The 107,846-nt window shown below is 42.0% G+C and overlaps 1 protein-coding gene across 6 annotated transcripts; it reads left to right on the top strand.

Moving 5' to 3' along the window:
• Positions 1-6,819: 6,819 nt before the first annotated feature.
• Positions 6,820-77,095, top strand: LOC139759045 (uncharacterized). 6 transcript variants are annotated; one of them, XM_071680950.1, is made up of 7 exons: positions 6,820-6,959; positions 12,998-13,217; positions 54,349-54,463; positions 58,241-58,300; positions 58,769-58,930; positions 75,567-75,651; positions 75,969-77,095. In XM_071680950.1, exons 2-7 carry the CDS (start codon positions 13,051-13,053, stop codon positions 76,232-76,234), a joined length of 855 nt encoding a protein of 284 aa, XP_071537051.1. In that variant the 5' UTR covers positions 6,820-6,959; positions 12,998-13,050; the 3' UTR covers positions 76,235-77,095. The 6 variants fall into 6 exon arrangements, with proteins under 6 accessions (XP_071537051.1, XP_071537052.1, XP_071537053.1 ...); XM_071680951.1 differs by lacking the exon at positions 6,820-6,959 and adding an exon at positions 7,005-7,102; XM_071680947.1 differs by lacking the exon at positions 6,820-6,959 and adding an exon at positions 7,362-7,603.
• The last annotated feature ends 30,751 nt before the right edge of the window (positions 77,096-107,846 follow it).

Here is a 107,846-nt window from a genome sequence, read left to right as displayed (position 1 = left end):
ACATTGAGATGTTGTTTTTGTTATTTGCGTGTGGGGACGTGTATGAATTTTACATGTGTATGGGGGAGGGTTGGGCCATTTCTTTCGGGCTGTTTCCTTGCGATACCTCGCAAACGCGGGAGACAGCGACAAAGCAAAATAATAATAATGATAATGATATATATTTTATATATATTTTAATATATATATATTATATATATATATATTTTATATATATATATATATATATATATTTATATATATTCCCCTGGGTGCATTTATAAAGTGTCATGTAGAAATTGTGATAATTTTTATGTTGGGCACACTGGTAAGGATCTTTCTGTTAGACTAAGCAACATATATATATTATAAGAACGGGCCATGAATCAAATGTCTTGTTTAATCACGTTAAAAGCTATGATCATTGTATTGACTGAGTAATGCCATCTCAGTTATCAACTCTAATTCCAGTACCACGAGAAATATCATTGAATCTTTTATTATTGAATACACAAAGAATTATAATATTAATATTAGTGATGGTCTGTACAAATTGAGTAACTTAATTGTTGGTAAAATTTGTAAACAATTCACCTTCCTGTCCACATAAGCTTAGATACGCTTGTTGCCTGTCTTGGACAATTGCATGTTTGTCAAATGGTGTTCTAGCTACGTCTCTTCGTTGTATATCAACTGACTGTTATATTTCTCTCTTGTGTCTCTCCTGATGATGTCGGTAACATCAGCTGGGGTCATCAGTGGGTAATATCATCTGGGGGTCATCAGTAGGTAACATCATCTGGGGGTCATCAGTAGGTAACATCATCTGGGGGTCATCAGTGGATAACATCATCTGGGGGTCATCAGTATGTAACATCATCTGGGGGTCATCAGTGGGTAACATCATCTGGGGGTCATCAGTGGGTAACATCAGCTGGGGGTCATCAGTGGGTAACATCATCTGGGGGTCATCAGTAGGTAACATCATCTGGGGTCATCAGTGGGAAACATCATCTGGGAGTCATCAGTAGGTAACATCATCTGGGGATCATCAGTAGGTAACATCATCTGGGGATCATCAGTGGGTAACATCATCTGGGGGTCATCAGTAGGTAACATCATCTGGGGATCATCAGTGGGTAACATCATCTGGGGGTCATCAGTAGGTAACATCATCTGGGGTTATCAGTATGTAACATCATCTGGGGATCATCAGTGGGTAACATCATCTGGGGGTCATCAGTATGTAACATCATCTGGGGGTCATCAGTAGGTAACATCATCTGGGGGTCATCAGTAGGTAACATCATCTGGGGATCATCAGTGGGTAACATCATCTGGGGGTCATCAGTAGGTAACATCATCTGGGGTTATCAGTATGTAACATCATCTGGGGATCATCAGTGGGTAACATCATCTGGGGGTCATCAGTAGGTAACATCATCTGGGGGTCATCAGTAGGTAACATCATCTGGGGGTCATCAGTAGGTAACATCATCTGGGGATCATCAGTGGGTAACATCATCTGGGGGTCATCAGTATGTAACATCATCTGGGGGTCATCAGTAGGTAACATCATCTGGGGGTCATCAGTGGGTAACATCATCTGGGGGTCGTCAGTAGGTAACATCATCTGGGGGTCGTCAGTAGGTAACATCATCTGGGGATCATCAGTGGGTAACATCATTTGGGGGTCATCAGTAGGTAGCATCATCTGGGGGTCATCAGTAGGTAACATCATGTGGGGGTCATCAGTGGATAACATCATCTGGGGGTCATCAGTATGTAACATCATCTGGGGGTCATCAGTGGGTAACATCATCTGGGGGTCATCAGTATGTAACATCATCTGGGGGTCATCAGTGGGTAACATCATCTGGGGGTCATCAGTAGGTAACATCATCTGGGGTCATCAGTGGGAAACATCATCTGGGGGTCATCAGTAGGTAACATCATCTGGGGGTCATCAGTAGGTAACATCATCTGGGGATCATCAGTGGGTAACATCATCTGAGGGTCATCAGTAGGTAACATCATCTGGGGGTCATCAGTATGTAACATCATCTGGGGATCATCAGTGGGTAACATCATCTGGGGGTCATTAGTATGTAACATCATCTGGGGTCATCAGTATGTAATATCATCTGGGGGTCATCAGCAGGTAACATCATCTGGGGATCATCAGTAGGTAACATCATCTGGGGATCATCAGTGGGTAACATCATCTGGGGGTCATCAGTATGTAACATCATCTGGGGGTCATCAGTAAGTAACAACATCTGGGGTCATCAATAGGTAACATCATCTGGGGGTCATCAGTAGGTAACATTATCTGGGGGTCATCAGTGGGTAACATCATTTGGAGGTCATCAGTAGGTAACATCATCTAGGGGTCATCAGTAGGTAACATCATCTGGGGGTCATCAGTGGGTAACATCATCTGGGGGTCATCAGTAGGTAACATCATCTGGGGGTCATCAGTAGGTAACATCATCTGGGGATCATCAGTGGGAAACATCATCTGGGGGTCATCAGTAGGTAACATCATCTGGGGGTCATCAGTAGGTAACATCATCTGGGGATCATCAGTGGGTAACATCATCTGGGGGTCATCAGTATGTAACATCATCTGGGGGTCATCAGTGGGTAACATCATCTGGGGCTCGTCAGTAGGAAACATCATCTGGGGGTCGTCAATAGGTAACATCATCTGGGGATCATCAGTGGGTAACATCATTTGGGGGTCATCAGTAGGTAGCATCATCTGGGGGTCATCAGTAGGTAACATCATGTGGGGGTCATCAGTGGATAACATTATCTGGGGGTCATCAGTATGTAACATCATCTGGGGGTCATCAGTGGGTAACATCATCTGGGGGTCATCAGTAGGTAGCATCATCTGGGGGTCATCAGTAGGTAACATCATGTGGGGGTCATCAGTGGATAACATCATCTGGGGGTCATCAGTATGTAACATCATCTGGGGGTCATCAGTGGGTAACATCATCTGGGGGTCATCAGTATGTAACATCATCTGGGGGTCATCAGTAGGTAACATCATCTGGGGATCATCAGTGGGTAACATCATCTGGGAGTCATCAGTATGTAACATCATCTGGGGGTCATCAGTAGGTAACGTCATCTGGGGGTCATCAGTGGGTAACATCATCTGGGGGTCGTCAGTAGGTAACATCATCTGGGGGTCGTCAGTAGGTAACATCATCTGGGGATCATCAGTGGGTAACATCATTTGGGGGTCATCAGTAGGTAACATCATCTGGGGGTCATCAGTAGGTAACATCATCTGGGGGTCATCAGTGGGTAACATCATCTGGGGGTCATCAGTAGGTAACATCATATGGGGGTCATCAGTAGGTAACATCATCTGGGGATCATCAGTGGGAAACATCATCTGGGGGTCATCAGTAGGTAACATCATCTGGGGGTCATCAGTAGGTAACATCATCTGGGGATCATCAGTGGGTAACATCATCTGGGGGTCATCAGTATGTAACATCATCTGGGGGTCATCAGTGGGTAACAACATCTGGGGGTCGTCAGTAGGTAACATCATCTGGGGGTCGTCAATAGGTAACATCATCTGGGGATCATCAGTGGGTAACATCCTTTGGGGGTCATCAGTAGGTAGCATCATCTGGGGGTCATCAGTAGGTAACATCATTTAGGGGTCATCAGTGGATAACATCATCTGGGGGTCATCAGTATGTAACATCATCTGGGGGTCATCAGTGGGTAACATCATCTGGGGGTCATCAGTATGTAACATCATCTGGGGGTCATCAGTGGGTAACATCATCTGGGGGTCATCAGTAGGTAACATCATCTGGGGTCATCAGTGGGAAACATCATCTGGGGGTCATCAGTAGGTAACATCATCTGGGGGTCATCAGTAGGTAACATCATCTGGGGATCATCAGTGGGTAACATCATCTGAGGGTCATCAGTAGGTAACATCATCTGGGGATCATCAGTATGCAACATCATCTGGGGATCATCAGTGGGTAACATCATCTGGGGGTCATCAGTATGTAACATCATCTGGGGTCATCAGTATGTAACATCATCTGGGGGTCATCAGCAGGTAACATCATCTGGGGATCATCTGTAGGTAACATCATCTGGGGGTCATCAGTAAGTAACATCATCTGGGGTCATCAATAGGTAACATCATCTGGGGGTCATCAGTAGGTAACATCATCTGGGGGTCATCAGTAGGTAACATCTTCTGGGGATCATCAGTGGGTAACATCATCTGGGGGTCATCAGTATGTAACATCATCTGGGGGTCATCAGTAGGTAACGTCATCTGGGGGTCATCAGTGGGTAACATCATCTGGGGGTCGTCAGTAGGTAACATCATCTAGGGGTCGTCAGTAGGTAACATCATCTGGGGATCATCAGTGGGTAACATCATTTGGGGGTCATCAGTAGGTAACATCATCTGGGGGTCATCAGTAGGTAACAGCATCTGGGGGTCATCAGTGGGTAACATCATCTGGGGGTCATCAGTAGGTAACATCATCTGGGGATCATCAGTAGGTAACATCATCTGGGGATCATCAGTGGGAAACATCATCTGGGGGTCATCAGTAGGTAACATCATCTGGGGGTCATCAGTAGGTAACATCATCTGGGGATCATCAGTGGGAAACATCATCTGGGGGTCATCAGTAGGTAACATCATGTGGGGGTCATCAGTAGGTAACATCATCTGGGGGTCGTCAGTAGGTAACATCATGTGGGGATCATCAGTGGGTAACATCATTTGGGGGTCATCAGTAGGTAACAGCATCTGGGGGTCATTAGTAGGTAACATCATCTGGGGGTCATCAGTATGTAACATCATCTGGGGGTCATCAGTAGGTAACATCATCTGGGGGTCATTAGTAGGTAACATCATCTGGGGGTCATCAGTGGGTAACATCATCTGGGGGTCATCAGTAGGTAACATCATCTGGGGGTCATCAGTGGGTAACATCATCTGGGGGTCATCAGTAGGTAACATCATCTGGGGTCATCAGTGGGTAACATCATCTGGGGGTCATCAGTAGGTAACATCAGCTGGGGGTTATCAGTGGGTAACATCAGCTGAGGGTTATCAGTGGGTAACATCAGCTGGGGGTTATCAGTGGGTAACATCATCTAAGCGTTGACAGTGGGTAACATCATGTGGGGGTCATCAGTGGGTAACATCATCTAGGGGTCAGCAGTAGGTATCATCATCTTGGTTGTCATTAGTGGGTAACATCTATAGGCAAGAGTGGTTGCTGCAGCGTGGGCATGGTCTTGGGTTTGTGGCGATTCGGAGTCTATGGTGTTGTAGGGATGGGTGTTGTCCAGAGCGTAGACGGGCAAGTGTGACTCGTGTTTGTCTGATGAGTGTATGTCTGGTAGGTTTAAGACTCAAATTGGGAGGTGTTGTTTAGTGTTTTTTTTTCTTTTTGAGGGGGGGGGGGGTTATTTCAGAGTATATATGTTAAATCAGTCCTATATTTGTTAGAGGTGGGGGATCTATGAGTAAGGTTACAGAAGTGTGAGGTAAAGGTTATGTTTTTAATTCTACTTGAGGGTTGGTGGTTAGTTTTGGAGTGGTTTGTATGTGATGGGTCTTCTGCCGTTACAAATGAATGAGGGCTGTACCGTCGTGCTCTTGGGGTTAGACTGTGCAAGGGCAGCAGGAGAACCCACCATTGAACACTTCTTGCATTATACGGACCACATTAACCTGGGGCTACAAGAGAACCCATCATTGGCCACATCTCGTGGTGATGGAGTCAAGGTAGCCGAGGGCTACAAGAAAACCCACCAACGGCCACTTCTAGTAGTGATGGGGTCATTTTGGTTGAGGCTGCAGGGGAACCCACCAATGGCCATCTCTCGTGGCTCTGGGGTCGTTAGCCTGGGGTTACAGGAAAACCAATTACTGGTCATCACTCGTAGTGTTGGGGTCGCCAGCCTGGAGTCACAGGAGAACCCACCACTAACTATCACTCGTGGTGCTGGGCTCGTCAGCCTAGGGTTACAGGAGAACCCATTGGTGGCCATCTCTTGTGACGATTGGTTTATGTCGGCCTAGGGTTACAGAACCCACCACTGGTCATCTCTCGTGATGCTGGGGTCATGTTTGCCTAGGGATACAAGACCCATCACTTGAGCACCTCTCATGGTGCTGGGGCCATGTTGGCGTGGGTCCGCAGGAGGACCAAGCACGGACCACCTTGCTTGGTACAGGGGTCAAGTTAGCCTGAGACTAAAGGATGACCTACTACTGACAACCTCTCACTGGGCTGGAATAATTTTAGCCTGATATTGCAGAAGCCACCAATGGTTATTTCTCGTGGTGCAGGGGTCGAATTGATCCTGGGCTGCAGAAATACCCACCACTGGACAACTCTTGTGCTGGAGTTAAGTTAAACTGGGGCTGCAGGAGAACCCACCAATGGTTATATATCATGACGCAGGGGGCGAGTTGGTCTAGGGCTGCAGGAGAACCCGTCACTGGCCACCTTTCATAGTGGCGGGGATAAGTGGCCAGAGGCAGCAGGAGCACCTACCACTGAGCACCTCTCGTGATGCTGTGATCATGTTGGCCAGGAACTGCATGAGAACCCACCACTGGCCACCTTTCGTGGTGCTAGAGTCAAGTAGGCAAAAAGGCCTCCAGAATCCACTACCGGCAACTTTTCATGTAGGTGGGATCATGTTGGTTTGGGGCTGCAAGAGAACGGGCTACTGACCATCACTCTGTCTTACGAGTCAAGTTTGCATGGGACTGCACCACTGACTATCTCTGATAGTGCTGGGGTCAAGTTATCATGAGGCTACAAAACTCAACACTGGCTACTTGGTGGGGTTAGCCTGGGGCTGCAGAACCCATCACTGTGCTACTGGGGTCCTGTGCCACTGGGGTCAAGTCAGCCTCGGGGTGCCGGAGAACCCACCAATGGCCACCTCTCCTGGTACTAGTATCAAGTTAGCTTGGGGTTACAGGAGAATCAACCACTGGCCACCTTTCATGGTGTAGGCTGAAGTTGGCCTGGGGTCTGCATAATTTGTGTATAAAATAGATGTGGCAAAGTGATGAGACATGACGAGTGATGTGGTAGGTTGTTATTGAGAGGGCACACATATAGACACAATAACTGACCCGCTGTAATGTTAATTGGATTCTAGAGATACAGATAAGATCTAGATATGCCATCTCATCAATTCAATTTTTTTTTTTCAATTTCGATAGTTTATTCCTTGATAAGGAACGGGATCCTACTGCAGTCACTTGGTATCCCGGTTTTCTCATCTTTCTGTTTACTTCTCGTACCTTCCGGGTCACATACTTGCATCAATGTTTCTTAAATCTGGTTAATGTAAACAATATTTTCAGTGACTTCCTTTCTGTTACAATTACTTTCCCTTTCATTGTTTAGAGCTATAATGACAAAAGTATAAAACTAATGCGACAGACAGTCACTTGTCAGGTTCTACGTTTAGAAAGTAAAAATCGCGCATATAAGCTTACGTAATAAAATTTAAAGCAATTGTAGTACTATGAAGTAGCAAATCTGTTGAGAAAATCTACATTAAGAGAAATAAAAATAAAGAAAAGGTATGATTTGTCAAGTTTGATTTCAGAGGAACTATGATTATAACTTGAGGATTTGGAAAAAATGCTTATCAATGGACTCTTATATTAAGGGAGTTTCATTTGAGGAATCATTTTCACCCAACAAGTGATGTGCAATGACTGGCAACGTCTTTGATGATGAATGAAAATGTGGGATAGAAATAAGTGAAACAACCAGATACCTATGGACCCTTCACTTAAGAGTCCTAGATTACCCGTAATTATAAGTAGTACAGTTGGAATAAACCACTAATACTCATCACCCTTCTAACCATATTTAACTACATGCATGATAAATTATCATTTTAGCTCGGCACAGCTAATGGTTCTAGATATTGAATGACTGTTTTAGATATTGAAATATTTAGAGAATAGGATTACTATTGTGGAGCCTAATTTGGGAATTTATTTTTCAATGAAACGTGCTACATAGGTGATTATAGTGAGGGTTATGTATTTCAAGAGAATGTAGGTTAGACAATATATATCTCTAAAACGTTTACATTTTTGTAGAAACACTAGTAGTAAAACCTTGTTGCCGAGATTCCAGTTGAAATATATCAATATTAAACTTGCTATGTTGTCTGTTTATTTACATATGGCACTATTTTTACGGTGATCAGTCATGGGTGTGACGTAAATTTCATTTATGTTATAGAAATTAAGATAGATTCTGAATACTAGTTGTTAACTGAAGTTTTACAGATCCATTTGATATATTACAAGTTACTACCAACGTTAACTTTGATTAATATCACATTGTCCCCTGATGGTCAGCTGTTATCGATTTAACACTTTTTAACAAAATATGATGTTCAGAATCATGCTTTGTAATTATTATTGTATTCCCTAAACACTACCCTAGTGTTGCAGACAATGTCACTCACTAACCAAAGCTAACAGCAATGCGGAACTAAGCTGATAAATTACAGCATTCAAAAGTAGGGAAATTAACACCCCCGTATAACAAACACAGTCATCTTTCAAGCAACTGAATGCATGTGACCCCATTGTATGCTCATACTTTTCAAACAACACCAGAGGTAAATCAAATTCAGGTTGCTAGGATGTTCAGTAAGGTTTTTGTAGGTTCTATCTACTTATACAAGTGCTTTACTTTTGCCCCACATTTTTCCTGATCATCATAGGCCTCCCCACCATCACATTTGTAATCTGAATCACCTCAAGTAAAGATGATAATTGTATTGATTTTTCTATGTTGCTCCTAAAATTGATCTTTACTCACAATTGATAGATACGGGTAATGAGGGTTGTGAAGAACAACGAATATTTAGGGTTAACTACTGGGAAATTAGATGAAATACCAAACCTGACCGCCGCTGAGATTTGTCTTGATTTCATAGTTTAGTCATATGTGATTGTTAGGGATGACCATTCCACAATCACCATTGTGCACACATCTGCACTAGCAGCTGAGATTTTACATAATATAGATTTAAATGCTTTATTTGACATAAACCAACTGTTGGCGTCAGTTTTTTCCCATCATTTGATTTTATATGATGAAAGCATTTGTTAGTGAAAGGAAAACCTTGTGAATGCTGTTTAGCACAGGAGGGAAGTCAAATGCTGTGAGGTTGGTATATTTTGACTAATATAGTAAAGATTAAGAGGAATCGTGGATACTAGGTGAGGTTAGGTAAGGCTTAGTTGATTTCTACTATACTAGTATTTCACCTAATTATATGTTCAATAGCCTTAAGTTTTTAAAGCTTTATAAACCTTATCACAGTTCAATTTGTATTGTATTTTATTTTTGTAACATTTATTAATATTCACTTACTATACCACTAGCTCAAAACAAAAATGTAGTTTTCAGAATCTAGTTTCATTGCAGTAATATACTGATTAATTAGATGAGCTTCTTTTTTGTGAGTTGTTTGTAAAATGCATATTTGCTAGAGACCAAAGAATGATATTGATAATCAAAAAAGACAAAGTAGTGCACAAAATGATGCAGTTTTTCCTTAATTGGGGAAGTTATGATGTTAAGATGGTTTTTGTATGCTATCCTCCTCGAAGGCTCAGACTGGGGTGTCTAAATGTGTGTGGATGTAACCAAGATGCGAAAAAAGGAGAGATAGGTAGTATGTTTGAGGAAAGGAACCTGAATGTTATGGCTCTGAGTGAAACGAAGCTCAAGGGTAAAGGGGAAGAGTGGTTTGGGAATGTCTTGGGAGTAAAGTCAGGGGTTAGTGAGAGGACAAGAGCAAGGGAAGGAGTAGCAGTACTCCTGAAACAGGAGTTGTGGGAGTATGTGATAGAATGTAAGAAAGTAAACTCTCGATTAATATGGGTAAAACTGAAAGTTGATGGAGAGAGATGGGTGATTATTGGTGCATATGCACCTGGGCATGAGAAGAAAGATCATGAGAGGCAAGTGTTTTGGGAGCAGCTGAATGAGTGTGTTAGTGGTTTTGATGCACGAGACCAGGTTATAGTGATGGGTGATTTGAATGCAAAGGTGAGTAATGTGGCAGTTGAGGGAATAATTGGTATACATGGGGTGTTCAGTGTTGTAAATGGAAATGGTGAACAGCTTGTAGATTTATGTGCTGAAAAAGGACTGGTGATTGGGAATACCTGGTTTAAAAAGCGAGATATACATAAGTATACTTATGTAAGTAGGAGAGATGGCCAGAGAGCGTTATTGAATTACGCGTTAATTGACAGGCGCGCGAAAGGGAGACTTTTGGAAGTTAATGTGCTGAGAGGTGCAACTGGAGGGATGTCTGATCATTACCTTGTGGAGGCTAAGGTGAAGATTTGTATGGGTTTTCAGAAAAGAAGAGAGAATGTTGGGGTGATGAGGGTGGTGAGAGTAAGTGAGCTTGGGAAGGAGACTTGTGTGAGGAAGTACCAGGAGAGACTGAGTACAGAATGGAAAAAGGTGAGAACAATGGAAGTAAGGGTAGTGGGGGAGAAATGGGATGTGGATGTATTTAGGGAATCAGTGATGGATTGCGCAAAAGATGCTTGTGGCATGAGAAGAGTGGGAGGTGGGTTGATTAGAAAGGGTAGTGAGTGGTGGGAAGAAGAAGTAAGATTATTAGTGAAAGAGAAGAGAGAGGCATTTGGACGATTTTTGCAGGGAAAGAATGCAATTGAGTGGGAGATGTATAAAAGAAAGAGACAGGAGGTCAAGAGAAAGGTGCAAGAGGTGAAAAAGAGGGCAAATGAGAGTTGGGGTGAGAGAGTATCATTAAATTTTAGGGAGAATAAAAAGATGTTCTGGAAGGAGGTAAATAAAGTGCGTAAGACAAGGGAGCAAATGGGAACTTCAGTGAAGGGCCCAAATGGGGAGGTGATAACAAGTAGTGGTGATGTGAGAAGGAGATGGAGTGAGTATTTTGAAGGTTTGTTGAATGTGTTTGATGATAGAGTGGCAGATATAGGGTGTTTTGGTCGAGGTGGTGTGCAAAGTGAGAGGGTTAGGGAAAATGATTTGGTAAAGAGAGAAGAGGTAGTAAAAGCTTTGCGGAAGATGAAAGCCAGCAAGGCAGCAGGTTTGGATGGTATTGCAGTGGAATTTATTAAAAAAGGGGGTGACTGTATTATTGACTGGTTGGTAAGGTTATTTAATGTACGTATGACTCATGGTGAGGTGCCTGAGGATTGGCAGAATGCGTGCATAGTGCCACTGTACAAAGGCAAAGGGGATAAGAGTGAGTGCTCAAATTACTGAGGTATAAGTTTGTTGAGTATTCCTGGTAAATTATATGGGAGGGTATTGATTGAGAGGGTGAAGGCATGTACAGAACAATCAGATGGGGAAGAGCAGTGTGGTTTCAGAAGTGGTAGAGGATGTGTGGATCAGGTGTTTGCTTTGAGGAATGTATGTGAGAAATACTTAGAAAAGCAAATGGATTTGTATGTAGCATTTATGGATCTGGAGAAGGCATATGATAGAGTTGATAGAGATGCTCTGTGGAAGGTATTAAGAATATATGGTGTGGGAGGCAAGTTGTTAGAAGCAGTGAAAAGTTTTTATCGAGGATGTAAGGCATGTGTACGTGTAGGAAGAGAGGAAAGTGATTGGTTCTCAGTGAATGTAGGTTTGCGGCAGGGGTGTGTGATGTCTCCATGGTTGTTTAAATTGTTTATGGATGGGGTTGTTAGGGAGGTGAATGCAAGAGTTTCAGAAAGAGGGGCAAGTATGAAGTCTGTTGGGGATGAGAGAGCTTGGGAAGTGAGTCAGTTGTTGTTCGCTGATGATACAGCACTGGTGGCTGATTCATGTGAGAAACTGCAGAAGCTGGTGACTGAGTTTGGTAAAGTGTGTGAAAGAAGGAAGTTAAGAGTAAATGTGAAGAAGAGCAAGGTTATTCGGTGCAGTAGGGTTGAGGGTTAAGTTAATTGGGAGGTAAGTTTGAATGGAGAAAAACTGGAGGAAGTAAAGTGTTTTAGATATCTGGGAGTGGATCTTGCAGCGGATGGAACCATGGAAGCGGAAGTGGATCATAGGGTTGGGGAGGGGGCGAAAATTCTGGGAGCCTTGAAGAATGTGTGGAAGTCGAGAACATTATCTCGGAAAGCAAAAATGGGTATGTTTGAAGGAATAGTGGTTCCAACAATGTTGTATGGTTGCGAGGCGTGGGCTATGGATAGAGTTGTGCGCAGGAGAATGGATGTGCTGGAAATGAGATGTTTGAGGACAATGTGTGGTGTGAGGTGGTTTGATCGAGTAAGTAACATAAGGGTAAGAGAGATGTGTGGAAATAAAAAGAGCGTTGTTGAGAGAGCAGAAGAGGGTGTTTTGAAATGGTTTGGGCACATGGAGAGAATGAGTGAGGAAAGATTGACCAAGAGGATATATGTGTCGGAGGTGGAGGGAATGAGGAGAAGTGGGAGACCAAATTGGAGGTGGAAAGATGGAGTGAAAAAGATTTTGTGTGATCGGGGCCTGAACATGCAGGAGGGTGAAAGGCGGGCAAGGAATAGAGTGCATTGGATGGATGTGGTATACTGGGGTTGACGTGCTGTCAGTGGATTGAATCAGGGCATGTGAAGCGTCTGGGGTAAACCATGGAAAGCTGTGTAGGTATGTATATTTGCGTGTGTGGATGTATGTATATACATGTGTGTGGGGGTGGGTTGGACCATTTCTTTCGTCTTTTTCCTTGCCCTACCTCGCAAACGCGGGAGACAGCGACAAAGCTAAAAAAATAAAGAAAAAAAAAAGAATCCCTGTTGACAATCCAATAATTTTTCATAAATAACAGTCATTTGTCATTGATAACAGGTATTGCATATATTAGGTTTATGAGAATTTACATGATTATTGAGATAGCTGGTCATACTTTCAGCTTTGTAAGCTGGTCATACTTTCAGGTTTGTAATTTTTTTCTCTTTCAGGATTCAAGACACTGTAACATAGACATTTCATTACATCCTTACCTGAGGGTTTAATGTCTGTGCTTGGGACAGTAGACGTTTTGATCAAGCTAGGGGGCAGTGCAATCACTGAGAAATCACAGCTAGAAACATTTAAAGAGTCTGCCATCAGTGAAGCCGTGAAATTGATCAAGCTGTGTTTGAACAAGGGGCTAAAAGTTATAGTTGTACATGGTGCCGGGTAAGTAGCAAGGTAATGATACATATTTGAGGACATTTCCCTCCCTGTAAAACCTCAGGTGCAAATGACCCACAGCTTAGGCCCCTCTATAAATTGGATCTCGAAAGTAATGAAGATGTTTCACGTTTCCATTTATGTATTTAGATTCTTCTACATATGGAACTTTAATTCATGTTTTTTCTTAAGATTGAAATCATGAAACTTTTCAAATATTAAGTTCGTTAAACACAATTTTCATGTGTCTTTCAGATGCTGTAAAGGTAAACCTGAGTCTAGGAATGGTATTCATTTTGAATTTGGAGGATGAAGTGAAAAAGTTTTCGAGCAATTGGGGCTTGAACATACAGGAGGGTGAGGGGTGCAAGGAAAAGAGTGAATCAGAATGATGTGGTATACTGGGGCCGCATGCTGTCACTGGACTGAGCCAGTGCATGTGAAGTGTCTGGAGTAAACCATGGAAAGGTCGGTGGGGCATGGATATGGATGGGGAGCTGTGTTTTTGGTGCATTACACATGAAAGCTAGAGGCTGAGTGTGAACGAATTTGGTCTTTTTTGTCTGTTTTCCTGGCACTACCTGGCCGAAGCGGTGGAGGGGTAGCAGTGCTGTTTTATGTGGGATGGGGTGGCGACAGGAACTGCTGAAGGCAAGTAAGTATGAATATGTACATGTGTATATATTTATATGTCTGTGTATGTGTGTATATGAATGTATTGATATTTATATGGGAAACAGAAGAAGGAGTCACGCGGGGAGTGCTCATACTCCTCGAAGGCTCAGATTGGGGTGCCTAAATGTGTGTGGATGTAACCAAGATGTGAAAAAAGGAGAGATAGGTAGTATGTTTGAGGAAAGGAACCTGGATGTTTTGGCTCTGAGTGAAACGAAGCTCAAGGGTGAAGGGGAAGAGTGGTTTGGGAATGTCTTGGGAGTAAAGTCAGGGGTTAGTGAGAGGACAAGAGCAAGGGAAGGAGTAGCAGTACTCCTGAAACAGGAGTTGTGGGAGTACGTGATAGAATGTAAGAAAGTAAATTCTCGATTAATATGGGTAAAACTGAAAGTTGATGGAGAGAGATGGGTGATTATTGGTGCATATGCACCTGGGCATGAGAAGAAAGATCATGAGAGGCAAGTGTTTTGGGAGCAGCTGAATGAGTGTGTTAGTGGTTTTGATGCATGAGACCGGGTTATAGTGATGGGTGATTTGAATGCAAAGGTAAGTAATGTGGCAGTCGAGGGAATAATTGGTATACATGGGGTGTTCAGTGTTGTAAATGGAAATGGTGAAGAGCTTGTAGATTTATGTGCTGAAAAAGGACTGATGATTGGGAATACCTGGTTTAAAAAGTGAGATATACGTAAGTATACTTATGTAAGTAGGAGAGATGGCCAGAGAGCGTTATTGGATTACGTGTTAATTGACAGGCGCGCGAAAGAGAGACTTTTGGATGTTAATGTGCTGAGAGGTGCAACTGGAGGGATGTCTGATCATTATCTTGTGGAGGCTAAGGTGAAGATTTGTATGGGTTTTCAGAAAAAAAGAGTGAATGTTGGGGTGAAGAGGGTGGTGAGAGTAAGTGAGCTTGGGAAGGAGACGTGTGTGAGGAAGTACCAGGAGAGACTGAGTACAGAATGGAAAAAGGTGAGAACAATGGAAGTAAGGGGAGTGGGGGAGGAATGGGATGTATTTAGGGAATCAGTGATGGATTGCGCAAAAGATGCTTGTGGCATGAGGAGAGTGGGAGGTGGGTTGATTAGAAAGGGTAGTGAGTGGTGGGATGGAGAAGTAAGATTATTAGTGAAAGAGAAGAGAGAGGCATTTGGACGATTTTTGCAGGGAAAAATTGCAATTGAGTGGGAGATGTATAAAAGAAAGAGACAGGAGGTCAAGAGAAAGGTGCAAGAGGGTAAAGAGGGTAAATGAGAGTTGGGGTGAGAGAGTATCATTAAATTTTAGGGAGAATAAAAAGATGTTCTGGAAGGAGGTAAATAAAGTGCGTAAGACAAGGGAGCAAATGGGAACTTCAGTGAAGGGCGCAAATGGGGAGGTGATAACAAGTAGTGGTGATTTGAGAAGGAGATGGAGTGAGTATTTTGAAGGTTTGTTGAATGTGTTTGATGATAGAGTGGCAGATATAGGGAGTTTTGGTCGAGGTGGTGTGCAAAGTGAGAGGGTTAGGGTAAATGATTTGGTAAACAGAGAAGAGGTAGTAAAAGCTTTGCGGAAGATGAAAGCCGGCAAGGCAGCAGGTTTGGATGGTATTGCAGTGGAATTTATTATAAGAGGGGGTGACTGTATTATTGACTGGTTGGTAAGGTTATTTAATGTATGTATGACTCATGGTGAGGTGCCTGAGGATTGGCGGAATGCGTGCATAGTGCCATTGTACAAAGGCACTTATACAGAGGTATAAGTTTGTTGAGTATTCCTGGTAAATTATATGGGAGGGTATTGATTGAGAGGGTGAAGGCATGTACAGAGCATCGGGTTGGGGAAGAGCAGTGTGGTTTCAGAAGTGGTAGAGGATGTGTGGATCAGGTGTTTGCTTTGAAGAATGTATGTGAGAAATACTTAGAAAAGCAAATGGATTTGTATGTAGCATTTATGGATCTGGAGAAGGGATATGATAGAGTTGATAGAGATGCTCTGTGGAAGGTATTAAGAATATATGGTGTGGGAGGCAAGTTGTTAGAAACAGTGAAAAGTTTTTATTGAGGATGTAAGGCATGTGTACGTGTAGGAAGAGAGGAAAGTGATTGGTTCTCAGCGAATGTAGGTTTGCGGCAGGGGTGTGTGATGTCTCCATGGTTGTTTGATTTGTTTATGGATGGGGTTGTTAGGGAGGTGAATGCAAGAGTTTTGGAAAGAGGGGCAAGTATGAAGTCTGTTGTGGATGAGAGAGCTTGGGAAGTGAGTCAGTTGTTGTTCGCTGATGATACAGCGCTGGTGGCTGATTCATGTGAGAAACTGCAGAAGCTGGTGACTGAGTTTGGTAAAGTGTGTGAAAGAAGAAAGTTAAGAGTAAATGTGAATAAGAGCAAGGTTATTAGGTACAGTAGGGTTGACGGTCAAGTCAATTGGGAGGTAAGTTTGAATGGAGAAAAACTAGAGGAAGTAAAGTGTTTTAGATATCTGGGAGTGGATCTGGCAGCAGATGGAACCATGGAAGCGGAAGTGGATCATAGGGTGGGGGAGGGGGCGAAAATCCTGGGAGCCTTGAAGAATGTGTGGAAGTCGAGAACATTACCTCGGAAAGCAAAAATGGGTATGTTTGAAGGAATAGTGGTTCCAACAATTTTGTATGGTTGCGAGGTGTGTCCTATGGATAGAGTTGTGCATAGGAGGGTGGATGTGCTGGAAATGAGATGTTTGAGGACAATGTGTGGTGTGAGGTGGTTTGATCGAGTAAGTAACGTAACGGTAAGAGAGATGTGTGGAAATAAAAAGAGCGTTTTTGAGAGAGCAGAAGAGGGTGTTTTCAAATGGTTTGGGCACCTGGAGAGAATGAGTGAGGAAAGATTGACCTAGAGGATATATGTGTCGGAGGTGGAGGGAACGAGGAGAAGTGGGAGACCAAATTGGAAGTGGAAAGATGGATTGAAAAAGATTTTGTGTGATCGGGGACTGAACATGCAGGAGGGTGAAAGGAGGGCAAGGAATAGAGTGAATTGGATCGATATTGTATACCGGGGTTGACGTGCTGTCAGTGGATTGCATCAGGGGATGTGAAGCGTCTGGGGTAAACCATGAAAAGCTGTGTAGGTATGTATATTTGCTTGTGTGGACGTGTATGTATATACATGTGTGTGGGGGTGGGTTGGGCCATTTCTTTCGTCTGTTTGCCTTGCGCTACCTCGCAAACGCTGGAGACAGCGACAAAGCAAAAAAAAAAAAAGGATATATATATATATATATATATATATATATATATATATATATATATATATATATATATATATATATATGTGTGTGTGTGTGTGGAAGAAGAAAGTTAAGAGTAAATGTGAATAAGAGCAAGGTTATTAGGTACAGTAGGGTTGAGGGTCAAGTCAATTGGGAGGTGAGTTTGAATGGAGAAAAACTGGAGGAAGTGAAGTGTTTTAGATATCTGGGAGTGGATCTGGCAGCGGATGGAACCATGGAAGCGGAAGTGGATCATAGGGGGAGGGGGCGAAAATTCTGGGGGCCTTGAAGAATGTGTGGAAGTCGAGAACATTATCTCGGAAAGCAAAAATGGGTATGTTTGAAGGAATAGTGGTTCCAACAATGTTGTATGGTTGCGAGGCGTGGGCTATGGATAGAGTTGTGCGCAGGAGGATGGATGTGCTGGAAATGAAATGTTTGAGGAGAATGTGTGGTGTGAGGTGGTTTGATCGAGTGAGTAACGTAAGGGTAAGAGTGATATGTGGAAATAAAAAGAGCGTGGTTGAGAGAGCAGAAGAGGGTGTTTTGAAGTGGTTTGGGCACATGGAGAGGATGAGTGAGGAAAGATTGACCAAGAGGATATATGTGTCGGAGTTGGAGGGAGCAAGGAGAAGAGGGAGACCAAATTGGAGGTGGAAAGATGGAGTGAAAAAGATTTTGTGTGATCGGGGCCTGAACATGCAGGAGGGTGAAAGGAGGGCAAGGAATAGAGTGAATTGGAGTGATGTGGTATACCGGGGTTGACGTGCTGTCAGTGGATTGAATCAAGGCATGTGAAGCGTCTGGGGTAAACCATGGAAAGCTGTGTAGGTATGTATATTTGCGTGTGTGGACGTATGTATATACATGTGTATGGGGGGGGGGTTGGGCCATTTCTTTCGTCTGTTTCCTTGCGCTACCTCGCAAACGCGGGAGACAGCGACAAAGTATAAAAAAAAAAAATATATATATATATATATATATATATATATATATATATATATATATATATATATATATATTTTTTTTTGCTTAGTCCCTGTCTCCCGCGTTTGCGAGGTAGCTCAAGGAAACAGACGAAAGAAATGGCCCAATCCACCCCCATACACATGTATATACATACGTCCACACACGCAAATATACATACCTACACAGCTTTCCATGGTTTACCCCAGACGCTTCACATGCCCTGAGTCAATCCACTGACAGCACGTCAACCCTGGTATACCACATCGATCCAATTCACTCTATTCCTTGCCCTCCTTTCACCCTCCTGCATGTTCAGTCCCCGATCACACAAAATCTTTTTCACTCCATCTTTCCACCTCCAATTTGGTCTCCCACTTCTCCTCGTTCCCTCCACCTCCGACACATATATCCTCTTGGTCAATCTTTCCTCACTCATTCTCTCCATGTGCCCAAACCATTTCAAAACACCCTCTTCTGCTCTCTCAACCACGCTCTTTTTATTTCCACACAATTCTCTTACGCTTACATTACTTACTCGATCAAACCACCTCACACCACACATTGTCCTGAAACATCTCATTTCCAGCGCATCCATCCTCCTGCACACAACTCTATCCATAGCCCACGCGTCGCAACCATACAACATTGTTGGAACCACTATTCCTTCAAACATACCCATTTTTGCTTTCCGAGATAATGTTCTCGACTTCCAAACATTCTTCAAGACTCCCAGAATTTTCGCCCCCTCCCCCACCCTATGATCCACATCCGCTTCCATGGTTCCATCCGCTGCCAGATCCACTCCCAGATATCTAAAACACTTTACTTCCTCCAGTTTTTCTCCATTCAAACTTACCTCCCAATTGACTTGACCCTCAACCCTACTGTACCTAATAACCTTGCTCTTATTCACATTTACTCTTAACTTTCTTCTTTCACACACTTTACCAAACTCAGTCACCAGCTTCTGCAGTTTCTCACATGAATCAGCCACCAGCGCTGTATCATCAGCGAACAACAACTGACTCACTTCCCAAGCTCTCTCATCCCCAACAGACTTCATACTTGCCCCTCTTTCCAGAACTCTTGCATTCAGCTCCCTAACAACTCCATCCATAAACAGATTAAACAACCATGGAGACATCACACACCCCTGCCGCAAACCTACATTCACTGAGAACCAATCACTTTCCTCTCTTCCTACACGTACACATGCCTTACATCCTCAATAAAAACTTTTCACTGCTTCTAACAACTTTCCATCCACACCATATATTCTTAATACCTTCCACAGAGCATCTCTATCAACTCTATCATATGCCTTCTCCAGATCCATAAATGCTACATACAAATCCATTTGATTTTTTTTCTAAGTATTTCTCACATACATTCTTCAAAGGAAACACCTGATCCACACATCCTCTACCACTTCTGAAACCACACTGCTCTTCCCCAATCTGATGCTCTGTACATGCCTTCACCCTCTCAATCAATACCCTCCCATATAATTTACCAGGAATACTGAACAAACTTATACCTCTGTAATTTTAGCACTTAGTCTTATCCCCTTGGCCTTTGTACAATGGCACTATGCATGCATTCCGCCAATCCTCAGGCACCTCACCATGAGTCATACATACATTAAATAACCTTACCAACCAGTCAATAATACAGTCACCCCCTTTTTTCATAAATTCCACTGCAATACCATCCAAACCTGCTGCCTTGCCGGCTTTCATCTTCCGCAAAGCTTTTACTACCTCCTCTCTGTTTACCAAATCATTTTCCCTAACCCTCTCACTTTGCACACCATCTCGACCAAAACACCCTATATCTGCCACTCTATCATCAAACACATTCAACAAACCTTCAAAATACTCATGAGTCATACATACATTAAATAACCTTACCAACCAGTCAACAATACAGTCAACCCCTTTTTAAATAAATTCCACTGCAATACCATCCAAAGCTGGTGCCTTGCCGTCTGTCATTTTCCGCAAAGCTTTTAGTACCTCTTTTCTGTTTACCAAATCATTTTCCCTAACCCTCTCACTTTGCACACCACCTCGACCAAAACACCCTATATCTGCCACTCTATCATCAAACACATTCAAAAAACCTTCAAAATACTCACTCGATCTCCTTCCACATCACCACTACTTGTTATCACCTCCCCATTAGCCCCCTTCACTGAAGTTCCCATTTGCTCCCTTGTCTTATGCACTTTATTTACCTTCTTCCAAAACATCTTTTTAGTCTCCTTAAAATTTAATGATACTCTCTCACCTCAACTCTCATTTGCCCTCTTTTTCACCTCTTGCACCTTTCTGTTGACCTCCTGACTCTTTCTTTTATACATCTCCCAGTCATTTGCATTTTTTCCCTGCAAAAATTGTCGAAATGCCTCTCTCTTCTCTTTCACTAATAATCTTCCTTCTTCATCCCACCACTCACTACCCTTTCTAATCAACCCACATCCCACGCTTCTCATGCCACAAGCATCTTTTGCACAATCCATCACTGATTCCCTAAATACATCCCATTCCTCCCCCACTCCCCTTACCTCCTTTGTTCTCACCTTTTTCCATTCTGTACTCAGTCTCTCCTGGTACTTCCTCACACAAGTCTCCTTCCCAAGCTCACTTACTCTCACCACCCTCTTCACCCCAACATTCTCTTTTCTTTTCTGAAAACCCCTACAAATCTTCACCTTCGCCTCCACAAGATAATGATCAGACTTCCCTCCAGTTGCACCTCTCAGCACATTAACATCCAAAAGTCTCTCTTTCGCATGCCTATCAATTAACACGTAATCCAATAACGCTCTCTGGCCATCTCTCCTACTTACATACATATACTTATGTATATCTCTCTTTTAAACCAGGTATTCCCAATCACCAGTCCTTTTTCTGCACGTAAATCTACAAGCTCTTCACCATTTCCATTTACAACACTGAACACCCCATGTATACCAATTATTCCCTCAACTGCCACATTACTCACCTTTGCATTCAAATCACCTATCAATATAACCCGGTTTTGTGCATCAAAACCACTAACACATTCAGCTGCTCCCAAAACACTCGCCTCTCATGATCTTTCTTCTCATGCCTGGGTGCATATGCACCAATAATCAACCATGTCTCTCATCAACTTTCTTTTTTACCCATATCAATCTAGAATTTACTTTCTTACACTCTATCACATACTCCCACAACTCCTGTTTCAGGAGTAGTGCTACTCCTTCCCTTGCTCTTGTCCTCTCACTAACCCCTGACTTTACTCCCATGACATTCCCAAACCACTTTTCTCCTTTACCCTTGAGCTTCGTTTTACTCAGAGCCAAAACATACAGGTTCCTTTCCTTAAACATACTACCTATCTCTCCTTTTTTCTCATCTTGGTTAGATCCACACACATTTAGACACCTCAATCTGAGCGTTCGAGGAGGATGAGCACTCCCTACATGACTCCTTCTTCTGTTTCCCCTTTTAGAAAGTCAAAATACAAGGAGGGGAGGGTTTCTGGCCCCCTGTTCCTGTCCCCTTTAGTCGCCTTCTATAACTCGTGAGGAATGCGTGGGAAGTAGTCTTTCTCTCCTATCCACAGGGATATATATATATATATTTTTTTTTTTTTTGCTTTGTCGCTGTCTCCCGCGTTTGCGAGGTAGCGCAAGGAAACAGATGAAAGAAATGGCCGAACCCACCCCCATACACATGTATATACATACGTCCACACACGCAAATATACATACCTACACAGCTTTCCATGGTTTACCCGACGCTTCACATGCCCTGATTCAATCCACTGACAGCATGTCAACCCTGGTATACCACATCGATCCAATTCACTCTATTCCTTGCCCTCCTTTCACCCTCCTGCATGTTCAGGCCCCGATCACACAAAATCTTTTTCACTCCATCTTTCCACCTCCAATTTGGTCTCCCACTTCTCCTCGTTCCCTCCACCTCCAACACATGTATCCTCTTGGTCAATCTTTCCTCACTCATTCTCTCCATGTGCCCAAACCATTTCAGAACACCCTCTTCTGCTCTCTCAACCACGCTCTTTTTATTTCCACACATCTCTCTTACCCTTACGTTACTTACTCGATCAAACCACCTCACACCACACATTGTCCTCAAACATCTCATTTCCGGCACATCCATCCTCCTGCGCACAACTCTATCCATAGCCCACGCCTCGCAACCATACAACATTGTTGGAACCACTATTCCTTCAAACATACCCATTTTTGCTTTCCGAGATAATGTTCTCGACTTCCACACATTCTTCAAGGCTCCCAGGATTTTCGCCCCCTCCCCCACCCTATGATCCACTTCCGCTTCCATGGTTCCATCTGCTGCCAGATCCACTCCCAGATATCTAAAACACTTTACTTCCTCCAGTTTTTCTCCATTCAAACTTACCTCCCAATTGACTTGACCCTCAACCCTACTGTATGTAATTACCTTGCTCTTATTCACATTTACTCTTAACTTTCTTCTTTCACACACTTTACCAAACTCAGTCACCAGCTTCTGCAGTTTCTCACATGAATCAGCCACCAGCGCTGTAACATCAGCGAAGAACAACTGACTCACTTCCCAAGCTCTCTCATCCCCAACAGACTTCATACTTGCCCCTCTTTCCAAAACTCTTACATTCACCTCCCTAACAACCCCATCCATAAACAAATTAAACAACCATGGAGACATCACACACCCCTGCTGCAAACCTACATTCACTGAGAACCAATCACTTTCCTCTCTTCCTACACATACACATGCCTTACATCCTCGATAAAAACTTTTCACTGCTTCTAACAACTTGCCTCCCACACCTTATATTCTTAATACCTTTCACAGAGCATCTCTATCAACTCTATCATATGCCTTCTCCAGATCCATAAATGCTACATACAAATCCATTTGCTTTTCTAAGTATTTCTCACATACATTCTTCAAAGGAAACACCTGATCCACACATCCTGTACCACTTCTGAAAACACACTGCTCTTCCCCAATCTGATGCTCTGTACATGCCTTCACCCTCTCAATCAATACCCTCCCATATAATTTACCAGGAATACTCAACAAACTTATACCTCTGTAATTTGAGCACTCACTCTTACATATATATATATATATATATATATTTTTTTTTTTTTTTTTTTTTTTATACTTTGTCGCTGTCTCCCGCGTTTGCGAGGTAGCGCAAGGAAACAGACGAAAGAAATGGCCCAACTCCCCCCATACACATGTACATACACACGTCCACACACACAAATATACATACCTACACAGCTTTCCATGGTTTACCCCGGACGCTTCACATGCCTTGATTCAATCCACTGACAGCACGTCAACCCCTGTATACCACATCGCTCCAATTCACTCTATTCCTTGCCCTCCTTTCACCCTCCTGCATGTTCAGGCCCCGATCACACAAAATCTTTTTCACTCCATCTTTCCACCTCCAATTTGGTCTCCCTCTTCTCCTCGTTCCCTCCACCTCCGACACATATATCCTCTTGGTCAATCTTTCCTCACTCATTCTCTCCATGTGCCCAAACCATTTTAAAACACCCTCTTCTGCTCTCTCAACCACGCTCTTTTTATTTCCACACATCTCTCTTACCCTTACGTTACTTACTCGATCAAACCACCTCACACCACACATTGTCCTCAAACATCTCATTTCCAGCACATCCATCCTCCTGCGCACAACTCTATCCATAGCCCACGCCTCGCAACCATACAACATTGTTGGAACTACTATTCCTTCAAACATACCCATTTTTGCTTTCCGGGATAATGTTCTCGACTTCCACACATTTTTCAAGGCTCCCAAAATTTTCGCCCCCTCCCCCACCCTATGATCCACTTCCGCTTCCATGGTTCCATCCGCTGACAGATCCACTCCCAGATATCTAAAACACTTCACTTCCTCCAGTTTTTCACCATTCAAACTCACCTCCCAATTGACTTGACCCTTAACCCTACTGTACCTAATAACCTTGCTCTTATTCACATTTACTCTTAACTTTCTTCTTCCACACACTTTACCAAACTCCGTCACCAGCTTCTGCAGTTTCTCACATGAATCCGCCACCAGCGCTGTATCATCAGCGAACAACAACTGACTCACTTCCCAAGCTCTCTCATCCCCAACAGACTTCATACTTGCCCCTCTTTCCAAGACTCTTGCATTTACCTCCCTAACAACCCCATCCATAAACAAATTAAACAACCATGGAGACATCACACACCCCTGCCGCAAACCTACATTCACTGAGAACCAATCACTTTCCTCTCTTCCTACACGTACACATGCCTTACATCCTCGATAAAAACTTTTCACTGCTTCTAACAACTTGCCTCCCACACCATATATTCTTAATACCTTCCACAGAGCATCTCTATCAACTCTATCATATGCCTTCTCCAGATCCATAAATGCTACATACAAATCCATTTGCTTTTCTAAGTATTTCTCACATACATTCTTCAAAGCAAACACCTGATCCACACATCCTCTACCACTTCTGAAACCACACTGCTCTTCCCCAATCTGATGCTCTGTACATGCCTTCACCCTCTCAATCAATACCCTCCCATATAATTTACCAGGAATACTCAACAAACTTATACCTCTGTAATTTGAGCACTCACTCTTATCCCCTTTGCCTTTGTACAATGGCACTATGCACGCATTCCGCCAATCCTCAGGCACCTCACCATGAGTCATACATACATTAAATAACCTTACCAACCAGTCAACAATACAGTCACCCCCTTTTTTAATAAATTCCACAGCAATACCATCCAAACCTGCTGCCTTGCCGGCTTTCATCTTCCGCAAAGCTTTTACTACCTCTTCTCTGTTTACCAAATCATTTTCCCTAACCCTCTCACTTTGCACACCACCTCGACCCAAACACCCTATATCTGCCACTCTGTCATCAGACACATTCAACAAACCTTCAAAATACTCATTCCATCTCCTTCTCACATCACCACTACTTGTTATCACCTCCCCATTTGCGCCCTTCACTGAAGTTCCCATTTGCTCTCTTGTCATACGCACTTTATTTACCTATTTCCAGAACATCTTTTTATTCTCCCTAAAATTTAATGATACTCTCTCACCCCAACTCTCATTTGCCCTTTTTTTCACCTCTTGCACCTTTCTCTTGACCTCCTGTCTCTTTCTTTTATACATCTTCCACTCAATTGCATTTTTTCCCTGCAAAAATCGTCCAAATTCCTCTCTCTTCTCTTTCACTAATACTCTGACTTCTTCATCCCACCACTCACTACCCTTTCTAATCAACCCACCTCCCACTCTTCTCATGCCACAAGCATCTTTTGCGCAATCCATCACTGATTCCCTAAATACATCCCATTCCTCCCCCACTCCCCTTACTTCCATTGTTCTCACCTTTTTCCATTCTGTACATAGTCTCTCCTGATACTTCTGTATATATATATATATATATATATATATATATATATATATATATATATATATATATATATATATATATATATATTTTTTTTTTTGCTTTTTAATTTTAATATATATATATATATATATATATATATATATATATATATATATATATATATATATATATATATATATATATATATATATATAAATATATATATATATAAATATATATATATATATATATATATATATATATATATATATATATATATATATATATATTTTTTTTTTTTGCTTTGTCGGTGTCTCCTGTGTTTGCGAGGTAGTGCAAGGAAACAGACGAAAGAAATGGCCCAACCCACCCCCATACACATGTATATACATACGTCCACACACGCAAATATACATACCTATACAGCTTTCCATGGTTTACCCCAGACGCTTCACATGCCCTGATTTAATCCTATGACAGCACGTCTACCCCAGTATACCACATCGATTCAATTCGCTCTATTCCTTGCCCTCCTTTTACCCTCCTGCATGTTCAGGCCCCGATCACACAAAATCTTTTTCACTCCATCTTTTCACCTCCAATTTGGTCTCCCACCTCTCCTCGTTCCCTCCACCTCCGACACATATATCCTCTTGGTCAATCTTTCCTCACTCATTCTCTCCATGTGCCCAAACCATTTCAAAACACCCTCTTCTGCTCTCTCAACCACACTCTTTTTATTTCCACACATCTCTCTTACCCTTACGATACTTACTCGATCAAACCACCTCACACCACACATTGTCCTCAAACATCTCATTTCCAGCACATCCATCCTCCTGCGCACAACTCTATCAATAGCCCACGCCTCGCAACCATACAACATTGTTGGAACCACTATTCCTTCAAACATACCCATTTTTGCTTTTCTAGATAATGCTCTCGACTTCCAAAGATTCTTCAAGGCTCCCAGGATTTTCGCCCCCTCCCCCACCGTATGATTCACCTCTGCTTCCATGGTTCCATCTGCTGCCAGATCCACTCCCAGATATCGAAAACACTTTACATCCTCCAGTTTTTCTCCATTCAAACTTACCTCCCAATTGATTTGACCCTCAACCCTACTGTACCGAATAACCTTGCTCTTATTCACATTTACTCTTAACTTTCTTCTTTCACACACTTTACCAAACTCAGTCACCAGCTTCTGCAGTTTCTCACATGAATCAGCCAACAGCGCTGTATCATCAGCAAACAACAACTGACTCACTTCCCAAGCTCTCTCATCCCCAACAGACTGTATACTTGCCTCTATTTCCAAAACTCTTGCATTCACCTCCCTAACAACCCCATCCATAAACAAATTAAACAACCATGGAGACATCACACACCCCTGCTGCAAACCTACATTCACTGAGAACCAATCACTTTCCTCTCTTCCTACATGTACACATGCCTTACATCCTTGATAAAAACTTTTCACTGCTTCTAACAACTTTCCACCCACACCATATATTCTTAATACCTTCCACAGAGCATCTCTATCAACTCTATCATATGCCTTCTCCAGATCCATAAATGCTACATACAAATCCATTTGCTTTTCTAAGTATTTCTCACATACATACTTCAAAGCAAACACCTGATCCACACATCCTCTACCACTTCTGAAACACTGCTCTTCCCCAATCTGATGCTCTGTACATGCCTTCACCATCTCAATCAATACTCTCCCATATAATTTACCAGGAATACTCAACAAACTTATACCTCTGTAATTTGAGCACTCACTCTTATCCCCTTTGCCTTTGTACAATGGCACTATGCAAGCATTCCGCCAATCCTCAGACACCTCACCATGAATCATACATATGTTAAATAACCTTACCAACCAGTCAACAATATAGTCATCCCCTTTTTTAATGAATTCCACTGCATTACCATCCGAACCTACTGCCTTGCCGGCTTTCATCCTCCCCAAAGCTTTTACTACCTCTTCTCTGTTTACCAAATCATTTTCCCTAACCCTCTCACTTTGCACACCACCTTCACCAAAACACCCTATATATGCCACTCTATCATCAAACACATTCAACAACCCTTCAAAATACTCACTCCATCTCCTTCTCACATCACCACTACATGCTATCACCTCCCCATTAGCCCCCTTCACTGAAGTTCCCATTTGCTCCCTTGTCTTATGTACTTTATTTACCTCCTTCCAAAACATCTTTTTTTTTTTTTTTTTTGCTTTGTCGCTGTCTCCTGCGTTTGCGAGGTAGCGCAAGGAAACAGACGAAAGAAATGGCCCAACCCACCCCCATACACATGTATATACATACGTCCACACATATACGTCCACAAATATACATACTTACACAGCTTTCCATGGTTTACCCCAGACGCTTCACATGCCCCGATTCAATCCACTGACAGCACGTCAACCCCGGTATACCACATCGCTCCAATTCACTCTAATCCTTGCCCTCCTTTCACCCTCCTGCATGTTCAGGCCCCGATCACACAAAATCTTTTTCACTCCATCTTTCCACCTCCAATTTGGTCTCCCTCTTCTCCTCGTTCCCTCCACCTCCGACACATATATCCTCTTGGTCAATCTTTCCTCACTCATTCTCTCCATGTGCCCAAACCATTTCAAAACACCCTCTTCTGCTCTCTCAACCACGCTCTTTTTATTTCCACACATCTCTCTTACCCTTACGTTACTTACTTGATCAAACCACCTCACACCACACATTGTCCTCAAACATCTCATTTCCAGCACATCCATCCTCCTGCGCACAACTCGATCCATAGCCCACGCCTCGCAACCATACAACATTGTTGGAACCACTATTCCTTCAAACATGCCCATTTTTGCTTTCCGAGATAATGTTCTCGACTTCCACACATTCTTCAAGGCTCCAAGAATTTTCGCCCCCTCCCCCACCCTATGATCCACTTCCGCTTCCATGGTTCCATCCGCTGCCAGATCCACTCCCAGATATCTAAAACACTTCACTTCCTCCAGTTTTTCTCCATTCAAACTCACCTCCCAATTGACTTGACCCTCAACCCTACTGTACCTAATAACCTTGCTCTTATTCACATTTACTCTTAACTTTCTTCTTTCACACACTTTACCAAACTCAGTCACCAGCTTCTGCAGTTTCTCACATGAATCAGCCACCAGCGCTGTATCATCAGCGAACAACATCTTTTTATTCTCCCTAAAATGTATTTTCCTTTGTCGCTGTCTCCCGCATTAGCGAGGTAGTGCAAGGAAAGAGACGAAAGAATGGCCCATCCCATCCACATACACATGTATGTACATGCACGTCCACACACTCAAATATACATACCTATACATATCAACGTATACATATTTATACACACACAGACATATACATATATACACATGTACATAGTTCATACTGTGTCCCTTTATTCATTCCCATCGCCACCCCACCACACATGAAATAACAACCCCCTCACCCCGCATGTGCATGATGTAGCGCTAGGAAAAGACAACAAAGGCCACACTCGTTCACACCTAGTCTCTTTAGTCTCTACCTGTCATGTATAACGCACTGAAAACACAGCTCCCTTTCCACATCCAGGTCCCACAGAACTTTCCGTGGTTAACACCAGACGCTTCACATGCCCTGGTTCAATCCATTGACAGCACGTCGACCCCTGGTATACCACATGGTTGTATTTCACTCTATTCCTTGCACTCCTTTCACCCTCCTGCATGTTCAGGCCCCGATCACTCAAAATCTTTTTCACTCCATCTTTCCACCTCCAATTTGGTCTCCCACTTCTCCTCATTCCCTCCACCTTTGACACATATATCCTCTTTGTCAATTTTTCCTCACTCATTCTCTCCATGTGACCAAACCATTTCAAAACACCCTCTTCTGCTCTCTCAACCACACTCTTTTTATTACCACACATCTCTCTTACCCTATTATTACTTACTCGATCAAACCATCTCACGCCATGTATTGTCCTCAAACATCTCATTTCCAGCACATCCACCCTCCTCCGCACAACTCTATCTATAGCCCATGCCTCGCAACCATATAACATTGTTGGAACCACTATTCCTTCAGACATAACCAAGTTTACTTTCCGAGATGATGTTCTCGACTTCCACACATTCTACAATGCTCCCAGAACTTTCACCCCCTCCCCCACCCTATTATTCACTTCCACTTCCATGGTTCCATCTGCTGCCAAATTTATTCCCAGATATCTAAAACACTTCACTTCCTCCAGTTTTTCTCCATTCAAACTTACCTCCCAGTTGACTTGACCCTCAACCCTACTGTACCTAATAACCTTGCTCTTATTCACATTTACTCTCATCTTTCTTCTTTCACACACTTTACCAAACTCAGTCACCAACTTCTGCAGTTTCTCACATGAATCAGCCACCAGCGCTGTATCATCAACGAAGAACAACTGACTCACTTCCCAAGCTCTCTCATCCACAACAGACAGCATACTTGCCCCTCTTTCCATAACTCTTGCATTCATCTCCCTAACAACCCCATCCTTAAACAAATTAAACAACCATGGTGACATTACACTTCCCTGCCACAAACCAACATTCACTGAGAACTAATCACTTTCCTCTCTTCCTACACGTACACATGCCTTACATCCTCGATAAAAACTTTTCACTGCTTCTAACAAATGACCTCCCACATCATATATTCTTGATATCTTCCACAGAGCATCTCTATCAACTCTATCCTATGCCTTCTCCAGATCCATAAATGCTACATACAAATCCATTTGCTTTTCTAAGTATTTCTCACATGCATTCTTCAAAGCAAACACCTTATCTGCACATCCTCTACCACTTCTGAAACCACACTGCTCTTCCCCAATCTGATGCTCTGTACATGCCTTCACCCTCTCAATTAATACCCTCCCACTGCAATACCATCCAAACCCACTGCTTTGCCGGTTTTCATCTTCCGTAAAGCTTTTACTACGTTCTCTCTGTTTACCAAATCATTCTCCCTAACACTCTCACTTTGCCCACCACCTCGACCAAAACACTCTATCATCAAACACAGTCAACAGATCTTTAAAATACTCACTCCATCTCCTTCTCACATCACCACTACTTGTTATCACATCCCCATTACCCCCTTGACTGAAGTTCCCATTTGTTCCCTTGTCTTACGCACTTTATTTACCTCCTTCCAAAACATCTTTATATTCTCCCTAAAATTTAATGATACTGTCTCATCCCAACTTTCATTTGCCCTCTTTTTCACCTCTTGTACCTTTCTCTTGACCTCCTGCCTCTTTCTTTTATACATCTCCCAGTCATTTGCATTATTTCCCTGCAAAAATCGTCCAAATGCCTCTCTCTTCTCTTTCACTAATAATCTTACTTCTTCACCCCACCACTCACTACCCTTTCTAATGTGTCCACCTCCCATGCTTCTCATGCCACAAGCATCTTTTGTGCAAGCCATCACTGCTTCCCTAAAAACATCCCATTCCTCCCCCACTCCCCTTACATCATTTGTTCTCACCCCTCCTTGTATTTTAAAGCTTCTAAAAAGGGGAAACAAAGGTAGTCACGCAGGGAGATCTCATCCTCCTTGAAAGCTCAGATTAGGTTGTCTAAATGAGTGTGATGTAACCAAGATGAGAAAAAGGGAGACATAAGTAGTATGTTTGAGGAAAGGAACCTGGATGTTTTGGCTCTGAGTGAAATGAAGCTCATGGGTAAAGGGGAAGAGTGGTTTGGGAATGTTTTGGGAGTAAAGTCAGGGGTTGGTGAGAGGACAAGAGCAAGGGAAGGAGTAGCACTGCTCCTTAAACAGGAGTTGTGGGAGTATGTGATAGAGTATAAGAAAGTGAACTCAAGATTGATATGTATAAAACTTAAAGTGGATGGAGAGAGATGGGTGATTATTGGTGCCTATGCACCTAGGTAAGAGAAGAAAGATTGTGAGAAGCAAGTGTTTTGGGAGCAGCTGAGTGAGTGTGTTAGTAGTTTGGATGCACGAGACCGTGTTATAGTGATGGGTGATTTGAATGCAAAAGTGAGTAATGTGGCAGTTGAGGGAATGATTAGTGTACATGGGGTGTTCAGTGTTGTAAATGGAAATGGTGAAGAGTTTGTAGATTTGTGTGGTGAAAAAGGACTGGTGGTTGGGAATACCTGGTTTAAAAGGAGAGATATACACAAGTATATGTATGTAAGTAGGAAAGATGGCCAGAGAGCATTATTGGAGTATGTGTTAATTGAGAGGCATGTTAAAGAGAGACTTTTGGATGTTAATGTGCTGAGAGGTGCAACTGGAGGGATATCTGATCATTATCTTGTGGAGGCGAAGGTGAAGATTTGTAAAGGTTTTCAGAAAAGGAGAGTGTTGGTGTGAAGAGAGTGGTGAGAGTATGTGAGCTTGGGAAGGAGACTTGTGTGAGGAAGTACCAGGAGTGACTGAGTGCAGAATGGAAAAAGGTGAGAGTAAAGGATGTAAGGGGAGTGGGGAAGGAATGGGATGGATTCTGGGAAGCAGTGATGGCTTGCGCAAAAGATGCTTGTGGCATGTGCTTGTGGCATGAGAAGCGTGGGAAGTGGGCAGATTAGAAAGGGTAGTGAGTGGTGGGATGAAGTAAGATTATTAGTGAAAGCAAAGAGAGAGGCTTTTGAACGATTTTTGCAAGGAAATACTGCAAATGACTGGGAGATGTATAAAAGAAAGAGGCAGGAGGTCAGGAGAAAGGTGCAAGAGGTGAAAAAGAGGGCAGATGAGAGTTGGGGTGAGAGAGTATCATTAAAATTTAGGAAAAAATAAAAAGATGTTTTGGAAGGAGGTAAATAAAGTGCGTAAGACAAGAGAACAAATGGGAACATCGGTGAAGGGGGCTAATGGGGAGGTAATAACAAGTAGTGGTGATGTGAGAAGGAGATGGAGTGAGTACTTTGAAGGTTTGTTGAATGTGTTGGATGATAGAGTGGCATATATAGAGTGTTTTGGTCGAGGTAGTGTGTGTAGTGAGAGGGTTAGGAGAATGATTTGGTAAACAGAGATGAGGTAGTAAAAGCTTTGCGGAAGATGAAAGCCTGCAAGGCAGCAGGTTTGGATGGAATTGCAGAGGAATTTATTAAAAAAAGGGGGTGACTGTGTTGTTGACTGGTTGGTAAGGATATTCAGTGTATGTATGACTTATGGTGAGGGGCCTGAGGATTGGCAGAATACATGCATAGTGTCATTGTACAAAGGCAAAGGAGATAAAGGTGAATGCTCAAATTACAGAGGTATAAGTTTGAGTATTCCTGGGAAATTATATGGGAGGGTATTGATTGAAAGGGTTAAAGCATGTACAGAGCGTCAGATTGGGGAAGAGCAGTGTGGTTTCAGAAGTGGTAGAGGATGTGTGGATCAGGTATTTGCTTTGAAGAATGTATGTGAAATATACCTAGAAAAACAAATAGATTTGTATGCAGCATTTATGGATCTGGAGAAGGCATATGATAGAGTTGATAGAGATGCTTTGTGGAAGGTATTAAGAATATATGGTGTGGGAGGTAAGTTGCTAGAAGCAGTGAAAAGTTTTTATCGAGGATGTAAGGCATGTGTACGTGTAGGAAGAGAGGAAAGTGATTGATTCTCAGTGAATGTCGGTTTGCGGCAGGGGTGCGTGATATCTCCATAGTTGTTTAATTTGTTTATGAATGGGGTTTTTAGGGAGGTGAATGCAAGAGTTTTGGAGAGAGAGACAAGTATGCAGTCTGTTGTGGATGTGTGAGTTAGTTGTTGTTCGCTCATGGTACAGCGCTGGTGGTTGATTCAGGTGAGAAACTGCAGAAGCTGGTGACTGAGTTTGGTAAAGTGTATGAAAGAAGAAAGCTGAGAGTAAATGTGAATTTGAGTAAGTTTATTGGGTGTAGGAGGGTTCAGGGACAAGTCAGTTGGGAGTCAAGTTTGAATGGAGAAAAACAGGAGGAAGTGAGGTGTTTAAGATATCTAGGAGTGGATTTGGAAGCGGATGGAGCCATGGAAGCGGAAGTGATTCACAGGGTAGGGTATTAGGCAAAAGTTCTGGGAGCGTTGAAAAATGTGTGGAAGGCGAGAACATTATCTCGGAAAGCAAAAATGAGTAAGTTTGAAGGAACAGTGGTTCCAACAATGTTATTTGGTTGCGAGGCATGGGCTATAGATAGAGTTGTGCGGAGGAGGGTGGATGTGTTGGAAATGAGATGTTTGAGGACAATATGTGGTGTGAGTTGGTGTGATCGAGTAAGTAATGAAAGGGTAAGAGAGATGTGTGGTAATAAAAAGAGTGTGGTTGAGAGAGCAGAAGAGGGTCTTTTGAAAAGATTTGGCCACATGGAGAGAATGAGTGAGGAAAGATTGACAAAGAGGGTATATGTGTCAGAGGCGGAGGGAACGAGAAGTGGGAGACCAAATTGGAGGATGGAGTGAAAAAGATTTTGAGTGATCAGGGCCTGAACATGCAGGAGGGTGAAAGGCATGCAAGGAATAGTGTGAATTGGAACGATATGGTATACCGGTGTCGACGTGCTGTCAATGGATTGAACCAGGGCATGTGAAGCGTCTGGGGTAAACCATGGAATGTTCTGTGGGGCCTAGATGTGGAAAGGGAGCTGTGGTTTCTGGCATTATTGCATGACAGCTAGAGACTGAGTGTGAACGAATGTGGCCTTTGTTGTCTTTTCCTAGAGCTACCTTGCATACATGCAGGGGTAGGGGGTTGTTATTTCATGTGTGGCGGGGTGGCGATGTGAATGAATAAAGGCAGCAAGTATGAATTATGTACATATATATATTTCTTTCTTTCTTTCATACTATTCGCCATTTCCCGCATTAGCAAGGTAGCGTTAGGAACAGAGGACTGGGCCTTTGAGGGAATATCCTCACCTGGCCCCCTTCTCTGTTCCTTCTTTTGGAAAATTAAAATTATATATAAAAATATATATATATTTTTTTTTTTTTTTTTTTTATACTTTGTCGCTGTCTCCCGCGTTTGCGAGGTAGCGCAAGGAAACAGACGAAAGAAATGGCCCAACCCCCCCCCCATACACATGTATATACATACATCCACACACGCAAATATACATACCTACACAGCTTTCCATGGTTTACCCCAGACGCTTCACATGCCTTGATTCAATCACTGACAGCACGTCAACCCCGGTATACCACATCACTCCAATTCACTCTATTCCTTGCCCTCCTTTCACCCTCCTGCATGTTCAGGCCCCGATCACACAAAATCTTTTTCACTCCATCTTTCCACCTCCAATTTGGTCTCCCTCTTCTCCTCGTTCCCTCCACCTCCGACACATATATCCTCTTGGTCAATCTCTCCTCACTCATTCTCTCCATGTGCCCAAACCATTTCAAAACACCCTCTTCTGCTCTCTCAACCACGCTCTTTTTTTTTTTCCACACATCTCTCTTACCCTTACGTTACTTACTCGATCAAACCACCTCACACCACACATTGTCCTCAAACATCTCATTTCCAGCACATCCATCCTCCTGCGCACAACTCTATCCATAGCCCACGCCTCGCAACCATACAACATTGTTGGAACCACTATTCCTTCAAACATACCCATTTTTGCTTTCCGAGATAATGTTCTCGACTTCCACACATTCTTCAAGGCTCCCAAAATTTTCGCCCCCTCCCCCACCCTATGATCCACTTCCGCTTCCATGGTTCCATCCACTGCCAGATCCACTCCCAGATATCTAAAACACTTCACTTCCTCCAGTTTTTCTCCATTCAAACTCACCTCCCAATTGCCTTGACCCTCAACCCTACTGTACCTAATAACCTTGCTTTTATTCATATTTACTCTTAACTTTCTTCTTCCACACACTTTACCAAACTCAGTCACCAGCTTCTGCAGTTTCTCACATGAATCAGCCACCAACGCTGTATCATCAGCGAACAACAACTGACTCACTTCCCAAGCTCTCTCATCCCCAACAGACTTCATACTTGCCCCTCTTTCCAAAACTCTTGCATTTACCTCCCTAACAACCCCATCCATAAACAAATTAAACAACCATGGAGACATCACACACCCCTGCCGCAAACCTACATTCACTGAGAACCAATCACTTTCCTCTCTTCCTACACGTACACATGCCTTACATCCTCGATAAAAACTTTTCACTGCTTCTAACAACTTGCCTCCCACACCATATATTCTTAATACCTTCCACAGAGCATCTCTATCAACTCTATCATATGCCTTCTCCAGATCCATAAATGCTACATACAAATCCATTTGAAATGTATGGGTATGTATATGCGCATATGTGGATGTGTATTTATGTGCATGTGGATGCGTTGGTCCTTTCTTTCATCTGTTTCCTTGCGCTACAACACTAATGCGGCAGACAGTGACAAAGTATAATAAGAAAGGAGACTTGTGTGAGGAATTACCAGGAGAGACTGAGTACAGAATGGAGAAAGGTGAGAACAAAGGATGTAAGAGGAATGGGGGAGGATTGGGATGTATTTAGGGAAGCAGTGATGGCTTGCGCAAAAAAAATAACGCGGGAAACAGTGACAAAGTATAATAAGGAAGGAGACTTGTGTGAGGAAGTGCCAGGAGAGACTGAGTACAGAATGGAAAAAGGTGAGAACAAAAGACGTAAGGGGAGTGGGGGAGGAATAGGATGTATTTAGGGAAGCAGTGATGGCTTGCGCAAAAGATGCTTGAGGCATGAGAAGCGTGGGAGGTGGCTAGATTAGAAAGGGTAGTGAGTGGTAGGATGAAGAAGTAAGATTATATGTGAAAGAGAAGGGAGAGGCATTTGGATGATTTTTGCAGGGAAATAATGCAAGTGACTGGGAGATGTATAAAAGGAAGAGGCAGGAGGTCAAGAGAAAGGTGCAAGAGTTGAAAAAGAGGGCAAATGAGAGTTGGGTTGAGAGAGTATCATTAAATTTTAGAGAGAATAAAAAGATGTTTTAGAAAGAGGTAAATAAAGTGCGTAAGACAAGGTAACAAATGGGAACATCAGTGAAGGGGATAAATGGGGAGGTAATAATAAGTAGTGGTGATGTGAGAAGATGGAGTGAGTATTTTGAAGGTTTGTTGAATGTGTTTGATGATAGAGTGGCAGATATAGCGTGTTTTGGTTGAGGTGGTGTGCAAAGAGTGAGGGTTAGGGAGAATGATTTGCTGAAGATGAAAACTGGCAAGGTTTGGATGGTATTGCAGTGGAATTTATTAAAAAAACAGGGTGATTGTTTTGTTGACTGGTTGGTAAGGTTATTAAATGTATGTATTACTCATGCTTAGGTGCCTGAGGATTTGCGGAATGCTTGCATAGTGCCATTGTACAAAGGCAAAGGGGATAAAAGTGAGTGCTCAAATTACAGAGGTATAAGTTTGTTGAGTATTCCTGGTAAATTATATGGGAGGGTATTGATGGAGAGGGTGAAAGCATGTACAGAGCATCAGATTGGGGAAGAGCAGTGTGGTTTCAGAAGTGGTAGAGGATGTGTGGATCAGGTGTTTGCTTTGAAGAATGTATGTGAAAAATACTTAGAAAAGCAATTGGATCTGTATGTAGCATTTATGGATCTGGAGAAGGCGTATGATAGATTTGATAGAGATGGTCTGTGGAAGGTATTAAGAATATATGGTGTGGGAGGCAAGTTGTTAGAAGCAGTGAAAAGTTTTTATCGAGGATGTAAGGCATGTGTACGTGTAGGAAGAGAGGAAAGTGATTGGTTCTCATTCATTGTTGGTTTGCGGCAGGGGTGCATGATGTCTCTATGGTTGTTTAAATTATTTATGGATGGGGTAGTTAGGAAGGTGAATGCAAGAGTTTTGGAAAGAGGGGCAAGTATGCAGTCTGTTGTGGATGAGAGAGCATGGGAAGTGAGTCAGTTGTTTTTCGCTGATGATACAGTGCTGGTGGCTGATTTGTGTGAGGAAATGCAGAAGTTGGTGACTGAGTTTGGTAAAGTGTTCGAAAGAAAAAAGCTGAGAGTAAATGTGAATAAGAGCAAGGTTATTAGGTACAGTAGGTTTGAGAGACAAGTCAGTTGGGAGGTAAATTTGAATGGAGAAAAGCTAGAGAAAGTGAATTGTTTTAGATATGTGGGAGTGGATTTGGCAGCGGATGGAACCATGGAAGTGGAAGTGAATCATAGAGTGGGGTAGGGGGCGAAAGTTCTTGGAGCGTTGAAAAATGTGTGGAAGTTGAGAACATTATATCGCAAAGCAAAAATGGGTATGTTTGAAGGAATGGTGGTTCCAACAATGATATATGGTTGTGAGGTGTGGGCTATGGATAGAGCTGTGTGGAGGAGGGTGGATGTGCTGGAAATGAGATGTTTAAGGACAGTATGCTATGTGAGGTGGTTTGATCGAGTAAGTAATGAAAGGGTAAGAGAGATGTGTGGTGATGAAAAGAGTGGTTGAGAGAGCAGAAGAGGGTGTTTTGAAATGGTTTGGTCACATGGAGAGAATAAGTGAGGAAAGATTGGCAGAGAGGATATATGTGTCAGAGGTGGAGGGAACGAGGAGAAGTGGGAGACCAAAGTGGAGGTGGAAATGGAAAGATGGAGTGAAAATGATTTTGAGTGATCGGGGCCTGAACATGCAGGAGGGTGAAATGCGTGCAAGGAATAGAGTGAATTGGAACGATGTAGTATACAGGGGTCGTTGTGCCGTCAATGGATTGAACCAGGGCATGTGACGCATCTGGGGTAAACCATGGAAAGTTGTGTGGGTCCTGGATGTGGAAAGGGAGCTGTGGTTTCGGTGTATTATACATGACAGCTAGAGACTGAACATGAATGAATGTGGCCTTTGTTGTCTTTTCCTAGCGCTACCTCATGCACATGCAGGGGGAGGGTTTGTCATTTCATGTGTGGCGGAGTGGCGATGGGAATGAATAAGGGCAGACAGTATGAATTATGTACTTGTGTATATATGTATGTGACTGTGTGTGTATATATATGTATACCTTGAGATGTATATGTATGTATATGTGCATACATGCTGTTTTCATCCATTTCCTTCGCCACCCCACCACACATGAAATTTCACCCCTTTGCCCTCACGCGTGCATAATGTAGTGCTAGGAAAAGACAACAGCCCACACATTCGTTCACAGTCAGTCTATACCTGTCATGTGTAATGCACCGAAACCAAAGCTCCGTTTCCACATTCAGGCCTCACAAAACTTTCCATGGTTTACCCCAGACACTTAACATGCCATGGTTCAATCTATTGACAGCACATTGACCACGGTATACCACATCGTTCCAACTTACCCTATTCCTTGCATGCCTTTCTCCCTCCTGTATCTTTAGGCTCTGTCTGCTCAAAATCTTTTTCACTCCATCCTTCCTCCTCCAATTTGGTCTCCATCCTCTCGTTCCTTCCACCTCTGACACATATATTGTCTTTGTTAATCTTCCCTCACTCACTTTCTCTTATGTGACCAAACCATTTCAAAACATCTTTTTCTGCTCTTTCAACCACACTCTTTTTATTACTTGCATGCCTTCAACCCTCCTGTGTGTTCAGGCTCTGATCACTCAAAATCTTTTTCACTCCATCCTTCCACCTCCAATTTGGTTTCCCACCTCTCTTTGTTAAGTCCACCTCTGATACATATATCTTCTGTGTCAATCTCTCCTCACTCATTCTGTCCATGTGACCGACCAAACCATTTCAATACTCCCAATTCTGCTCTTTGAACCACTTTTTTTTATTACCACACATCTCTCTTACCCTTTCATTACTTACTTGATTAAACATTTCATTTCCAACACATTTACCCTCCTCCGCACCACCCTATCTATAGCCCATGCCTCGCAACCATACATCTCTGTTGGAACCACTGATCAGGCTCTGATCACTCAAAATCTTTTTCACTCCATCCTTCCACCTCCAATTTGGTTTCCCACCTCTCTTTGTTAAGTCCACCTCTGATACATATATCTTCTGTGTCAATCTCTCCTCACTCATTCTGTCCATGTGACCAAACCATTTCAATACTCCCAATTCTGCTCTTTGACCACTTTTTTTTTATTACCACACATCTCTCTTACCCTTTCATTACTTACTTGATTAAACATTTCATTTCCAACACATTTACCCTCCCCCGCACCACCCTATCTATAGCCCATGCCTCGCAACCATACATCTATGTTGGAACCACTGTTCCTTCAAACATACCCATTTTTGCTTTCCAAGATAACATTCTTGCCTTCCACACATTCTTCAATGCTCCCAGAACCTTTGCCCTCTCCTCCACTCTGTGACTCACTTTTTCTTCCATGGTTCTGTCCGTTGCTAAATCCACTCCCAGATATATAAAACACTTCACTTCCTCTAGTGTTTCTCCATTCTAACTTGTCCCTCAACTCTACTGAACCTAATAACCTTGCTCCTCACTTTTAGTCTCAGCTTTCTTCTTTCACGCACTTTACCAAACTCAGTCACCAACTTCTGCAGTTTCTCACCTGAATCAGCCACCAGCACTGTATCATCAGCGAACAATTGACTCATTTTCCAAGCCCTCTCATCCCTAACACATTGCATACTTGCCTCTTTCTCCAAAACTTGCAATCACCTCCCTAACAACCTCATCCATGAAAAGATATAACAACCATGGAGACCACGCACCCCTGCCGCAAACCGACATTCACTTGGAACCAATTACTTTCCTCTCTTCCTACTTGTACACATGCCTTACATCCTTCATGAAAACCTTTCATTGCTCCTAGTAACTTGTCTTCCACACCATATACTCTTAAAACCTTCCACAGAGCATCTCTGTCAGCTCTATCATTTGCCTTCTCCACATCCATAAATGCTACATATAAATCCATCTGTTTTTCTAAGTATTTCTCACTTACATTTCTTGAAGCAAACTCCTGATCCACACATCCTCTACCACTTCTGAAACCACACTGCTCTTCCTCAATCTAATGCTCTCAATCAATACCCTCCCATATGATTTCCCAGGAATACTCAATAAACTTATACCTCTGCAATTTGAACACTCACCTTTATCCCCTTCGCCTTTGTACAATGGCACTATGCATGCATTCTGCCAATCCACACATACTTCACCTTGAACCATACATACATTGAATATCCTTACCAACCTACCAACAATACAGTCACCCCCTTTTTTAGTAAATTCCACTGCAATACCATCCAAACCCGCTGCCTTGCTGGCTTTCATCTTCTGCAAAGCTTTCACTACCTCTTCTCTGTTACCAAATCATTTTACCTAACCTTCTTACTTCCCATACCACCTCGACCAAAACACCCTATATATGGCACTCCATTATCACACACATTCTACAAACCTTCAAAATCCTCACTCCATCTCCTTCTCACTTCACCACTACTTGTTATTACCTCCCCATTAGCCCCCTTCACCAATGTTCCCATTTGTTCTCTTGTCTTACTCATGTTATTTGCCTCCTTCTAAAACATCTTATTCTCCCTAAAATGTAATGATACTCTCACCCCAACTCTCATTTGCCCTCTTTTTCACCTCTTGCATATTTCTCTTGCCCTCATGCCTCTTTCTTTTACACATCTCCCAATCATTGGCTTTACTTCATTGTAGAAATTGTCCAAATGCCTCTCTGTTCTCTTTCACTAACAAACTTACTTCTTCCCACCACTCACTACCCTTTCTAATCTGTCCACCTCCCACCTTTCTCATGCCACAGGCATCTTTTGCCTGAGCCATCACTGCTTCCCTAAGTACATCACATTCCTCCCCCACTCCCCTTATGTCATTTGCTCTCATCTTTTTCCATTCTGTACTCAATCTCTCTTGTTACTTCCTGATGGAAATCTCCTTTCTAAGCTCACTTACTCTAAGAACTCACTTCACCCTAGCATTCTCTCTTTTCTGGAAACCTCTACAAATCTTTACTTTCGCCTAATGATAATGATCAGACATCCCTCCAGTTGCCCCTTTCAGCACATTAACATCCAAAAGTCTCTCTTTCATGTGCCTATCAATTAACACGTAATCCAATAATGTATTCTGGCCATCTCTCCTACTTATATGCGTATACTTATGTATAGCTCTCTTTTTAAACCAGGTATTCCCAATTACCAGTCCTTTCTCCACACAAATCTACAAGCTCTTCACCATTTCCTTTTACAACACCGAACACCCCATGTACACCAATTATACCTTCAACTGCCACATTAGTCACCTTTGCATTCTTATCACCCATCACTATAACCCGGTCTTTTGCACTAAAGCTGCTAACACACTTACTTAGCTGCTCCCAAAACACATGCCTCTCATCATCTTTTTTCTCATGACTAGGTGCATAGTCACCATTAATCAACCAACTCTCTCCATCCTCTTTCAGTCTTACCCATATCAATCTAGAGTTTACTTTCTTACACTCTATCACATACTCCCACAACTCTTGCTACATAAGTAGTGCTACTCCTTTCTTTGCTCTTTTCCTTTCACCATCCCCTGACTTTACTCCCAAGACACTCTGAAACCACTCTTTCCCTTTACCCTTGAGCTTCGTTTCACTCATATATATATATATTTTTTTTTTTTTGCCGCTGTCTCCCGCGTTTGCAAGGTAGCGCAAGGAAACAGACGAAAGAAATGGCCCAACCCACCCACATACACATGTATATACATGCGTCCACACATGCAAATATACATACCTACACAGCTTTCCATGGTTTACCCCAGACGCTTCACATGCCCTGATTCAATCCACCGACAGCACGTCAACCCCGGTATACCACATCGATCCAATTCACTCTATTCCTTGCCCTCCTTTCACCCTCCTGCATGTTCAGGCCCTGATCAAACAAAATCTTTTTCACTCCATCTTTCCACCTCCAATTTGGTCTCCCACTTCTCCTCGTTCCCTCCACCTCCGACACATGTATCCTCTTGGTCAATCTTTCCTCACTCATTCTCTCCATGTGCCCAAACCATTTCAAAACACCTTCTTCTGCTCTCTCAACCACGTTCTTTTTTTTTCCACACATCTCTCTTACCCTTACGTTACTTACTCAATCAAACCACCTCACACCACACATTGTCCTCAAACATCTCATTTCCAGCACATCCATCCTCCTGCGCACAACTCTATCCATAGCCCACGCCTCGCAACCATACAACATTGTTGGAACCACTATTCCTTCAAACATACCCATTTTTGCTTTCCGAGATAATGTTCTCGACTTCCACACATTCTTCAAGGCTCCAAGGATTTTCGCCCCCTCCCCCACCCTATGATCCACTTCCGCTTCCATGGTTCCATCCGCTGCCAGATCCACTCCCAGATATCTAAAACACTTTACTTCCTCCAGTTTTTCTCCATTCAAACTTACCTCCCAATTGACTTGACCCTCAACCCTACTGTACCTAATAACCTTGCTCTTATTCACATTTACTCTTAACTTTCTTCTTTCACACACTTTACCAAACTCAGTCACCAGCTTCTGCAGTTTCTCACATGAATCAGCCACCAGCGCTGTATCATCAGCGAACAACAACTGACTCACTTCCCAAGCTCTCTCATCCCCAACAGACTTCATACTTGCCCCTCTTTCCAAAACTCTTGCATTTACCTCCCTAACAACCCCATCCATAAACAAATTAAACAACCATGGAGACATCACGTATTCACGTATTCCCTGCGTGTCGTAGAAGAAAGAAAAAGATATATATATATATATATATATATATATATATATATATATATATATATATATATATATATATATATATATATATATATGTATTTTCACTATTATGATACTTTGTATATATATATATATATATATATATATATATATATATATATATTTATATATATATATATATATAATTTGTTTATATTCTTATATATTATAGTTTGTCGTTGTCTCCTGTGTTAGCGAGGTAGCACAAGGAAACAGATGAAAGTATGGCCAAAGCCACCCACATACACATGTATATACATAAACGTCCACACACGCGCATATACATACATATATATTTCAACATATACATACGTATACATACACAAACATATACATATATACACATGTACATATTCATATTTGCGCCTTCGTCCATTCCCATCGCCACCCCGCTACACATGAAATGGCAATCCCTCCCCCTGTGTGCGTGCGAGGTAGCACTAGGAAAAGACAACAAGGCCACATTCATTCACACTTAGTCTCATGTGTAATGCACTGAAACCACAGCTCCCTCTCCACATCCAGGCCCCACAAAACTTTTCCATGGTTTAACCCAGACACTTCACATGCCCTGGTTCAATCCATTGACAGCACATTGGCCCTTGCATACTATATCATTCCAATTCACTCTATTCCTTGCATGCCTTTCACCCTCCTTTATGTACATATTCATACTTGTTGCCTTCATCCATTCCTGGTGCCACCCCGTCACACACATGATATATGTGTTGTTTAATTTGTTTATGGATGGGGTTGTTAGGGAGGTGAATGCAAGAGTTATGGAACGAGGGGCAAGTATGCAGTCTGTTGTGGATGTGAGAGCTTGGGAAGTGAGTCAGTTGATGTTCGTTGATGATATAGCGCTGGTGGCAGATTCGGGTGAGAAACTGCAGAAGCTGGTGACTGAGTTTGGTAAAGTGTGTGAAAGAAGAAAGCTGAGAGTAAATGTGAATAAAAGCAATGTTATTAGGTACAGTATGGTTGAGGGACTAGTCAATTGTGAGGTACGTTTGAATGGAGAAACCTGGAGGAAGTGAAGTGTTCTAGACATCTGGGAGTAGATTTGGCAGCGGATGGAACCATGGAAGCGGAAGTGAATCATAGGGTGGGGGAGGGGGCGAAAGTTTTGGGAGCGTTGAAGAATGTGTGGAAGTCGAGAACGTTATCTTGGAAAGCAAAAATGGGTATGTTTGAAAGAATAGTGGTTCCAACAATGATATATGGTTGCGAGGCGTGGGCTGTAGATAGAGTTGTGCGGAGGAGGGTCGATGTGTCGGAAATGAGATGTTTGAGGACAATATGTGGTGTGAGGTGGTTTGATCAAGTAAGTAATGAAAGGGTTAGAGAGATGTGTGGTAATAAAAAGAGCGTGGTTGAGAGAGCAGAAGAGGGTGTTTTGAAATGGTTTGGGCACATGGAGAGAATGAGTGAGGATCGATTGTCCAAGAGGATATATGTGTCGAAGGTGGAGGGAACGAGGAGAAGCTGGAGACCAAATTGGAGGTGGGAAGATGGAGTGAAAAAGATTTTGAGTGATCGGGGCCTGAACATGCAGGAGGGTGAAAGGCGGGCAAAGAATAGAGTGAATTGGATCGATGTGGTATTCCGGGGTCGACGTGCTGTCAGTGGATTGAATCAGGGCATTTGAAGCATCTGGGGTAAACCATGGAAAGGTGTGTGGGGCCTGGATGTGGAAAGGGAGCTGTGGTTTTGGGCATTATTGCATGACAGCTAGAGACTGAGTGTGAACGAATGTGGCCTTTGTTGTCTTTTCCTAGCGCTACCTCGTACACATGAGGTGGGAGGGGGATGTTATTCCATGTGTGGTGAGGTGGCGATGGGAATGAATAAAGGCAGACAGTGTGAATTGTGTGCATGTGTATATATGTATGTGTCTGTGTGTGTATATATATGTGTACATTGAGATGTTTTTTTTTTTTTTTTTTTTGCTTTGTCGCTGTCTCCCGCGTTTGCGAGGTAGCGCAAGGAAACAGACGAAAGAAATGGCCCAACCCACCCCCATACACATGTATATACATACATCCACACACGCAAAATATACATACCTACACAGCTTTCCATGGTTTACCCCAGACGCTTCACATGCCCCGATTTAATCCACTGACAGCACGTCAACCCCGGTAAACCACACCGCTCCAATTCACTCTATTCCTTGCCCTCCTTTCACCCTCCTGCATGTTCAGGCCCCGATTACACAAAATCTTTTTCACTCCATCTTTCCGCCTCCAATTTGGTCTCCCTCTTCTCCTCGTTCCCTCCAACTCCGACACATATATCCTCTTGGTCAATCTTTCCTCACTCATTCTCTCCATGAGCCCAAACCATTTCAAAACACCCTCTTCTGCTCTCTCAACCACGCTCTTTTTATTTCCACACATCTCTCTTACCCTTACGTTACTTACTCGATCAAACCACCTCACACCACACATTGTCCTCAAACATCTCATTTCCAGCACATCCATCCTCCTGCGCACATCTCTATCCATAGCCCACGCCTCGCAACCATACAACATTGTTGGAACCACTATTCCTTCAAACATACTCATTTTTGCTTTCCGAGATAATGTTCTCGACTTCCACACATTCTTCAAGGCTCCCAGAATTTTCGCCCCCTCCCCCACCCTATGACCCACTTCCGCTTCCATGGTTCCATCCGCTGCCAGATCCACTCCCAGATATCTAAAACACTTCACTTCCTCCAGTTTTTCTCTATTCAAACTCACCTCCCAATTGACTTGATCCTCAACCTTACTGTACCTAATAACCTTGCTCTTATTCACAATTACTCCTAACTTTCTTCTTCCACACACTTTACCAAACTCAGTCACCAGCTTCTGCAGTTTCTCACATGAATCAGCCACCATCGCTGTATCATCAGCGAACAACAACTGACTCACTTCCCAAGCTCTCTCATCCCCAACAGACTTCATACTTGCCCCTCTTTCCAAAACTCTTGCATTCACCTCCCTAACAACCCCATCCATAAACAAATTAGACATCCATGGAGACATCACACACCCCTGCCGCAAACCTACATGGAGATGTATAGTTATGTATATCTGCGTGTGTGGACGTGTATGTATATACATGTGTATGGGGGATTGTTGGGCCATTTCTTTTGTCTGTTTCCTTGCGCTACCTCGCAAAAGTGGGAGACAGCGACAAAGCAAAATAATAATAATAATGATATATATATATGTATATATATATATATACCGGGTTATAGTGATGGGTGATTTGAATGCAAAGGTGAGTAATGTGGCAGTTGAGGGAATAATTGGGATACATGGGGTGTTCAGTGTTGTAAATGGAAATGGTTAAGAGCTTGTAGATTTATGTGCTGAAAAAGGACTGATGATTGGGAATAACTGGTTTAAAAAGCGAGATATACATAAGTATACTTATGTAAGTAGGAGAGATGGCCAGAGAGCGTTATTGGATTATGTGTTAATTGACAGGCGCGCGAAAGAGACACTTTTGGATGTTAATGTGCTGAGAGGTGCAACTGGAGGGATGTCTGATCATTATCTTGTGGAGGCTAAGGTGAAGATTTGTATGGGTTTTCAGAAAAAAAGAGTGAATGTTGGGGTGAAGAGGGTGGTGAGAGTAAGTGAGCTTGGGAAGGAGACTTGTGTGAGGAAGTACCAGGAGAGACTGAGTACAGAATGGAAAAAGGTGAGAACAATGGAAGTAAGGGGAGTGGGGGAGGAATGGGATGTATTTAGGGAATCAGTGATGGATTGCACAAAAGATGCTTGTGGCATGAGAAGAGTGGGAGGTGGGTTGATTAGAAAGGGTAGTGAGTGGTGGGATGAAGAAGTAAGAGTATTAGTGAAAGAGAAGAGAGAGGCATTTGGACGATTTTTGCAGGGAAAAAATGCAGTTGAGTGGGAGACCTATAAAAGAAAGAGACAGGAGGTCAAGAGAAAGGTGCAAGAGGTGAAAAAAAGGACAAATGAGAGTTGGGGTGAGAGAGTATCATTAAATTTTAGGGAGAATAAAAAGATGTTCTGGAAGGAGGTAAATAAAGTGCGTAAGACAAGGGAGCAAATGGGAACTTCAGTGAAGGGCCGAGGTGGTGTGCAAGGTGAGAGGGTTAGGGAAAATGATTTGGTAAACAGAGAAGAGGTAGTAAAAGCTTTGCGGAAGATGAAAGCCGGCAAGGCAGCAGGTTTGGATGGTATTGCAGTGGAATTTATGAAAAATGGGGATGACTGTATTGTTGACTGGTTGGTAAGGTTATTTAATGTATGTATGACTCACGGTGAGGTGCCTGAGGATTGGCGGAATGCGTGCATAGTGCCATTGTACAAAGGCAAAGGGGATAAGAGTGAGTGCTCAAATTACAGAGGTATAAGTTTGTTGAGTATTCCTGGTAAATTATATTGGAGGGTATTGATTGAGAGGGTGAAGGCATGTACAGAGCATCAGATTGGGGAAGAGCAGTGTGGTTTCAGAAGTGGTAGAGGATGTGTGGATCAGGTGTTTGCTTTGAAGAATGTATGTAAGAAATACTTAGAAAAGCAAATGGATTTGTATGTAGCATTTATGGATCTGGAGAAGGCATATGATAGAGTTGATAGAGATGCTCTGTGGAAGGTATTAAGAATATATGGTGTGGGAGGCAAGTTGTTAGAAGCAGTGAAAAGTTTTTATCGAGGATGTAAGGCATGTGTAGGTGTAGGAAGAGAGGAAAGTGATTGGTTCTCAGTGAATGTAGGTTTGCGGCAGGGGTGTGTGATGTCTCCATGGTTGTTTAATTTGTTTATGGATGGGGTTGTTAGGGAGGTGAATGCAAGAGTTTTGGAAAGAGGGGCAAGTATGAAGTCTGTTGGGGATGAGAGAGCTTGGGAAGTGAGTCAGTTGTTGTTCGCTGATGATACAGCGCTGGTGGCTGATTCATGTGAGAAACTGCAGAAGCTGGTGACTGAGTTTGGTAAAGTGTGTGAAAGAAGAAAGTTAAGAATAAATGTGAATAAGAGCAAGGTTATTAGGTACAGTAGGGTTGAGGGTCAAGTCAATTGGGAGGTGAGTTTGAATGGAGAAAAACGGGAGGAAGTGAAGTGTTTTAGATATCTGGGAGTGGATCTGGCAGCGGATGGAACCATGGAAGCGGAAGTGGATCATAGGGTGGGGGAGGGGGCGAAAATTCTGGGAGCCTTGAAGAATGTGTGGAAGTCGAGAACATTATCTCGGAAAGCAAAAATGGGTATGTTTGAAGGAATAGTGGTTCCAACAATGTTGTATGGTTGCGAGGCGTGGGCTATGGATAGAGTTGTGCGCAGGAGGATGGATGTGCTGGAAATGAGATGTTTGAGGACAATGTGTGGTGTGAGGTGGTTTGATCGAGTAAGCAACGTAAGGGTAAGAGAGATGTGTGGAAATAAAAAGAGCGTGGTTGAGAGAGCAGAAGAAGGTGTTTTGAAATGGTTTGGGCACATGGAGAGAATGAGTGAGGAAAGATTGACCAAGAGGATATATGTGTCGGAGGTGGAGGGAATGAGGAGAAGAGGGAGACTAAATTGGAGGTGGAAAGATGGAGTGAAAAAGATTTTGTGTGATCGGGGCCTGAACATGCAGGAGGGTGAAAGGAGGACAAGGAATAGAGTGAATTGGAGCGATGTGGTATACCGGGGTTGACGTGATGTCAATGGATTGAATCGGGGCATGTGAAGCGTCTGGGGTAAACCATGGACAGCTGTGTAGGTATGTATATTTTGCGTGTGTGGACGTATGTATATGCATGTGTATGGGGGTGGGTTGGGCCATTTCTTTCGTCTGTTTCCTTGCGCTACCTCGCAAACGCGGGAGACAGCGACAAAGCAAAAAAAAACAAGAAAATATATATATATATATATACAGTAGGGTTGAGGATCAAGTCAATTGGGAGGTGAGTTTGAATGGAGAAAAACTGGAGGAAGTAAAGTGTTTTAGATATCTGGGAGTGGATCTGGCAGCGGATGGAACCATGGAAGCGGAAGTGGATCATAGGATGGGGGAGGGGGCGAAAATTCTGGGAGCCTTGAAGAATGTGTGGAAGTCGAGAACATTATCTCGGAAAGCAAAAATGGGTATGTTTGAAGGATTAGTGGTTCCAACAATGTTGTATGGTTGCGAGGTGTGGGCTATGGATAGAGTGGTGCGCAGGAGGATGGATGTGCTGGAAATGAGATGTTTGAGGACAATGTGTTGTGTGAGGTGGTTTGATCGAGTAAGTAACGTAAGGGTAAGAGAGATGTGTGGAAATAAAAAGAGCGTGGTTGAGAGAGCAGAAGAGGGTGTTTTGAAATGGTTTGGGCACATGGAGAGAATGAGTGAGGAAAGATTGACCAAGAGGATATATGTGTCGGAGGTGGAGGGAACGAGGAGAAGTGGGAGACCAAATTGGAGGTGGAAAGATGGAGTGAAAAAGATTTTGTGTGATCGGGGCCTGAACATGCAGGAGGGTGAAACCTAGGGCAAGGAATAGAGTGAATTGGAGCGATGTGGTATACCGGGGTTGATGTGCTGTCAGTGGATTGAATCAGGGCATGTGAAGAGTCTGGGGTAAACCATGGAAAGCTGTGTAGGTGTGTATATTTGCGTGTGTGGACGTATGTATATACATGGATATGGGGTTGGGTTGGGCCATTTCTTTCGTCTGTTTCCTTGTGCTACCTCGCAAACGCAGGAGACAGCGACAAAGTATAATAAAAAAAAAAAATATATATATATATATATATATATATATATATATATATATATATATATATATATATATATCTTTTTCTTTCTTTTAAACTATTCGCCGTTTCCCACATTACCGAGGTAGCGTCTAAGAACAGAGGACTGGGCCTTTGTGGAATATCCTCACCTGGCCCCCCTCTGTTCCTTCTTTTGGAAAATTAAAAAAAAAACGAGAGGGGAGGATTTCCAGCCTCCCGCTCCCTCCCCTTTTAGTCGCCTTCTACGACACGCAGGGAATACGTGGGAAGTATTCTTAATCCCCTATCCCCAGGGATATATATATATATATATATATATATATATATATATATATATATATATATATATATATATATATTTTTTTTTTTTTTTATATTTTGTCGCTGTCTCCCGCGTTTGCGAGGTAGCGCAAGGAAACAGACGAAAGAAATGGCCGAACCCTCCCCATACACATGTACATACACACGTCCACACACGCAAATATACATACCTACACAGCTTTCCATGGTTTACCCCGGACGCTTCACATGCCTTGATTCAATCCACTGACAGCACGTCAACCCCTGTATACCACATCGCTCCAATTCACTCTATTCCTTGCCCTCCTTTCACCCTCCTGCATGTTCAGGCCCCGATCACACAAAATCCCCTTCACTCCATCTTTCCACCTCCAATTTGGTCTCCCTCTTCTCCTCGTTCCCTCCACCTCCGACACATATATCCTCTTGGTCAATCTTTCCTCACTCATTCTCTCCATGTGCCCAAACCATTTCAAAACACCCTCTTCTGCTCTCTCAACCACGCTCTTTTTATTTCCACACATCTCTCTTACCCTTACGTTACTTACTCGATGAAACCACCTCACACCACACATTGTCCTCAAACATCTCATTTCCAGCACATCCATCCTCCTGCGCACAACTCTATCCATAGCCCACGCCTCGCAACCATACAACATTGTTGGAACTACTATTCCTTCAAACATACCCATTTTTGCTTTCCGGGATAATGTTCTCGACTTCCACACATTTTTCAAGGCTCCCAAAATTTTCGCCCCCTCCCCCACCCTATGATCCACTTCCGCTTCCATGGTTCCATCCGCTGACAGATCCACTCCCAGATATCTAAAACACTTCACTTCCTCCAGTTTTTCTCCATTCAAACTCACCTCCCAATTGACTTGACCCTCAACCCTACTGTACCTAATAACCTTGCTCTTATTCACATTTACTCTTAACTTTCTTCTTCCACACACTTTATTTACTTTATTTATTTATATTTATTATACTTTGTCGCTGTCTCTCGCGTTTGCGAGGTAGCGCAAGGAAACAGACGAAAGAAATGGCCCAACCCCCCCCATACACTTGTATATACATACGTCCACACACACAAATATACATACCTACACAGCTTTCCATGGTTTACCCCAGACGCTTCACATGCCTTGATTCAATCCACTGACAGCACTTCAACCCCGTTATACCACATCGCTCCAATTCACTGTATTCCTTGCCCTCCATTCACCCTCCTGCATGTTCAGGCCCTGATCACACAAAATCTTTTTCACTCCATCTTTCCACCTTCAATTTGGTCTCCCTCTTCTCCTCGTTCCCTCCACCTCCGACACATATATCCTCTTGATCAATCTTTCCTCACTCATTCTCTCCATGTGCCCAAACCACTTCAAAACACCCTCTTCTGCTCTCTCAACCACGCTCTTTTTATTTCCACACATCTCTCTTACCCTTACGTTACTCACTCGATCAAACCACCTCACACCACACATATATATATATACATATATATATATGTGTGTGTGTGTGTGTGTGTGTGTGTGTGAGTGTGTGTGTGTGTGTAGGCTGCAGTTTCACTGGTAAATCTATCCTCGTAGTTAGCTATGATCACAATCACTTATAAGTGGTATGGGGTATGTCTATGACCTACTATCCCCATATTTCAGTTCCAGTGTGTTGTTAATTTATGGCTATATGTTCATAAACTTCCTTATTCTTCAGTTCCACCACATTGTTGTTCTCTTTCCCTGACCTGCTATCATAGCACTACATATGTAACTTTTTTACAGATTGACCAATGGAAGAATCCTCTGGTATGACATTTTTTTTTAATTTTCTATCATACTTTGTCGCTGTCTCCCATGTTAGCGAGGTAGTGCAAGGAAATAGGCGAAAGAATGGCCCAACCCACCCACATACACATGTATATACATACACGTCCACACATGCACATATGCATACCTATACATTTCAGTGTACACATATATATATATATACATACACAGACATATACATATATACACATGTACATAATTCATAGTTGCTGCCTTTAGTTATTCCTGTCGCCACCCCGCCACACATGAAATGACACCCCCCCCCACCCCACCCACCCACACACACACACACACACACACACACACACACACACACACACACACACACACACACACACTCACGCGCATGAGGTAGCATGAGGAAAAGAAAACAAAGGCCACATTCATTCACACTAAGTCTCTAGCTGACATGTATAATGCACCAAAACCACAGCTCCCTTTCCATATGCAGGCCCCACAAAACTTTCCATGGTTTACCCCAGAAGCTTCACATACCCTGGTTCAATCCATTGACAGCATGTCGACCCTGGTATACCACATTGTTCCAATTCACTCTATTGCTTTCACGCCTTTCACCCTCCTGCATGTTCAGGTTTCGATCGCTCAAATTCTTTTTCACTCCATCCTTCCACCTCCAATTTGGTCTCCCACTTCTCCTCGTTTCCTCCATTTCTGACACATATATCCTCTTTGTCAATCTTTCCTCACTCATTCTCTCCATGTGACCAAACCTTTTCAATACACCCTCTTCTGCTCTCCCAACCACACTCTTCTTATTACCACACATCTGTCTTACCCTTTCATTCCTTACTTGATCAAACCACCTCATACCACATATTTTCCTCAAACATCTCATTTCCAACACATCCACCCTCCTCCACACAACCCTATCTATAGCCCATGCCTCACAACCATATAACATTGTTGGAACCACTATTCCTTCAGACATATCCATTTTTGCTTTCCAAGACAATGTTCTTGCCTTCCACATGTTCTTGACTTCCACACATTCTTCAATGCTCCCAGAACTTTCGCCCCCTTCCCCACCCTGTGACTCACTTTGGCTTCCATGGTTCCATCTGCTACCACATCCACTGCCCGATATCTATAACACTTCACTTCCTCCAGTTTTTCTCCATTTAAGCTTACCTCCCAGTTGACTTGTCCCTCAACCCTACTGTACCGAATAACCTTGCTCTTAATCACATTTACTCTTAGCTTTCTTCTTTCACACACTTTACCAAACTCAGTCACCAGCTTCTGCAGTTTCTCACCCAAATCAGCCACCAGCGCTGTATCATCAGCGAACAACAATTGACTCACTTCCCGAGCCCTCTCATCCACAACAGTCTGCATACTTGTCACTCTCTCCAAAACTCTTGCATTTACCTCCCTAACCACCTTATCCATAAACAAATTATACAATCATGTAGACATCACGCATCCCTGCCACAAACTGACATTCGCTGAGAACCAATCACTTTCCTCTCTTCCTTCTCATACACATGCCTTACATTCTCGATGAAAACTTTTCATTGCTTCTAGCAACTTGCCTCCCACACCATATATTCTTAATACCTTCCACAGAGTATCTTTATCAACTCCATCATATGCCTTCTCCAGATCCATAAATGCTACATACAAATCCATTTGTTTTCTTAAGTATTTCTCAAATACATTCTTCAAAGCAAACAACTGATCCATACATCCTCTACCACTTCTGAAACCACATTGCTCTTCCCCAATCTGATGCTCTGTACATGCCTTGACCCTCTCAATCAATACCCTCCCATATGATTTCCCAGGAATATTCAGCAAACTTATACCTCTGTTTATGAAATCATTGTCCCAAACCCTCTCACTTTGCACACCACCCCAACCAAAACACCCTATATCTGCCACTCTATCATCTAACACATTCAAGAAGTCTTCAAAATACTCACTCCATCTCCTCACATCACCACTACTTGTTATTACCTCCCCATTATCCCTCTTCGCCTATTTTCCCATTTGTTCTCTTGTCTCTGGTATGATATGTTTTATTATTATTTCCTCATCTGTCATATAAATGCAGTGTATTATTAGTTTATGTTTTGTTGTAACGAGTTACTATAACTTGTTTTTAGCTTTTCATTTCTAATTCCTAACAACAGGCTAAGATAGTTATAACAATCACCATATCTGTCATTAATATTTCATTTTTCAGTTCCTTTGGCCATCAGCAAGCTAAAGAGTACAGTGTCAAACAAGGTTGGAGAAAGGATGACAGTGTATCAGAGATTAGAAAAGGCTTTTCCTTAACTAGAGTCTCTTGTCTGAAGGTATGTGTATCTTCTTTTTTTACCAGGAATTAACTTATAGTTTAGTATTTGATAACTTTTAGGTGGAAACCTGTGTTGTATGTCTGCATTTTACGTGACAAATGTTTTGAGGAATATGTGGAAGGAGAGGTCATTGTATGTTATGATTATGTTTGAAGTTACAGTAGTCCTGATGGTGTATGAATTTGAGTGTTGGGTCTTGAATGCAAAAGAACAGAAATGTGTAGATGTATCGTAAATGAAATGCCTGAGGACTATATGCAATGTGATGATGCAAGAAATATCATTTTGAGAGAGATGTGGTATTAAGCACAACTTGATTGAGGGGGCTGAACAAGTTGTGCTGAAATCGTTTGGACAAATAGCATTGATTAGTGAGGAAAAACTAAAGGGATCTTTTTCTTAGAGGTGGATTATGTTGATGCATGGGAGATGATGGTCCATGATGAGGTTATTTGCAGGCATAATCTTATCCGTGGTAGAAACAGACAGTTAAGCTGAAGGCACCTCCCAACCTATTATTCCTCACAGGCACAACAGCATTTAGGGAAACAATTGAGAAGAAATGCCATGTGGTTTAGAGAAATAATACTGTAATGGAAAATCTTACAGGATAATGTTAATGGAAAAAGTTCTTTTCTGTTTCTGTAGTGGTTTTCTCTGGGAAGGGGCTCACATCTGAAACAGAGGATGAAGGGGGAGGGGGAGACCAAGGAGATGGGGGGGGGGTGAAGGAGCCTTTGAGTTATCAGGGCCTGAACATTCAGAGAGGTAAGACGCATGCATAGGGTTAGTTTGGTATGTGTAAGGTAATGTTTTGTTGGTTGGCTGAAAACATAAAACGGTCAAGGGAAACAGTGAAATAGTCTGTGAGGCTTGATTGTGGATAGAGGTAAGTACAGGTTGGATGTGTTCAAATGAGGCAGTCTCTTCCTCTGTTCCTGATGCTTCCTCACTAAGATGAGAGACGCAGTTTTTTTTAAAGAAAAGAGTATTAAGTTTTGAGAATGTGTATAGAAAAAGATGAGCCATCAGCTCTAGATCTCATACTTTTGTAGAACAGTCAGGAAGTAGAGAATGTTAAACCAGTCACATAATGCTCAAGTCAAATAATAATGGAAAACCAGTCACATAATGCTCAAGTCTGAATACTGTACACTCTATAATGTATACATAATTCCACATAACATGACTACAGTTAAGGTGGGAAATTATACAGAGCTGTGTAGTCTCTTTAGGAACATCAGCTGGGACAGATTATAGGATGGTATTACATGGGAGTCGGTAAATGGATGCTAGTGATGGAAAGTAGAGAGATGGGGATACAGAGAAAGAGAAATTATTCATTGGGTATCAGAAAGCCAAGGAAAGTAGAAATGTTCTATGGAGAATATATAGACATCACAGGAGCTAGGGAGCATTTAGAAAGTATTAGAGTGCAAGGATTTAGTTCAGAAAAATCAAAACTTTATAAACATTTCAGAAAATTTTATAGTGAAACAGGAAGTGGTAAGCATTAACAATCATGAGCCCACTTGGGTCTGAATCCTGGGAATAGCATTTGGCCCACAGCCATTGCAGCTATTCATCTCCTCAGGGCTGGTTGATAAATGCATACCCAGCTTAGGCTGGGATGTGTACATGAGTGTATGTGAGTAAAAGACATGGTGCACATACTAGGTTAAGAGATGGACAACAAAAGTGTAAGACTTTCTCACTGTTACACAAATAGTTATCACAAATGATTGTCATACAATAATTGTCATACGTATATACATATATACAAATCCATTTGCTTTTCTAAGTATTTCTCACATACATTCTTCAAAGCAAACACCTGATCCACACATCCTCTACCACTTCTGAAACCACACTGTTCTTCCCCAATCTGATGCTCTGTACATGCCTTCACCTTCTCAATCAATACCCTCCCATATAATTTACCAGGAATACTCAACAAACTTATACCTCTGTAATTTGAGCACTCACTCTTATCCCCTTTGCCTTTGTACAATGGATCTGGAGAAGGCATATGATAGAGTTGATAGAGATGCTCTGTGGAAGGTATTAAGAATATATGGTGTGGGAGGCAAGTTGTTAGAAGCAGTGAAAAGTTTTTATCGAGGATGTAAGGAATGTGTACGTGTAGGAAGAGAGGAAAGTGATTGGTTCTCAGTGAATGTAGGTTTGCGACAGGGGTGTGTAATGTCTCCATGGTTGTTTAATTTGTTTATGGATGGGGTTGTTAGGGAGGTGAATGCAAGAGTTTTGGAAAGAGGGGCAAGTATGAAGTGAGTCAGTTGTTGTTCGCTGATGATACAGTGCTGGTGGCTGATTCATGTGAGAAACTGCAGAAGCTGGTGACTGAGTTTGGTAAAGTGTGTGAAAGAAGAAAGTTAAGAGTAAATGTGAATAAGAGCAAGGTAATTAGGTACAGTAGGGTTGAGGGTCAAGTCAATTGGGAGGTAAGTTTGAATGGAGAAAAACTGGAGGAAGTAAAGTGTTTTAGATATCTGGGAGTGGATCTGGCAGCGGATGGAACCATGGAAGCGGAAGTGGATCATAGGGTGGGGGAGGGGGCGAAAATCCTGGGAGCCTTGAAGAATGTGTGGAAGTCGAGAACATTATCTCGGAAAGCAAAAATGGGTATGTTTGAAGGAATAGTGGTTCCAACAATGTTGTATGGTTGCGAGGTGTGGGCTATGGATAGAGTTGTGCGCAGGAGGATGGATGTGCTGGAAATGAGATGTTTGAGGACAATGTGTGGTGTGAGGTGGTTTGATCGAGTAAGTAACGTAAGGGTAAGAGAGATGTGTGGAAATAAGAAGAGCGTGGTTGAGAGAGCAGAAGAGGGTGTTTTGAAATGGTTTGGGCACATGGAGAGAATGAGTGAGGAAAGATTAACCAAGAGGATATATGTGTCGGAGGTGGAGGGAATGAGGAGAAGTGGGAGACCAAATTGGAGGTGGAAATATGGAGTGAAAAAGATTTTGTGTGATTGGGGCCTGAACATGCAGGAGGGTGAAAGGAGGGTAAGGAATAGAGTGAATTGGATCGATGTGGTATACCGGTGTTGACGTGCTGTCAGTGGATTGAATCAGGGCATGTGAAGAGTCTGGGGTAAACCATGGAAAGCTGTGTAGGTATGTATATTTGTGTGTGTGGACGTATGTATATACATGTGTATGGGAGTGGGTTGGGCCATTTCTTTCGTCTGTTTCCTTGCGCTACCTCGCAAACGCGGGAGACAGCGACAAAGCAAAAAAAAAAAAAAAAAATATACATATACACTTAGGGCTCCTTGGTGAAGTGGTTAGTATAGGCCCTCCTGGAGTTGGATTCTCTTGGGTTGGTGCCCTAGGCATGGCAGTTGGCTCACATCCAATCCCAGTTTTTCATACTTCCTTTTAGGGTTGGTCTGCAAATAGAAACTAGGTTTATTCTAGGATGTATGTGAGTGTGTTTATATTTATTTCTTGGAATAAGTCCATTGTACATACATACAAGGTTAAGAGAAAGGGCAACATGAATGTAAAACTCTCTCCCCATAGCACATTAATAGTAACCACATACATGAACACTCTGACACTTGATAGATTACTGTATATATGCAAGTTATGGAATTCATTCATAAGTGTATTTCTTGCCTGAAGAATGGTAGCTTTTTCTGATGTCATTATGCAGAAGCATCAATACAGAGGTGTTTAGAATAGATGATTGTATATATGTTTAATTAGGTAGCCTAGACATTTAACATGGAATTTTTGTTTTCCACAGCTTCATACCAAAGTGGTGGAGAAACTCATTGATGAAGGAGTACCTGCAGTTGGCTTGTCAGTGAGTAATTATCAGTGGCTACTAATATAAAGGGAAGGGATTTGATAAGCTGCTATTTATTTTTTGTAACTAATGAGGCATGGTCAAAAGCAGTCTTATATCAAAACCATATTAGTTGAAAAAATGAAATGATAATTATAGTGTGACTAAAAGGGGTAGGACTAATTTGGGCTTCCAGTTTGTTTTGTAGAACTGACCCCTCAAAGTGGAAAGGTGTCTGGGTCTCTCTGTATTACTGCTTTGATAATTTTTGAAAGTTTATATATTGTGGAAAAATGTCAAGTTTTTGGTGTGTTAGACTGACAATTAATCTTCTGTTTATGTTTATCATCTTAAGGCATTCATATTGGGATTCTTTGCTCTAGATTAAAGTGGGTGCAACATAGGATGTATCAGTGCTTGGCAGAGGTTGAGTCTACATCTACTGATTTTTTTGATTTTTCATGGCCACATTTTGATTTTTCATAGCCTTGTGGCAAGTGGACAACCAGAGATGGAAAAGTCATTGAGTCTGGATCTACTGCCATTTGCGATTTCCTGCAAGCTGATTTTGTCCCTGTATTGCATGGGGATTGTGTGCTGGATAGAGTTAGGGGGTGTACAATCCTAAGTGGAGATACTGTTATTAAGGTGAGATTCTGTAATTTGTTTTGTCAATGAGATACTGTTATTAAGGTGAGATCCTGTAATTTTTTTCTGTCAATCACCAAGAAGCATAGATTTAATTTCTGTCCCTTTTATATTTTGTGTTCATTTTTTTATCATTTTTACATATGCCTTCTCTGATATAATTGGCTGTGTAGAATCTTTTCCACATCACAATTTATACATCATTGTAGTTTTCTCATACACTTTTTACTGGGAAACAGAGGTGTGAGTGGATGTGTGCAGCCAGTGATATCAACATTTATTTCAAGACAGATATTTTGGGTAATTGCTAATACTTGAAATAGCGGACAGTAAAATCTAGCGGATAGTAGGCCAACCATTTTGGTTCATTGCGGTCAAGAATAATGCTAGCAAGGGTAGGCCCTAGTGAACAATAACTGGATACCCCAATTTGCTTGTAAAGTTTGTTCTAAAACTAGAATTTGATAACATTTGTAGCAATTTTCAGCAGATATTCATACCAAATTCTTTATAAACCACTCGTCTGAGTATTTACATTTAACAATGAAATTAGAGTAACATGAGTAGTTTCCTCTACTGTGCATTGGAAAGTAAAGCCTTTGTACTAATTCAGGTAATAGGATGACAATATATTTTGTTGAAATTTAAGGACCAATTTAAATAGTTCTTGATACTAGAATCAAATAGAGAGGCATTTGGGAAGTACGTACTGGGAAGTAGAGATTCATAAGAGAAAGCAGAAGGAGGTTAAGAGAAAGGTGCAGGGATTGAAAAAGAGGGCAAATGAGAGTTGGGGTGAGAGAGTAGCATTAAGTTTTAGGGAGGAAGAAAAAGATGTTTTAGAAGGGGCTAAATAATGTATGAAAGACAACAGAACGAATGGGAACATCGGCGAAGGGGGCATAAGGGGCAGTGAAAATAGATAGTGACGAAGTGAGTTGGAGATTGTCTGAGTATTTTGAAGGATTATGTTTGATGATAGAGTAGCAGGTTTAGGTTATTTTGGTTGGGGTGGTATGCAGAGTGAGAGAGTCATGTAGAGTGGTTTAGCAAAGAGAGAAGAGGTGGTGATAGCCTTGCGCAAGATGAAATGCAGCAAGGCAGCTGGAGTGGATGGTATTGCAGTTGAATTTATTAAGAAAGGGGGTGACTGTGTTGTTGACTGGTTGCTAAGGATATTCACTGTGTGTATTGATCATTGTGAGGGGCCTGAGGATTGGTGGAATGCATGCATAGTGCCATTGTATAAAGGCAAAAGGGAAAAGGTGAGTGTTCAAACTACAGAGGTATAAGTTTGAGCATCCAGGTACACCACCGAATTTCTGGCAACTGATTGTTCGGCACCTCCTTTAGTCTGAACAAAATTACATGAGGGAACTTGAAATTACCGTGGCCACCAGACTAGTTTACTGGGCAGCTACAGATGGCGTTGTGTGTAGGGCGCAATTATTTACATTCTTTACACTGCACTTGTTGATGGTGATACTGTAATTCTGTGAGATTCTTAGCTTATTTTCCTTAAATTTAACCCTAGCTATGGCTTCTAAGACATATGAGAGTGTCAGTTGTGGTGTTGAACGTAAACACCAGTCCATATTGATCCAAGATAAAGTAGAACTGTTGAAAAAAATGGACTGTGGTATTTCGGTGCGTAAGCTGTGTGACGTCTACAGTATTGGTTCATCAACTGTTTATAATATAAAGAAGCAATGGGAGAAGAAATTGAAATTCTAAGCAGACAGCGATTCCAAGAAGCAAATGATGATTAGAAAAACTATGAAAGACGGTAAGAGTACTGAGCACAATCGAGTGATGGTGGAATGGTTTTGACAGCGTCAGAGTGATGGAGTGGACTTGTCAGTTAGCATGATAATGGACCAGGCTAAGTTGTTCCATAAAGAACTTGAATTACAACATGAGTGTGACTCTAGTGAAGGATGGCTTCAAAGATTCAAGAAGCGTCATTGAATTTCCATGAATAAAGTGTGCAGAGAAAAGTGGTCTGCAAACCATGAAGGAGCTGCTGAGTATGTGGACAAATTTGTGAAACTTGTAGCTGACAAGCACCTGTTCTGAGCAGGTGTATAATGCAGATGAAACTGCATTATTCTGGTGATGCATGCCTAGGAAAACACTAACAACAGAAGACGAAGAAGATCCACAGGATTCAAACAATCTAAGGACAGACTTACCATCTTAGGGTGTTCAAACATTTATTATTTGTTTAATTCAAATTTCTAGCAGTCCATGGTATACTTTAGACATATGGGAGATGTATGATTAGTGGGTTAGAGGTGTGTTGATGAATTATTATTACGTGACCACGGTTGGTCCGGCAAAATGGTTAATTCAGCAAGGTCCTGGAACCAAGATTGCTGGAATATTGTTGGTGTACTTGTATCTGGTAATTTGTATGGGAGGGTATTGATTGAGAGGGTGAAAGATTTACAGAGCATCAGATTAGGGAGAAGCAGTGTGGCTTCAGAAGTGGTAGAGGATGTGGATCAGGTGTTTGTTTTAAAGAATGTGTGAGAAATATTTAGTAAAACAGATGGATTTGTCTGTGGCATTTGTAGATCTGAAGAAGGCATATGACAGGTTTGATAGAGATGCTTTATGGTAGGTCATAAGAATATATGGTGTGGGAGGTAATCTGCTAGAAGCAGTGAGTTTTATCAAGATTGTAAGGCATGTGTACGTGAAGGAAGAGAGAAGAGTGAATGGTTCCAAGTGAAGGTTGGTCTGCTGCAGAGGTGTTTGATGTCACCATGGTTGTTTGATTTATTTATGGATGGTGTGGTTAGGGAGGTAAATGTAAGAGTCTTAGAGAGAGGCGTGAGTATGCAGACTATGGGGGATGAGAAGGCATGGGAAGTGAGTCAGTTGTTGTTTATTGATGGCTGATTTGAATGAGAAGCTGCTGAAGTTGGTGACTGATTTGGAAGACTGTGTGAAAGGAGAAAGTTGAGAGTGAATGTGAATTTAGGCAAGTTTATTAGGTACATTTCTCTCTGACAAAGAGACATACACTCTGCAAATAGATGGGCTTGAACGGGTCTCTCCTACACTTGTGCAAGCCTGCTACCCAACCATCTATCCATTACATTAATTCACCAACACGCACCTACACTCCTACAATTTTTGCACAATTAGGTACAACAGGATTCAGGGACATGAGTAGGTATTTGAGTTTGAATGGAGAAAAATTGGAGAAAGTGAAGCGTTTTAGATATCTGGGTGTGGACATGGCAGCGAATGGAACTATGGAAGCGAAAGTGAATCATGGGGGGGGTTTCTGGGAGTGCTGAAGAATGTGTGGAAAGAGAGATCATTATCTGGAAGGGCAGAAACAGGTACTTTTGAAGGAATAGTAGTGCTAACAACATTACATGTATTTGAGATAGGGCTGTGCAGAGGAGGATGGATATGTTGGATATCAAATGTTTGAGAACAACATGTGGCATGAGGTGGTTTGATAAAGATATGATAGGGTAAGTGAGATGTGTGGTAATAAAAAGAGTGTGGCTGAAAGAGAACAAGAGGGTGTGTTGAAATGGTTTGGACGTATGGAGAGAATGAACGAGGATAGGTTAACAAAAGAAGATATATGTATCAGGAGTGGAGGGAACACTAAGGAATGAAGGGAACAAGGAGAATAGGCAGACCAAATTAGAGATGGGAGGATGGAGTGAAAAAAAATTTGAGTGATTAGGGTCTGAACATGCACAAAGGTGGAGGGTATGCATGGAATAGAGTGAATTGGAATGATGTGGTATACTATGGTCACAGTGCTGTCATTGGACTGAACTAAGGCATGTGAAATGTCTAGGGTAAACCATGGAAAGGTCTGTGGGGCTTGGATGTGGATAGCAAGCAGTGTTTTTTGTGCATTACACATGACAGCTCATGAATGGATGTGAGTGAATGTGGCGATCAGATGGGGAAAAGAGGAAAATGTTTATGTTATTTTTTTCTTTTTTTTACATGCATTTGTGGTGTTTTCTGTAGGGCAGAGTGACATTGGGAAAGGATGATGGCAAGCAAGTATTAATATATACATGTGTATATATATATATATATATATATACATACACATACATACTCACATATACACACACACACACACACACACATATACATATATATACATATGAAAAATGTAAGAAATAATTTAGAAAACTGAAACTTCTAGCTTGAAATGAAATGAAAAAATGAATGTCACATAATGGTTCAACCTCTGGCTATGGAAAAGGGAAATGTATGATTTATTTACACAAACGTCAATAGTAGTTCTCATCAATTTAACCACTGTATCATACTGCCTGGTCCACTTCTCTTATCATGAAACAGGAATATTGGCTTATGATGTTTCTCAATTTTCTTCATTACACAAAGTACAACCATATCTTGGATACATGAGGGTAGGTAGTTGGTCATCCGCCATAATAAAGCCTTGACAGACCAAAAATTTATCTGGACCTCAACTTTTCCAGTACATTTATGAAAAACACCTTTTTGCTTTCCATCTCTATCACTTTGAAAACAAAAAAAAAGAGAATAAGCTTCAATGTCTAAGCTACATTTTTCTTGTCAGAGCACCATGTATGAAAACTATCACTCCAGTAACACAACTATAAACATTTACTTCCCCTTTAAAAAAGTTCTGGGGAAGTCTGTCTCGATACACTGCGGGACACTCTACCACCTGGCGAGGTTTGTGTTGCAATGGTTCTTGATTCACAAACGTAGTAGCATCACTGGTGGGCGGAAGAACATTCTTGTAACCACAGCGAGGATCACATATATATATATATATATATATATATATATATATATATATATATATAGGGTGTTTTGGTCGAGGTGGTGTGCAGAGTGAGAGGGTTAGGGAAAATGATTTGGTAAACAGAGAAGAGGTAGTGAAAGCTTTGCGGAAGATGAAAGCCGGCAAGGCAGCAGGTTTGGATGGTATTGCAGTGGAATTTATTAAAAAAGGGGGTGACTGTATTGTTGACTGGTTGGTAAGGTTATTTAATGTATGTATGACTCATGGTGAGGTGCCTGAGGATTGGCAGAATGTGTGCATAGTGCCATTGTACAAAGGCAAAGGGGATAAGAGTGAGTGCTCAAATTACAGAGGTATAAGTTTGTTGAGTATTCCTGGTAAATTATATGGGAGGGTATTGATTCAGAGGGTGAAGGCATGTACAGAGCATCAGATTGGGAAAGAGCAGTGTGGTTTCAGAAATGGTAGAGGATGTGTGGATCAGGTGTTTGCTTTGAAGAATGTATGTGAGAAATACTTAGAAAAGCAAATGGATTTGTATGTAGCATTTATGGATCTGGAGAAGGCATATGATAGAGTTGATAGAGATGCTCTGTGGAAGGTATTAAGAATATATGGTGTGGGAGGGAAGTTGTTAGAAGCAGTGAAAAGTTTTTATCGAGGATGTAAGGCATGTGTACGTGTAGGAAGAGAGGAAAGTGATTGGTTCTCAGTGAATGTAGGTTTGCGGCAGGGGTGTGTGATGTCTCCATGGTTGTTTAATTTGTTTATGGATGGGGTTGTTAGGGAGGTGAATGCAAGAGTTTTGGAAAGAGGGGCAAGTATGAAGTCTGTTGGGGATGAGAGAGCTTGGGAAGTGAGTCAGTTGTTGTTCGCTGATGATACAGCGCTGGTGGCTGATTCATGTGAGAAACTGCAGAAGCTGGTGACTGAGTTTGGTAAAGTGTGTGGAAGAAGAAAGTTAAGAGTAAATGTGAATAAGAGCAAGGTTATTAGGTACAGTAGGGTTGAGGGTCAAGTCAATTGGGAGGTGAGTTTGAATGGAGAAAAACTGGAGGAAGTGAAGTGTTTTAGATATCTGGGAGTGGATCTGGCAGCGGATGGAACCATGGAAGTGGAAGTGGATCATAGGGTGGGGGAGGGGGCGAAAATTCTGGGGGCCTTGAAGAATGTGTGGAAGTCGAGAACATTATCTCGGAAAGTAAAAATGGGTATGTGGTTCCAACAATGTTGTATGGTTGCGAGGCGTGGGCTATGGATAGAGTTGTGCGCAGGAGGATGGATGTGCTGGAAATGAGATGTTTGAGGAAAATGTGTGGTGTGAGGTGGTTTGATCGAGTAAGTAACGTAAGGGTAAGAGAGATGTGTGGAAATAAAAAGAGCGTGGTTGAGAGAGCAGAAGAGGGTGTTTTGAAATGGTTTGGGCACATGGAGAGAATGAGTGAGGAAAGATTGACCAAGAGGATATATGTGTCGGAGGTGGAGGGAACGAGGAGAAGAGGGAGACCAAATTGGAGGTGGAAAGATGGAGTGAAAAAGATTTTGTGTGATCGGGGCCTGAACATGCAGGAGGGTGAAAGGAGGGCAAGGAATAGAGTGAATTGGAGCGATGTGGTATACAGGGGTTGACGTGCTGTCAGTGGACTGAGTCGGGGCATGTGAAGCGTCCGGGGTAAACCAAGGAAAGCTGTGTAGATATGTATATTTGCGTGTGTGGACGTGTGTATGTACATGTGTATGGGGGGGTTGGGCCATTTCTTTCGTCTGTTTCCTTGCGCTACCTCGCAAACACGGGAGACAGCGACAAAGTATAAAAAAAAAAAAATATATATATATATATATATATATATATATATATATATATATATATTATCCCTGGGGATAGGGGAGAAAGAATACTTCCCACGTATTCCCTGCGTGTCGTAGAAGGCGACTAAAAGGGGAGGGAGCGGGTGGCTGGAAATCCTCCCCTTTCTTGTTTTTTTTAATTTTCTAAAAGAAGGAACAGAGAAGGGGGTCAGGTGAGGATATTCCCTCTAAGGCCCAGTTCTCTGTTCTTAACGCTACCTCGCTAACGCGGGAAATGGCAAATAGTATAAAAAAAAAAAAAAATATATATATATATATATATATATATATATATATATATATATATATTTTTTTTTTTTTTTTTTTTTTGTACTTTGTCGCTGTCTCCCGCGTTTGCGAGGTAGCGCAAGGAAACAGACGAAAGAAATGGCCCAACCCCCCCCATACACATGTACATACACACGTCCACACACGCAAATATACATATCTACACAGCTTTCCTTGGTTTACCCCGGATGCTTCACATGCCCCGACTCAGTCCACTGACAGCACGTCAACCCCTGTATACCACATCGCTCCAATTCACTCTATTCCTTGCCCTCCTTTCACCCTCCTGCATGTTCAGGCCCCGATCACACAAAATCCTTTTCACTCCATCTTTCCACCTCCAATTTGGTCTCCCTCTTCTCCTCGTTCCCTCCACCTCCGACACATATATCCTCTTGGTCAATCTTTCCTCACTCATTCTCTCCATGTGCCCAAACCATTTCAAAACACCCTCTTCTGCTCTCTCAACCACGCTCTTTTTATTTCCACACATCTCTCTTACCCTTACGTTACTTACTCGATGAAACCACCTCACACCACACATTGTCCTCAAACATCTCATTTCCAGCACATCCATCCTCCTGCGCACAACTCTATCCATAGCCCACGCCTCGCAACCATACAACATTGTTGGAACTACTATTCCTTCAAACATACCCATTTTTGCTTTCCGGGATAATGTTCTCGACTTCCACACATTTTTCAAGGCTCCCAAAATTTTCGCCCCCTCCCCCACCCTATGATCCACTTCCGCTTCCATGGTTCCATCCGCTGACAGATCCACTCCGAGATATCTAAAACACTTCACTTCCTCCAGTTTTTCTCCATTCAAACTCACCTCCCAATTGACTTGACCCTCAACCCTACTGTACCTATTAACCTTGCTCTTATTCACATTTACTCTTATTCCTGGTAAATTATATGGGAGGGTATTGATTGAGAGGGTGAAGGCATGTACAGAGCATCAGATTGGGGAAGAGCAGTGTGGTTTCAGAAGTGGTAGAGGATGTGTGGATCAGGTGTTTGCTTTGAAGAATGTATGTGAGAAATACTTAGAAAAGCAAATGGATTTGTATGTAGCATTTATGGATCTGGAGAAGGCATATGATAGAGTTGATAGAGATGCTCTGTGGAAGGTATTAAGAATATATGGTGTGGGAGGCAAGTTGTTAGAAGCAGTGAAAAGTTTTTATCGAGGATGTAAGGCATGTGTACGTGTAGGAAGAGAGGAAAGTGATTGGTTCTCAGTGAATGTAGGTTTGCGGCAGGGGTGTGTGATGTCTCCATGGTTGTTTAATTTGTTTATGGATGGGGTTGTTAGGGAGGTGAATGCTAGAGTTTTGGAAAGAGGGGCAAGTATGAAGTCTGTTCGGGATGAGAGAGCTTGGGAAGTGAGTCAGTTGTTGTTCGCTGATGATACAGCGCTGGTGGCTGATTCATGTGAGAAACTGCAGAAGCTGGTGACTGAGTTTGGTAAAGTGTGTGAAAGAAGAAAGTTAAGAGTAAATGTGAATAAGAGCAAGGTTATTAGGTACAGTAGGGTTGAGGGTCAAGTCAATTGGGAGGTGAGTTTGAATGGAGAAAAACTGGAGGAAGTGAAGTGTTTTAGATATCTGTGGCAGTGGATGGAACCATGGAAGTGGAAGTGGATCGTAGGGTGGGGGAGGGGGCGAAAATTCTGGGAGCCTTGAAGAATGTGTGGAAGTCGAGAACATTATCTCGGAAAGCAAAAATGGGTATGTTTGAAGGAATAGTGGTTCCAACAATGTTGTATGGTTGCGAGGCGTGGGCTATGGATAGAGTGGTGCACAGGAGGATGGATGTGCTGGAAATGAGATGTTTGAGGACAATGTGTGGTGTGAGGTGGTTTGATCGAGTAAGTAACGTAAGGGTAAGAGAGATGTGTGGAAATAAAAAGAGCGTGGTTGAGAGAGCAGAAGAGGGTGTTTTGAAATGGTTCGGGCACATGGAGAGAATGAGTGAGGAAAGATTGACCAAGAGAATATATGTGTCGGAGGTGGAGGGAACGAGGAGAAGAGGGAGACCAAATTGGAGGTGGAAAGATGGAGTGAAAAAGATTTTGTGTGATCGGGGCCTGAACATGCAGGAGGGTGAAAGGAGGGCAAGGAATAGAGTGAATTGGAGCGATGTGGTATACCGGGGTTGACGTGCTGTCAGTGGATTGAATGAAGGCATGTGAAGCGTCTGGGGTAAACCATGGAAAGCTGTGTAGGTATGTATATTTGCGTGTGTGGACGTATGTATATACATGTGTTTGGAGGTGGGTTGGGCCATTTCTTTTGTCTGTTTCCTTGCGCTACCTCGCAAACGCGGGAGACAGCGACAAAGCAAAAAAAAAAAAAAAAAAAATTATCCCTGGGGATAGGGGTGAAAGAATACTTCCCTCGCATTCCTCGCGTGTCGTAGAAGGCGACTAGAGGGGACGGGAGTGAGGGGCCAGAAATCCTCCTCTCCTTGTATTTTTTTTTTTTTTAACTTTCTAAAATGGGAAACAGAAGAAGGAGTCACGCGGGGAGTGCTCATCCTCCTCGAAGGCTTAGACTGGGGTGTCTAAATGTGTGTGGATGTAACCAAGATGTGAAAAAAGGAGAGATAGGTAGTATGTTTGAGGAAAGGAACCTGGATGTTTTGGCTCTGAGTGAAACGAAGCTCAAGGGTAAAGGGGAAGAGTGGTTTGGGAATGTCTTGGGAGTAAAGTCAGGGGTTAGTGAGAGGACAAGAGCAAGGGAAGGAGTAGCACTACTCCTGAAACAGGAGTTGTGGGAGTATGTGATAGAATGTAAGAAAGTAGATTCTCGATTAATATGGGTAAAACTGAAAGTTGATGGAGAGAGTTGGTGCATATGCACCTGGGCATGAGAAGAAAGATCATGAGAGGCAAGTGTTTTGGGAGCAGCTGAATGAGTGTGTTAGTGGTTTTGATGCACGAGACCGGGTTATAGTGATGGGTGATTTGAATGCAAAGGTGAGTAATGTGGCAGTTGAGGGAATAATTGGTATACATGTGGTGTTCAGTGTTGTAAATGGAAATGGTGAAGAGCTTGTAGATTTATGTGCTGAAAAAGGACTGGTGATTGGGAATACCTGGTTTAAAAAGCGAGATATACATAAGGATACGTATGTAAGTAGGAGAGATGGCCAGAGAGCGTTATTGGATTACGTGTTAATTGACAGGCGCGCGAAAGAGAGACTTTTGGATGTTAATGTGCTGAGAGGTGCAACTGGAGGGATATCTGATCATTATCTTGTGGAGGCTAAGGTGAAGATTTGTATGGGTTTTCAGAAAAGAAGAGTGAATGTTGGGGTGAAGAGGATGGTGAGAGTAAGTGAGCTTGGGAAGGAGACTTGTGTGAGGAAGTACCAGGAGAGACTGAGTACAGAATGGAAAAAGGTGAGAACAATGGAAGTAAGGGGAGTGGGGGAGGATTGGGATGTATTTAGGGAATCAGTGATGGATTGCGCAAAAGATGCTTGTGGCATGAGGAGAGTGGGAGGTGGGTTGATTAGAAAGGGTAGTGAGTGGTGGGATGAAGAAGTAAGAGTATTAGCGAAAGAGACGAGAGAGGCATTAGGACGATTTTTGCAGGGAAAAAATGCAATTGAGTGGGAGATGTATAAAAGAAAGAGACAGGAGGTCAAGAGAAAGGTGCAAGAGGTGAAAAAGAGGGCAAATGAGAGTTGGGGTGAGAGAGTATCATTAAATTTTAGGGAGAATAAAAAGATGTTCTGGAAGGAGGTAAATAAAGTGCGTAAGACAAGGGAGCAAATGGGAACTTCAGTGAAGGGCTCAAATGGTGAGGTGATAACAAGTAGTGGTGATGTGAGAAGGAGATGGAGTGAGTATTTTGAAGGTTTGTTGAATGTGTTTGATGATAGAGTGGCAGATATAGGGTGTTTTGGTCGAGGTGGTGTGCAAAGTGAGAGGGTTAGGGAAAATGATTTGGTAAACAGAGAAGAGGTAGTAAAAGCTTTGCGGAAGATGAAAGCCGGCAAGGCAGCAGGTTTGGATGGTATTGCAGTGGAATTTATTAAAAAAGGGGGTGACTATTATTGACTGGTTGGTAAGGTTATTTAATGTATGTATGACTCATGGTGAGGTGCCTGAGGATTGGCGGAATGCGTGCATAGTGCCATTGTACAAAGGCAAAGGGGATAAGAGTGAGTGCTCAAATTACAGAGGTATAAGTTTGTTGAGTATTCCTGGTAAATTATATGGGAGGGTATTGATTGAGAGGGTGAAGGCATGTACAGAGCATCAGATTGGGGAAGAGCAGTGTGGTTTCAGAAGTGGTAGAGGATGTGTGGATCAGGTGTTTGCTTTGAAGAATGTATGTGAGAAATACTTAGAAAAGCAAATGGATTTGTATGTAGCATTTATGGATCTGGAGAAGGCATATGATAGAGTGGATAGAGATGCTCTGTGGAAGGTATTAAGAATATATGGTGTGGGAGGCAAGTTGTTAGAAGCATTGAAAAGTTTTTATCGAGGATGTAAGGCATGTGTACTGTAGGAAGAGAGGAAAGTGATTGGTTCTCAGTGAATGTAGGTTTGCGGCAGGGTGTGTGATGTCTCCATGGTTGTTTAATTTGTTTATGGATGGGGTTGTTAGGGAGGTGAATGCAAGAGTTTTGGAAAAAGGGGCAAGTATGAAGTCTGTTGTGGATGAGAGAGCTTGGGAAGTGAGTCAGTTGTTGTTCGCTGATGATACAGCGCTGGTGGCTGATTCATGTGAGAAACTGCAGAAGCTGGTGACTGAGTTTGGTAAAGTGTGTGAAAGAAGAAAGTTAAGAGTAAATGTGAATAAGAGCAAGGTTATTAGGTACAGGTAGGGTTGAGGGTCAAGTCAATTGGGAGGTAAGTTTGAATGGAGAAAAACTGGAGGAAGTAAAGTGTTTTAGGATATCTGGGAGTGTATCTGGCAGCGGATGGAACCATGGAAGCGGAAGTGGATCATAGGGTGGGGGAGGGGGCGAAAATCTGGGAGCCTTGAAGAATGTGTGGAAGTCGAGAACATTATCTCGGAAAGCAAAAATGGGTATGTTTGAAGGAATAGTGGTTCCAACAATGTTGTATGGTTGCGAGGCGTGGGCTATGGATAGAGTTGTGCGCAGGAGGATGGATGTGCTGGAAATGAGATGTTTGAGGACAATGTGTGGTGTGAGGTGGTTTGATCGAGTAAGTAACGTAAGGGTAAGAGAGATGTGTGGAAATAAAAAGAGCGTGGTTGAGAGAGCAGAAGAGGTGTTTTGAAATGGTTTGGGCACATGGAGAGAATGAGTGAGGAAAGATTGACCAAGAGGATATATGTGTCGGAGGTGGAGGGAACGAGGAGAAGAGGGAGACCAAATTGGAGGTGGAAAGATGGAGTGAAAAGATTTTGTGTGATTCGGGGCCTGAACATGCAGGAGGGTGAAAGGAGGGCAAGGAATAGAGTGAATTGGAGCGATGTGGTATACCGGGGTTGACGTGCTGTCAGTGGATTGAATGAAGGGCATGTGAAGCGTCTGGGGTAAACCATGGAAAGCTGTGTAGGTATGTATATTTGCGTGTGTGGACGTATGTATATACATGTGTTTGGAGGTGGGTTGGGCCATTTCTTTTGTCTGTTTCCTTGCGCTACCTCGCAAACGCGGGAGACAGCGACAAAGCAAAAAAAAAAAAAAAAAAAATTATCCCTGGGGATAGGGGTGAAAGAATACTTCCCACGCATTCCTCGCGTGTCGTAGAAGGCGACTAGAGGGGACGGGAGTGAGGGGCCAGAAATCCTCCTCTCCTTGTATTTTTTTTTTTTTTTAACTTTCTAAAATGGGAAACAGAAGAAGGAGTCACGCGGGGAGTGCTCATCCTCCTTGAAGGCTTAGACTGGGGTGTCTAAATGTGTGTGGATGTAACCAAGATGTGAAAAAAGGAGAGATAGGTAGTATGTTTGAGGAAAGGAACCTGGATGTTTTGGCTCTGAGTGAAACGAAGCTCAAGGGTAAAGGGGAAGAGTGGTTTGGGAATGTCTTGGGAGTAAAGTCAGGGGTTAGTGAGAGGACAAGAGCAAGGGAAGGAGTAGCACTACTCCTGAAACAGGAGTTGTGGGAGTATGTGATAGAATGTAAGAAAGTAGATTCTCGATTAATATGGGTAAAACTGAAAGTTGATGGAGAGAGTTGGTGCATATGCACCTGGGCATGAGAAGAAAGATCATGAGAGGCAAGTGTTTTGGGAGCAGCTGAATGAGTGTGTTAGTGGTTTTGATGCACGAGACCGGGTTATAGTGATGGGTGATTTGAATGCAAAGGTGAGTAATGTGGCAGTTGAGGGAATAATTGGTATACATGTGGTGTTCAGTGTTGTAAATGGAAATGGTGAAGAGCTTGTAGATTTATGTGCTGAAAAAGGACTGGTGATTGGGAATACCTGGTTTAAAAAGCGAGATATACATAAGGATACGTATGTAAGTAGGAGAGATGGCCAGAGAGCGTTATTGGATTACGTGTTAATTGACAGGCGCGCGAAAGAGAGACTTTTGGATGTTAATGTGCTGAGAGGTGCAACTGGAGGGATATCTGATCATTATCTTGTGGAGGCTAAGGTGAAGATTTGTATGGGTTTTCAGAAAAGAAGAGTGAATGTTGGGGTGAAGAGGATGGTGAGAGTAAGTGAGCTTGGGAAGGAGACTTGTGTGAGGAAGTACCAGGAGAGACTGAGTACAGAATGGAAAAAGGTGAGAACAATGGAAGTAAGGGGAGTGGGGGAGGATTGTGATGTATTTAGGGAATCAGTGATGGATTGCGCAAAAGATGCTTGTGGCATGAGGAGAGTGGGAGGTGGGTTGATTAGAAAGGGTAGTGAGTGGTGGGATGAAGAAGTAAGAGTATTAGCGAAAGAGACGAGAGAGGCATAAGGACGATTTTTGCAGGGAAAAAATGCAATTGAGTGGGAGATGTATAAAAGAAAGAGACAGGAGGTCAAGAGAAAGGTGCAAGAGGTGAAAAAGAGGGCAAATGAGAGTTGGGGTGAGAGAGTATCATTAAATTTTAGGGAGAATAAAAAGCTGTTCTGGAAGGAGGTAAATAAAGTGCTTAAAACAAGGGAGCAAATGGGAACTTCAGTGAAGGGCTCAAATGGTGAGGTGATAACAAGTAGTGGTGATGTGAGAAGGAGATGGAGTGAGTATTTTGAAGGTTTGTTGAATGTGTTTGATGATAGAGTGGCAGATATAGGGTGTTTTGGTCGAGGTGGTGTGCAAAGTGAGAGGGTTAGGGAGAATGATTTGGTAAACAGAGAAGAGGTAGTAAAAGCTTTGCGGAAGATGAAAGCCGGCAAGGCAGCAGGTTTGGATGGTATTGCATTGGAATTTATTAAAAAAGGGGGTGACTATTATTGACTGGTTGGTAAGGTTATTTAATGTATGTATGACTCATGGTGAGGTGCCTGAGGATTGGCGGAATGCGTGCATAGTGCCATTGTACAAAGGCAAAGGGGATAAGAGTGAGTGCTCAAATTACAGAGGTATAAGTTTGTTGAGTATTCCTGGTAAATTATATGGGAGGGTATTGATTGAGAGGGTGAAGGCATGTACAGAGCATCAGATTGGGGAAGAGCAGTGTGGTTTCAGAAGTGGTAGAGGATGTGTGGATCAGGTGTTTGCTTTGAGGAATGTATGTGAGAAATACTTAGAAAAGCAAATGGATTTGTATGTAGCATTTATGGATCTCGAGAAGGCATATGATAGAGTGGATAGAGATGCTCTGTGGAAGGTATTAAGAATATATGGTGTGGGAGGCAAGTTGTTAGAAGCATTGAAAAGTTTTTATCGAGGATGTAAGGCATGTGTACATGTAGGAAGAGAGGAAAGTGATTGGTTCTCAGTGAAAATAGGTTTGCGGCAGGGGTGTGTGATGTCTCCATGGTTGTTTAATTTGTTTATGGATGGGGTTGTTAGGGTGGTGAATGCAAGAGTTTTGGAAAAAGGGGCAAGTATGAAGTCTGTTGTGGATGAGAGAGCTTGGGAAGTGAGTCAGTTGTTGTTCGCTGATGATACAGCGCTGGTGGCTGATTCATGTGAGAAACTGCAGAAGCTGGTGACTGAGTTTGGTAAAGTGTGTGAAAGAAGAAAGTTAAGAGTAAATGTGAATAAGAGCAAGGTTATTAGGTACGGTAGGGTTGAGGATCAAGTCAATTGGGAGGTAAGTTTGAATGGAGAAAAGCTGGAGGGAGTAAAGTGTTTTGGATATCTGGGAGTGTATCTGGCAGCGGATGGAACCATGGAAGCGGAAGTGGATCATAGGGTGGGGGAGGGGGCGAAAATCATGGGAGCCTTGAAGAATGTGTGGAAGTCGAGAACATTATCTCGGAAAGCAAAAATGGGTATGTTTGAAGGAATAGTGGTTCCAACAATGTTGTATGGTTGCGAGGCATGGGCTATGGATAGAGTTGTGCGCAGGAGGATGGATGTGCTGGAAATGAGATGTTTGAGGACAATGTATGGTGTGAGATGGTTTGATTGAGTAAGTAACTTAAGGGTAAGAGAGATGTGTGGAAATAAAAAGAGCGTGGTTGAGAGAGCAGAAGAGGATGTTTTGAAATGGTTTGGGCACATGGAGAGAATGAGTGAGGAAAGATTGACCAAGAGGATATATGTGTCGGAGGTGGAGGGAACGAGGAGAAGTGGGAGACCAAATTGGAGGTGGAAAGATGGAATGAAAAAGATTTTGTGTGATTGGGGCCTGAACATGCAGGAGGGTGAAAGGAGGGCAAAGAATAGAGTGAATTGGATCGATGTGGTATACTGGGGTTGACGTGCTGTCAGTGGATTAAAACAGGGCATGTGAAGCGTCTGGGGTAAACCATGGAAAGCTGTGTAGGTATGTATATTTGCGTGTGTGGACGTATGTATATACATGTGTATGGGGGTGAGTTGGGCCATTTCTTTCATCTGTTTCCTTGCGCTACCTTACAAACGCGGGAGACAGCGACAAAAAAAAAAAAAAGAAAAATGTGTATATATGTATATGAAGAACCTTCTTTTCACCGTAAAGAAGTATATGTGTGTATGTGAGCCGATGTGTCATTCTTAATTGTTTCATGGTGCTACCTCACTAACGTGGGAAATGGCAGTCAAGTATGAAAAAGATTTAAGAATCAGAACAGGTTTTCATTTCATGATATTAACATAGAGAAAAGGATTCTTTCACAAATGCATTTTACAGAGAATGAACACATACAAGTTCAGCTCCCCTGTCTACCACATCAGTCCACTTCATTCTATCCCATGTGCATTTTTCACCCTCCTGAATGAAATGTTCAGGCCCTGATCCCCGAAAGCCTCCACTTCATCCTTTCATCTCTTTCCTGTTTTCTACTTCTACTTTTCTTCCTCTGCTTCTAAGGCACAAATCCTCATAGTTGATCTTCATTCCCTCATCCTCTTCATATATATAAACCATCACCTTGACAAGATTTTACTAGGTTCTGGCTCATGATTTTATTTGTTTATGTGGTTATTAACTTCCTAATGAGTAATTTGGTTTCCTAGTTTGTTGAGTGATACCTACATGGTACCTAAAGGTCCTCCCAAGTTGTTATATCTACAGTTTGTTCTATACTATGGTACAGAACTGATTTTTCTATGAACTTATTTATGATAGAGACAAAACCTTTGTTGCTATGAATTAACACAAATTGCCATAAATGCATTTTAGACACTTTGTGAGGAACTTCAAGTGAAGAGAGTCGTCTTCTTGACTGATGTAGATGGGGTTTATGACAAACCACCACAATTACCAGGTGAATAAAGATGACCAAATCATCAGGTGAAAGATCATCTTTTTGTTTTCCTCAAGTTTTACACACACATATATCAAATCTCTTAAATTGAATTGAGTAAATGAATTAAGATGGCCAGTTTATTGCATTTCAAGGCCTGTTCTGATCTTAATTTTGGTTGTGCCCTTGCTGAAGAACCTTTTGTATATCCCTCTACTGTAGATTGTGGGAATATCCTATTCACCCATCAGAAATCATGAATCATTGAGAGATTATATCTTTTGAATTGACAGTCTTATCTGTTACTACTTTATAATGTTTTGCATTCCACCTTCCAGATGCCAAACTGATACCAAATATCACAGTTGATGAAAATGGAAAAATCACTCAGAAGATTTCAACAGATATACTGAGCTGTGATGTCACTGGAGGAATTGAGCTTAAACTACGCTCAGCGATAGATATTGTCCTCCAGAGTCAGGGAAACACACCTGTATATGTATGTAAAATTGGATCTGAGGTAGCAAGTATTATATGCATGGAGGGAAGACAGCCTGTTATAAGTGATGGGAGTACAAGTATAACTTTCTGCAAAGAGAGATAGCTGTTTTCATATTTACAACTTCACAGCTGCATGGCCTTTGTCGCTTGGTGGTACTTGACACAGAACATGCATTATTATACAACTATGGTCATAGTTTCAAATTCTTATTTAAAGAATCTCTGTATCAGGTTACAGCTAACAACTAATTTTTCAGCTGTTGGTCAGATGGTTGTGATCTTTGCCATGGGTCCTAATAACTTGTTCATTTTGGTCTGTGTCACAGGTCACTACAAACAATCAGCTTATTTGATTTGTGACACAGGTCATTACTGACAGCCACCACTGTTGATCATTTCAACTCTTTATGCATGAGGGATAGTAAAAATTGATGATTATCTGGTATATCATCCACTTTGTCCCCAATATATATTTCTAAAGGCCCATAAGTTTATTTTATTACTGTTGATAATTTTGAAATATTTTAAGATTTACCTATAAGAGGTTTAAAAAGACATGAATGCAATTTGCTCTTTCATTATGAGTACTGATATGCAATGGCCTTAGAAATGTATACGAAAGATGTTTACATTTTTGTAACAACTTTCATGTACATTGAAATCTTGCAAAAAGATTAATATTTTGGAGTCATAATTTTGTGTTGAAATTTCTCTTAATAGATTTAGGTCAGCCACAGTATTACTCACCCTATCTCTGGGACATTAACTGTATTTGGAAAAGTTAGGGAACAGGCCACTATCTGTAAACTTGAATTTAGAGAACTTAAAGCCATGTGAACTTTTTAAATGTTTTTGATAACATTTTGAAAGAAACCATTTTATGTTAAGTGCAGACCTGTCTCCGACAGAGAAGATACCAAATTATTTATGTATGAAAGTAAAACTTCATTGATTATTTATTATTTATAAAGAGCTTTTATTTCCTTCAGAGATTTTTGATGAAAGATTAATTGATTACCTAGAATTATCTACCATATCACCAGCTGAGGTCATTTACAGCTTGCATTAAGGAAAGTACCTACATGTACACACTTAATGAGGTTACTGTGTTGATAGTAAAGAAGATCCATAAATGCTACATACAAATCCATATACTTTTCTAAGTATTTCTCACATACATTCTTCAAAGCAAACACCAGATCCACACATCCTCTACCACTTCTGAAACCACACTGCTCTTCCCCAATCTGATGCTCTGTACATGCCTTCACCCTCTCAATCAATACCCTCCCATATAATTTACCAGGATTACTCAACAAACTTATACCTCTGTAATGTGAGCACTCACTTTTATCCCCTTTGCCTTTGTACAGTGGCACTATACAAGCATTCCGCCAATCCTCAGGCACCTCACCATGAATCATCTTTTTTCTTTCTTTCATACTACTCGCCATCTTTCGCGTCAGCGAGGTAGCATCAAGAACAGAGGACCGGGCCTCTGAGGAAACATCCTCACCCGGCCCCCCTCTCTGCTCCCTCCCTTGGAAAAAAAAAATACCCTGAACATGCAGGAGGGTGAAAGGCGTGCAAGGAATAGAGTGAATTGGAACGATATGGTATACCGGGGTCGACGTGCTGTCAATGGATTGAACCAGGGCATGTGAAGCGTCCGGGGCAAACCATGGAAAGTTCTGTGGGGCCTGGATGTGGAAAGGGAGCTGTGATTTCGGTGCATTATTACATGACAGCTAGAGACTGAGTGTGAACGAATGGGGCCTTTGTTATCTTTTCCTAGCGCTACCTCACACACATGAGGGGGGAGGGGGTTGTTATTCCATGTGTGGTGAGGTGGCGATGGGAATAAATAAAGGCAGACAGTATGAATTATGTACATGTGTATATATGTATATGTCTGTGTGTGTATATATATGTGTACATTGAGATGTATAGGTATGTATATTTGCATGTGTGAATGTGTATGTATATACATATGTGTGTGGGTGGGTTGGGCCATTCTTTCGTCTGTTTCCCTGCGCTACCTTGCAAACGCGGGGGACAGCGACAAAGCAAAATAATAATAATAATAGTAAAGAAGACTTTAACATTTACCTCCCGACAAATGAGCTGAATAAAGAATTATGATGCTATTATAGCTGGGTATCTTTTTTGGCAGCTGAGGGAATAATTGGTGTACATGGGGTGTTCAATGTTGTAAATGGAAATGGTGAAGAGCTTGTAGATTTATGTGCTGAAAAAGGACTGGTGATTGGGAACACCTGGTCTAAAAAGAGATATATACATAAGTATACATATGTAAGTATGAGAGGTGGCCATAGAGAGTTATTAGATTTCGTGTTAATTGATAGGGACGCGCAAGAGAGACTTTTGGATGTTAATGTGCTGAGAGGTGCAACTGGAGGGATGTCTGATCATTATCTTGTGGAGGCGAAGGTGAAGATTTGTAGAGGTTTTCAGAAAAGAAGAGAGAATGTTGGGGTGAAGAGAGTGGTGAGAGTAAGTGAGCTTGGGAAGGAGACTTGTGTGAGGAAGTACCAGGAGGGACTGAGTACAGAATAGAAAAAGGTGAGAACAAAGGATGTAAGGGGAGTGGGGGAGGAATGGGATGTATTTATGGAAGCAGTGATGGCTTGCGCAAAAGATGCTTGTGGCACGAGAAGCGTGGGAGGTGGGCAGATTAGAAAGGGTAGTGAATGGTGGGATGAAGAAGTAAGATTATTAGTGAAAGAGAAGAGAGAGGCATTTGGACGATTTTTGCAGGGAAATAATGCAAATGAGTGGGAGATGTATAAAAGAAAGAGGCAGGAGGCCAAGAGAAAGGTGCAAGAGGTGAAAAAGAGGGCAAATGAGAGAGAGTTGGGGTGAGAGAGTATCATTAAATTATAGGGAGAATGAAAAGATGTTTTGGAAGGAGGTAAATAAAGTGGGTAAGGCAGAGGAACAAATGAGAACATCAGTGAAGGGGGCTAATTGGGAGGTGATAACAAGTAGTGGTGAGGTGAGAAGGAGATGGAGTGAGTATTTTGAAGGTTTGTTGAATGTGTTTGATGATAGAGTGGCAGATATAGGGTGTTTTGGTCGAGGTGGTGTGCAAAGTGAGAGGGTTAGGGAGAATGATTTGGCAAACAGAGATGAGGTAGTAAAAGCTTTGCGGAAGATGAAAGCCAGCAAGGCAGTGGGTTTGATGGTATTGCAGTGGAATTTATTAAAAAATGTGGGTGACTGTATTGTTGAGTGGTTGGTAAGGTTATTTAATGTATGTATGACTAATGGTAAGGTGCCTGAGGATTGGCAGAATGCTTGCATAGTGCCATTGTACAAAGGCAAAGGGGATAAAAGTGAGTGCTCAAATTACAGAGGTATAAGTTTGTTGAGTATTCCTGGTAAATTATATGGGAGGGTATAGATTGAGAGGGTGAAGGCATGTACAGAGCATCAGATTGGTGAAGAGCAGTGTGGTTTCAGAAGTGGTATAGGATGTGTGGATCAGGTGTTTCCTTTGAAGAATGTATGTGAGAAATTCTTTGAAAAGCAAATGGATTTGTATGTAGCATTTATGGATCTGGAGAAGGCATATGATAGAGTTGATAGAGATGCTCTGTGTAAGGTAGTAAGAATATATGGTGTGGGAGGCAAGTTGTTAGAAGCAGTGCAAAGTTTTTATCAAGGATGTAAGGCATGTGTATGTGTAGGAAGAGAAGAAAGTGATTGGTTCTTAGTGAATGTAGGTTTGCGGCAGGGGTGTGTGATGTCTCCATGGATGTTTAATTTGTTTATGGATGAGGTTGTTAGGGAGGTGAATGCAAGAGTTTTGGAAAGAGGGGCAAGTATGCAGTCTGTTGTGGATGAGAGAGCTTGGGAAGTGAGTCAGTTGTTCACTAATGATACAGCACTGGTGAGAAACTGCAGAAGCTGGTGACTTAGTTTGGTAAAGTGTGTGAAAGAAGAAAGCTGAGAGTAAATGTGAATAAGAGCAAGGTTATTAGGTACAGTAGGGTTGAGGGACAAGTCAATTGGGAGGTAAGTTTGAATGGAGAAAAACTGGAGGAAGTGAAGTGTTTTAGATATGTGGGAGTGGATTTGGCAGCGGATGGAACCATGGAAGCGGAAGTGAATCATGGGTGGGGGAGGGGGCGAAAATTCTGGGAGCGTTGAAGAGTGTGTGGAAGTCGAGAACGTTATCTTGGAAAGCAAAAATGAGTATATTTAGAAGGAATAGTGGTTCCAACAATGTTGTATGGTTGCGAGGCGTAGGCTATAGATAGAGTTGTGCGGAGGAGGGTGGATGTGCTGGAAATGTGATGTTTGAGGACAATATGTGGTGTGAGGTGGTTTGATCGAGTAAGTAATGAAAGGGTAACAGAGACCTCTGGTAATGAAAAGAATGTGGTTGAGTGAGCAGAAGAGGGTGTTTTGAAATGGTTAGGTCACATGGAGAGAATGAGTGAGGAAAGATTGACAAAGAGGATATATGTGTCAGAGGTCGAGGGAATGAGGAGAAGTGGGAGACCAAATTGGAGGTGGAAAGATGGAGTGAATAAGATTTTGAGTGATCGGGGCCTGAAGATGCAGGAGGGTGAAAGGCGTGCAAGTGAATTGGAACGATGTGGTATACTGGGGTCGACATGTATGTGAAGCGTCTGGGGTAAACCATGGAAAGCTCTGTGGCGCCTGGATGTGAAAAGGGAGCTGTGGTTTCGGTGCATTATACATGACAGGTAGAGACTGAGTGTGAACGAATGTGGCCTTTGTTGTCTTTTCCTAGCGCTACCTTGCACACATGCGGGGGGAGGGGGTTGTTACTTCATTTGTGGCGGGGTGCCAATGGGAATGAATAAGGGCAGACAGTATGAATTATGTACATGTGTATATATGGATATGTATATGTCTGTACATGTATATGTCTGTATATGTATACGTGAGATGTATAGGTATGTATATGTGCGTGTGTGGATGTGTATGTATATACATGTGTATGTGGGTGGGTTGGGCCATTCTTTCATCCGTTTCCTTGCGCTATCTTGCTAATGCGGGAGACAGCAAGAAAGTATAATAAATATAAATGAATAAATCCTTTTTGGTGGTATGTAATTCATGAGATCAGCTGGGTACGAAGAGCAGAGAGATGATGAGTCGGGTCCCAGTGTTTGTACTGTCTTTTTCAAAATATTTATCCTCCCATATGTATTGATTAAACTTGTTTATCAAGACAGACTGACATGATTTTTAATCAATATATTTTATATATTTCATGTGTGGTGGGGTGGCGGTGGGAATGGATGAAGGCAGCATGTATGAATATGTACATGTATATATATGTATATGTCTGTGTACGTATATGTAAGTATATGTTGAAACGTATAGGTATGTTTATGTGCGTGTGTGGGCGTTTATGTATATACATATATATGTGGGTGGGTGGGGCCATTCTTTCGTCTGTTTCCTTGCACTACCTCGCTAACGTGGGAGACGGTGACGAAGTATAATAATATTTATTATTCATTATTGTTATACTTAATCGCCATCTCCTGTGTCAGTAAGGTAGTGCAAGGAAGCAGACGAGGAATGGCCCAACCCACCCACATACTTATGTATATACATGAACGCCCATACACGCACATATACATACATATACATTTCAAAATGCTCACTCCATCTCCCCCATCTCTAGGGATAGGGGAGAAACAATACTTCTCATGCATTCTCCGTGTGTCGTAAGAGGCAAATAAAGGGGATAAGAGCAGGGGGCTAAAAACCCTCCCCTCCTTGTATTTTAACTTTCTAAAAGGGGAAACAGAAGAAGGAGTCATGTAAGGGGTGCTCATCCTCCTCGAAGGCTCAGATTGGGGTGTCTAAGTCTGTATGGATGTAACCAAGATGAGAAAAAGGAGAGATAGGTAGTATGTTTGAGGAATGGAACCTGGATGTTTTGGCTCTGAGTGAAATGAAGCTCAAGGGTAAAGGGGAAGAGTGGTTTGGGAATTCCTTAGTAAGAGGACAAAAGCAAAGGAAGGAGTAGCACTACTCGTGAAGGAGGAGTTGTGGGAGTAAGTGATAGAGTGTAAGAAAGTAAACTCTAGATTGATATGGGTAAAACTAAAAGTGGATGGAGAGAGATGGGTGATTATTGGTGCCTATGCACCTGGTCATGAGAAGAAAGATCATGAGAGGCAAGTGTTTTGGGAGCAGCTGAGTGAGTGTGTTAGCAGCTTTCATATACGAGACTGGGTTATAGTGATGGATGATTTGAATGCAAAGGTGAGTAATGTGGCAGTTGAGGGTATAATTGGTGTACATGGAGTGTTCAGTGTTGTAAATGGAAAAGGTGAAGAGCTTGTAGATTTGTGTGCTGAAAAAGGACTGGTGATTGGGATTACCAAGTTTCATGTGAGAAACTGCAGAAGCTGGTGACTGAGTTTGGTAAAGTGTGTGGAAGAAGAAAGTTAAGAGTAAATGTGAATAAGAGCAAGGTTATTAGGTACAGTAGGGTTGAGGGTCAAGTCAATTTGGAGGTGAGTTTGAATGGAGAAAAACTGGAGGAAGTGAAGTGTTTTAGATATCTGGGAGTGGATCTGGCAGCGGATGGAACCATGGAAGCGGAAGTGGATCATAGGGTGGGGGAGGGGGCGAAAATTCTGGGGGCCTTGAAGAATGTGTGGAAGTCGAGAACATTATCTCGGAAAGCAAAAATGGGTATGTTTGAAGGAATAGTGGTTCCAACAATGTTGTATGGTTGCGAGGCGTGGGCTATGGATAGAGTTGTGCGCAGGAGGATGGATGTGCTGGAAATGAGATGTTTGAGGACAATGTGTGGTGTGAGGTGGTTTGATCGAGTGAGTAACGTAAGGGTAAGAGAGATGTGTGGAAAGAAAAAGAGCGTGGTTGAGAGAGCAGAAGAGGGTGTTTTGAAGTGGTTTGGGCACATGGAGAGAATGAGCGAGGAAAGATTGACCAAGAGGATATATGTGTCGGAGGTGGAGGGAACGAGGAGAAGAGGGAGACCAAATTGGAGGTGGAAAGATGGAGTGAAAAAGATTTTGTGTGATCGGGGCCTGAACATGCAGGAGGGTGAAAGGAGGGCAAGGAATAGAGTGAATTGGAGCGATGTGGTATACCGGGGTTGACGTGCTGTCAGTGGATTGAATCAAGGCTTGTGAAGCGTCTGGGGTAAACCATGGAAAGCTGTGTAGGTATGTATATTTGAGTGTGTGGACGTATGTATATACATGTGTATGGGGGGGGGTTGGGCCATTTCTTTCGTCTGTTTCCTTGCGCTACCTCGCAAACGCGGGAGACAGCGACAAAGTATAATAATAAATAATAATAATACATAAGTATACAAATGTAAGTAGAAGAGATGGCCAGAGAGTATTATGGGATTTCATGTTGATTGATAGGCACGTGAAAGAGAGACTTTTGGATGTTAATGAGCTGAGAGGGGCAACTGGAAGGATGTCTGATCATTATCTTGTTGAGGTGAAGGTGAAGATTTGTAGAGGTTTTTCAGAAAAGAGGAGAGAATGTTGGGGTGAAGATAGTGGTGAGAGTAAGTGAGCTTGGAAAGGAGACTTGGGTGAGGAAGTACGAGGAGAGATTGAGTGCAGAATGGAGAAAGGTGAGAGCAAATGACATAAGGGGAGTGGGGAAGGAATGGGATGTATTTAGAGAAGCAGTGATGGCTTATGCAAAAGATGCCTGTGGCATGAGAAATGTGAGAGGTGAGCAGAGTAGAAAGGGTAGTGTGGTGGGATGAAGAAGTAAGATTGTTAATGAAAGAGAAGAGAGAGGCATTTGGACAATTTATGCTGGGAAATAGTGCAGATGACTGGGAGATGTATAAAAGAAAAAGGCAGGAGGTTCAAGAGAAAGGTGCAAGAGGTGAAAAAGGGCAAACGAGAATTGGGTTGAGAGTATCGTTAAGTTTTCAGAAGAATAAAGATGTTTTGAAAGGAGGTAAATAAAGTGCATAAGACAAGACAACATCGATGTAGGGTGCTAATGGGGAGGTAATAACAAGTAATGGTGAAGTGAGAAGGAGATGGAGTGGGTATTTTGAAGGTTTGTTGAATGTGTTTGATGATAGAGGGGCAGATATAGGGTGTTTTGGTCAAGGTGGTGTGCGAAGTGAGAGGGTCGGGTAGAATGGTTTGGTAAACAGAGAAGAGGTAGTGAAAGATTTGCCAAAGATGAAGCTGGCAAGGTTTGGATGGTATTTCTGTGGAATTTATTAAAATAGGGGGTGACTGTGTTGTTGACTGGTTGGTGAGGATATTCAATGTATATATGGTTTATGGTGAAGTGCTTGAAGATTGGTGGCATGCATGCATAGTGCAATTGTACAATGGCATAGGGGATAAAGGTGAGTGTTCAAATTATAGAGGTATAAGTTTGTTGAGTATTCCTAGGAAATTATATGGTAGGGTATTGATTGAGAGGGTGAAGGCATGTACAGAGCATCAGATTGGGGACCTAATAACCTTGCTGTTAGTCACATTTACTCAACTTTCTTCTTTCACACACTGTACCAAACTCAATCACCAACTTCTGCAGTTTCTCATCAGAATCAGCCACCAGTGCTGTATCATCAGCGAACAACAACTGACTCACTTCCCAAGCCCTCTCATCCACAACAGACTGCATACTTGCCCCTCTCTCCAAAACTCTTGCATTAACCTCCCTAACCACCCCATCCATGAGCAAATTAAACAAACATGTAGACATCATGCACCCCTGCCGCAAACCATCATTCACTGGGAACCAGTCACTTTCCTCTCTTCCTAGTTGTACACAGGCCTTACATCGTTAGTAAAAACATTTCACTGCTTCTAGCAACTTACCCCTCACTCCATATACTCTTAAAACCTTCCACAAAGCATCTCTATCACCCCTACCATATGCCTTCTATAGATCCATAAATGCTACTTACAAATCCATCTGTTTTTCGAAGTATTTCTCACATACATTCTTCAAAGCAGACACCTGATCCACACATCCTCTACCACTTCTGAAACCACACTGCTCTTCCCAACCTGATGGTCCTTACATGCCTTTACCCTCTCAATCAACACCCTCACGTATGATTTCCCCAGAATATTCACCAAACTTGTCTCTGTAATTTGAACACTCACCCTTATCCTCTTATAGTACCCTTATAGTACAAGGCACTATGCATGCATGCATTCTGCCAATCTTCAGGCATATCCCCATGATCCATACATACACTGAATATCCTTACCAACCAACCAACAACACAGTCACTTTCTTTTTTGATAAATTCCACTGCAATACCATCCGAACCCGCCACCTTGCCGGCTTTCATCTTCCGCAAAGCTTTCACTACCTCTTCTCTGTTTACCAGACCATTCTCCCTTCATCACTACTTGTTATTACCTCCCCATTTGCCCACTTCACTGATGTTCCCATTTGTTCTCTTGTCTTACGCACTTCCAAAACATCTTTTTATTCTCACTAGAAATATCATTTGCCCTCTTTTTCACCTCTTGCATGTTTCTCTTGACCTCCTGCCTCTTTCTTTTATACATCTCCCAGTCATTTGCACTACTTCCCTGCAAAAATTGTCCAAATGCCTCTCTCTTCTCCTTCACAAAATTTATTTCTTCATTGCACTGCTCACTACCCTTTCTAATCTGCCCACCTCCCACCTTTCTCATGCCACATGCATCTTTTGCACAAGCCATCACTGCTTTCCTAAATACATCCCATTCCAACCCCACTCCCCTTATGTCGTTTGCTCTCACCTTTTGCCATTCTGCACTCAATCTCTCATGGTACTTCCTCACACAAGTCTCCTTTCCAAGCTCATTTACTCTCACCACTCTCTTCTCCCCAACATTCTCTCTTCTTTTCTGAAAACCTCTACAAATATTCACCTTTGCCTCCACAAGATAGTGATCTGACATCCTGACAGCTGCCCCTCTCAGCCCATTAACATCGAAGTCTCTCTTTTACATGCCTATCAATAAAAACATAATCCAATAATGCTCTCTGGCCATCTCTCCTACTCACAGACATATACTTATGTATATCTCTCTTTTTAAACCAGGTATTCCCAGTCATTAGTCCTTTTTCAGCACACAAATTCACAAGCTCTTCAACATTTCCAGTTACAACACTGAACACCCCATGTACACCAAATATACCCTCAACTGCCACAGTATCCATCTTTGCATTTAAATCACCCATCATACAACCTGGTTTCGTGCATCAAAGCTGCTAGCACACTCACTCAGCTGATCCCAAAACACTTGCTTCTCATGATCTTCTTTCTTATGACCAGGTGCATAGGCACCAATAATCACCCATCTCTCTCCATCCACTTTCAGTTTTACCCACATCAATCTAGAGTTTATTTTCTTACACTCTATCACATACTCCCACAACTCCTGCTTCAGGAGTAGTGCTACTCCTTCCTATGCTCTTGAACTCTCACCAACCCCTGACTATACTCTCGAGACATTCCCAAACCACTCTTCCCTTTTACCGTTGAGCTTCGTTCCAGTCAGAGGCAAAACATCCAGGTTCCTTTCCTCAAATGTACTACCTATATCTCCTTTTTTCTCATCTTGGTTACATCCACACACATTTAGACACCCCAGTCTGAGCTCTCGAGGAGGATGAGCACTCCTCACATGACTCCTGTTTCTCCTTTTAGAAAGTTAGATACAAGTATGATATTTTTGATGTAACAATACCCTTGCCAACCGTGTTGATGGCTCTTACAAACCTTTGTTTAGGCCCCTAACCATCCTTGATGAGGATCCTGGCCATTCTTGATGAGGACTCTTATTATCCTTCACGACTGATGAGGGGCCTTCACCATTGATCAGAGGCCCTCACCACCCCTTGATAAAGCCCTACACCACTCTTGATGGGGGGTCCCTACTAACACTAATGAAAGCTCTCAGCACATGATGCAAGCACTCACCATCCATAAATAGAATTTGGATATCCATTAATTGTAGCCCCATATGAGACCTGCTTCATCTCGATCCAGGGCAACAGTAAAGATTACAAGCCATAGTGGAGGTTCAGGGCTGAGCTCTGTTTGGTGGGTTAAGGTTCAGGGCAGAGCCAGGGCTAGGCTAGGGCTGGTGAGTTAAGGTTTAGGGTGGTTTAAGGTTCAGGGCTGGTGGGTTAAGGTGCAGGGTGAGCTACGGCTGGTAAGTAAAGGTTTAAGGCTGTTTTAGGGGTCATGGATCAAAGTTTTTATGGTCACATTAGAGGTGAGCTTAACCTTAGAAGTTTGCATGAAGGCAAGTGTTTCACATGCTATACCAGCCATTTGCATGAACCTGAAAGTCAGAGCTGAGTTAAGTTAACCGAACACCTTAAGAATAAGTGAAAATAATGCTCAGGGAGATGAAATAAACCAATTGTAAATCAGCAATAAGCTACAGATAATCTAGTTTTCCTAATTTAACTTAGTTACCCTCTTTGACCCTCATCAGTATACTAAATGCTGTTTTATGAAGAATTTTTTCCGTAACTCATTTTAAGTGAAGTTGAATTGAGCTTTACTGTCTTCCTTTTGGTCTGGTGCAGATAAGACCTAGGTCAGTGCTGATGGGTTGCTTGATGTTACCAAACTTAAATGAAGAATGAGGCGAAGATGTAAACAGCATTTTAGTACAAGAGGCAAATGATAGAGATGATCCGTTTGCTTGATACTGGAAATAGTTAACCCCATATTTCTTTTTTTTTTTTTTTTTTTAGATGTTGCAATAAATATGAGAAATTGAATTTTCTAATATTTGTGACACTTTTTCAATGCATGAATTACTGGCTAAAATGGAGTGAAGAAACAGCTAATAAACTTATTTGGATACAAACGCTTGATTTTTTTTTTTTTTTTTTTTTTAAACTATTCGCCATTTCCCGCATTAGCGAGGTAGCGCTAAGAACAGAGGACTGGGCCTTTTTTGGAATATCCTCACCTGGCCCCCCTCTGTTCCTTCTTTTGGAAAATTTAAAAAAAAAACGAGAGGGGAGGAATTCCAGCCCCCCGCTCCCTCCCCTTTTAGTCGCCTTCTACGACACGCAGGGAATACGTGGGAAGTATTCTTAAACCCCTATCCGCTTGATATATAGGAAGATTAGATATGATCCATTTTTAAGGTATGATAGCATTTGTTACAGAAATAGTGATGGTGTGAAACAGAAATATGCATGTGATCAGAGAGAATGGTTTGGTAAAGAGAGGAGAGGTAATGAAAGCTTTGCGGAAATGAAATCCGGCAAGACAACGGGCTTGGATGGTACTGCAGTGGAATTTATTAAAACAGGGTGACTGTGTTGTTGATTGGTTGGTAAGCATATTCAGTGTATGTATGGAACATGGTGAAGTGCCTGAGGATTGGCAGAATGTGTGCATAGTTCCACTGTACAAAGGCAAAAAGGATAAAGGTGAGTGTTCAAACTACATAAGGCATAAGTCTGTAGAGTATTATTGGGAAATTAAATGGGAGGGTATTGATTGAGAGGGTGAAGGCATGTACAGAGCATCAGATTGGGGAAGAGCAGTGTGGTTTCAGAAGTGGTATAGGATGTGTGGATCAGGTGTTTGCTTTGAAGAATGTTTGTGAGAAATACTTAGAAAAACAAATGGATTTGTATGTAGCATTTATGGATCTGGAGAAGGCATATGATAGGGTTGATAGAGATGCTTTGTGTAAAGTTTTAAGAGTATATGGTGTGGGAGGTAAGTTGCTAGAAACAGTGAAAAGTTTTTGCTCAGTATGTAAGGCATGTGTACCAGTAGGAATAGAGTGATTGGTTTTCAGTGAATGTCAATTTGCGGCAGGGGTGTGTGATATTCCCATTGTTGCTTAATTTGTTTCTGGATGGGGTTGTTATGAAGGTAAATGCAAGAATTATGGAGAGAGGGGCGAGTATGCGGTCTGATGGGGATGAGAGGGCCTGGGAAGTGTCACATGTTGTTCACCGATGATATGCTCTAGTGGCTGATTCGTGTGAGAAACTGCAGAAGTTGGCAACTGAGTTTGGAAAAGTGTGTGAAAGGAGAAAGTTGAAAGTAAATGTGAATAAGAGCAAGGTTTAGTAGGGTTGAGGGACAAGTTAATTGGGATGTAAGTTTGAATGGAGAAAAATTGGGAATGAAATTAGAAGCAGATGGAACCGTGGAAGCAGAAGGAAGTCATAAGGCGAGGGAGGAGGCATAGTTCTGGAAGCAATGAAAAATATTTGGAAGGAGAGAACGTTATCTCGGAGAGCAAAAATGGGTATGTTTGAAGGAATAGTAGTTCCAATAATATTATATGGATGCAAGGCATGAGCTATAGATAGGATTGAAAGGAGGAGAGTGGATGTGTTGGAAATAAAATGTTCGAGGACATTATGTTGTGTGAGGTGGTTTGATCGAGAAAGTAATGAAATGGTGAGAGAGATGTGTGGAAATATAAAGAGTGTGGTTGAGAGAGAAGATGAGGGTGTTTTGAAATGGTTTGGTCACATGGAGAGAATGAGTGAGGAAAGATTGACAAAGAGGATGTATGTCAGAGGTGGAGGGAACCAAGAGAAGCTGGAGACCAAATTGGAGATGGAAGGATGGAATGAAAAAAATTTTGAGTGATTGGGGCCTGAATACGCAGGAGGTTGAGATGTGTAAGAAGTAGAATGAATTGGAAAGATGTGGTATACCGGGGTCGACGTGCTGTCAATGGACTGAAGCAGGGCATGTGAAGCATCTAGGGTAAACCATGGAAAGTTTTATGGGACCTGGATGTGGAAAAGGAGCTGTGGTTTTGATGCATTACACATGACAGCTAGAGACTGAGTGTGAATGAATGTGGCCTTTGTTGTCTTTTCCTTGGGCTACCTCACGCTTGCTCAGGGGGAGGGGGGATCCATTTTATGTGTGGCAGGGTGGTGACGGAAATGGATGAAGGCAGCAAGTGTGGATGTGTATACGTGTATATATGTATATGTCTGTGTATGTATATGTATGCATATGATAGGTAGGTATATGTGTGTGTGTATGGGCATTTACATGTGTATGTGTGTGTGTATGGGCATTTACATGTGTATGTGGGTGGGTTGGGCCATTCTTTCGTCTGTTTCCTTGTGCTACCTCACTAACGAGGGAGACAGCTACTAAGTATAATGAAAAAATAATATATATATATATATATATATATATATATATATATATATATATATATATATTTTTTTTTTTTTTTTTTTTTTTATTGTCGCTGTCTCCCGTGTTTGCGAGGTAGCGCAAGGAAACAGACGAAAGAAATGGCCCAACCCCCCCCCCATACACATGTACATACACACGTCCACACACGCAAATATACATACCTACACAGCTTTCCATGGTTTACCCCAGACGCTTCACATGCCCTGATTCCATCCACTGACAGCACGTCAACCCCTGTATACCACATCGCTCCAATTCACTCTATTCCTTGCCCTCCTTTCACCCTCCTGCATGTTCAGGCCCCAATCACACAAAATCTTTTTCACTCCATCTTTCCACCTCCAATTTGGTCTCCCTCTTCTCCTCGTTCCCTCCACCTCCGACACATATATCCTCTTGGTCAATCTTTCCTCACTCATTCTCTCCATGTGCCCAAACCATTTCAAAACACCCTCTTCTGCTCTCTCAACCACGCTCTTTTTATTTCCACACATCTCTCTTACCCTTACGTTACTTACTCGATCAAACCACCTCACACCACACATTGTCCTCAAACATCTCATTTCCAGCACATCCATCCTCCTGCGCACAACTCTATCCATAGCCCACGCCTCGCAACCATACAGCATTGTTGGAACCACTATTCCTTCAAACATACCCATTTTTGCTTTCCGAGATACTGTTCTCGACTTCCACACATTTTTCAAGGCTCCCAAAATTTTCGCCCCCTCCCCCACCCTATGATCCACTTCCGCTTCCATGGTTCCATCCGCTGACAGATCCACTCCCAGATATCTAAAACACTTCACTTCCTCCAGTTTTTCTCCATTCAAACTCACCTCCCAATTGACTTGACCCTCAACCCTACTGTACCCAATAACCTTGCTCTTATTCACATTTACTCTTAACTTTCTTCTTCCACACACTTTACCAAACTCAGTCACCAGCTTCTGCAGTTTCTCACATGAATCAGCCACCAGCGCTGTATCATCAGCGAACAACAACTGACTCACTTCCCAAGCTCTCTCATCCCCAACAGACTTCATACTTGCCCCTCTTTCCAGGACTCTTGCATTTACCTCCCTAACAACCCCATCCATAAACAAATTAAACAACCATGGAGACATCACACACCCCTGCCGCAAACCTACATTCACTGAGAACCAATCACTTTCCTCTCTTCCTACACGCACACATGCCTTACATCCTCGATAAAAACTTTTCACTGCTTCTAACAACTTGCCTCCCACACCATATATTCTTAATACCTTCCACAGAGCATCTCTATCAACTCTATCATATGCCTTCTCCAGATCCATAAATGCTACATACAAATCCATTTGCTTTTCTAAGTATTTCTCACATACATTTTTCAAAGCAAACACCTGATCCACACATCCTCTACCACTTCTGAAACCGCACTGCTCTTCCCCAATCTGATGCTCTGTACATGCCTTCACCCTCTCAATCAATACCCTCCCATATAATTTACCAGGAATACTCAACAAACTTATACCTCTGTAATTTGAGCACTCACTCTTATCCCCTTTGCCTTTGTACAATGGCACTATGCACGCATTCCGCCAATCCTCAGGCACCTCACCATGAGTCATACATACATTAAATAACCTTACCAACATATATATATATATATATATATATATATATATATATATATATATATATATATATATATATATATATATGTATATGGACGATTTTTGCAGGGAAAAATGCAATTGAGTGGGAGATGTATAAAAGAAAGAGACAGGAGGTCAAGAGAAAGGTGAAAGAGAAGGCAAATGAGAGTTGGGGTGAGAGAGTATCATTAAATTTTAGGAAGAATAAAAAGATTTTCTGGAAGAAGGTAAATAAAGTGCGTAAGACAAGAGAGCAAATGGGAACTTCAGTGAAGGGCGCAAATGGGGAGGTGATAACAAGTAGTAGTGATGTGAGGAGATGGAGTGAGAGCAGAAGAGGGTGTTTTGAAATGGTTTGGGCACATGGAGAGAATGAGTGAGGAAAGATTGACCAAGAGGATATATGTGTCGGAGGTGGAGGGAACGAGGAGAAGTGGGAGACCAAATTGGAGGTGGAAAGATGGAGTAAAAAAGATTTTGTGTGATTGGGGCCTGAACATGCAGGAGGGTGAAAGGAGGGCAAGGAACAGAGTGAATTGGATCGATGTGGTATACAGGGGTTGACGTACTGTCAGTGGATTGAATCAGGGCATGTGAAGCGTCTGGGTAAACCATGGAAAGCTGTGTAGGTATGTATATTTGCGTGTGTGGACGTATGTATATACATGTGTATGGGAGTGGGTTGGGCCATTTCTTTCGTCTGTTTCCTTGCGCTACCTCGCAAACGCGGGAGACAGCGACAAAGCAAAAAAAAAAAAAAAAAAAAAAATATATATATATATATATATATATATATATATATATATATATATATATATATATATATATATATATATATATAAGGGGATAAGAGTGAGTGCTCAAATTACAGAGGTATAAGTTTGTTGAGTATTCCTGGTAAATTATATGGGAGGGTATTGATTGAGAGGGTGAAGGCATGTACAGAGCATCAGATTGGGGAAGAGCAGTGTGGTTTCAGAAGTGGTAGAGGATGTGTGGATCAGGTGTTTGCTTTGAAGAATGTATGTGAGAAATACTTAGAAAAGCAAATGGATTTGTATGTAGCATTTATGGATCTGGAGAAGGCATATGATAGAGTTGATAGAGATGCTCTGTGGAAGGTATTAAGAATATATGGAGTGGGAGGAAAGTTGTTAGAAGCAGTGAAAAGTTTTTATCGAGGATGTAAGGCATGTGTACGTGTAGGAAGAGAGGAAAGTGATTGATTCTCAGTGAATGTAGGTTTGCGGCAGGGGTGTGTGATGTCTCCATGGTTGTTTAATTTGTTTATGGATGGGGTTGTTAGGGAGGTAAATGCAAGAGTTTTGGAAAGAGGGGCAAGTATGAAGTCTGTTGGGGATGAGAGAGCTTGGGAAGTGAGTCAGTTGTTGTTCGCTGATGATACAGCGCTGGTGGGTGATTCATGTGAGAAACTGCAGAAGCTGGTGACTGAGTTTGGTAAAGTGTGTGGAAGAAGAAAGTTAAGAGTAAATGTGAATAAGAGCAAGGTTATTAGGTACAGTAGGGTTGAGGGTCAAGTCAATTGGGAGGTGAGTTTGAATGGAGAAAAACTGGAGGAAGTGAAGTGTTTTAGATATCTGGGAGTGGATCTGGCAGCGGATGGAACCATGGAAGCGGAAGTGGATCATAGGGTGGGGGAGGGGGCGAAAATTCTGGGGGCCTTGAAGAATGTGTGGAAGTCGAGAACATTATCTCGGAAAGCAAAAATGGGTATGTTTGAAGGAATAGTGGTTCCAACAATGTTGTATGGTTGCGAGGCGTGGGCTATGGATAGAGTGGTGCGCAGGAGGATGGATGTGCTGGAAATGAGATGTTTGAGGACAATGTGTGGTGTGAGGTGGTTTGATCGAGTGAGTAACGTAAGGGTAAGAGAGATGTGTGGAAATAAAAAGAGCGTGGTTGAGAGAGCAGAAGAGGGTGTTTTGAAGTGGTTTGGGCACATGGAGAGGATGAGTGAGGAAAGATTGACCAAGAGGATATATGTGTCGGAGGTGGAGGGAACAAGGAGAAGAGGGAGACCAAATTGGAGGTGGAAAGATGGAGTGAAAAAGATTTTGTGTGATCGGGGCCTGAACATGCAGGAGGGTGAAAGGAGGGCAAGGAATAGAGTGAATTGGAGCGATGTGGTATACCGGGGTTGACGTGCTGTCAGTGGATTGAATCAAGGCATGTGAAGCGTCTGGGGTAAGCTATGGAAAGCTGTGTAGGTATGTATATTTGCGTGTGTGGACGTATGTATATACATGTGATGGGGGGGGGGTTGGGCCATTTCTTTCGTCTGTTTCCTTGCGCTACCTCGCAAACGCGGGAGACAGCGACAAAGTATAATAAAAATATATATATATATATATATATATATATATATATATATATATGTATATATATATATATATATATATATATTCCCTCAAAGGCCCAGTCTTCACCCTCTGTTCTTAACACTACCTCGCTAATGCGAGAAATGGCAATTAGTATCAAAAAAAAAAAAAATATATATATATATATATATATATATATATATATATATATATATATATATATATATATATATATATATATATACACATACACATACACTTCTGAAACCACACTGCTCTTCCCCAATCTGATGCTCTGTACATGCCTTCACCCTCTCAATCAATACCCTCCCATATAATTTACCAGAAATACTCAACAAACTTATACCTTTGTAATTTGAGCACTCACTCTTATCCCCTTTGCCTTTGTACAATGGCACTATGCACGCATTCCGCCAATCCTCAGGCACCTCACCATGAGTCATACATACATTAGATAACCTTAGCAACCAGTCAATAATACAGTCACCCCCTTTTTTAATAAATTCCACTTTCATACTATTCGCCAATTCCCGCGACAGCGAGGTAGCGTTAAGAACAGAGGACTGGGCGCCTGAGGGAATATCCTCACCTGGCCCCCTTCTCTGTTCCTTCTTTTAGAAAAATAAAAAAAAAAAAAAGAGGGGAGGATTTCCAGCCCTCCGCTCCCTCCCCTATTAGTCGCCTTCTACAACACGCAGGGAATACGTGGGAAGTATTCTTTCTCCCCTATTCCCAGGGATATATATATATATATATATATTTTTGTTTTTCTTTTTTGCCGCTGTCTCCCGCATTTGCGAGGTAGCGCAAGGAAACAGACGAAAGAAATGGCCCAACCCACCCCCATACACATGTACATACATACGTCCACACACGCAAATATACATACCTACACAGCTTTCCATGGTTTACCCCAGACGCTTCACATGCCCTGATTCAATCCACTGACAGCACATCAAACCCGGTATACCACATCGATCCAATTCACTCTATTCCTTGCCCTCCTTTCACCCTCTTGCATGTTCAGGCCCCAATCACACAAAATCATTTTCACTCCATCTTTCCACCTCCAATTTGGTCTACCACTTCTCCTCGTTCCCTCCACCTCCGACACATATATCCTCTTGGTCAATCTTTCCTCACTCATTCTCTCCATGTGCCCAAACCATTTCAAAACACCCTCTTCTGCTCTCTCAACCACGCTCTTTTTATTTCCACACATCTCTCTTACCCTTACGTTACTTACTCGATCAAACCACCTCACACCACACATTGTCCTCAAACATCTCATTTCCAGCACATCCATCCTCCTGCGCACAACTCTATCCATAGCCCACGCCTCGCAACCATACAACATTGTTGGAACCACTATTCCTTCAAACATACACATTTTTGCTTTCCAAGATAATGTTCTCGACTTCCACACATTCTTCAAGGCTCCCAGAATTTTTGCCCCCTCCCCCACCCTATGATCCACTTCCGCTTCCATGGTTAGATCCGCTGCCAGATCCACTCCCAGATATCTAAAACACTTTACTTCCTCCAGTTTTTCTCCATTCAAACTTACCTCCAAATTCACTTGACCCTTAACCCTACTGTACCTAATAACCTTGCTCTTATTCACATTTACTCTTAACTTTCTTCTTTCACACACTTTACCAAACTCAGTCACCAGCTTCTGCAGTTTCTCAAATGAATCAGCCACCAGCGCTGTATCATCAGCGAACAACAACTGACTCACTTCCCAAGCTCTCTCATCCCCAACAGACTTCATACTTGCCCCTCTTTCCAAAACTCTTGCATTCACCTCCCTAACAACCCCATCCATAAACAAATTAAACAACCATGGAGACATCACACACCCCTGCCGCAAACCTACATTCACTGAGAACCAATCACTTTCCTCTCTTCCTACACGTACACATGCCTTACATCCTCGATAAAAACTTTTCGCTGCTTCTAACAACTTGCCTCCCACACCATATATTCTTAATACCTTCCACAGAGCATCTCTATCAACTCTATCATATGCCTTCTCCAGATCCATAAATGCTACATACAAATCCATTTGCTTTTCTAAGTATTTCTCACATACATTCTTCAAAGCAAACACCTGATCCACACATCCTCTACCACTTCTGAAACCACACTGCTCTTCCCCAATCTGATGCTCTGTACATGCCTTCACCCTCTCAATCAATACCCTCCCATATAATTTACCAGGAATACTCAACAAACTTATACCTCTGTAATTTGAGCACTCACTTTTATCCCCTTTGCCTTTGTACAATGGCACTATGCACGCATTCCGCCAATCCTCAGGCACCTCACCATGAGTCATACATACATTAAATAACCTTACCAACCATTCAATAATACAGTCACCCCCTTTTTTAATAAATTCCACTTTCATACTATTCGCCATTTCCCGCGACAGCGAGGTAGCGTTAAGAACAGAGGACTGGGCGTCTGAGGGAATATCCTCACCTGGCCCCCTTCTCTGTTCCTTCTTTTAGAAAAATTAAAAAGAAAAACAAAAACGAGGGGAGGATTTCCAGTCCCCCGCTCCCTCCCCTTTTAGTCGCCTTCTACAACACGCAGGCAATACGTGGGAAGTATTCTTTCTCCCCCATCCCCAGGGATATATATATATATATATATATATATATATATATATATATATATATATATATATATATATATATATATATATATTTTTTTTTTTTTTTCTTTTTTGCCGCTGTCTCCCGCATTTTGCGAGGTAGCGCAAGGAAACAGACGAAAGAAATGGCCCAACCCACCCTCATACACATGTATATACATACACGTCCACACACGCAAATATACATACCTACACAGCTTTCCATGGTTTACCCCAGACGCTTCACATGCCCTGATTCAATCCACTGACAGCACGTCAACCCCGTATACCACATCGATCCAATTCACTCTATTCCTTGCCCTCCTTTCACCCTCCTGCATGTTCAGGCCCCGATCACACAAAATCTTTTTCACTCCATCTTTCCACCTCCAATTTGGTCTCCAACTTCTCCTCGTTCCCTCCACCTCCGACACATATATCCTCTTGGTCAATCTTTCCTCATTCATTCTCTCCATGTGCCCAAACCATTTCAAAACACCCTCTTCTGCTCTCTCAACCACTCTCTTTTTATTTCCACACATCTCTTACCCTTACGTTACTTACTCGATCAAACCACCTCACACCACACATTGTCCTCAAACATCTCATTTGCAGCACATCCATCCTCCTGTGCACAACTCTATCCATAGCCCACGCCTCGCAACCATACAACATTGTTGGAACCACTATTCCTTCAAACATACCCATTTTTGCTTTCCGAGATAATGTTCTTGACTTCCACACATTCTTCAAGGCTCCCAGAATTTTCGCCCCCTCCTCCGCCCTATGATCCACTTCTGCTTCCATGGTTCCATCTGCTGCCAGATCCACTCCCAGATATCTAAAACACTTTACTTCCTCCAGTTTTTCTCTCTTCAAACTTACCTCCCAATTGACTTGACCCTCAACCCTACTGTACCTAATAACCTTGCTCTTATTCACATTTGCTCTTAACTTTCTTCTTTCACACACTTTACCAAACTCAGTCACCAGCTTCTGCAGTTTCTCACATGAATCAGCCACCATCGCTGTATCATCAGCGAACAACAACTGACTCACTTCCCAAGCTCTCTTATCCCCAACAGACTTCATACTTGCCCCTCTTTCCAAAACTCTTGCATTCCCCTCCCTAACAACCCCATCCATAAACAAATTAAACAACCATGGAGACATCACACACCCCTGCCGCAAACCTACATTCACCGAGAACCAATCACTATCCTCTCTTCCTACACGTACACATGCCTTACATCCTCGATAAAAACTTTTCACTGCTTCTAACAACTTGCCTCCCACACCATATATTCTTAATACCTTCCACAGAGCATCTCTATCAACTCTATCATATGCCTTCTCCAGATCCATAAATGCTACATACAAATCCATTTGCTTTTCTAAGTATTTCTCACATACATTCTTCAAAGCAAACACCTGATCCACACATCCTCTACCACTTCTGAAACCACACTGCTCTTCCCAAATCTGGTGCTCTGTACATGCCTTCACCCTCTCAATCAATACTCAACAAACTTATACCTCTGAAATTTGAGCACTCACTCTTATCCCCTTTGCCTTTGTACAATGGCACTATGCACGCATTCCGCCAATCCTCAGGCACCTCACCATGAGTCATACATACATTAAATAACCTTACCAACCAGTCAATAATATAGTCACCCCCTTTTTTAATAAATTCCACTGCAATACCATCCAAACCTGCTGCCTTGCCGGCTTTCATGTTCTGCAAAGCTTTTACTACCTCTTCTCTGTTTACCAAATCATTTTCCCTGACCCTCTCACTTTGCACACCACCTCCACCAAAACACCCTATATCTGCCACTCTATCATCGAACACATTCAACAAACCTTCAAAATACTCACTCCATCTCCTTCTCACATCACCACTGCTTGTTATCACCTCCCATTGGCGCCCCTCACTGAAGTTCCCATTTGCTCCCTTGTCTTACGCACTTTATTTACCTCCTTCCAGAACATCTTTTTATTCTCCCTAAAATTTAATGATACTCTCTCTCCCCAACTCTCATTTGCCCTCTTTTTCACCTCTTGCACCTTTCTCTTGACCTCCTGTCTCTTTCTTTTATACATCTCCCACTCAAATGCATTTTTTCCCTGCAAAAATCGTCCAAATGCCTCTCTCCTCTCTTTCACTGATAATCTTACTTCTTCATCCCACCACTCACTACCCTTTCTAATCAACCCACCTCCCACTCTTCTCATGCCACAAGCATCTTTTGTGCAATCCATCACTGATTCCCTAAATACATCCCATTCCTCCCCCACTCCCCTTACTTCCATTGTTCTCACCTTTTTCCATTCTGTACTCAGTCTCTCCTGGTACTTCCTCACACAAGTCTCCTTCCCAAGCTCACTTACTCTCACCACCCTCTTCACCCCAACATTCACTCTTCTTTTCTGAAAACCCATACAAATCTTCACCTTAGCCTCCACAAGATAATGATCAGACATCCCTCCCGTTGCACCTCTCAGCACATTAACATCCAAAAGTCTCTCTTTCGCGCGCCTGTCAATTAACACGTAATCCAATAATGCTCTCTGGCCATCTCTTCTACTTACATACGTATACTTATGTATATCTCGCTTTTTAAACCAGGTATTCCCAATCACCAGTCCTTTTTCAGCACATAAATCTACAAGCTCTTCACCATTTCCATTAACAACACTGAACACCCCATGTATGCCAATTATTCCCTCAACTGCCACATTACTCACATTTGCATTCAAATCACCCATCACTATAACCCGGTCTCGTGCATCAAAACTACTAAGACACTCATTCAGCTGCTCCCAAAACACTTGCCTCTCATGATCTTTCTTCTCATGCCCAGGTGCATATGCACCAATAATCACCCATCTCTCTCCATCAACTTTCAGTTTTACCCATATTAATCGACAATTATTTTCTTACATTCTATCACATACTCCCACAACTCCTGTTTCAGGAGTACTGCTGCTCCTTCCCTTGCTCTTGTCCTCTCACTAACCCCTGACTTTACTCCCAAGACATTCCCAAACCACTCTTCCCCTTTACCCTTGAGCTTCGTTTCACTCAGAGCCTAAACATCCAGGTTCCTTTCCTCAAACATACTACCTATCTCTCCTTTTTTTCACATCTTGGTTACATTCACCAACATTTAGACACCCCAGTCTGAGCCTTCGAGGAGGATGAGCACTCCCCGCGTGACTCCTTCTTCTGTTTCCCATTTTAGAAAGTTAAAAAAATACGAGGAGGGGGAGGATTTCTGCCCCCCCCCCCCCGCTCCCGTCCCCTCCAGTCGCCTTCTACGACACGCGAGGAATGCGCGGCAAGTATTCTTTCACCCCTATCCCCAGGGATAATATATATATATATATATATATATATATATATATAGACACATACATACGCACATATACACACACACACACACACACATGTATATATATATACATATGAAAATGTAAGAAATGATTTAGAAAACTGAAACTTCTAGCTTGAAATGAAATGAAAAAATGAATGTCACATACTGGCTAGCCTCTGGGTATGGAAAAGGGAAATGTATAATTTATTTACACAAACGTCAATAGTAGTTCTCATTAATTTAACCACTGTATCAATAAGCTTCAATGTCTAAGCTACATTTTTCCAATTTCACTATTTTCTTGTCAAAGCACCATGTATGAAAACTATCACTCCAGTAACACAACTATAAACATTTACTTCCCCTTTAAAAAAGTTCTGGGGAAGTCCGTCTCGATACAGTGCGGGACACTCTACCACCTGGCGAGGTTTGTGTTGCAATGGTTCTTGATTCACAAACGTAATATATATATATATATAGGGGCAAGGATGAAGTCTGTTGGGGATGAGAGAGCTTGGGAAGTGAGTCAGTTTCTGTTCGCTGATGATACAGCGCTGGTGGCTGATTCATGTGAGAAACTGCAGAAGCTGGTGACTGAGTTTGGTAAAGTGTGTGAAAGAAGAAAGTTAAGAGTAAATGTGAATAAGAGCAAGGTTATTAGGTACAGTAGGGTTGAGGGTCAAGTCAATTGGGAGGTGAGTTTGAATGGAGAAAAACTGGAGGAAGTGAAGTGTTTTAGATATCTGGGAGTGGATCTGGCAGCGGATGGAAACATGGAAGCGGAAGTGGATCATAGGGTGGGGGAGGGGGCGAAAATTCTGGGAGCCTTGAAGAATGTGTGGAAGTCGAGAACATTATCTCGGAAAGCAAAAATGGGTATGTTTGAAGGAATAGTGGTTCCAACAATGTTGTATGGTTGCGAGGCGTGGACTATGGATAGAGTTGTGCGCAGGAGGATGGATGTGCTGGAAATGAGATGTTTGAGGACAATGTGTGGTGTGAGGTGGTTTGATCGAGTAAGTAACGTAAGGGTAAGAGAGATGTGTGGAAATAAAAAGAGCGTGGTTGAGAGAGCAGAAGAGGGTGTTTTGAAATGGTTTGGTCACATGGAGAGAATGAGTGAGGAAAGATTGACCAAGAGGATATATGTGTCGGAGGTGGAGGGAACGAGAAGAGGGAGACCAAATTGGAGGTGGAAAGATGGAGTGAAAAAGATTTTGTGTGATCGGGGCCTGAACATGCAGGAGGGTGAAAGGAGGGCAAGGAATAGAGTGAATTGGAGCGATGTGGTATACCGGGGTTGACGTGCTGTCAGTGGATTGAATCAAGGCATGTGAAGCGTCTGGGGTAAACCATGGAAAGCTGTGTAGATATGTATATTTGCGTGTGTGGACGTATGGGGGTGGGTTGGGCCATTTCTTTCGTCTGTTTCCTTGCGCTACCTCGCAAACGCGGGAGACAGCGGCAAAAAAAAAAAAAAAATATATATATATATATATATATATATATATATATATTATATATATATGTATATATATATATATATATATATATATATATATATATATATATATTTTTTTTTTTTTTCATACTATTCGCCATTTCCTGCGTTTGCGAGGTAGCGTTAAGAACAGAGGACTGGGCCTTTGAGGGAATAATCTCACCTGGCCCCCTTCTCTGTTCCTTCTTTTGGAAAATTTAAAAAAAAATGAGAGGGGAGGATTTCCAGCCCCCCGCACCCTTCCCTTTTAGTCGCCTTCTACAACACTTAGGGAATACGTAGGAAGTATTCTTTCTCCCCTATCCCAGGGATATATATATATATATATATATATATATATATATATATATATATATATATATATATATATATATATATATATATAATATTTTTTCATTATACATAATCGCTGCTTCCCCGCATCAGCGAGGTAACACCAGGAAACGGATGAAGAATGGCCCATCCATTCACATACACATACATACACACAAACGCCTACACACATACATATCCATATCAACTTATACATGAACATACACAGAGAATACATACATACACATGTACATATTTATACTCGCCTTTATCTATTACTGTCACTACCCCACCCCACAGGAAAACAGCATCGCTACCCCCTGCTTTCGCGAGGTAGTGCCAGGAAAACAGACAAAAAAGGTTACATTCGTTCACACTCAGTCTCCAGCTGCCACGTGCGATGCCCCGAAACCACAGACCCCTCAATGGCCCACCCCAGACGCTTCACATGCTCTGGTTCATAGGGGTGTAAAACAAATTCATATGCTTGTAATAAGCTGTTAGCCTGATGCGGAAAAGTTGCATTCATAGGTACCTCTTTCTGTACTGTAAAATTTCCTACACAGCCTTAGTGGTACGACATGTAGGAAAAAAAATAACTGTGTTGTGATGTTATGTTATAGCAGATTCATGTCTGAAAGTTGCCTCTTGCTATTATTCCCTCTTCTGTGTAAGCAACAGCCAACTGAACATATTCCTTTGTTCCCATACAGAGTATGTAACAACTCCTTATATTCACTCATAAAAAATCAGAAAAGTCTACCTGAATGAAGTAACATCGAAACGGGAAGGCCAATAAGTTTTCCTCTTTGGCAGCTGGCATTGCCAACAATCATTTGAGATGGGAGAACCACTGATAATTTATCAAAATGGGAGGGCCAATAAGTTTTCCTCTTCGGCTGCTGGCATTGCCAACGATCATTTGAGATGGGAGAACCACTGATAATTTTCAATGGAATCTTAGTGACCATAGACTAACAGAGCCGCACTGGCTTTATTCACCTTGTTGGTGGGGAAAAAAATGCAGTCTGGCCAAGGCTTACAGTTAGACTGCCCCTAAATCTCCATCTGGGACAACCCATATATGGTGCTTGAGACTGATATCTCTAATTGGCACACAAATCTACAACACTGTTTGAAGAGCAATAACACATGGCCATATATCAGTACAGCTTACACAACCAAACTGATTCAAACTGAAATATGAAGCATTAGTAATGGAAATAAAATCTCACAACTTTTCACACAATCAAAATTTTGGTTTTCAACTAGAAACTATCAAAATACACTGCTCCACACTACACATACTTCACCCTTCCACAAGAGATATCAAACATTAACTTCAAAATGGACAAGTTGAAACAATCATTGTGTCTTGGGATGAAGAAATTAAATGCTACTGAAAGAAAAAAGAATATTACATTAGTGGTACTTGCAGGAAAGGTGTGCAAATAATTGGGAGAGAAATTATAGAAAGTGTCAAGTGGAAGGTGCAGGGGTGGAAAAAGATAGCACTGAGATGAAGCTGCAGCTATCTACTGTTGGATTTTATAAACAATGGAGGACTTAGTATTCGTGTTACTAATAATGAGTACGCAATTGGTAGGTGTATATGTGGGTGATTCAGTGGTCATTTAACATTACCTAGTCTGGCATGCACTCTAACTCTGAACACTAACAACCTGTCTCAGAAAACATTGATGCTATTGTGTCTTTGTGTAGCCCAACGTCAGAAAAGATAACTCGTTTTCTTCATGGTAATTCTCTGATGGAAAAATGAGTCCAATGAATCTAGTACCAATGACAATCTTCTACCTAACTGACCTATTTTGTATTACTTTTATAAAATATACAAGTACAAAATGTTGGTTAAGAAAACTATGGTATGGAGGCACTTTGCATAAAAAAAAATATTAGGAAGAAACATGGCTCAGTTAATAACATATGAAGGGAAGACTAGACATTTGGTAATATGCACAGAAAAGTGTAACAGTTTACTTGCTCAGGGAAGATTTAGCATTCATCATTAATCAGAGTGAAGGGAAACAGCATATACATGCACATTTATCTGAACAAAATTCCCTCAAGGTACATGATTAGATGGATACATTAAGAACCACAGAGAAAAAATATTCAAAAACAAAAATTGGCCTTTCATAGGAAGTTCACTCATGTGGGATGTCACAAATACATGAATTACATACACTGGTTTACAATTTCTCAACATTTTTTGAGAATATGTTATATATATATGTATTTTTTTATTATACTTTGTCGCTGTCTCCCGCGTTTGCGAGGTAGCGCAAGGAAACAGACGAAAGAAATGGCCCAACCCCCCCCCCCCCCCATACACATGTATATACATACGTCCACACACGCAAATATACATACCTACACAGCTTTCCATGGTTTACCCCAGACGCTTCACATGCCTTGCTTCAATCCACTGACAGCACGTCAACCCCGGTATACCACATCGCTCCAATTCACTCTATTCCTTGCCCTCCTTTCACCCTCCTGCATGTTCAGGCCCCGATCACACAAAATCTTTTTCACTCCATCTTTCCACCTCCAATTTGGTCTCCCTCTTCTCCTTGTTCCCTCCACCTCCGACACATATATCCTCTTGGTCAATCTTTCCTCACTCATCCTCTCCATGTGCCCAAACCACTTCAAAACACCCTCTTCTGCTCTCTCAACCACGCTCTTTTTATTTCCACACATCTCTCTTACCCTTACGTTACTCACTCGATCAAACCACCTCACACCCCACATTGTCTTCAAACATCTCATTTCCAGCACATCCATCCTCCTGCGCACAACTCTATCCATAGCCCACGCCTCGCAACCATACAACATTGTTGGAACCACTATTCCTTCAAACATACCCATTTTTGCTTTCCGAGATAATGTTCTCGACTTCCACACATTCTTCAAGGCCCCCAGGATTTTCGCCCCCTCCCCCACCCTATGATCCACTTCCGCTTCCATGGTTCCATCCGCTGCCAGATCCACTCCCAGATATCTAAAACACTTCACTTCCTCCAGTTTTTCTCCATTCAAACTCACCTCCCAATTGACTTGACCCTCAACCCTACTGTACCTGATAACCTTGCTCTTATTCACATTTACTCTTAACTTTCTTCTTCCACACACTTTTCCAAACTCAGTCACCAGCTTCTGCAGTTTCTCACATGAATCAGCCACCAGCGCTGTATCATGGTGAGGTGCCTGAGGATTGGCGGAATGCGTGCATAGTGCCATTGTACAAAGGCAAAGGGGATAAGAGTGAGTGCTCAAATTACAGAGGTATAAGTTTGTTGAGTATTCCTGGTAAATTATATGGGAGGGTATTGATTGAGAGGGTGAAGGCATGTACAGAGCATCAGATTGGGGAAGAGCAGTGTGGTTTCAGAAGTGGTAGAGGATGTGTGGATCAGGTGTTTGCTTTGAAGAATGTATGTGAGAAATACTTAGAAAAGCAAATGGATTTGTATGTAGCATTTATGGATCTGGAGAAGGCATATGATAGAGTTGATAGAGATGCTCTGTGGAAGGTATTAAGAATATATATATATATATATATATATATATATATATATATATATATATATATATATATATATATATATATATTTATATATATATATATATATATATATATATATATATATATATATATATATATATATATATATATATATATATATATATATATATATATATATATATATATATATATATATATATATATATATATATATATATCCTCCCCTCTCGTTTTTTTTCTTCTTTTTTTTCTTAATTTTCCAAAAGAAGGAACAGAGAAGGGGGCCAGGTGAGGATATTCCCTCAAAGGCCCAGTCCTCTGTTCTTAACGCTACCTCGCTGTCGCGGGAAATGGCGAATAGTATGAAAGAAAGAAAAGATATATATATATATATATATATATATATATATATATATATATATATATATATATATATATATATATGTATATATATATATATATATATATATATATATATATATATATATATATATATATATATATATATATATTTGTCGCTGTCTCCCGCGTTAGCGAGGTAGCACAAGGAAACAGACGAAAGAAATGGCCCAACCCCCCACATACCCATGTATATACATACACTTCCACACACGCAAATACACATACCTATACATCTCAACGTATACATATATATACACACACAGACATATACATATATACTCATGTACATAATTCATACTGTCTGCCCTTATTCATTCCCATCGCCACCCCGTCACACATGAAATAGCAACCCCCTCCCCCCAAATGTGCGCGAGGTAGTGCTATGAAAAGACAACAAAGGCTACATTCGTTCACACTCAGTCTCTAGATGTCATGTAATAATGCACCGAAAGCACAGCTCCCTTTCCACATCCAGGCCCCATAGAACTTTCCATGGTTTACCCCAGACGCTTCACATGCCCTGGTTCAATCTATCAACAGCATGCCGACCCCTGTATACCACATCGTTCCAGTTCACTCTATTCCTTGCACGCCTTTCTCCCTCCTGCATGTTCAGGCCCCGATCACTCAAAATCTTTTTCACTCCATCTTTCCACCTCCAATTTGGTCTCCCACTTCTCCTCGTTCCCTCCACCTCTGACGTATACATCCTCTTGGTCAATCTTTCCTCACTCATTCTCTCCATGTGACCAAACCATCCAGTAACGTTCTCTGGCCATCTCTACTACTTACATTAGTATACTTTTGTATATCTCTCTTTTTAAACCATGTATTCCCAATCACCAGTCCTTTTTCAGCGCACAAATCTACATGGTCTTCACCATTTCCATTTACAACACTGAACACCCCATGTACACCAATTAGTCCCTCAATTGCTACATTACTCACCTTTGCATTGAAATCACCCATCACTATAACCTGGTCTCTTGCATCATTCACCTGCTCCCAAAGCACTTGCCTCTCATGATCTTACTTCTCATGCCCAGGTGCATATGCACCAGTAATCATCCATCTCTCTCCAGCCACTTTCAGTTTTACCCATATCAATCTAGAGTTTACTTTCTTACACTCTATCATATACTCCTCCCACTCCTGTTTCAGGAGTAGTGCTACTCCTTCCCTTGCTCTCGTCCTCTCACCAACCCCTGACTTTACTCCCAAGACATTTCCAAACCACTCTTCCCCTTTACCCTTGAGCTTCGTTTCACTCAGAGCCAGAACATCCAGGTTCCTTTCCTCAAACATACTACCTATCTCTCCTTTTTTCTCATCTTGTTTACATCCACACACATTTAGACACCCCCATCTGAGCCTTCGAGGAGGATGAGCACTCCCCGCGTGACTCCCTCTTCTGTTTCCCCTTTTTAGAAAGCTCCCGTCCCCTTTATTCGCCTTGTGCGACACGTGAGGAATGCGTGGGAAGTATTCTTTCTCCCCTATCCCCAGGGATATATATATATATATATATATATATATATATATATATATATATATATATATATATATATATATATATATATATATATATATATATATATATATATATATATATATATATATATATATATATTGGGAGGTAAGTTTGAATGGAGAAAAACTGGAGGAAGTAAAGTGTTTTAGATATCTGGGAGTGGATCTGGCAGCGGATGGAACCATGGAAGCGGAAGTGAAT

This window comes from Panulirus ornatus, chromosome 32, assembly GCF_036320965.1.
Source record: "Panulirus ornatus isolate Po-2019 chromosome 32, ASM3632096v1, whole genome shotgun sequence".
Lineage (NCBI taxonomy): Eukaryota > Metazoa > Arthropoda > Malacostraca > Decapoda > Palinuridae > Panulirus > Panulirus ornatus.
This window is presented reverse-complemented; position numbering and strand designations above follow the sequence as displayed.

Excerpts from the sequence above, each read along its gene's own strand:
- LOC139759045 (XM_071680950.1), top strand. The coding sequence starts at position 13,051 with ATGTCTGTGCTTGGGACAGTAGACGTTTTGATCAAGCTAGGGGGCAGT. Across the intron at positions 54,464-58,240 it reads CTAGAGTCTCTTGTCTGAAG|CTTCATACCAAAGTGGTGGA; the intron begins GTATGTGTATCT and ends TGTTTTCCACAG. Across the intron at positions 58,931-75,566 it reads GTGGAGATACTGTTATTAAG|ACACTTTGTGAGGAACTTCA; the intron begins GTGAGATTCTGT and ends AATGCATTTTAG.